Source organism: Ailuropoda melanoleuca, chromosome 8, assembly GCF_002007445.2.
Source record: "Ailuropoda melanoleuca isolate Jingjing chromosome 8, ASM200744v2, whole genome shotgun sequence".
Taxonomy (NCBI): Eukaryota; Metazoa; Chordata; class Mammalia; order Carnivora; family Ursidae; genus Ailuropoda; species Ailuropoda melanoleuca.
The window spans coordinates 75,389,902-75,534,080 of record NC_048225.1 but is presented as its reverse complement, the minus strand read 5'-3'; the positions used below and the strand labels follow the sequence as shown (position 1 = coordinate 75,534,080).

General features: G+C 41.7%; 2 protein-coding genes, 1 long non-coding RNA gene and 1 other non-coding gene across 13 annotated transcripts; 2 read left to right on the top strand and 2 right to left on the bottom strand.

Moving 5' to 3' along the window:
* Window positions 1-27,490: 27,490 nt before the first annotated feature.
* On the top strand, window positions 27,491-27,623 carry LOC117803602. Its single transcript, XR_004627546.1, has one exon. It is a non-coding gene; the product is annotated as a small nucleolar RNA SNORA70 (small nucleolar RNA).
* A 35,091-nt stretch (window positions 27,624-62,714) lies between these two features.
* FMO4 (flavin containing dimethylaniline monoxygenase 4) lies at window positions 62,715-94,414 on the bottom strand. 9 transcript variants are annotated; one of them, XR_004627245.1, is made up of 11 exons: window positions 94,171-94,414; window positions 92,321-92,455; window positions 90,813-90,950; window positions 88,612-88,800; window positions 87,804-87,966; window positions 79,651-79,793; window positions 78,443-78,642; window positions 76,809-77,161; window positions 75,052-75,121; window positions 69,358-69,514; window positions 62,715-62,806 (listed from the first exon to the last, which is right to left on the bottom strand). XR_004627245.1 is itself a non-coding variant. In XM_034666721.1 (10 exons), exons 3-10 carry the CDS (start codon window positions 90,942-90,944, stop codon window positions 69,481-69,483), a joined length of 1,284 nt encoding a protein of 427 aa, XP_034522612.1. In that variant the 5' UTR covers window positions 90,945-90,950; window positions 92,321-92,455; window positions 94,171-94,414; the 3' UTR covers window positions 68,527-69,480. The 9 variants fall into 9 exon arrangements, 7 of the variants coding, with proteins under 7 accessions (XP_034522612.1, XP_034522609.1, XP_034522610.1 ...); XR_004627244.1 differs by lacking the exon at window positions 62,715-62,806 and adding an exon at window positions 66,687-67,223; XM_034666721.1 differs by lacking the exon at window positions 62,715-62,806 and having other exon boundaries at window positions 68,527-69,514.
* Window positions 92,942-131,322, top strand: LOC109491075. The gene is made up of 3 exons (XR_002144468.2): window positions 92,942-92,993; window positions 123,955-124,028; window positions 131,270-131,322. It is a non-coding gene; the product is annotated as an uncharacterized LOC109491075 (long non-coding RNA).
* Window positions 102,623-127,243, bottom strand: FMO1 (flavin containing dimethylaniline monoxygenase 1). Of its 2 annotated transcripts, XM_019809209.1 has the most exons (8): window positions 127,112-127,243; window positions 116,683-116,871; window positions 114,009-114,171; window positions 110,559-110,701; window positions 107,913-108,112; window positions 105,733-106,088; window positions 105,134-105,206; window positions 102,623-103,309 (listed from the first exon to the last, which is right to left on the bottom strand). In XM_019809209.1, exons 1-8 carry the CDS (start codon window positions 127,241-127,243, stop codon window positions 102,967-102,969), a joined length of 1,599 nt encoding a protein of 532 aa, XP_019664768.1. In that variant the 3' UTR covers window positions 102,623-102,966. The 2 variants fall into 2 exon arrangements, with proteins under 2 accessions (XP_019664768.1, XP_019664769.1); XM_019809210.1 differs by lacking the exon at window positions 116,683-116,871.
* Window positions 131,323-144,179: the final 12,857 nt, after the last annotated feature.

The window sequence follows — 144,179 nt, the reverse complement described above, 5'->3', positions numbered from 1 at the left end:
TGGACAAATTGAAAGCATAGGTCCTGGCTGGGTTTACCAACACTGTTGCTGAACAAACTCGGATAAACTCATCACAAGAGAAGCCAGTAACTCAAGAGATGAGGGTTTGGAAAAGAGAATGGGAGAAATTCGTTTCAGGTGCTGGCAGCAGGGGGAGGTTGCAAGGCTAAAACCTTAATAACTGTGGGCCAGAAGGACTAATAGAGTTTGACACAGAGAGGTTCTGAGGGTACGTGTAAGAGAGCAGAGCAGAGAGCATGTGGTCATAGGTGGGGGTCAGTGTGTGTTCAGCCCAGAATCATGGGCAGGGAAGGGGATGCGTGGGGGTGTGGTCTACTAGACATTCCGTTGCTATCAGGGCTTTTCTAGTCCGGCGGTTGGAATGTTTTGTTCCTTGCAAAACATCTTGGTCAATGCCTCAAGAAAGTGTGATAAGAAATAAGCACAATGGGTTTTAGTTAGAACTTGAGTTAAGCCGTCTAGTCTATTTCTGGTTTTAACTGTTGGGGTCTATAGTTGAGCAAGGTAGGGCTCACGGACAATGTTTCGGGATCTCTTTTCCTTTAGTGCCTATGGTCCTTGGTCACGCCGCTTCAAAGAATGAAGAGGTAGACCAGACGAGGAATGGTGAGCAGCAAAGCAAAGTTTATTGAGTGGTAGTACAAAGTTCCCAAAGAGGGAGGGGACCCGAGGGGGTTGCCATTGGAGTTTCTAAGTCTAGAGGCTCTTTTGCAGAACTATCTTAAGCAACCAGGGTGTGCTAAGATGCCAATCAGGGCTTTGATCACGTATCTGTCTACCTATTAGGTTAATGTTCACATGCTGATGGTCTTCGTGGGCTGACTTCTGGCGATTTACGTCTTACCTGCTTCAGTTCGTGATAGTGACATGGAAAGATCTTAAGCAACTAAGGTGTGCCAATCAGGGTTTTGATCATGCATCTATTTACCTATTAGGTTAATGTTTACATGCTGATGGTCTTGTCTAGGTTGCAAAACAGGATGTTAGTGCTGTTTTGTCTTAGCTGGTCCTGACTCCATGTTTTCTCACTGGGGACCCTGGCCCTGACAACATAACTGTCCAACTAACTCCTAACAACAACATCAGGTTTTTTTTTTTTGTTGGTTTCATTTTGGCTCTGGGTAATATTAATTTATTTGCCCCGATCCCTCCTGTAATATAGCCTAAGTCTTCATGGAAAGGGTCAAGTGACATTGTTTTATTCACATTACCATTGTTGGGAGTGAAAATGTGCTGATAGAATATGTGGGCTGATAGAATGTGCCAATATACAAACTGGTAGGTAATTAGAAGCAGACATGATGAAATAAACTCTACTTAGGTCTGGTGAATTCCAGGCCAGGAAAAGATGAAATAGAATTGCCTGAAGAGGGATGACATCTTTACCAAGTAGGCTATCCATCCAGAAGAATCAGCACTTCACTGATGTTTAGATATATTGATCAGTGCCTCTCTATCAATATCTAGAAAATGCCCCCATTACCAAAAATGTACCCATAGTCACCCATACTGTGGCCTGTCTCTGGCTCCCCTCAAAGTTGGGAATGGGAGTGAAGTAGGGTGCTGGATGTCTTCACCCATGCAAACACAAATTCAGCATGAATCCAGAATAGGAGTGCATAGATTGGGGACAGCAGAAAATGTGCTGAGTGCAGAGCAAAGGCACCTGTAAGAAAAAGCATTGCTCCTACTCAGTGCCACGATGTGGATGAACACATATCTATTACATTTTACATATTGGGAATTTAATAGTTGCTATATTAGAAAAGTTTGGTTCCAACATTAAAACCAATAAAATATTATTGAGTACCTGTTGTGTATGGAAGGGTCTTTCTAAACATTCCAATGGAAGAAAAACACTGGGGCTTTGACTCTAAGTTTATGCAGAGCCAAACATTTTACAAGCTATCTCAAAATCCCTGTTATTAGTGTCTGCTTGGAGCATGGAGGTATTAAGAAAAGAACCATAGGCCCAAGGTGGAGTCACTTGCCCTCAGGACAGCAAACCAAGACTTAGTTGCAGTCTCAAACTCTCCAGGGGTGGAATTTTAAGACAATCAACCTGAAATTTTTCTGGGCAACACCAAGGAGGTAATCTCTCCAACCCCCACAAAGGAAGATGAGGTAATCTGCATGATAAGACCCCTGCTCTTCCTCTTAAGCGGAGATGAACTGGCCTGAACAATACTTTTGTTTTGCTAATAATGTTTTGCTCCACCTTCCTTCCTATAAAAATCTTTCTGCACACCTTTTTGGAGCTCTCCACTAGTTGCTAGGTGAGATGTTGCCCATGCTTGAACTGCTTAGCAAAACCAATTCGGTCTTGGAGTTTACTCGTTGAATTTTATTTTTTTAACAGAGAGTAATGTGGCCTGTCACCCAATTGCCATTTATTTATTTTTTGGTGATTTTTGCATTTCTAGCAGTGAGTCTGTTGAGGGTGTTTTGTACTACCTCTGTGGCAGATGGTTGAGTCATAGGATAGACGACTAACATAGGACTTTCCGAGTGACTAAGTAAGCACTGCATCCAAGGTCATGGACACAGGCTCTGACAATCACCCTACTTTAGCTTGAAATTTATCTTCTAAATTTAAAGTTTTCCATAATTGACCTAAAAATGCATTTTTCCCCTGAAAAAAGTATGATTAAATATATTAAATTGATGTTGAATTAAAATACCAGGAAGAAATGGATAACTAAAAATAACAGGATATGATTAATGGTTTTATTCATAGCCTATTTTTATCCTCTTCTGGAATCTGAGATCCAGATTTGTATTTGCAGAGCAATACAAGCAAAAATGAGATTGGACTCCTTAGTTTTGAAATTCCCTTCTTTTGAATTAACTTTATCGAAAGACTTATCACTCGTGAATTTGATCTATTAGTGAATACTCTCAGAGATGTTTCTCTTGGACTAGATGTTAGCCTATGTAAGAATTCATTGTTAATTTTACAGGGTGTAATAATGTTATTGTGGTTATGTTGTTTAAAAATCCTGATCTCAGGGATGCATGGGTGGCTCAGTCGGTTAAGCGTCTGCCTTCAGCTGGGGTCATGATCCCAGAGTCCTGGAATCCAGCCCTGTGTTGGGCTCCTTGCTCAGTGGGGAGCCTGCTTCTCCCTCTGCCTGCCTCTGGCCTGCTTGTTCTCTTTCTCTCTGCTCTCTCTCTCTCTCAAATAAATAATTAAAATCTTAAGAAAAAAACCCTCATCTCTTAGAGATATATATAGAAAATGTGTAGGTAAAATGATATAACGCCTTGGTTTCACTTTAAAAATATTCCAGCCAAGGCACGCCTGGATGGCTCAGTTGCTAGAACAAGCCCCATGCTGGGTGTGGAGCTTACTTGAAAAAAAAAAAAACCAAAAACTTAAAAATATTCCAGCCAAACAAAACAAAGCAAGAAGAAAATGGGGAAATGCATAGGTAATAAGAATGGCAGAACCTGCACCCCAATGTTTATAGCAGCAATGTCCACAATAGCCAAACTACGGAAAGAGCCCAGATGTCCATTGACAGATGAATGGATAAAGAAGATGTGGTCATATATACAAGGGAACACTATTCAGCCATCAAAAAAACCCCAAAAAACAAAACAAAACTTGCCATTTGCAATGATGTGGATGGAACCAGAGGGTATTATGCTAAGTGAAATAAGTCAATCAGAGAAAGACCATTATCATATGATTTCCCTCATATGTGGAATTTAAGAAACAAAAAGGGGGTGATGCCCTGGGTGACTTGGTCAGTTGAGTGTCTACCTTTGGCTCGGTCATGACCCCAGGGTCCTGGGATTGAGTCCCTCTGCCTGCCCCTCCCCCTTGTGCTCTTTCTCTCTGACAAATGAATAAACAAAATCTTAAAAAAAAAAAAGATACAATAGCACCAAAAACCATACGTTACCTTGGAATTAACTTAACCAGAGACGTAAAGGACCTATATTCTAGAAACTATAGATCACTTTTGAAAGATATTGAGGAAGACATAAAAAGATGGACAAATATTCCATGCTCATGGATTGGAAGAATTAACATAGTTAAAATGTCCATGCTACCCAGAGCAATCTACACTTTCAATGCTATCCCGATCAAAATACCGAGGACATTTTTCAAAGAACTGGAACAAATAGTCCTTAAATTTGTATGGAACCAGAAAAGGCCCCGAATCTCCAAGGAACTGTTGAAAAGGAAAAACAAAGCTGGGGGCATCACAATGCCGGATTTCGAGCTGTACTACAAAGCTGTGATCACAAAGACAGCATGGTACTGGCACAAAAACAGACACATCGACCAATGGAACAGAATAGAGAACCCAGAAATGGACCCTCGGCTCTTTGGGCAACTAATCTTTGATAAAGCAGGAAAAAACATCCGGTGGAAAAAAGACAGTCTCTTCAATAAATGGTGCTGGGAAAATTGGACAGCTACATGCAAAAGAATGAAACTTGACCACTCTCTCACACCATACACAAAAATAAACTCCAAATGGATGAAAGACCTCAATGTGAGACAGGAATCCATCAAAATTCTAGAGGAGAACATAGGCAACAACTTCTATGACATCGGCCAGAGCAACCTTTTTCACGACACATCTCCAAAGGCAAGAGAAATAAAAGATAAAATGAACTTATGGGACTTTATCAGGATAAAGAGCTTCTGCACAGCCAAGGAAACAGTCAAAAAAACTAAGAGACAGCCCACGGAATGGGAGAATATATTTGCAAAGGACACCACAGATAAAGGACTGGTATCCAAGATCTACAAAGAACTTCTCAAACTCAATACACGAGAAACAAATAAACAAATCATAAAATGGGCAGAAGATATGAACAGACACTTTTCCAATGAAGACATACAAATGGCTAACAGACACATGAAAAAATGTTCAAAATCATTAGCCATCAGGGAAATTCAAATCAAAACCACACTGAGATACCACCTTACGCCAGTTAGAATGGCAAAGATAGACAAGGCAAGAAACAACAATTGTTGGAGAGGATGTGGAGAAAGGGGATCCCTCCTACATTGTTGGTGGGAATGCAAGTTGGTACAGCCACTCTGGAAAACAGTGTGGAGGTCCCTTAAAAAGTTAAAAATTGAACTACCCTATGACCCAGCCATTGCACTACTGGGTGTTTACCCCAAAGATACAGACGTAGTAAAGAGAAGGGCCATATGCACCCCAATGTTCATAGCTGCATTGTCCACAATAGCCAAATCATGGAAGGAGCCGAGATGCCCTTCAACAGATGACTGGATTAAGAAGCTGTGGTCCATATATACAATGGAATATTACTCAGCTATCAGAAAGAACGAATTCTCAACATTTGCTGCAACATGGACGGCACTGGAGGAGATAATGCTAAGTGAAATAAGTCAAGCAGAGAAAGACAATTATCATATGATTTCTCTCATCTATGGAACATAAGAACTAGGATGATCGGTAGGGGAAGAAAGGGATAAAGAAAAGGGGGGTAATCAGAAGGGGGAATGAAACATGAGAGACTATGGACTATGAGAAACAAACTGAAGACTTCAGAGGGGAGGGGGTGGGGGAATGGGATAGACTGGTGATGGGTAGTAAGGAGGGCACGTATTGCATTGGTGCACTGGGTGTTATACGCAACTAATGAAGCATCAAACTTTACATCAGAATCTGGGGATGTATTGTATGGTGATTAACATAATATAATAAAAAAATATGAAAAAAAAAGAATATGGGATATCTTAGGAAATTCTCCTGAAAGTCAGTAAATTGCTATTTAAAAAAAAAAAAAAAAGAAAAAGAAAAAAACAGGGGCACCTCGGTGGCTCAGTTGGTTGGGTGTCTGCCTTTGGCTCATGTCATGATTCCTGGGTCCTGGAATGGAGCCCCACGTTGGGCTCCTTGCTCACTGGGGAGGCTGCTTCTCCCTCTCCTTCAGCCTGCCACTCCCCCTGCTTGAGCTCTCTGTCTCTGTGTCAAATAAATAAAATCTTAAAAACAAAACAAAACGGGATCATAGGGGAAGAGAGGGAAAAATAAAAAAGATGAAATCAGAGAGGGAGAGAAACCATAGGAGTTTTAACCATAGGAAATAAACTGAGGGTTGCTGGAGAGGGGGGAGATGGGATAACTGGGTGATGGACATTAAGGAGGACACATGATATAATGAGCACTGGGTATCATATAAGACTGATGAATCACTGACCTCTACCTCTGAAACTGATAATACACTATATGTTAATTAATTGAATTTAAATAATGAAAAATATTTCATGATAAAAATTAAAAACAATAAATGAAAGGGAAAAAAAAGAATGGCAGAATGTTCCTCACACCTGTCAAAATGGTTACAATCAACAAGACAAGAAACAACAGGTTTGGAGAAAAAAGAACTCTCATGCACTGTTGGTGGGAATGCAAATTGGTGCAGCCACACTGGAAAATAATATGGAGGTTCCTCAAAAAGTTAAAAATAGAGCTACCCTATAGTCTAGCAATTGCATTGCTGGGTATTAACCCAAAGAATACAAAACCACAAATTCAAAGAGATACATGCACCCCTATATTTATAGCAGCATTATTTACAATAGCCAAGATAGGGAAGAAGCCCAGGTCCATTGATAGATGAATGGATAAAGAAGTTGTATATATAGTTATATAAAATGGAATATTACTCAGCCATAAAAAATGAAATCTTGCCATTTGCAAGGACATGGATGGAACTAGAGAGGATAATGCTAAATGAAATAAGTCAGTCAGAGAAGGACAAATATATGATTTCATTCATATGTGGAATTTAAGAAACAAAACAAATGAGCAAAGGGAAAAAAAGACAAATCAAGAAATAGACTCGTAATTATAGAGAACAAACTGATGATTACCAGAGGGGAGGTGGGTGGGGGGATAGGTCAAATAGGTGATGGGGATTCAGGAGTGCACTTGCAGATATGAGCCCCAGGTGTTGTATGAAGTTGTTGAGTCAGTGTATTGTACACCTGAAACTAATATAACACTGTATGTTAACTAACTGGAATTAAAATTAAAAACTTAAAAAAAATGGCAGAATGCTGATAGTTGTTTAAGGTAGGTGGTAGATATATAGGGTTCATAACGTTCTTTCCATGCATTAAAAAAATAATTCCACAATAATAAATTCTTTTTTTTTTTTTAAAGATTTTTTATTTATTTATTAGACAGAGATAGAGAAAGCCAGCGAGAGAGGGAACACAAGCAGGGGGAGCGGGAGAGGAAGAAGCAGGCTCATAGCTGAGGAGCCTGACGTGGGGCTCGATCCCATAACGCCGGGATCACGCCCTGAGCTGAAGGCAGACGCTTAACCGCTGTGCCACCCAGGTGCCCCACCACAATAATAAATTCTTAAAAAGGGTTTTCTCAGTAACACATTCAACATTATATTTTTGTTTTGCTTTCTTTTAGCTATCTTTTTATTTTTGGCAAAACTACCACATCCAGAATGTAGACAAAATGAGAATGGCCCTTCCCATCCTTTGTTCAGAAAAACAGTTTAGTGCCTATGCTTGGTGCAGTTGCTGCTTGAGGCAAAGGGATTTGAAAGGAGCACATGATTTGGTCACCAGAAGCAAGTCACATTTCTGATCTTCAGTTTCCTTATTGGAAAATGAGCAAGCAAAACTGGATGACTTTAGTAATCCCCTTCCAGTTCTATGTGTCTTTGAGTCTGGCTTCTTGAGAATAAGAACTGTAATGATCTTTTGATCAAAACAGCATAAAACAATTAGACTTTAAATACATATGCACTCAATAATAGGTGACTTCGAACCAGATGTCTGTTCCTTCTTGTGATAATAGGACATTCTTCATGGTATTCCCTTCCCTGTCAACTAGCCTTTACTTTCTCTCCTGGTGTTGGTTTCTTTCCAAGAACAACCTGGGATTCTTAGGCAAATAGTTGTATGGAAGAACCTACCCTTCCAAAATTTATGGTATTCTACAATAACATATTAATACAAATTTTTGGTAATTTAACTCAGCCTAAGTGTTTTTTTTTTAAAGGAGAGTTAATGCATTTTCAAATTTAATATGGTCATTTTCCTTAGCTATAAAGAGTAAGTGAAATTAGAAGCACATGTAACAGGACAAGCCAAGTGTGATTTGGTACTCAGTTATTAGGAAATTGGGAAGACTTAAAAACTTCGATTTTGACTTACCACAAAAAGAGCAAATACCAGGTTGTTCTGAAGAAATGAATTTAAAATAAATTTAGCTATTTAAAAAATGTGTTTAGCAGAAGCATGAGAAAAACAGAGTTGAATGTTGCTGTGGAGAATTCAGAAGTTATATATATATAACAGAAAAAGATAAATGACATCCCACAAAACCATCTTTTCTTTGAAGCTTTTTGCACTAAATCAGAATTGTTATATCTTTGTATTCTTTGGTTAATTTTTGTTGGCACTGTTAATTATATACAACAAATACTTTTTTTTTAAAAGTAGGCTTCACACCCAGCATGGAGCCCAACACAGTGCTTGAATTCATGACCCTGAGATCAAAACCTGAACTGAGATCAAGAGTCAGATGCTTAATGGACTGAGACACCCAGGAACCCCTGTAACAAATACTTCTATTAAATACTGTCCAAATAATATTTTACTGAAGGAGGCTTAGAGATATATTTTGTAGCCAACTTGAGTAAGTGTGTTTCTTTTTCACAATCTCTTCTTGGGAATTGGGAGTATAGGCTGCAACTATGTGCCTTAGTTAACTTTTTTATTGGCAAGGAGGTGGGGCTAGGTTTACAGGAACAAACATAGGTAAGTCGGTAACTTGCACTTTTCTTCTGTCTGACAAATGAAAGAAAATGCCTGTTTTTCACCGTCAGCCCCATAAGTCATTCTTCCTCCCTTACTTCCACAGACATGTATTGAGCTTTTTCTATGTGTGAACTTTTAGGGATTTAGGGAAGTGGGGATGGGGTTGTGGAAGAGAGGAGAATGTCATCAAGAAAGTCATGAATTCCAGGACAGAACCATATACCACTGCCTTGCCAAGCCATGGCCCAGAGCTCTGATTCTCTCCTAAGTTCTGGAATTGCCTTTCCAATTTTTTTTTTTAAAGATTTTATTTATTTATTTGACAGAGAGAGAGACAGCCAGCGAGAGAGGGAACACAGGCAGGGGGAGTGGGAGAGGAAGAAGCAGGCTCATAGCAGAGGAGCCTGATGTGGGGCTCGATCCCAGGACTCCGGGATCCCGTCCTGAGCTGAAGGCAGACGTTTAACGACTGAACCACCCAGGCGCCCCTGCCTTTCCAATTTTTAATTTGATTTTTTTCTAGCTATCATTTGCTAACAATTACCGTTGAGCTTTACATGCATTCTTATAAGACAGATACACTGCCCACTTTGCAATAAGGAGATACAGATTTAGATTGGTTAAATAAGTTGCTGAGCCGGGATTCAAATCAAGTCTGTTTGATAGCAAACATCTGTGCTTTTTTACCATCCCATCATTGTGTAGTACCAGGATCTTAATCCCAAATGTCTATAGGAAAATCGAGGGTCTGGTGCGGACTGTGGGGGCCCTCAGAAGCTTGTGCTACATGAAGTGTTGGAAGTTGGTGATCACACCCTCCAGCTGAAGCCAGGCCGTTGGTATTTTAGAAAGTAGCTGAATATAGGTTTTTGCTTTTTATTTATTTTTAAAGATTTTATTTATACATTTGAGAGAGAGAGAGTGAGAGAGAATGAGCGCATGAGTTGGGGAGAGGCCGCAGGAGAAGCAGACTCCCCACTGAGCAGGGAGCCTGATGAGGGGCTCTATCCCAGGGTCCTGGGATCATGACCTGAGCCAAGGGCAGACGCCCAACAGACCGAGCCACCCAGTCACCCCCTAATATAGATTTTTAAATGAAAGCTCCCAGTTATTAAATGGTGTTATTTAATTATGCACACATTTTTTAAAAAATGTGAGGGCCAAACAATGCATGTCTACAGGTACCTCAACCTTGACACCTCTTAACTGTATTCATCTTTTCCCTTCAAACCTGATCAGATTCCTGCCCATATCACAGTAGGGGCCTCTCCAACCACAGTATGTGTGGGGTTCAAAACTGAAGGTGTTTCTCCTTTCTCCCCTTCATTCCACATTCCCAACCCCAGAAATACCTCTCAAATCTGATATTCCTTTCTGCCCACCCTCCCTCCAGCTACTGTCTTTGGTCAAGTTCTTATTTCTGTCTGTGCTATAACAATACCTCTTACCTTGCATCCTTATTTTCAAGCTTTTTCCTCTGCAAAACTGCTGGTTAAATTAAAAAAAAAAATTTGGGGGGCGCCTGGGTGGCAGAGCGGTTAAGCGTCTGCCTTCGGCTCAGGGAGTGATCCCGGCGTTATGGGATCGAGCCCCACGTCAGGCTCCTCTGCTATGAGCCTGCTTCTTCCTCTCCCACTACCCCTGCTTGTGTTCCCTCTCTCGCTGGCTGTCTCTATCTCTGTCTTATAAATAAAAATAAAAAATCTTTAAAAAAAAAATAAAATAAAAAAATAAAAAAAAATTTTTTTTTTGGCTCCCAAATCAATGGAGAGAAAGGATGTACTGTTAAAAAGATAAATTGGGGAAAATTGGCTTACTATATGGAGAAAATTAAAACTGGATCCCCACCTCACACCACATGGGAGAGTGGATTCTGGATGGGCTGAGGAGCTAAATGTAAAAGGTAAAATGACAAAGTTAATAGAAAAACACATAGGAGGATATCTTTGTGATTTTGGTTCAGAGAGGACTTCTTAAAGTAAAAGCCTCAACTGTAGGAAAAGAAATGACAAATGTGATTATATCAAAACTGAGTATTTCTGTAAATGATGTTAACACATGAAATAATAAGAAAAGGCATTTGTAATATCTAAACCAGCCTAAGGATTAATATATAGAGTACTTAAAGATATTTCTGCAAAAGGCAGCAACCCCAATGAGGAAAAAATGGACTAAGGATTAAAAACATGGCTCAAAGATGTTTCTAGAAGAGGAAACCTGAAGACCTAATAAGCATATGAAGAGAAGCTCCTCATTGGTGATCAAAGAAATGAAGATAAAAACAGCAATGAAATGTCAGTTTATACTGATGGGACTAGTGGGTATTAGAAAGTGTAGGTGGGGGTGAGGGAATTCAGTTACCCTCCTGCATCACTGGTGAAAATGTAAATTTGTGCAGCTGTTTTGGAGGGCAACCTGGTACAATTTAACCAAATTAAGTATATGCATGCCCTGTGAACAGTAATGCTGCTTCTGTAATAATTCCAAAGGAATTATTATACAGACGTGTAATGAGACACATAAGAGATGTTTAGTGAAGTTGGGTTTTTTTTTTGGTCGTATGGTAGTGAGGAGTTGTGTCAGCTGGGTGTGTTCATCAGTGGGACAGTGGGACAGTGGATAGTAAAATGTGATGGATGTATACTCTTAAGCACAATACAGCAATTACAATAAACATTAAATATACACACTGCCATATGGATACATTTTAAAATCATAATGTTTAGTAAAAAAAGAAGTACAAGAGAATGAGTTATGTGACACACTACCATTTACATTAATTAAAAATACAGGCATACTTTTATTTGATAAAGTTAGTATCCAAAATATATCAAGACTTATACAACTCAACACCAATAACCCCACAAATAATCTAATTAAAAATGGGCAGAAGAGGGGCGTCTGGGTGGCTCAGTCAGTTAAGCGTCCAACTCTTGATTTCAGCTCAGGGCGTGATCTCAGGGTGGTGAGATCAAGCCCTGGGTCAGGCTCTACACTGAGTGTGGAGCCTGATGAAGATTCCCTCCCTCTCCCTCTGCTCCTCTCTCTCTCTCTCTCTCTCTCTCTAATTAAAAAAAAATATATGGATAGGAGACATGAACAGACATTTCTCTAAAGAAGACATACAGATGGCAAAAGACACCTGAAAAGATGCTCAACATCATTCATCATCAGGGAAATGCAAATCAAAACCACAATTACATAGCACCTCACACCTGTCAGAATGGCTAAAATAAAAAACACAAGGTATAACAAGTGTTGGCAAGGATGTAGAGCAAAGGGAACCCTCAGACACTGTTGATGAGAATGTCAGTTGGTACAGCCACTGTGGAAAACAATATGGAAGTTCCCCAGAGTGTAAAAATAGAAACACCGTATGATTCAAGAATTCTGCTGTTGGGGTATTTACCCAAAGAAAACAAAAATGTTAATTGGAAAAGATGTATGCACCCCATGTTCATTTCAGCATCATTTATAATAGTCAAATTATGGAAGCAGCCCAAGCGTCCATTGATAGATGAATGGATAAAGATGTGGTATGTATAGACAATGGAATATCACTCAGCCATAAAAAAGAATGAAATCTTGCCATTTGCAACAACATGGGTAGATCTAGAAAGTATAAGGCTAAGTGAAATAAGTCAGAATTTAAGAAACAAAACAAATAAAGAAAAAAGAGACAAACCAAAACACAGATTCTTGACTATAGAAAACAAACCAATGTTTACAAGAGGGAAGGTGGGTAGGGGATGGGTGAAATAGATGAAGGGGATTAAGAGCACACTCATCACAATGAGCAGTGAGTAATGTATAGACTTGTTGAATCACTAAATTTTACACCTGAAACTAACACTATGTGTTGAGTATACCATAATTAAAATAGTAAAAAAGACATGCACATTTTGTAAGAACACACACAAACAAGAACACAAATACACAAATGAAAATATCACGAAATGTTAGGGTGCCTGGATGGCTCAGTTGGTGAAGCCTCTGCCTTCGGCTCTGGTCATGATTTCAGGGTCCTGGGATCGAGCCCGGCATCTGGCTCCCTGCTCAGCAGGGAGGCTGCCTCTTCCCTCTCCTCATGCTCTCTCTCTTTCTCAAATAAATAAAATAAAATAAAAATCTTAAAAAAAAGAAAAAAGGAAATGTCATTAAATGTTAAATGATTGCATACAGTAGGAGTTAAGGAGATTGAGAGAGACTATGAGGATAAAAAGAGAAAAAATAAGAAAGTTTTGTCTAGGGGCACCTGGGTGGCACAGCGGTTAAGCGTCTGCCTTCGGCTCAGGGCGTGATCCCGGCGTTGTGGGATCGAGCTCCACATCAGGCTCCTCCGCTATGAGCCTGCTTCTTCCTCTCCCACTCCCCCTGCTTGTGTTCCCTCTCTCTCACTGGCTGTCTCTATCTCTGTCAAATAAATAAAAAAAATCTTTAAAAAAAAAAAGAAAGTTTTGTCTAGACAAAAAAATGATAAAAGGCCATGCATAACCTGTCAAGTATGATTAACTCATCCTGGTGCATATGAGGTCCAATAAAATTCTTATCCCCCCCAGCACACAACACACACACAGACACTTTCCCCTTAGTACTCCCAAAGTTAACTTTCCTGCATTGACTTTGTCACCTACAATTAAAAGTCAAATCTCATAATGATCTGTCCGTAAGGTAGTCTGTCTGCCCCTGCCCCTGAAATTCTTGCCATTCCTGAATGTACCTTTCCTATTGTTTCCATCTTGAGTTCTGACTCTTATATTGTATTTTGATAATTTATTTATATGTTTGTTTTCTCATTAGTTTGTGAGCTTCTGAAGTTCCTAAGAGCATATAAATTAAATACCATATGGGTTTTATTTTTGTTTCTTTGTTTTTAAGATTTCATTTTTAAGTAATTTCTACACCCAATGTGGGGCTTGAACTTACAACTCCAAAATCAAGAGTGGCATGCTCTACCAACTGAGCCAGCCAGGTGCCCCAGTACTATGTGGTTTTAATCCTCAGGAAAATTATAGGTTGTCAGATGATACTTCTATTATCCACATTGACAAGCATTTATTGAATGGTTTCTAAATGTTTGTTGAATTAAGTGATTACTCAGTGAATTTTCAAATCCAGCTACAACCCTAAGAAGCGAAATCTGGATCCAGTCAAATCCCCAATGTCTTCTGGAAATCTGAGCCCATCCTGATTTTTTTTTCTCCCGTATAATTGATTTAATCTTTTCAGTCTGATAACTTTATTAGGATATGCCTTTTTGGATGAGTTTTTTCTGGTACTTAGTAAGTCATTCCAACATGTACACTCATGTCCTCATTTGTTTCAGGAAAGTTTTTTGAAAATCCTGCATTATTTATTATTGCATTATTTTGATTTTCTTCCTCAAGGATTTCAATTATGCAAATGTTGACACTCGTTTTCTAGATAATGAATGCTCTTTCCTTTAAAATCTTTATTTCACTCTTCTTATTTTTTTTTTTAAGATTTTATTTATTTATTTGACAGAGATAGAGACAGCCAGTGAGAGAGGGAACACAAGCAGGGGGAGTGGGAGAGAAAGAAGCAGGCTCATAGCAGAGGAGCCTGACGTGGGGCTCGATCCCATAACGCCGGGATCACACCCTGAGCTGAAGGCAGACGCTTAATGACTGCGCCACCCAGGCACCTCTCACTCTTCTTATTTTTATACTCTAGCACTCTTATAGTATTTTTCTTCTGGGTCTGTTCCCCCCGTGCTCCTTATTTTTCATCCTCATCTCTCTTGGGTTTACTTTTTCCCCGTACTTCTTTCATTTTAAATGTTATCTCCTAAGATTGTCTCATCATCTCTTCCCAGAAGTCTTGTATCTCTGCTTGGAGTGTGTCTACCAAGTTGCAATTACTTCATTGACATTTCTTAAATTCATGGTGAAAATTTTAGTTGTATATGTTTCTTTAAATTTTAATTTTAAACATTATTTATTTGAGAAAGAGAGGGTTGGGGGAAGGGGCAGAGGGAGAGAATCTTCAAGCAGACTCCCGCTGAGGGTGGAGCCTGACACAGGGCTTTATCCCATGACCCATGAGACTATGACCTGAGCCAAAACCAAAAGTTGGACACTAAGCTGATTGAGTCCCTTTGATTTTTGGTTTTTAAATTTAAGTATGGTTTATGCACAATGTTACATTAGTTTCAGGTGAAGAACATAGTGATTTGACATCTCTATATGTTATACTATGCCCACCACTTTCACCTGTTTCTTTACAGCTTTTTTTTTTTTTTTTTTACTGGTCAGGGTTATTTGTTCATTGTTAAGTTTGTCATTGTTTTCACATTAAAAAAAAAGTACATGTGTATCAATGCTGTGCTAGCTCCTTTTAAAAAAAATTATTATCTATTCATTAGTTGCATGTAACACCCAGTGCTCATTACATCAAGTGCCCTCCTTAATGCCCATCAGCCAGTTTTCCCTTCCACCTACCCACCTCCCCCCCAGCAACCCTCAATTTCTTTACTATGGTTAAGAGTCTTTTATGGTTTGCCTCCCTCACAATTTTCATCTTATTTTATTTTTCCTTCCCTTCACCTATGTTCATCTGTTTTGTTTCTTAAATTCCACTTATGAATGAAATCATATGGCATTTTCTTTCTTTGACTGATTTGTTTCATTTAGCATAATACCCTCTAGTTCCGTCATTGTAAATGAAGATTTCATTCTTTTTGATGGCTGAGTAATATTCCATTGTAGGTACATAACTACATCTTCTTTTTCCATTCATCTGTCGATGGACATCTTGGCTCTTTCCATAGTTTGGCTATTGTGGACATTGCTGCTATAAACATTGGGGGGCAGGTGCCCCTTCGGATCACTGTTTGTATCCTTTGGATAAATACCTAGTAGTGCACTTGCTGGGTTGTAGGGTAGTTCTATTTTTAACTTTTTGAGGAACTCCACGCTATTTTCCAGAGTGGCTGCACCAGTTTGCATTTCCGCCAACGGTGTAAGAGGAGTCCCCTTTCTCCCCCATCCTTGCCGACATCTGTTGTTTCTTGAGTTGTTAATTTTAGCCATTTTGACCCCTGTGAGGTGGCATTTCACTGTGGTTTTGATTTGTATTTCCCTGATGCCGAGTGATGTTGAGCATTTTTTCATGGGTCTCTTGGTCATTTGTGTGTCGTCTTTGGAGAAATGTCTGTTCATGTCTTCTGTCCATTTCTTCCTTCCTTTTTTTTTTTTAAAGATTTTATTTATTTATTTGAGAGAAAGAGAGAGAGGAAGAGCACAAGGGGGTGGGGGAGCAGAGGGAGAGAGAGAAGCAGACTCCCCACTGAGGAGGGAGCCCAACTCGGGACTCGATCCCAGGGCCCTGAGATCATGATCTGAGTCAAAGGCAGATGCTTCATGGACTGAACCACCCAGGCACCCCTTTCTGCCCATTTCCTGACTTGATTTTTTTGTTTTTTTGGGTGTTGAGTTTGATAAGGTCTTTATAGATTTTGGATACCTGTCCTTTATCTGATAAGACATTTGCAAATACCTTCTTCCATTCCATAGGTTGCCTTTTAGTTTTGTTGACTGTTTCCTTTGCTGTGCAGAGGCTTTTTATCTTGATGAAGTCCCAATAGTTCATTTTTGCTTCTGTTTCCCTTGCCTTTGGAGACATGTCTAACAAGAAGTTGTTATGACCAAGGTCAAAGAGGTTGCTGCCTGTGTTCTCTTCTAGGATTTTGATATTTCTATCTCACATTTAGGTCTTTCATCCTTTTTGAAGTTATTTTTGTGTATGGTGTAAGAAAGTGGTCCAGTTTCATTCTTTTGCACGTGGCTGTCCAATTTTCCCAATACCATTTGTTGAAGAGACTGTCTTTCTTCCATTGGATATTCTTTCCTGCTTTGCTGAGATTTGTTGAGTGTAGAGTTGAGGGTCCATTTCTGGGTTCTCTCTTCTGTTCCATTGATCTCTGTGTCTGTTTTTACACCAATACCATGCTGTCTTGATGATTACAGCTTTGTAAGACAGCTTGAAGTCTGGAACTGTGAAGAGTCCAGCTTTGGTTTTTTTTTTCAATATTATGTTGGCTATTCAGGGTCTTTTCTGGTTCCATACAAATTTTAGGATTATTTGTTCCAGCTCTGTGAAAAATATTACTGGTATTTTGATAGGGATTGCAATGAATGTGTAGATTGCTCTAGGTACCACAGACATTTTAACAGTATTTGTTCTTCCAATCCATGAGCGTGGAATGTTTTTCCATTTCATTGTGTCTTCCTCAATTTCTTTCATAAGCGTTCTATAGTTTTCTGAATACAGATCCTTTACCTCTTTGGTTAGGTGTATTCCTAGGTATCTTGTGGGTTTTGGTGCAATTATAAATGAGATTGCTTCCTTGATTTCTCTTTCTTCTGCCTCATTGTTAGTGTATAGAAATGCAATTGACTTCTGTGCATTGATTGAATACCCTGCAAACTTTCTGAATTCCTGTATCAGTTTTAACAATTTTTTGCTGGAGTCTTTTGGGTTTTCTACATATAGTACCATGTTGTCTGTGAAGAATGAAAATTTGACTTCTTTCTACCAGTTTGGATGCCTTTTATTTCTTTCTGTTTTCTGATTGCTGAAGTTAGAACTTCCAGTACTCTTTTTTTTTTTTTAAAGGTTTTATTTATTTATTTGACAGAGATAGAGACAGCCAGCGAGAGAGGGAACACAAGCAGGGGGAGGGAGAGGAAGAAGCAGGCTCATAGCGGAGGAGCCTGATGTGGGGCTCGATCCCGCAACGCCGGGATCACGCCCTGAGCCGAAGGCAGACGCTTAACCGCTGTGCCACCCAGGTGCCTCTTCCAGTACTATCTTGAACAACAGCAGTGAGAGTGGACATCCCTGTCATATTCTGGACCTTAGGGGAAAAGCTCTCAGTTTTTCCCTGTTGAAGGTATTTGCCCTGGGTCTTTGTATATGGCTTTTATGATATTGAGGTATGTTCCTTCTGTCCCTACACTGCAGAGATTTTTTTTTTATCAAGAAAGAATGCTCTATTTTGTCAATGCTTTTTCTACATCTATTGACAAGATCATAAGGTCCTTATTCTTTCTTTTATTAATGTGATGTATCACACTGATTAATTTGTGGATATTGAACCGCCCCTGCAGCCCAGGAATTAATCCCACATGATCATCGTGAATAATACTTTTAATGTACATTCAGAGTAATTATTGTAAAAGATGAATTTAGTGCCATTGTATTACCTGTAAAGTCAATTTTTTTTAGATTATTTATTTATTTATTTGACAGAGGGAGAGAGAGTAAAGCAGGGGGAGTGGCAGGGAGAGGGAGAAGGCTCCCGCTGAGCAGAAAGCCCTATGTGGGCCAGATCCCAGGACCCTGGGATCATGTCCTGAGCTGAAGGCAGACGCCTAACTGACTGAGCCACCCAGGCACCCCTGTAAAGTCACTGTTTCTGTAGGTTGTCTCTGTTCCTTTCTGGTCTTTGTTACTTTTGGGCTCTCTTTTTGCTTAAAGGATCCCCTGTAATATTTCTTGCAGGTCTGGCCTGCGCCAGGAAAGCAGTTGCAAAAATGAGCAGCGATTCGCAGTTTATGGCAACACCGCACAGATCGCCAGGGCCTAGACTCGCTCTTTCCAGCTGGTTTCCCCACTCCAATGCCTGGGAACTCTGACCTACTCAGGCACCCCCGTTCTTCCTCTGACTCTGGTGATCCTGAGACCATGCTGTCCCACCTGGGATTCTGCCCTGCTTCACCACCTGACCACTGTTAAGCCAGGGACATTCCCTACTGTAGCTGACTTCCAAAAGTTCTGATTTTGCACTCTGCTGCTTGGAATACTTTGCAGTGGCCTCCTTAAGTTGGCTTCCTCCCTTTGCCATATCCTCCGCTGTATTGCCCAGATTCAAGTCTCCATACCTCCTACTTTCCAAAAAATGGTTGCTTTTCTCTTTGTACAACTGCAGCATTTCTTTTTTTCAGATCTGGGATCGATTTTGCAGGTGTTCAGAATGATTTGATAACTGTCTCACTGAATTCCAGGGACCAGACAAACTTAGGGTCCCCTAGTCCTCTGTCATCTTAACAACCCCCTGCTAGATCCTTTTTTTACTGCCTAACAATGAATGAGTTAGATTTTCATAAACCACTTTTTTGCAGATTATTGCACAGCAAGAGAGGTAGGTCAGGGTAGCATTTGAGGACTTATAACCCAAAGGCTCTCTCATTCTCTGTCACTATAGGAACATATGCTCTCAAAGATTTGGATTATTTTTGTGACTCTTTGAATAGTCCCACTCTGCCCCCAAGCCCATGATAATCACTGTTCTGCTTTCCGTCTTTATGAATTTGACTACTCTAGGCACATCACTTACTCTAGGTAAGTAGAATCACGCAATAGTTGTCCTCTCGTGTCTGGCTTGCTTCACTTAGCACAGTGTCTTCAAGCATCCATGTTGTAGCATGTATCAGAATTACATTGCTTTTTAAGGCTGAATAATATTCCATTCTACATACATGACACATTCTGTTCATCGATTCATTCTTTCAGTGGGCGTTTGGGTTGTTTCCACCTTTGGCTATTGTGAATAATGCTGCTGTGAACATTGGTGTATACTCATTCTGTATTTGTTTCTCTGTTTCACTTTTGCTTTCCTAGTTGCTGTGTGCTTTCCAGGAGGTTTAGGACGCTGATTTACACAGCTGTGATTATTCTGGTCAATCCTTGGAAGCTGCATTTTATCTTATTTTTTAATTTAATTTTTTTATCTTTATTTTTTAATTTTTTAAAAAGATTTTATTTATTTGAGACAGAGAGAGCGAGAGCACGTGAGCAGGGTGAGAGGCAGAGGGAGAAGCAGATTCCCCGCTGAGCAGGGAGCCCGATGTGAGGCTCAATCCTGGGACTCCGGGGTCATGACCTCAGCTGAAGGCAGACGCTTAACTACTGAGCCATCCAGGCGCCCCAGAAGCTGCATTTTAAAATAAATATTGCAGGTATTCTTTTGGTCAGCCAAGTTTGCAAAACACTTTTTTTTTTTTTTTTTTTTTACCATTTCCATTTGAGTAAAATCAGGTCAAAATAATATCCGATAGTCTCTGAGAGAAGAGGAAGCACCCAGAAATCTGGGTAAGGTTGGTACCAGGAGAAGCACTGATGGTAAGAGGGAGCATTGGCATGTATGAACAGGTTAGATACATAAGAACCAACTGTTTTATTAAGCACTGTCTGCCGGAGCTGGTCCTGCTTCTGTGAGTCTCTATGTAGGCACAGAGGTAGGTGACATGGATGGGTTAAAATTGCCTAATTCCACTTCTGGGCTGACTGTACCTATGGAAAATCCCTGTTTGGCTCTGATTTCAAGAATGCCAAGCTTAGCTCAGCACTTCCCCTGTGCATCTGCTGATGTTCATAGTTTGGACTGGGGGTAACCCAAACCATGTTGGAGTAATTGTTGGTTCCTGGTTTTAACATTATAATTAAGAAACTTGTAAAGGTTTCCAAGAGCTATTGGCTGGTCTAAACTCACCTCTTGTGCATGTCTTAGATTTCCATCAAGGGAATAATGTGAGTACCCTGAGGGATAACCTTGATGATATAAGCAAGCTGTAGTCATGGGAATATCTTTGAGGCTGTTTGTTAGTGACCTGTTGTTCAGACTTCATAAAGCAATGATATAGTGACTCAGGTGAAACAGTTTAGGACTTTATAGCCAGCCAAGAGACACTCAGGTAGCTTTCTAGAAGGAGAAAAACCTTTTGTGGGGTGCCTGGCTGGCTCGGAAGAGTATGCAACTCTCGATCTGGGGGTTGTGAGTTTGAGCCCCATGTTAGGTGTGGAGATTGCTTAAATAAATAAACTTAAAAAAAAACCCATTTTTGGCGCATTTTAATTCATTCAGCAAATATTTACTGAGCTCCAGTATGTTCTAGGTGCAGCAGATAAAGCAGAGGAAAAGATAAAAAATGTCCCTGAAGTTACAGAGATTTCATTCTGTTGTGGGAAATAGATGATAAACAAGTGAACAAAAATCAAGATCTTTTCAGACAGCAGAATACACAGAACCAAGTAGACCTAATTAAATAATAGCCATTGATGAAATGTGTTGCAAGATTCCTTTAGATGTTGAGACCCAGTGGTGTATTTCAATTATGATTTGTCTATAAAAATATAATTTACAAACAAATCTTCATGACACGAAATTATTTTGCAAAGGTCTTCCTCTTTTTTAAAGACTGAGAAAGCGTGAAGATTCTTGTGTAAAGAAAACACTCAGTATCAGTTAACAATATGGTTAAGTGCCAGCTGGCTAGTACAGATTCTAGGCACCATGGCATTTCAAGTAAGAACCTAGGGTTTCCATGGTTTTGGGGTCTGACAGTTTGGAAGCTTTTGCATCTTCAAACAGATTTCCAACGTCACCCACAATTTCTTAAATTGGCTTACCCACTTGTTCACTTTCTTTGGTGTTCCATCCCTTAGCAGAGGGAGTGGGAGGTGAGAAGAGGAGGAGGTTATTATGTGCTGCTCCCTGTGGGCTGCTTGTATATAAAAATGGCACCCCGAGATGGTTAGAATGGTGCTTGTTGTGTCTAACTGGGGTGACAGTGGTTGAGGGTGTTGTAGTTGTAGTTGTTAAGGAAAATACAGAAAGATCCCAAGGGCGTGTGAGTTCCTCAGTCAGTTAAGCGGCTGACTCTTGATTTTGGCTCAGGTTCATTATCTCAGGGTCCTGGGATGGAGTCCCACTTTGGGATTGAGCCCCGAGATGGCTCTATGCTCAGCAGGGAGTCTGCTTGTGATTCTCTCTCTCCCTCTGCCCTTCCCCTGCTCTCTCTCTCTCTCAATCAAATAAATAAATAAATAAATAAATAAATAAATAAATAAATCTTTAAAAAAGATTCCAGATAGTAGAATGCCAGATTGATTGTCCATAGCATTTAGTGGAACATGGTGCTGCTGTGCTTGGATATGAGAAATCTCTTCAGGAATGGAACATTGGTCACTCTGGTTCAATGTGAGCAGACAAAGGACCCGAATGTGGTTCACTTCCCTTTGATAACACCACATGGATCTCATTCCTGAAATATTAAAGTTGAAAGAATTGGGGTGCCTGGGCGACTCAGTTGGTGAAGTGTCTGACTTGTGATTTCAGCTCAGGTCATGATCTCAGGGTTGTGAGATCAAGCCCTGCCTTGGGCTCTGTGCTGGGCATGGAGCCTACTTGGGATTCTCTCTCTCCCTCTCTGTTCTCCCGCATCCCCCCAAAAGAGAAAGAATGACCAATTACAGAAAAAGAAAAAGGAATGCCGTCTTAATGTCAGAAAAGAACGAAACTCTAAAGAGTTAGAAGCATAGGTGCTGATCAGAGTATTTGGTGGGACTAAATTATTTCTTGAGGTGACCTGTCACCATTGAGTGTAAACTATTCTTATACAGATGATTTTTCTTTTCTAGATGACATGCACATATGAACGGAATTCCTCCTTTCATCATGTCGATGCATACATTTTAAAAATTTTACTTTTTGTGTGTGTATTTGTGTCACTTGAAAGCTTACTCCCTTTCTTTTTTTTTTTTTTTAAGATTTTATTTATTTATTTGACAAAGAGAGAGACAGCGAGAGAGGGGAACACAAGCAAGGGGAATGGGAGAGGGAGAAGCAGGCTTTCCGCTGAGCAGGGAGCCCGATGCGGGGCTCGATCCCAGGATCCTGGGATCACGACCGGAGCTGAAGGCAGAAGCCCAACGACTGAGCCACCCAGGCGCCCCAAGCTTACTCCCTTTCTAATCACACTGGGCAAATAAATTTGTCTGCCAAACATTAACTTGAAGAGGCATGAGGAAACATGTAGAAAATAGGAACCTACATTCAGATTTTACACAATTAGCAAACAGACTTGATTTTATGTCATTCTGATTTATGTCAGACAAAAGGAATTGTGTTTTCCTTAGGAAAGAATTTGCAAGTAAGAAAAAAAAAATACCTAACATTTAGTCAAGTATTGTCTGGGGGATGTGTCGTTATCTGTTTATGTAATGAACTCCCAAAGGGATGTGGGAAATAACTACACACGAGTTTTCTATCCCTGCAGGACTGAAGCAATGGGCCTGGAACTTTGTAAAAGAAGGTTTGGCTTCTGAATAATCAGTGCCTCACAGGCTTGTTTATATGGGTTTCCTCCCACCCCCCATTGTAGGGAGATAGGAGAAAAGCTGTTAACAGCAAAGATGATTTAAGTCTCAGTAAAGTTTTTATTTTTAATTTTTTAATTTTTTATGTTTTTTTGAGACTGAGTGTACAGGTGTGTGAGCGATGGGGGAGAGGCAGAGGGACAGGGAGAGAGAGAGACTCTTAAGCAGAGTCCATGCCCAGCACGGAGCCTGATGGGGGGCTCAGTTTCATAATCCTGAGATCATGACCCGAGTGGAAATCAAGAGTCCAACACTTAACTGACTGAGCCACCCAGGCACCTCAAGATTTCGTTTTTAAGTAACCTCTACACCCAACATGGGCTCAAACTTACAACTCTGAGATCAAGAGTAGCGTGCTCCACTGACTAAGCCAGCCAGGTGCCCCTCAGTAAAATCTTTAAAAATCAAAAGAGAAAAAGCCTTCTTTACATTAAAATCTAACAATTATGTTGATACTTAAAAATCAAGCTTAAAATGTTCACTTTCAACATTGCTTTTAAAATATGATATAAGGGAGGCCTGGGTAGTTCAATTGGTTAAGGATCTGGCTCTTGATTTGGGCTCAGGTCATGATCTCAGGGTTATGAGTTCGAGCCCCGTGTCAGGCTCCGTGCTAGGCATGGAACCTGCTTAGGAATCTCTCGCTCCCTCTCCCTTGGCCCCTTGCCCAGCTTGTGTGAGCTCACACCTGTTCTCTATCTAAAAAAAAAAAAAGGGTAAAATGCGATTTAAAACAAAATGCTTCACATAATTTTCCTTTTCACTTACTTGTAAGTAGTGATGGACACTGAACCAATCAAAATTGACTTTTGCTTGTTTAGTTGATAAAATTAAATTTCTTTGGGATAATATTTTCATGTCCTTTTCTTCCCTTAGCACCTTGCTTGAATATGTGACCATTTTTCTTTTTACATTGCTTATTTTTTAATTGCAAGCTACTATTAATCAAATTAGAGATGTCTTGAGGTAAACAGTAAATTTTATTTACTTAAGACATACTTTGCCACTAAGGGTACTGTAATAAAAGTTGACAGTCTACAAAACAGACCTCTGAGGCTTCTCTAATATACTATTTAGAAGATTTTCTTCTGAAAGAGGTGAAAAAGCTTTTAAGTATGAGGATCATCTTAAAATGAGTTATTTTGGGGGTCAAGTCTATATCATTAGTAAGGTAGAAAATAAGTTTATACTAGTAAGAGTATAATGACTCTGGAAATCTCTTACTATTGATGGTATGATTAATTAATAGAAATGTGCTGGAAATCTTCTGAATAATATTTATGAACGTAAAATGTACATAGTGATGATTTAATCCGTAGGATTACTACTTTTCCCCTACTCTTCCTTCTCCCCCTTCTCTTTCTTCTTCTACAGAGTTAAAGCCATCTAGTCATTCACCCAGAATATTTTTTTTCAGTGCCTGTTTCAGGCACTATTCTGGGTTTTGGGAATACAGCAGTGAATGAAATATACAAAAGTCCCTTTTTGGAGAAATCTGATGGATGCAGGACATGCAAGATAACCTCACCCACATTGGGACAGACCATCATCTTCTATCTACTGGTATGATGCTCTGAGGACATACCACTTCAGTGTGGTTCCTGCCAAAAATGCATAACCTGAATCTGATCATGAGGACATAGACAAACACAAATGGAGAGACATCTGCCAAGTAACTGGGCTGAACTCTTAAAAAATGTCAAGGTAGAGACAGACGACCACCACCAACAAAAGACGAGGAGCTCTTCCAGATTACTAAACGCAATGCATAATTCTGGACTGGGCTCTGGATTAGGGAAAACTATAAAAAACACTACTGGGACAATTGATGTTATTTGAATATGGACTGTGAATTAGATAATTGTATAATTGCTTAATTTTGAGATTTGGGTAATTATACCTATTACAATTAGATATGCTATATATAGAAAATATATAGAGAACACATGATATATATCTAAATATATGTGTATATATTCATCATGACTTTTCTACATATCATATATATATATATATAAATATATCTTGTGTTCTTTATCTATTCTTTATATAGACATAAAATCGTTTATATAGACATACATGAGAGAGATGGAGAGTGACGGCAAGAGAGACATAAAGCAACTGCAGCCAAAGGGGTAAAATGTAAACAACTGATGAATTTAGCTTAATGATATATTGGAATTTCTTGATCTATTCTTGCAACTTTCTATGAATTTAAATTGCATCAAAATAAAGGATTTAAAATTTTTTTCCTAGTGAAACTTACTTTTGTGTTAGTGGCTGGGTGAGGTGGGGGTGGTGTTTCAGACGGATAGTAACAAAAGAAATCAGTAAAAATACATTATGTTAAATGATGCCAAGTTCTCCAGGGAAAAGTAAAGCAGGAAAGAGGCATAGGGAGTGCCTGTGGGGACAGCTGCAATTTGCGTTTCATTTAAAAGATTTCATTTTTTAGAGCATTTTTGGGTTTACTGAAAACCTGAGCAGGAAGTCCAGAGTTCTCATATAAATCCTCTGCTCCCAACAGTTTCCCCTATTATTCACATCTTGGGTTAGTGTGATGCATTTGTTACAATTGATGAGCTGACATTAACACATTATTGTTAACTGAAGTCCATAGGGTACATTAGTGTTTTCTCCTTGTATTGTATAATTTTATGGGTTTTGCCAAATGCATAATGTCATGTACCTACCGTTATGGTATTATGTAGAATAGTTTTATTGCCTTAAATTCCTGTTCTCCACCTATTCCTCTCTCCCTATCCTTGAATTCCTGGCAATCATAGGTCTTTCCAGCTCTGCAGTTTGCCTTTTCCAGAATGTCATATAGTTGGAATTATGCCACATGTAGCCTTTTCAGATAGCTTCTTTCACTTAGAAGTATGCATTTAAGTTTCCTCCATGTCTTCTTGTGGCTTGACAGCTCCCTTCTTTTTACCACTGAGTACTATTCCGTTGTACAGATGTACCACAGCTTCTTTATCCATTCACTTACTGAGGACTATCTTGGCTGCTTCCAATTTTTGGCAATTGTGAATAAAGCTGCTATAAATACCCGCGTGCAGGTTTTTGTGTAGACAAGAGTTTCCAGCACATTTGAGTAAATAACTGAGCACAATTGCTGGTATTGTAAGCCTATGTTTAGTTTTTCAGGAAACTGTCAAACTACCTTCCACGGTGCCTGTACCATTTTAATAAGCACAGGAGTTTTGACCTGCTGCATTTTTTAAAAAATATTTTATTTATTTACCTGTCAGAAAGAGAGAGAGAGATCACACAAGCAGGGGGAGGGGCAGAGGTGGAGGGAGAAGCAGGATCCCTGCTGAGCAAGGAGCCCGATGCGGTACTCGATCCCAGGACCCTGGGATCATGATCTGAGCCAAAGGCAGACACTTAACTGACTGAGGCACCCAGGTGTCCCGTGACCTGCTGTATTTCTGACCTGGGCTGATTCACCCTTCCTTAGGCAACTTGTTGATTCCCCCACTCCGGGGAGGTCACTATGTTGTTGCCCAACTTAGTGCAGGCCCCCAACTGGCATAGTGCACTGCAGCCCAGAATTCCTGGGCTCAAGTGATCCTCCTGCCTCAGCCTCCAAAGTAGCTGGGACTACAGGCGTGGGTCCCTGCCCCCGGTGCTCCTGGCTGGACCATTTTGCATTCCCGCCAGCAGTGAATGAGAGTTCCTTTTGCTTCACATCCTCATCAGCATTTGGTGTCGTCAGTTATTACTATTATTATTAGATGTGTAGTGGTATCTCGTTGTTGTAATTTGCATTTTCTTAATGACATATGATGTTGAGCATCTTTTCTTGTGCTTATTTGCCAACTGTGTGTCTTCTTTGGCAAGTCGTCTGTTGAAATCTTTTGCCCACTTTGTTCAGATCTTGTGTCCGAGGGGTTGCAGTTTTAAACAGTGTGGTCAGAGGTCTCACTGAGACTTCTGAATGAAGATCTGAAAGTGGGAGGGAACAAGCTGTTTGGAACTCTAGGGAAAGAGCATTCTTGGAAGAAGAATAAACACCTGCAAAGGCCGTGGATGAGGGGTGTACTTGGTGTCTGCTAGGTTAGCAAGAGGCCGGTGTGGCGTGAGAGCGTGGCCGAGGGGAGAGATGAGCCCGTAAGACCAGAGAAGCGAGGGGGTACAGCTCAAGTAGGTCATGGATCATTAGGACTTTGCTTTTATTCTGAGTGGAAACAGGAACCAGAGGATCTAAAGCATAAATTGATGTAATCTGACTTCTGTTTAATAGGCTCCTTCTGGTTGCTGTGTTGAAAGCCGACCAAAGGCAGGAAGACATAAAAGCAAAAGAGACTGGTGAAGAGACTGGTGTCAAAATCAGGGAAGAGGGGATGGTGACCAAGCCCACAGTGGTACTGATAGAGAGGATGAAAAATGATTGAATGCTGCATATATTTGGAAGATAAGGAATTTACTAATGGATTGGATGTGGGGGTGTGAGAGAAAGAAACTGAGCATAGACTGTTGAAAGGTAAACAGAGTCTGCAGCCAGTGAAGCCAGCTGTGCTCTTTCCCCATGGGCCCTGGTGTGCCATGGCTGCAAGCAGTAGCTTCCTTGGTAGTATATGAAGCCTGTTGCTTGTAGGGGTTGCCCTAAGGGACCTTGGAGACAGACCTTTCCAGGGGACATTCATGTCTGAGCTCATGCTATCCCCAGTCTAGGCTCCAGACAGGTATGTAAGGTGCCTTTGGAAAGCCCCAGGGCACAGTGGGCAGTGTCCACATTGGCCAAGTCAGCATGTCCATCTGTGCCAAGCTGCAGGAAAGGGAGCATGTCCCTGAGGTCATATATAGGGCCAAGTTCAAATTCCCTGGCCTCCAGAAGATCCACATCTTCAAGAAGTGGGGCTTTACCAAGTTTAATGGGGACAAGTTTGAAAACATGGTGGCTGAAAAGTGGCTCATCCCAAAGGGCAATGGGTTCGAATACACCCCTAATCGTGGCCCCCTGGACAAATGGCCAGCCCTGTCTTCATGAGAACCTCGGTGCTGCCCGCTCCTTATTCATGCCTACTGATGAATCTTACTTCCTGTCAACAATAACAAAGATAAAATGAAGTGTATTAAAATTTTAAGAGTTTGTTTATTTGAGCAAACATTGATTTGAATCGGGCAGTGCCAAACTAGAAGCAGTTAGGAGCACTCTACTGGCAGGAACCAGGGGTGAGGTTTTCATGGAGAAGCAAAGCAAGGAAGTTATTTCATTGGCTGTCACTTAAGGGATCCAGTATTTGGGAAAGCCTAGTTGGCTGTTTGTGATTCGTTGTTCTTCTTGAACTTGAGGCATTTGCAGGATTGACTCTGGCTTAGGCTTCGGTTTGCTTATGTAGGCAACCAAGGCATTAGAGCCACCAATCTCGTGACCCTCTTGTTTGATTACTTTCAGAGTTCCGTGTTTCTTTTGTTTGTTTTTTCCCTAAGCAACCGAAAAATAGCATTGATTATGGTCTGTTACCCTAGGTCAGCACAAGGCCCTCTTTTTTCTCTCTCTTCCTGACCCCCATTCTCATTTCTTCTATATCCCTCGCAGGCATCCACCAGGATCCTTGAGACTTATACATTATTTAGAGCGTTTTAAATTTACGCTGGTTCCGTGCTATCGGTTTTATTCTGTTTTCTCACACTTTTCCCACTTGACACTACGTCTTAAGAGCTAAGCACATAGCTGAATGTATATCTGTTGCATTAATTCTGGGGGCTGCTTAGTTTCCCACTGAATGCATTGATTACCCCTGATAGAGTTGTATCCTTGACCACCAGCCCGCAGGTTGCTTCCAGCTCCCTGCCACTGCAAACAATGCTGAGATGCACGCCCTCAAGCAGATTCCAGTAAGGACACCTGTGTGCAAGTTTCTCTGGAGTATATTCCCAGGAGTGTGATTGCTGGGACATATTGAGTTGCCTAATGACTGGTTGCATCTGTTTACCATTGCTGACCAATAGCCTTTGAGGGAACCCTTCCTTCATATTCTTACCAACTCTTTATTTATTTTTTTAAAGATTTATTTATTTTAGAGAAAGAGAGAGAGCGAGCACAGGGAGGGGCAGAGGGAGAGAGAGAGAGAGAGAGAGAAAAGCTTTAGCAGACTCGGCACTGAGCACGGAACCCGACAGCAGGGCTTGATCTCACCACCCTGAGATCATGACCTAAGCCAAAACCAAGGGTCAGATGCTTAACTGACTGCACCACCCAGGGGCCACCATATTCTTACTAATTCTTGATATTAAACCTTAAAATTTTTATAATGTGGGATCTCATTGTTATTTTAACTGCATTATTTGATTTCTAGAAAGTTCAAGCATGTTTTTATGGATTTGTTAGGCTTTCATAGTCTTTCTTCTGTAATTTGCCTATTCTAATTCTTTGCCTAGTTTTCTATTGGATTTCCTGCCTCTCGTTGATATATAGAAGTTCTCTTTATAATCTATTTTTTAAATTCTTTTTAAAAAGATTTTATTTATTTATTTGAGAGAGAGAGAGTGAATGAGAGGGAGGAGGAGAGAGTATCTGAAACAGACTGCACTGAGCACAGAACCCCATGTGGGAGTTGATACCACAACTGCGAGATCATGACTTGAGCCGAAACCAAGAGTTGGATGCTTAACCGACTGAACCACCCAGGCGCCCCTCTCTCTCTATTCTACATATGAATTCCTTGCCTTTTGGAGGTGGGAAATATATTCTTCTAGGCTGCCACTTGTCTGTTAACTTTGTCTATGGTGTCCTTCTTTGAAAAGAAACCCAATATTTCTATACTGAAATCTACACATTTCTTCACTGACGATTTGTGATTTTGAGACTTTCCTTACTAACTCCTCCAATTCAAGGTCACAGAGATATTCTTCTACACTTTCCTTCTCTTTATTGGTTTCCATTTCAGATTAAAGTATCTAATCTATTACAGTTGACATTTCTATGGGGTATGAGGTAGGACTCCAATTGGCTTTTTCTCCATGGAACAAGACAGCACTCCCAGCATCAATTCCCGAATAATCTATCTTTTCTTCATTGTTGCAGATGCCACCTCTATTGTATATGAAGTTTCCATGAACACGTGGGTGTGTTTCTGGATCCCTATTTTATTCCATTGATCTGTCTATTCCTGTGCCAGAATTAAATGATTTTCATCGCTCTGGCTTTGTGATATGTCTTAATATCTGGTAAGAGAAGTCTTCCCTCTTTGCTCTTCTTTTTCAAAACTGCCTTAGCTACTTGTGTCTTAGTTATTCTTTGCATTTTTTACAGTCAGTTTGTCACATTCCTCTCAAAATCATGCTGGAATTTGGACAGAAAATGTATGATAGGTTTGTGTTATTTTTAGAAGAACCTAGAGGGGCACCTGGGTGGCTCAGTCAGTTAAGCATCCGACTCTTGGTTTCAGGTCAGATCATGATCTCATGAGTTGCGGGATCAAGCCCCTCATGGGGCTCTGCTCTCAGTGGAGAGTCTGTTTGAAGATTTTCTCCCTCTGTCCCCACCCCCACTCATGTGCTGCACTCTCTCTCTCTCTAAGATAAATAATAAGTAAATCTTAAAGAAAAAAAAAAGAACCCATAGATTTCTATTGGTAAGCTATTCCATATGAACATAGAATTCTGTTTTCTGGATCTCTTTTATGCTTTATTAGGGTTTGTAAGACAATTTTTAGGACTCTTGAGTATGGAAATCATGACAGATACATTTCAAGATACATTTACAAGAGTACTGTGAATATTCAGAAACTGTGTGTTCAATAATAAAGGAATGGTTAAAATTTGCAAATAGTTTGGCGCATACATTAATAGAACATTGCATCAAAAACCCATACTTCTGGGGCACCTGGGAGGCTCAGCCGGTTAAGCAACTGACTTCAGCTCAGGTCATGATCCTGGGGTGCTGGGATCGAGGGTCCTGGGATCAAGTCCCGCATCGGGCTCCCTGCCCAGCGGGGAGTCTGCTTCTCCCTCTTCTTCTCCCTCTGCCCCTTCCCCTGCTTGGGCTCCCTCTCTCTTTCTCAAATAAATAAATAAAATCTTAAAAAAAACCCAAAATAAAAAAAATACTTTCAAAGAATCTTTAATGACATGAAAAATATTCTTCCTATATATTACATCATTAGTTAATGAGATTACACAGAGTTCAGTTCTCTTTATTATGTCTTTTTGGATATGTTCCGAGTTCTCTAAAATGAACATGCTTGATTTTTGTGATAACTGTGTTTTTCTTTTAAAAAATTGGTGGAGGCGAATAAGGTTTGCATTTGCCATCTGACTATTCAGGAACATCGGGAAAATGGTTTCTGACTCATCTGATGAGCTCATCAGGCAAGAAACGATAGCTCATTCGAAAATTTCCTAGTTTGACTGCCTGCCTGCCCCATCTGCTGGCACGCCTCACAGTTTGTGAGGTTACCTGACTCAGCTAAGCATGAATAAATATAATTTCACACATTGGCTTTTTCATGTAGCAAATATTTAACAATCTGCTGCTATGTGCAAAGCACTCTATTAGAACTGTTGAAGATAAAGGGTCAATTTAATAAACCTTGGTCCCGAAGGGGCTCAGAGTGGCCTATTCAGATCCCACGGGTGCCCGGCTGTCAGGCCTGCCTCTGTGCCAACTCTCAAGTCTTCTCCACTCCACATGTTCAAGCCTTTTTTCACTTTCCTCATGCCGTTCCCTCATTTGGAATTTCTTTCCTTCCTTGTCCACCTATAAAAATGTGACCTCACACATCTGTGAGGACTCCTCTGACCCTCCCACTTTCTCTGACATTCTGCCAGCACTTCTCATGTGGCTCACACTTGGCATATTTTTTTGCTCATTCTTGTGTTTTTAGTCTTTTTTCCAAAAGCAAAGTTGGAGGCATGGTTGTCATCTGCATTAAATACTGCATTTTTCAGTTGTGGCGGACAGGAAAAATGGAAATTCAGCATGTGTATTTTAGAACAACACACCCAACAGCACTTTGACCTTGTGATATTGTTAGCAGATAGGGGGATTAGGAGAGCTGTCCTGGTGGCCTTGGGGGAGTACAGGACCCCACGGGTGACAGTTCACTAGTGACTGTTGAAAAGTTTTATTTATTTATTAATTTATTTATTTGTTTATTTATTTGTGTGTGTGTGTTTAAGTTTTAATCAAAGAGATTGTCTGATAGATTTCACTGAATCTGGGAAGCCTGGGTGGCTCCGTCAGTTAAGCATCTGCCTTTGACTCAGGTCATGATCCCAGGATGCTGGGATTGAGTCCCACATCAGGCTCCTTGCTCAGTGGGGAGCCTGCTTCTCCCTCTGCCTGCTGCTCCCCCTGCTTGTGCTCTCTCTCTGACAAATAAATAAATAAAATAAAATTTAAAAAGTTAAAAAAAAAGATTTCACTGAATCTGAGGGGATATTTATTAGGGAATTAACAAATCTTGATAACTCAGAGACCAAAAAAAGAGTGGTCATCAGGAGCTAAAGAAACAGGGCTCAGCAGTGTTCCTGTGGACACTGCCCCGGGCTCCCTCTATTTGCAGAAGGTGTGTCTAATTCTGATTCCCACAGGACACCTTCCAAAAACTGAGCTTTGCTCTCTGCAGCTGGGTTTCCTTGTGGAAGTTTCTCCCTTGACTTTGAGGAAAGGAACTACAGAGGTCCAGCTGGCCACGTGAGCAGGACAGGCTCCGTTCCTTCTCCCAGACTCACCCATCAGTTCATTCTCTTCTTCTACATGAAGGAGTGAGTGTGGGAACGAAGACACTATTTCTTCCACGTGTCTCCTTCGTGGGATGTAGAGTTGAAATCCTCCCCTCCTTCCCCACCACGGAAGTGTGGAACGTCCCCATACCAATCATCTTGTATAGTTCTTACAACTCCTCAGTCATGTTCTTACTCTCATTTTATAAACACGTGGTGAGAAAATGGGGACAGCAAGGGGCTGACAGGTCACTTGGAAGTTTTGGAGGAAAGAGAAGGAAAGAATTTGAGGTGCAAGGTCAGTACACTTTTGCTTTTTGAAAGGAGAACTTGTTTCTAAACAAGGGGAGCTTTGTTTGTAGGCCAGTAGTTCTCAAACTTGGGTATCTGAATGACCTGGAAGGCTTGTTAGAACACAGATTGCGGGTTGCACGCCCAAAGTTTCTGAATCAGAAGGTCTGGGGTGGGGCAGGAAAACTTGCATTTTTAACAGGTTCCCAAGTGGTGCTGATGCTGTTGGGCTCATACTCTGAGAACAACTGGTACAGGCTAAGGCAGGGGCTGGCAAAACACAGCCCACGGCCTGTATTTTTTTTTTTTTTTAAATCACTTATGAGCTAAGAATGGTTTTTTACATTTTTAAATGGTTGAAAAAAAATCCAAAAAGAGTAGTACTTTATTGCATGTGAAATAAGAAATTCGAATTTCATTGCCCATAAATATGGTTTTATTGGGATACAGCCATGCTTATTCATTTTGTATTGACTACGGCTGCTTTAATGCTACAGCAGCAGAGTGGAGCAGTTGTGACAGAGACTGTACGGCCAGCAAAGCCTACAATATTTACTACCTGGTCCTTTACAGAAGAAGTTTGCTGTGTACCCCTCGTCCCCTAGCAAGGAACTAGTTGCGACAGAGAGGTTAGTAATATGAGAGGAGGGTAGTTGATTGAAGGGGCAGTGTGCTTCATGAGGCAGGAGGGAACACAGGAGAGAAGGATATCTTATCCTCTGAAGCTGGAGGGAAGTTGGTGAGAATTAGGGTAAATCTAGCTAAAATAGTAGATGTGCCAATTGGTTAGAATTTGATAAAGATCGATTAGTAGAAGTGAGGGGAGAGGAGAATTGATAAAATTGGCTAAATTTAAAACATTCAAGGGGAAATAAGAGCTATCATAAAAGGCTAGCTGAGGCTGAACGTCAATAAATTTTAGTGGTTCCGTATACATAATGTGTATCATTCTATCCAATTTTGCTTATTGTGCCAATGTAGGAGACGAGAGGATAATCGTAGTCTCGATCTAGAACGTGAAGATGGGTGCGCCTTGGAAATGATGGTGTTCATGAAAGAACTGTGCATATGATCAACCACATGAGTACCCTGGGTTCAGAAGGAAAAAAAGGTCAGGAAAAGGCTGACTGAGAGAAATGAAAGGTTGAAGAAGTAGCAGACTGTCGTCTGGGATCAGAAATAATGGTGCTTGAAAGATGGGCGTCAACAGTCAGAGGATGAGTTATTTTAGTTCCTTAAATCAATGGAACAATTCCAGATGGTAACCGTATCCAGGTATGATCACAAGAATGGGTAGCTGAATGAAGTGGAAATCACCACCACTGCGCTATCAAGACACTAGCACACTCCGGTGTTACAAGGTTACCCACGTGGATGTTGAAGACTTCCAAGATGAGGCCCATGTACCAAGTAGTCCAAGAATGTGAGCATGCAAAGTAAGAGTGTCAGAGTTAGAATAGCTCTCAAAAGCAGAGAGATAGTTCAAGGACAGGGAAGGCCTGGAAGCGCTCTGGGGAATGAGGAAAAGCTTAACCTTGCCCACCCCTGTTTAGGTACATCAGCTGCCGAAATGGCTAACGCCCACAACTAGGCTGCGGAGGTCTTAGACCAGAACCAGGTCTTCATTATGGCTAAGGAATTGAGATAACGTTCTACGAATAAGGGATGCAGAGAGGCTACAGGTATGGGAGGGGAAGAAACAGGGGAGCAATATGGGGATGAGGGTGTTGGGGGGAATCTATTTTAGTTGATGGCCAATTTAGTCAACACTGTGATGCCTAGCATGATTGAATAGCTATAGAGTTGCTCCGTGCAACTCTGTGTTGTGTGGTCCCTGAGTCTCAAGCACAGAGATGAGGTCTGGATGCTGAGTCTGGTACATTTCAAGCCTTAGATGGTAAGTTGTGCATCTTATCTCTTAGAAATGTTAGGCTGATGAGAGCTGAAGCTTGGTAAATGAAGAATTTCAAAGGGAAGAATTTTCTCACTCATCCATTTGACAAACCGAACAAATGTGTTCCAGGCAATGTGAGATACTTGGGGCACAGAGATGAATAAGAATGCATCATTATCTGTGTGTCTGTGAAAAGTGTAGTGTAAGAGTGTCATGAGTGGACACAGTGGAGTATCGTGGAGGGTTGCATGGGAGTGCACGGTGGGGGGCACATACCCTGTTTGAGAAGATCAAGGAAAGCTTCCTGATTCAGGTCTTCACTGAGCCTCAAGAGATGATTTGGATTTAGGCCAAGCTGGGCAGAGTGGAGGTGCTGGGAGTGGAGCGAGGAGAAGAAAGAGGGACAGTAAGCAAAACAAAAGCACACAGGCAAGAGGCTTAGAAGAAGGGGCCTGTGTGTAAGGAGCTGAGAACCTGGGGGTGAAATGCCTGATGGCTGGAGAAAGCATTTGTAGATGAGTCAAGGGCCCTGTAAGCCAAGTCTGTCTGGTCTTTTCTGTGAAGGTTCTGGTGCCATCGAGGATTTTTTTAAGTCAGGGAGTGACATGATGAAATCACCATTCTAAAAAGTTCATTTGGTGGTGGCGTGGAGCATGAATTGGAACTTTCCTTTCTAATCACTCACAATAATTGGCCCTGTAATCGTAGTGCTTCCTGTGCCTGCTTTACATTAAGGTGTTCATGTAACCCGTCTTCGCTACTATTTTATGGGCTTCCCAGTGCTGGGGAGCCTATTTTCTTCAAAGGCGTAATGTTCCCTCCCATCACTTAGCATGTTCTTGGATCAAGTAGTTTCTCAGTTAGTGTTTATGTGAAGATTAATATACTCTCTTGTAGACAATTATCTTTCATATTTTATCTTTGTTTCCTTCTTCCCCTGTCCTCACTCATGTCCCACACTCAGAAACCAACGTGGTTTCTTCTAGATAGGGGACCAAAATCAAGATAGATAATTTGGCAAAGACATTTTTCTTTTTCTTTTTTTATAATGATTTTTTACTATATTATGTTAGTCACCATACAGTACATCCCTGGATTCCGATGTAAAGTTTGATGATTCATTAGTTGCGTATAACACCCAGTGTACCATGCAATACGTGCCCTCCTTACTACCCATCACTGGTCTATCCCATTCCCCCACCCCCCTCCCCTCTGAGGCCCTCAGTTTGTTTCTCATAGTCCATAGTCTTTCATGTTTCATTCTGCCTTCTGATTACCCCCCCTTTCTTTATCCCTTTCTTCCCCTACCAATCATCCTAGTTCTTATGTTCCATAGATGAGAGAAATCATATGATAATTGTCTTTCTCTGCTTGACTTATTTCACTTAGCATTATCTCCTCCAGTGCCGTCCATGTTGCAGCAAATGTTGAGAATTCGTTCTTTCTGATAGCTGAGTAATATTCCATTGTATATATGGACCACAGCTTCTTAATCCAGTCATCTGTTGAAGGGCATCTCGGCTCCTTCCATGATTTAGCTATTGTGGACAATGCTGCTATGAACATTGGGGTGCATATGGCCCTTCTCTTCACTATGCAAAGACGTTTTTCTTTAATTTTGAATTTATGTATATAAAAAGTCTGCAAAAAGTAAGTTACATTTAGCTATATATTATTGCTTTCATCAAAAGGAAATTGTATAAAATTGGGACTGCTTTGGAAAGCCCAAGATGGATGGTGTCTCTGCTTTTGTCCATCAGGCACTTGGAGAGAATGGAATGAAGTCATCCATTTTGCTTTAGAGGCCTCAGTGGCTTGTGGGTTTCCTGGGACCTCAGGAAGAGGGAAAAAAGTGGGTTCTCTGGAGCTGGTCTGCTAAAACTCCTGAGAATAACTCTGAGGAAAGGCTTAGCCTCTGCCTGACAAATGGAGGCAGCAGCAGCAATGAAGACGACTGATGACAGGACGGGGACAGAAGGGAAGGAAAGGGATCTCCTTGGGTAGGGCTGCTGGCTCGCTGCCAGGTGATGGTGGTGAGGGGTGCAGGGTATGGATGGGAATCTAAAGATTGAGGCCATTTGTGGCCTCAGGCAGTTAAGCGGCTGCCTTCGGCTCAGATCATGATCCCAGGGTCTTGGGATGGAGCCCCCTGGTGGGCTGTGCTCAGTGGTGAGCCTGCTTCTCCCTCTCCCTCTGACTGCCGCTCCCCCTTCTTGTGCTCTCTCTCTCTCAAAAATGAATGAATAAAATCTTAAAAAAAAAAAAAAAAGGATTGAGGCCATTTGTAGTGACTGGGAAGCAGCCGGACAGGCTCAGGGGGCGGGGCACAGGGTGGGAGATATCACCACCCCCTAAAGATTTCAGGAGAGAGCTAAGGGCTTAGGTAGGAAGTTCCCGGAGTGTGGGAGAAAGGATGTAGGGCGGGGGGTGGGGGGGGTGAGGCGTAGGGCTGGTAGAAGCAGACGAAACCCCATCCTCACTTTATCCTCGGGTTCTTGGGGCCCAGGGGGAAATACATCGTGACACAGTCAGAAACTAGAACAGAAGGGAATTATGGTTATTGTTATATTGTATCTAATTTGTATCTAGAATTTCATCATGGCTGATAGCATCATAGGAAACTTGTGCTCACTCTCCTGTATGGGAGAGCTGAGGTTTACTTCTAGCTTCTAGGATAGAGGTTTTAATACTAACAGTAGCCCACATTTATCGAGCTGTTACTATGTGCCAGGTGTAGAAACATACTTTTACAGATGAGAAACTGAGGTCCAGAAAGATTTATTAACAGCTTGGAAGTGGTTAAGTCAAGACTGCAACCCTGACCTGTGGGTGTATGAACATGGCTCCTAAGGCTGGGCTCTGCTCTGTCCTTCGTGCTCGCACAGTCAGGAGTGGTCTCTGTCCTGTCCTGTCCTGGTCGAGGTGTGCAAGGTGCTCTGACTTGGAACACAGGTTTTCACTGGCTTCTCGAGGTGGAAAAGGGGCCTGGGATGCTCTCAGCAGAGGTTCTGACTTGCATTGTCCTGAGGGGACCCAGGAGGTCTGGGGATGGGAAATGGGCAGGGAGAGAAAATGCAGGGGTTTTGAGAGGAAACAATGAGAAAATCCCAGGTTGTAACTTCTCCTTGAAAGTGGTGTTCCTATAAACCCGTCTACCTCTAGGGAACCCCTATCTTCATCATGTCAAACTCTCCCCTCCACACACCCATTCCAAAATATTGATTGATGGCCTTGTGTGAAATGGGAAAGCATGGAAGGGTTTTAAGCAGGAGAGTTTAAATTTTTATGTTTAAAAACAATCACTCTGAAAAGCAGCATCACTCTCTCAGGCTGAGAGAAAAGCAGCTCAAGGTATCTTATAACCAACTCCTTTCCCGTTCTCCGTGATCCAGGGAAAGCTGAGAGAGGGAGAACAAGTTCAGTACCTCCTCCCTTCTACTGTCCCTTTGTTCGAGTTCTAAGATTTCCCAGAATGCTTCTCTCCTTGCTCATTTCATCACCTTACCTGTCTCATTCTGGCATCTCACCCTACTTTACCTTTACTGTGCACCTGCCCTGTGGCCCTTAGGAACTTAACAGAAGGCTCAACACAACAGTAGGCCATGCATTTGTATGGATGTGTCATTAGGTAAATATCTTGTATCGGTGATTTTAATAAAGTTTTAATAATCAGTGGTTTTACTATCCTAATCAGTGGAAGCATCTTGGTGCCTAGTGCTTCAGAGGAGACAAGAAAGGGATTTTACCCATAGGCTCTCGGGAGAAGTTTTTTGTCTTTCTTTTTTTGAGATGTTTCTTTATCTTATTGATGACTCCTCAGGATAAACACAGCAAGAATAGAAGCTAGTGCACGTGTGTACTCTTTATCTCATGCCTTTCACTATTCCAAGCACATGAGTCATTTATCCCTCATTGCATCCTTCTAAAGTAGGTGCTATTTACTGCCCCATTTTACAGGTAAAGAAATGGAGGCACAGAATCTAAATTAAATAACTTGCCCAAGATCCTTGGATAATGAATACTTTTGACCACTATGTCATGCAAAGAATGTGCCAATGTCAAGCAAGTTTTATATATTTATATTATATATATAATAATATGTATTATGTTACATATAATATATGTAATATATTACTTAATATAATATAAATACATTTTAATATATAAAATACTATGTTATATATATTTAAATATAGTGGTAAAACCACATAACATATGCTCCCCTCTTCACAGATTTTTAGTGTACGATACAGTATTGTTGGCTAACGGCATAACTTTGTATAGCAGATCTTTAGAACCTATTCATCCTGTGTAATTGAAATTCTGTACCTGTTGACTAGCAACTTGTCATTTCCCCCTCCCCCTCGCCCTGACAACCACCATTCTATTATTTGCTTGCATGAGTTTGACTATTTGAAATTCCCTCTTAGTAGTGAAATCATGCAGTATTTGTCCTCCTGTGGCTGGCGTATTTCACTGAGCATAATGTCCTCAAAGTTCATTCATGTCGCTGCATATTGTAGGATTCCCTTCCTTTCTAAGGCTGAATAGGATTTCATTGTATGTATGTACCACATTTTAAAATCCACTTATTGGGGTGCCTCAGTGTTGCAGTCGGTCGAGTGACCAAGGACGCTTGGTTTCGACTCAGGTCACAAACTCAGCGTCGTGAGATCGGCCCCGCCTCGGGCTTTGCACTCAGCACTGAGTCTGCTTAAGATCCTCTCTCCCTCTGCCCCTCCCCCTCTTTCAAAATAAATAAATCTCTTTTTTTAAAGATTTTATTTAGTTATTTGAGAGAGAGAGACAGTGAGAGAGAGAGCATGAGCAGAGGGGAGGGGCAGAGGGAGAGGGAGAAGCAGGCTCCCCACGGAGCAGGAAGCCCGACCCTGGGGCTTGATCCCAGGACCCCGAGATCATGACCTGAGCCAAAGGCGAATGCTTAACTGACTGAGCCACTCAAGCTCCCCAGTAAATAATCTTAAAAAAAGTCTACTTACGCGGATGGGCACTGAAGTTGGTTTTAGTTTGGCAATTGTAAATAGTGCTGCAGTGAACACAAGGGTGAGAGAGGCTCTTCAAGATATGAGGAAGTGTATGAAAAAGTGCTCAACATCACCTCTCATCAGAGAAATGCAAATCAAAACAAAACCACAATAAAAAAGAACTGCAGTGAAGTATCATCTCACACCTGTTAGGATGGCTATTATCAGAAAACCTCCCAGGACCAGTGTTGGCAAGGCTGTGGAGATGCTGGAACCCTGTGCGCTATTGGAGGGAACACAAAATGTTCAGCCAATGTGGGAAAAAGTGTGGAGGGTCTTCCAAAAATTGAAAAAAAGGACTGCCCTATGATCCAGCAATCCCACTTCTGCGTGTTTGTTCGAGCAAGGTATTTTCAGGTGAGTTTCACGTTGTCCAACGCTGCAGTGCTTTAACCACCTGAGTTGAGTTATTTCAGCTTTGCTCATCCCACTTTCTTTCATGGAAAACTGCACGAACACAGCAGAGGACTCAAATTCTTGAGTCACATCGTTAAGTACTTAAGTACGACCACGCGGAAGTCGAACACTGGGTTAAAATACCGGAGGAACCTGAAAGTGACGTAGATGCTTTAGGAGAAATTAATGTTCCAGAAAGACACTGGCTGGTTTCCAAACATAGTCTTATCACCTATGGGTGTGTCCCTGGCCTTTATTATAATTATTTCCTGTTTCGCTTTGCTCTCGCTCACCTGAGGTGAGTCACCCTGATAACTCAGAAGTTTTTCATTACTGCCAGGAGGCTCTTGTCAGGAATGAGGGGGACTGAGCTCTGAGCAAGACTTCAAAAGGAAACCCGCTGCTGAAACTTCAAACTGTTCCAAGGAGAAGTCAGTATTGAAATCCTCTGAAAAGAATCCAGTGCTACCCTGTCTCAGCAATGTCTCAGCTAATGTCTCAGCAATCCCACCGGATCCGGATTCTCTGCCGCCTAGTGCACACCAGAGTTTGTTAGGTAGGGTGACCATTACAGTGCTGATACGGGTGCGACAGGTGTCAACACAGCCCGCCCGAACGTGCTGCTCACTGTTAGAGTTGGACTGATGCTCCTGGTACAAATCAACAATTGAACTTGTTGCTAGAACTTCAGAGCTGGGGTGGAAGGGATCTCACAGGTCATCCAGGTAAAATGTTCGTTTCCGTCAGCTCAGGATGCTGTAACAAATGACCTTAGTCGGGATGGTGTAGGCAATAAACATTTATTTCTCACAGTTCTGGAGGCTGGTGAGTCCAAAGTGCTGGGCAGTGATCTGGTGAGGACCCTCTTCCTGGTTTGCGGATGGCCCTTTTTTGTGACCTAATGACCCAACTGCCTCCCAAAGGCTCCATCTCCAAATAACATCACTTTGTTGATGAGAGTGTCAACATACGAATTTTGGAAGTGGGGGGAGGGGACAAAAACATTCAGTCCGCGTCAGTGATGGTAGATTTATTTATTTTTTTAAATTTGAAAAGTGGAGTCCTGTTGTGCAATAAGACTTTAAATAGACTCCTAATATACACAGCTCACAATTTAATTTTCCTGCCTTGCCTCCTCTCTCCTGAGCGGTCTGCCGAGGCACACATACCAACACAGTATGAGGACCTCTGATCTAGTTTCAATCTTTCACCATACAAATGAGAGGATTGAGGCTCAGGGAAGAGCCCCAACATGTCTAAAGTCATTCATTGTGTTAGTGGCAAAGTTGTGGCCATGCACGTGACTGCTTAGGAAATGGAAATTCCATTTTTCCAGTTATCTTGGTCCAACTTATTGTCATGACCCTTTATTCTTCTCTTACTTACATACCGCACATCTTATGGTCCATCATCAACTGCTTTCAAAATACATCCAGAATCAGACCATCTTTTGCCTTGACTGTGCTGTGACTTTGATCCTAGTTGCCCTCATCCTCTGCGGTAACATCGCAACTCACCTCTCTCCTTCTGTCTCTTCTTGATCCCACCTGCGCCCTGCCTTTACTGGCTTTGCTCAGGAGAGCAACCAAATCGGTCCTCTTAAAAACACTGCGCTTAATTGAATCTGAGATGCCACCAAGTTAAGATGCATCATTATCTTACATGCCTTTGAGAAAGAAACACTTCCAGTCATATAATGACGTAATGCTCTCCATCACTTAGAAGTTTTGCTTTATCCTTTGTACTTCGCTGGAGGAAAACTGCCCGCCCTCTTAAGGCTGCGTCAGGTGCTCCGCCTACCGACTCACAACGACTTCTACTTCTCCTTCCCTTAATGCTGTGTTCTAAAGACCTCTTCCCCTGTCCGCCTTCTTTTAGTATGCTAAGGTACTTGAGGGCAAGAATTGTGCCTCATTTAGTATAGGATCTTAAGAAAATACCACAATGCTGGTGTTACAGGATTTCTCCTCCTTTAGGGCCCATAGTTCTTTTTTTCAGATTTTATTTATTTATTCGACAGAGAGAGAGACAGCCAGCGAGAGAGGGAACACAAGCAGGGGGAGTGGGAGAGGAAGAAGCAGGCTCCTAGTGGAGGAGCCTGATGTGGGGCTCGATCTCAGGACTCCAGGAAAACGCCCTGAGCCAAAGCTGGATGCTTAATGACTGAGCCACCCAGGCGCCCCAGGGCCCATGGTTCTTGGTCACACCACTTGGAAGAATGAAGAGGCAGACCAGATGAAGAGTGGTGGGCAGCTACGCAAGGTTTATTGAGCGATAGTACAAAGCTCCCAAGGGGGGAGGAGGCCCGAGAGGGTTGCCACTGGAGTTTCTAAGTCTAGTGGTTTTTATGGGCTTATTGGCGGGGGCTGTTTTAATCTGATTAGCCTTGCATGTGCCTGGTACCCAATCAGGTGATCTATCTACCACATGGGAAAGGGTGGAAGGCTCCTTCCAGGGTGATGTAAAATCCTTTTGAGGGTGGTTTCCTCTTAGGGCAAGGGACCCTTGTCCTTGCCTGCCTTTCTTGCAGCTATCTTTCATCACTAGTACACAGCAGGTGATCAATGAGTATTTGTTAAATGAGTGAATGTTATATAGGTGGATTGTAGTGTCAGTGTCTAGCATTGTATGAATACCTGAGCCCCCAAAACTTTATTTACTACATATATCAGCAGTTATTCTGTCAAAGTTAGGCTAAAACACAGTTATTTACCAGGGGCACTGTCATGTAGGGTGACTGTCTTCCTGGACAAACCACTATGTTTGGTCATCCTATCATCATAATATAGCACATATCTTTCCATTTTATCATCATCCTGTGAAGCTTTTGTATTTGTACTTGCATATATTTAAGAGTTTGAAAACAAACTTTGTGCCCCTGAACATGCTTAAAACTTCTTCTCCTTAAAATTGTGTTTTTTATTTTTAAGTACACATGGTATACATGATAAACTATAGTCATCTGTGACTCCCAAGTTGGTTCCTTCTACATAATTACTATTTTTAGTTTGCACGTAGCTTTTGGGTCTTCATTTATGCACTTACATGTATATTTACAAAAACAAACCTATGGAAATACATGGTATTATTCTAGGGGCACTTATTTCCAAAAATATTATGGAAATTGCCTTTAAATTTTAAAATTCATTTTTAATGAGAATTCTATGGCATTTATCATATATAATTAAATGAAACTAAATATAAAAGACAAACCAGCATGGCTAAGGACCCACTTAAATGTATTCAAATTCTGAACAGTCTGGACACTAAAAAAAAATAGAGATCCTGAAAAAGAGATCCGGAAGTCCAAGTATTAATGTAAGAACAAGTTATACTTGGAACCTGGGAGGAGAATTTTTTTTAAGTGATCTCTACACTCAACATGGGGCTTGAACTCCCTACCCTGAAATCAAGAGTCAGATGCTTTACCCACTGAGCCAAGCACCCCAAGAAGAATGTCTTTTTTTTTTTTTTTTTAAGATTTTATTTATTTATTTGACAGAGATAGAGACAGCCAGCAGGGGGAGTGGGAGAGGAAGAAGCAGGCTCATAGCGGAGGAGCCTGATGTGGGGCTCGATCCCATAACGCCGGGATCACACCCTGAGCCGAAGGCAGACGCTTAACCGCTGTGCCACCCAGGCGCCACCCCCCTTTTTTTAAACCAATCTCTACACTCAATGTGGAACTTGAACTGCCCACCCTGAGATCAAGAGTCAGATGCTCTACTGACTGAGCCAGCCAGGTGCCCCAAGGAGAATGTCTTTTTAAACCATATCCTGCTATAGAGAAATTCAGGCAATTTTGTGATGCTGTTCTTTGGTTCTAAGCAACGGAAATAAAGTTGACTAACTTAGGACATAAGGCAATTCCCCGAGGGGGAGGGATACTGTATTGTCTGTAGACAGGATGGAAAGCCAGAGAATCAGGCTTCCGAACGTCTGTTGTCTCCATGTTGCTGCTGCAATAAACGTCCTCCAAACACATTTGCAATCCTTTCAGTCCCAAATCCTCATATACAACGTCCTGGAGGAAAAAAAATCTCATTATTCTGATTTGTGTCATAAATCCACCTCTTAGCTTGGTGAGAGAGAGAGATATTGGGAGAGAGAGAGGTCAGGAGAGAAGGACAGAGGACAGTGTGGTAGGGTAGAGTGACAAGGGAAACTTAATTTCCAGTCCCATCAAGGTTATACACAACGGGGAGCATCCTTTCCCTAAAACAATTGAGTTGCCAGGAAGGGGAAAATATGCTGGGCAGCCAAAATTTTCAACAATTGTCTCTGCAGAAATCATGTGCCCTTAAGCAAAATTTTTCCAGAGAGTCAAAATGCTCAGCATGTGCTTGATTCAGTTATGATAATTTTTCTAGAAGGGAAAGTAACTTTTTCCTAATAAAAAGGTGCCTACATAGTCTCTGCCTGATAATGATCCATTTGTCTAAACAACATATACTTTTTGAACAGAAAAACTATGTATCAGGCCTGGTTCAGGCATGGTGACAGTGGTTCAGAGGACGCAAACACTGCCATCGTGGAGACTACATTCTAGTGGGTGACTTCACAAAAAAGTACCTAGATCCACATGATAATTTCAGATAATAAATCAGGAAAAGAGCAATGGGGATATTTCAGATGTAGTGATCAGAAATGACCTCGACGGAGGTGACATTTCAGGGGAGAATTAAATGATGTAAAAGGTCATGGCAAGCAAAACTTGGGGAATGTTCCAATGGTGAGAACAGCAAGTACAATAGTGAGGAGAAGGAAGAGCTTAGCATGTGAAGGAAATGAGATTGCGCCGCCCTGAGATGTACTACTTTGGGATAAGGATTATTTTGAGCTGAAGGCAATTGAGAAACAGCAGATGCAGGAAAAGCTGTCTATCCTCCCCCTTTGTGTCTAAGACAGGGTATATGTTTCTCATTGTGAAAGTGTCCCCCTCCCCATTCCAAACCAGAAAGGAGAGGACTCTAATCACTAGAAACACTCTTATTGTGTGAGATTGAGTCTGCATAAGAAATCTTACTGAAATAACCCTCATCTTCCATTTGCTTCTATCATATATTTAACTTCCTACAATTTACCAGCCCTTGAAACCTAAGCCATTTTCTTTGTCTTGTCACTTCTCCATGGTTCAGTTCATTGTTCTTTATTAAAATGGTATATAGCCCCTAGTTCTACCCGTTTCCCCCCTTTCTATAAAGGCTTTCGTATGTATACGTAATAAATATTTTCTCTTGTCAATCTGTCCTTTGTTAGTTTGTGGGACCCCAGGCACTACCCCTAGAAAGTAGAGGGAAAAGTGATTTTCTCTCCTCCCATACACATGTTTAGGTTACTGAAGAAGAGCGGTGAGGTGAGGCTGGAGCCAGGTGAGAGAGCAAGGGGGGAGGCAGGAAATGAGGTCAGCGCATTACGTTGGTCACTAGAGCGTGAAAAACATTACGTGGAGTCTAGACTCAGATTGTAAGCGTGTGCAGAAGCTATTGAAGTTCTTCAAGTAGGGAATTGTAGGTTTTACGGCAGCCAATGGGAGAATGGAATTCAGAGGGCCAGGGTGGAAGCAGGGAGACTATTGCTTTTTTCCAGAAGAGAAATGAAGGGTGGGGGCTTGGACTTACGTGGCAGCTGTGACGGTATTAAGGAGTCAGTTTCCATTCCTAAGTTATGAAGTACCCAAATCCTGTTGGCAGATTGGATGGAGGGAGTGAGTGAAAGGAAGGAACCACGGATAACTCATACTTTTTTGGCCTCAGCAACCCAGAAAATGAGATGGAAATTTTTGGAGGAGAGGCAGAGTTTTGGTGTGGGAAACAGAGATTTTGGCTATGGTAAATTTGAGGTGCCTATTGGACATTCAAGGGGAGCTGTTGGTTAGATATCCCAATCTCGGGCCTCAAGGAAAAATAAATCTTGGTGCTCACTGTACAGTTGGTAATTAAATCCATGGCCTGGATAAGTTTTGGGGAGAGTGTAGGTACAGAGAGAAGAGAGCTCAGAACCAAACCGCATTCAAGGGAGGAAAGACACAGCCAAGAGGGGCTGGAAAAATGGGCTTTGGAGAAAGCTGAAGAGAAAGAAGTATGAAATAGACATTTGGGTGAGAGGGAAAGTGAATTTACTAGGGTACGAAGTGAGATGGCTCCACAGTGCTAAGAACCGTGTTGAGACCTGTGACCATGATTTTAAAATTAGAACCAGTCAGCACCACTGTGTATTGGTTAATTGAACTACTTTCAGCTGTCTGAGTGCAGGTGTTGGGTAGGTAGACGCTGAATTTTCACCAGAACCAAGTTTTGCTTCCAACTAACAAAAGTAAACAGAGGGGCAGGGCAGTTGATGGTGCGGTCAGGAATGAACTGTAAGAGTACAGGCTAGAGAAATGGGTAAGAAGGAGGGTGAAGCTGGAGAGTGAAAGTGCTGGAGTATTGACTCCAGTGGCTTTCTGGGGAGGCTGAAGGCTTCCTTGGGAGCAGGAAATCTGGAGATCTGGGAAAGTGGTGATCTGAGAATGGGAGGACTAGAGCAAGGTTTCAGAGACAGGAAGATGAAGAGGTCAAGGACCTGAGAGGCCAAGTTCTTGGGTGGTTCATACTTGGCTATGGAGTCACCAAGAATGGTGACAGCAGTTGTGCTAATGAGGGACATAGAAAACTAGGAATTTTAAAGCCTCAGAGAATGAGGGTAAGCAATGCGAAGTTGACGGATGGTTGTGAAACATAGAGGTGGTGGAGTCTAGATTCTAATGGCATGTTCTTTAAAGAGTTGAATTTTTGTGGGAGCAGGGAGGGGAACCAAATCCAGGCATTGTGGCATGTTGAATGTGGAAAAAATCTCACTCACTTGAGAAGGACCCAGAATTAGCAGTATGCCCTCAGGAGCCACTGAGAAGCATAGAGTAGAGAGTAGGGAACGCTCAGAGAAGTATTGGAAAAAAAGGGGATTTTTGCCAATGACATCTGTGAATTCCATAGGATTTAGTAGAAAAGTTTGGGTGCTTCAGGAAGATTGGGCAGCATTGTATGGGGAGAAGAGTCTGGTGATGATGGATGATCTCTGGAAACTTGGACTCTCATGAGTCGCTAAGGTAAATAGAGATGTGAGGCAGACTGACCTTGGTCCCCGTGATCTTAGGAGGGGCTGGGCAATCCATCCATGTACAACTTCTTTCTCTGGTTTGGACTCCTAGGTCGTTTCTGATGGTAAGCCTGTGGGAGGATCCATCCCACCAAGAGCTCCAAATATTCCCTAACCCCCCAGCCTTCTGACGTTCTTCGCAGCACAGGTATCCTCGTGCCTCACCATTCTGATCACCCTCTCCTGATGACATTCCACTTTATCAGTGTCATTGTGAGGATGTGTTTCCTAGGACAGAATAGATTCTGAATGTGGACGGGGAAGTACAAAGTGCCCTTAACGTGTTACCGCCTTGGTTTTAGATGCTGTTCTTACATCCATCTACTTGTTCGTGTTTCTCAGCTCCTGGTGAACAATCATCCTGGGAAAGGCTACCCCCACCTGCTCAGAAACGGCTACTGTGTCACTTCTTCCTACAATCCTACACTTAGAGAGTCATATAAGCTCTCGAGCAAGATGGGTTCAAGATATCATTCAAGCTAACACTTTAAAAAAAAAAGATTTCATCTATTTATTTTTGAGAGAGATGAGAGAGAGTGAGCATGAGCAGGGGGGAGGGGTAGAGGGAGTGGGAGAGGGAGCAGCAGACTCCCCGCTGAGCAGGGACAGGGCACTCCATCCCAGGACCCTGGGATCACGAGCTGAGCCGAAGGCAGACGCTTAACCAAATGAGCCACCCAGGTGTCCCACGAACACATTTTATAGACGGGAAACAGACTTCTACTTAGAGTAGGTGATGAATGTGATTTGATATTCTGAATCAAATACTGGGCTGGTTTGGATTAATGAGGATTAATGAAATCACTTGCAACTGTCTCAGTTTAGGCCCATGAATCTAAACCTCTTCCTCTTGGATGAATTTGAGCTATTCTTCAGGGCAAAGGGACATTTTCCTGATGGTAGAGGGATTTACCTTTGCACAGTGGGATTTACTGGCAGCCTTGAGAACTCAGGTGCCTGGAATCCGGGCTGCTGGTCCCACCACTTTATGGAAGCCGACCTGCCTTGGAATTTTGCTTTATTTCCTCCCCCGTTAGCATTTTTATTTGCAAGTTAATAGTTAGAGAGTCCTGGATTTCATTCTATCTTTTAAAAATTGTCCCATTCAGCAAAGTACTTCTTCTTCCACCTAACACGACTTTTAGTTTTTGTCCGATGTCCTGAGTATACGCCCTGGCCTCTGCTCTGACCCACATAGACTGACCTGGTCTATTCCGCACATTTGGTTAAAGCCTACTGCTCATAATTGTTGCTTGTATGGTCTCAAAACCAAGTTACAGACTGTACTATAGATGTCACCTACCTTTAATAGCATTAAATAAGAAAACATGCTTAAAATGAATTTAATGTGGTCTGTGCCAACATTATATTGTAAACATTAATTTTGACAAAATCATTGGCAACTTTGGCTGGCTTAGTGAGCCTGCCTTTTGTTGCACAAGAACAAGAATGACAACAGTAAATTAAAAGTCATCTAAATTACTAAGTATCAACTTCTTACATTAAGCACTGCAGTTGTAGGGGGATTCACGTGCCTGGGTTTATTGAAAACAAGCACTGCTTCTTCCTCTCATTTCTCTGTAGAGGAATTTAGATAAAATCCATTTTTTAAAAAAGATTTTATTTTTAGGTAATCTCTACACCCAGTGCAGGGGCTTGAACTCACAACCCCGAGATCAAGATTTGTACGCTCCACTGACCGAGCCAGCCAGGCACCACTAAAATCAGTGTTTTAATAGTTTCTTTGCCACACAAGGATGACAACCCACCTTGAGAACATCTGTGACCCTGGCCCTTCCGTCCATTCCTTACTGTAGCTGGTGTGGAAGCAGCTGAACCTAGATTTCAATCAGGGTCATGCCATACACTAATTTTGTTATTTAACTTCTTGAGCCTTTGAGCCTGTTTCCTTCCTTCCTTCCTTCCTTCCTTCCTTCCTTCCTTCCTTCCTTCCTTCCTTCCTTCCTTCCCTATCCCTCCCATCCTCTCCCTTTCCCCTTCTTTTTCTTTCTTATATAAGCTCTCTGCCCATTGTGGGGCTTGAACTCACAGCCTGGAGATCAAGAGTGGCGGTCTCTTCTGACTGAGACAGCCAGGCACCCTGAGCCTCGTTTTTCCTCATCTGTAAAAGGGAGATAATATACTTACAGGAGCTATTTTGATATCATGGATTTTAAGTGGAAAGCATTTAGTAAATTGCTCTGCTTTTGAATAAAAACACTGGAAAAACTGATTTGACTCAAAATCTTCATTCTTATTTTCTTAGGAACAGAATAATAGAAGAATACCAAATCAGGAAATCAACCCTAAACCTTTTCTGACTGAGAACACCCTCACAGTGATGAGGGAGCAGAAGGCCGGCCGAAGACAAAGCATAAGCTGACACCCCGCAACCTTCCCTCACCCCCCATTCCTGGATGGGATGCATGTGAAATTCCTTCCATGTTAATGCCTTGCCAGAGGTAAAAACAGCCTTAGCTTGAAGATAGCCAGGCCTCCAGTATCCTGAGGGTCGTCTTTAACATATGAAAATCCTTTTGAAACCTCCCTTTTCCTTACTTCCCCCAACTCGCTGGTATATATTATCAGCCACTCCTCAGGATCTGNAAACATCTTCAAGAGTTCTTTCTTGGTCGTCAGCTCCAGACCTCTCACCACCTAACCTCACCTATATTCCAAAACCACATCAAGAGAGCATAGCCCCAAATAAACAAAGTGTCTGGTGGGACTCTCCTGCTTCTAGGATATTCAAGACTTGGGGAGTAGTGGCTTTAATTTCTAGCACTTGTTTGCATTTTAACCCCATTAGAGTGGTCCCATCTGGTTGGACTTCAAGTTTGGTCTATTCCATTCTTTAAAGGCAATTCTCCACTCCCCACAGATTATAGACCTTGAGCTCACTAGTTGTTAGATCTAAAATGCTGGCCAGTAAGTCTTCTCCTGGATGAATTCCAAGTTGGGGTCTCTCAGGTAAATAGTTTACAGGACAAGCCAGAGAGAATTAGGCACTGCTCTTCCATTACCGACCGCCATCTTATTCATCACCTTTTCCAAGCACGCGGTCTCCTGCAGTTTGTATTGATCTTTCCTTGGCCTTTGCCTCTGTGGTCAGCAGTCTATTCTGATCTTCGCTGCTCAGCTTCATAGAATCCCCACAGTTACTGAAGCTAACGTAGATCCTGGACTTTAATAGCACCCTGAAAATCTGGGTCAATAGATAAATTTAATTCAGTTGGAAGTAAAATGTAATGTGATGCATTCTACACCTTCCCCTTAAAGCAGCTTTTCTGTAATGGCTTGACATCCTCTCTCTCTGAGCTGGGCGGATGACCCCTTGCTAAGGAGATAAGCACTCGTATATGCTGATACCTTGATTTTATTATCAGGAGTTACTGTAATCTCTTACTGTAAACTAGATCTTCTTTAGAGAATCCAGTAACAACTGTGTGTGTATTTATGGGAATTTAGTATAGTCAGGTGGCATTTCAAAACAAAGAGCAAGGTCGGAATATTTAATAAATGCTATTGAGAAAATCAGTTGTTATTTAGAAAAAAAAGTTTATTCTTATCTCATAGCATGCCATAAAATAAATTCCAAATTGTTTGGAGGCTTAAGCATAAGGAAATACGCTATAATGTGTTAAAATAAAACAAAGATTGCCTTAGTCATTTTGGGAGGGGAAGGCACAAGCAAGGCACCCAACTTAGAAGCCACAGAGAAATAGATAAACAGAAGTGCCCTTATCAAATTGCAAGTGTTTTCATGATGGAAGTTGCCATAAACAAAATAAAACATAAGAGGCAGACTGGGAGAAAATCTGCAACATACATCATAGACAGTGGGTTAATGTTTCCATAACAGAAAGAGCTCCTACAGTCATTAATTAAAAACAAGCAAACACATAGTAGTAATTGTCGAATCACAAAGGAAGAAATACAAATGGCCCTTTTACTTAAAAAATGGCTTAAAGTTCTGCATCTAATTCCAAAGTGTGGGACCAGTTCCAATGTGTGTGGAGAGAGGGTTTCCCACACCACCGCCAAGCAATTCTCCAACATCAGGTGGGCGTCCTACAGTTCAACTCAATGCTGACACTATCTACTCGGAGACAGCACCAGATCACACAGGTTAAGGGCTCAGTCCCACGAGATTGCTCCCACCTCAGATGTGAGTGACAAGTCCTAGGTTGTTACCTGTGGGGGTTCTGACCCGCTGGTCATAAATGAGAGGTTTCCATGACGCCTACCTTCGGTTTGATTAATTCGCTAGAGTGGCTCACAGAACTCAGAGAAACATTTCAGTCACTAGATTACTCATTTATTATAAAGGGATATAACTCAGGAATAGCCTGAGGGAAGAGGTATATGGGCATGGAACTTCTATACCCTCTTAGAGCACACCATTCTCCCCAAATCTCCATGTGTTCACCAATCCGGAAGCTTTCCAAACCCCTTCCTTTTGAGTTTTTATGAAGGTTTCATTACATAGGCACCATTGATCCAACATCTACCCCTGCCTGCTCTCTGGAGGTCAAGGAATAGAACTGAAAATCCCAGTTTTATCATTTAACATCATTAACACAAACCCAGTTGTGGTAGAAAGTTATAAATAACAATCCACCCATTTGACTTTTATGGCTCTGTAGCCACGGGTACAGGAGACCAAATATGATGACGCGAGATGTTCCCACTGTTCTTATTGCTTAGGAAATTCCAAGGGTTTTGGGGACTGTGAGCCAGGAACTGTGTTCAAAGACTAAACATATATGAGAAATATATTTGGTAATCTGAACGACCAAATATATATTTCTTATAAATCACAATATCCCAGTTGCTCAACCAAGAATCAGGTAGGTGTGAAATCAAAATAAGATTTGTTTTTTCACATTTATTTATACATTGAAATACAAGAGATAGAAATTATATAAAGGGCCATTTGAAAAAAAGATTGGTACTGGTAGAGGTGAGGTCCATGCCGCGGTCTGGATAGACTTCTGAAGCTGGCAGGCTGTGTACGTTTTCTTACGTAAGCAGAAAAGTTTTGGGTACTGACACACTGGGAACAGGTGAACGACGGGCTCCAACTGACCTCTTCCTGCAAATTCCTCTGCATCTCTCCAACTGTATTGTGAGTCCAGGGGGGAGATATGGGAGATGCCCTGAGGGCCAGCTACCTTCTGGCTGGTGTCTACCAGGTACGATGCTGCTCACGTCCTCATTGACGCAGCCCCATTGCTCAGTGTTCTACTGCCCACGTTGCCCCAATTCCAGGGGGGCTCATTTCTTTGGCATCAACAAAGACTAAGGGCTGGGACTGACATGAAGCTGGAAGAAGGGCTGCAACATCCTTCCCTTCTCTATACTGACTTCTAGATCTTGGAAGCCTGAGAACTATGCAACCTGTTCCAAACTCCCAGGAAGAGAACAGAGAGGAAAATGGCACTCCCTGGGCCCAGCCCTGCTAGGTGCAGGTTTCTTTGAAAGTTAACTTAAAAAAAAATTTTTTTTTTAAGATTTTCATTTGTTTGAGAGAGAGAGCATGAGTAGGGGGAAAGGGTAGAAGGGGGAGAGGGAGAAGCAGGCTCCCCACCGAGCAGGGAGCCCAATGTGGGACTCGATCCCAGGACCCTGGATCATGACCTGAGCTGAAGGCAGACACTTAACTGACTGAGCCACCCAGGCACCCAGGAGCAGATTTCTTTGAATCAGGTAAAGCAGGTGGAATAAAGGACAAATCACTTTCCTCCATAGCAGGAAGCCATGTTTGGCCAGTGTGTTTGGTGATTTAAGTTTTTCCAGATCTTCCACTCCCACCACCTTCAGCTTCATTTTGCTATGTATTTTCCTTATAATTAAAAAGAGAGAGAGAGAGATTGATACTATTTAGATTTGCAAGGGTGTGAAGGAGAAAGAACACTGAACAGCTTTTGATAGTGTTAAAAACAAGAAAAAAGGTCAAAATGGAGTCAGGAATGCTAAGCGCACGTCACTAAACCAAGACTTAACTTAATTACAGTTTCTACTCTCCCAGAAACGGAATCTTAAACCAGTCAGTCAGGAATCACCTGATGGGGATAAGTTAGGTAATCCGTCTGATAGACCCCTGCCATTCCCTAAAGGAAAGTGACCTTGCAATGACCAACAAGGTTTTTTGTCTAGTATAACTTCCCTGTTTGCTCCCTTCTGCCTATAAAAGTCTTTCATTTGGTACGGCTCTTCAGAGCTCCTTTCTGCTACATTGGATGCTGCCTGATTCGTGAATCATTGAATAAAGACAATAAGATCTTTAACATTTTCTCAGTTGAATTTTGTTCTTTTAATAGTAGTATCTATCATTTTACCTATTGGACCAACAATCTTATTTCTAAGAATCTATTCTATAAAATTATTATTCCTATTTTTCATTGTCTCTGAGCTCTAGATCCCCATTTTCATTTCTAACTGGTCACTGAAGAGCTCCATTTGGATGTCTCGCAAACATCTCAAAACCACATGCCCCATCTTATCACACTGAACTCATGATGCTCCCATCTCGAATTGGACCTGGATCCCATCTCCCCCATATCAGAAAATAGTGCTTCTATCCAATCTATTTTTATACCAAAAAATCATGAGTATCTTTGATATTGTTTCCTTCATATCAAACAACTAATCTATCTGGATTCTATCTTCCAAATATATCTGAAATCTGTCAATACTCCTCTGCCTTCACTGTCCCCATTAAGACTAACATTTTTTGCCTGTATTGGAGCAATAGCTTCATAACTTGCATACTGTTATCCCCATTTATTTGAATTCCTATATTGTAAGGGAATGAAAAGAAAAGACACAGACTGGGAGGATATACTTACAATCACATATCTGATAAACTTATATTCAGAATATATAAAGAGCTCTTACAACTCAATAATAAGACAAACAGCCCCATTTAAAAAATGGGCAAAATATTTGAATAAATACTTCACTAAACAATATATACACAGGAAGAATGAGCACAGAAAAGAAAAGATGTTCAACACTGTTATTTGCCAGGGAAATGCAAATTAAAACCACGAAGAGATACTACTCCGCACCCACTAGAATGACTAAGATACCTGTACCCCTGAAACAAATAATACAAGTTAATAATAATAATAATAATAAAAAAGAGTGACTAAGATAAAAAAGTCAGACAACAGCAAGTGTTATAAGGATGTAGAGAAACTGGGAGCCTCCTGCATTTTCAGTCAGAATGTAGAATCATACAGCCACGTGGGAAAACAGTTTGGCAGCTTCTGGAAAAGTTACATGGGAACTTACCATAGAACCTAACAATTCCACTTCTAGGAATCTGCCCAAAAGAAATAAAACATATGTCCATAGGAAGACTCGTAGATGAATGTTCATAGTGACCTTATTCAGAACAGACACCCACTGGTAAAAGCCCAAATGTCCATCAACTGGTGAACGGATGAACGTGTTTTCCGCACATCTTGGAATACTGCTCAGCAGTATTAACAGAGCAATCTACCAATACCCACCGTGGCACTGATGAACCGCAACAATGTCGTGCTCATCGAAACAAACCAGACACAAAAGTCTACATAGCGTATGATTCTTTTTATATGAAATTTCTAGAAAAAAACAAAACTATGGAGACAGACATTGGATTAGTGGTTGCCCCAGGCTGGGATGGGAATAAATAGGTGCAAAATGGGCCCACAGAAGTTTTTTGGGTGATTGTAATGGTGGTTGCACAACTGTATAAATTTATTAAAACTCATCAAACTGTAGGTCACTTATACCTCAACAAAGCTGTTTAAAAAAATCCCTCTAGTACTTTTTGTTTACAACCCTTAGGTAAAAGCAGACATCTTTCCCACGCCCTATAAGGTCCTAATTTATTTGGCTTGATTGGCTTTGATGCTTCCGAACCCTCTTTTACCAATCTTGCTCACTGATTTCCAGCCAAGAGGACTTACTCCCAGCCATGTGCTGTTTGCCTCAGGGACTTCCCACTTGCTGTTCTCTGCCTAAAATACCCTTAATCCTCCACTCTTCAGCTAGGGAAGTATTACTACTTTTTACATCTCAGTTTAAATGTCACTTCCTCAGAAAGAGCTTTCTCAACGCATCCCTTCGCAGCTTAAATTAGGTCACTCTGTCATTCTCTCTATCTGGACTGTTCCTTCAAAGCATTTTTCACAATCTGTAATTACATATTTATTTGATGATGATTTGCTTGATTTCCATCTTTCCACTTGAATGTAAGCTCTCAGAGGGCAGGACCCACACCTGTTTTATATACTCATTTTCATCAGGTATCCTCCAACATTTAATTGGCTCATATAAAATAAATAAGCAGGTCAATTCATATAATTAACCAGGTTTACATATTGTGATTGGAATATCTTGAAGGGTCCACCACAAACTCCACTGCTAAAATGAAAATAAAAACATTTCATTGAAGTCTCATCATTCTTATGATTCTTTCTTTTTACCACTTGGGCAATTGGCAACATGAGCTCATAATTTTTCAGGCTAAAGTTATTATAGGCAAGCTTTATGGGAGAGAAGTTTGGGCCCTCATGGCTGTCGACTGTTTCTATATACATTGGCAGAATTGATCGTCAAGGTGCGGACACTCCCTTAATTGACCACGTATCTATAGGGAGCTGAACTTTTGCCAAAAGCTCATTTGAGAGGAATCACATTCAGGAAAGATTTCTACAGAGTATGTGTAGTCTTTGCAGAACATCGGTAGCTGCTTACTTGTACTGGGCTATTTTGGTCCCTCCTAGAATGGCTTTTAGTGACTTGTACCGTCAGTCAATACACAAAACAACATTATGAGAAATACTCCTGCTGACTTCATTGCAGAAATGCAGTGTTCTTTATTGCCAGTGCTCTCTTTATGAGAACTTACTGTCTTTCAGGAGATGGGAATACCCAGCTATCCACTAGGCATCACTACTTGCACGCAGACCCATGGATGAGAGTAAGCGAGATGACTCAGTTTCACATTTGTACATAGAATTGTTTTCCATTAGTTAGTAAGAATGCGTGGTTTCCAAATTTTTAGCAGGGTGTCAATTTCCCTAATAAAATATTACTGGGTACTCCAAAGCATACAACGTAGAAAAGCAGGAGTGTTCGTGGGGTTGTGGCTAAGTCATGTTTCAGTTTCTTACTCCCATTCAAGGTTCTTTGTCTCTGGAAGTAGGCAACAGGGGAATGAAAATCCGCTGATCTAGTCCAATCCATCCATTTGGGATCGTGCCCCCCACTGAAACACAGAGGCACAGAGTTCATTTAATAAAACATAGACTCTGTAAATGGCTCCTCAGGAAGATGTAGGAGAAAATCTTTCAGATACTTAGCATATGTGAATACATTCTACAGTGACGGGAGGCTGCCCGAGATTAACAGAGTAGGTAAACTGGACCAGGCAGTGTTGCACGACCACGACGTTCGCCAAACGTCCATCAATCCTGCCTCCAGGAGGTGACTTTAGAAAGCTTCTTTAAGATCAGGGTCAGCAGGGGGAGCTCTTTGGTAATGTTTGCGTGTTCCAGGAGGGGTTTCTCAAACTCTGTGACACAACTGTTCAGGCATTAGTGTTCCTGAAGGCCTGGCCGCTCAGCAAGGTACTTCTGGGGGTTGGGAGAGAAGGAGCACATACAGGTTGACCTCGTTCATTTTCCAAAGTACTTTCTTCTCTGGTTCCTTGAGATGTCACGTTTGGCTCGACATCCCCGCCCTCCCCTGCAGCCCTGTGCTCTGAGCCCTAGTCTCTTCTATCTCGTTTTGTTTCTCCTTCTCCCTCTCCTCTTCTCTATGCAACTCTCCATAGGTTTTTCTATCCGATGTTGGGACTTCAAATACTTTGTAAGCTATGGATCCCGTTTTACATCTCCAACCTAGACGTCTCCCCTGATCTCTGCACGCTTGTATCTAACCATTGATGTGATGTTTTCACGGGGAGGTGTAACACCTGTTCAGACTTCATGCATCGAAACAGACTTCTGTTATGCTTTGCTTTGAGATTTTTTATTCATTGCGTTGGGTGCTTACTGGGCCCTTCCAGCCTGAGTTTTCAGTTTGGGGGGAAATTTTTTATTATTTCTTTGAAATAAGTCCTGGAAAGGATTGTTATTAAGATGTTCTGAAAGTCTATTAAGATGTTAGTTTTCCTAGATGGGTCCTCACATTTTCTTAGTTTTAGTTTTTTTTTTTAAAGATTTTATTTATTTATTTTTGTGTGAGAGAGAGCGTGCGCACGAGTGGGGGCGGGGGGCAGAGGGAGAGAAGCAGAGTCCCCACTGAGCAGGGAGCCCAATGTGGGACTCAATTCCAGGACACTGGGATCATGACCTGAGCTGAAGGCAGACACTTAACTGACCGAGCCACCCAGGTGCTCGATTTTTCTGAGATTTTTAATTATCCATAATTTTATTTTTTGTTCTCTGTAAGAATTCCTGGACTTTATCTTTCTTTCTTATTTTTTAATTTCTAGAAGCCCATTCTTGTTCTATTTTTTCTTTAAAAAAAAAGATTTTATTTGTAAGTAACCTCCACACCTGACGTGGGACTCGAACTTGTAAACCCGAGATCAAGAGTTGCGTGCTCTACCGAACAGGACAGCCAGGCACCTCTCTATTTTTCCTTTTACAATGATATTCTGTTATGTTTCATGGACCCATGACTATATTTTATCTCTCAGAGGACATGGATTATAATTCTCCTGATGTTAACTCCTGCATTATTTTATTTCCTCCAGCAACTTTCCTTCTTCGTGTTGGTCTCTGCCTTCTGTCTTAGATGATTTTCTGAAACAAGTGTTGACCCTGGATTTCTGTTCATGTTTCAGAGCAGAGCATCCCCAACTGTTGATGTGTGACCCTGTAGGCTCATGCAGGACTTTTCAACTGGTGAGATGGGTCATGGAGTAATCTGGCTGCGATTTCAGACTTTCCACTTTTTTTTTTTTTTGCTGGGGAGCCTCTAAGAGTTAGAATCCAGAAATTTTTCTCTGGAGCCATGCAGATTTTCTCCAGAGGAAAGTGCCACTTTTCTTCCTGGCTGCTGGTCTTCTGGACCTAAGGCAGGGAGAAGGGATCTCTGAGGCTCATTCTTTTCTGAATGGAGAATTTTTTTCCTTTCTATTAAAGTTTTTATTTTAATTCCAGTTGGCCAACCCACAGTGTATATAAGTTTTGGGGGTACAATATAGGGATTCAACAACTGCGTACGTTACCTGGTGCTTGTCACAGCAAGTTGCGTTCCTTAATCCCCATCACCTATTTCGCCTTCCCACCCTGCCCCCGACCCTGGCCTGTTTGGTAACCATCAGTTTGTTCTCTATAATTAAGAATCTGTTTCTTGGTTTGTCTCTCTCTCTCTTTCTTTTTCCTTTTGCTCATTTGCTTCTTAAATTTTACCTATGAATGAAATCATACAGTATCCATCTTTCTCTGACTTAGTTTCCTTAGCATTATTCTCTCTAGCTCCATCCATGTCATTGTAAATGGCAAACTTTCATTCTTTTCTATGGCTGAATAACATTCCATTGTGTATATATATCACATCTTTATCCATTCATCAGTTGATGGACACGTGGGCTGCTTCCATACTTTGGCTCTTGTAGATAAGGCTGCTATAAACATAGGGGTGTATGTGTCCCTTTGAAGTAGTGTTTTTGTATCCTTTGGGTAAATACCTAGTAGTGCAAATGCTGGATAATAGGGTAGTTCTATTTTTCACTTTTTGAGGAAACTCCATGCTGTTTTCCAGTGTGGCTGCACCAGTTTGCATTCTCACCAACAGTGTAAGACTTTGTGACCCTTTCTCCACATCCTCGACAACACCTCTTGTTTCTTGTGTTGTTGATTTTAGCCATTCTGACAGGTTTAAGGTAATATCTCATTGTAGGTTTGATTTGTATTTCCCTGAAGATGAGTGACATTGACCATCTTTTCATGTGTCTGTTGACCATCTAGATGTCTTCTTTGGAAAAACGTCAATTCATGTCTCCTGCTCATTTTTTAATTGAATTATTTGGTTTTGAATGTTGAGTTTTGTAAGTTCTTTATATATTTTGGGTACTAGCCCTTTATCAGATATGTCATTTGCAAATACCTTCTCCCATTCTATAAGTCTTCAGCTTTTTTTTTTTTTTAAAGATTTATTTATTTATTGTAGAGAGAGCGAGAGTGTGTGCGAGAGACAGCGAGCTGGGGAAGGGGCAGAGGGAGAGAATCTTTAAGCAGATTCCCCACTGAGCAGAGTCTGATGCAGAACTCGATCCCATGACCCACGAGATCATGACCTGAGCTGAAACCAAAAGTTGGGTGCTTAAACAACTGAGCCACCCAGGCGCCCCAGTTGTCTTTTAGTTTTGTTGATTGTTTCCTTGGCTGTGCAGAAGGTTTTTATTTTGATGAAGTCCCAATGGTTTATTTTCACTTTGTTTCCCTTACCTCAGGAGATATATCTAGAAGGAAGTTGCTATGGCTAATGTCAAAGAGGTTATGGCCTGTGTTCTCCTCTAGGAGTTATATGGTTTCAAGTCTCACATTTAGGTCTTTAATCCATTTTGAATATTTTTTTGTGTATGATGTAAGAAAGTGGTCCAGTTTCATTATTTTGCATGTTGCTGTCCAGTTTTCCCAACACCATTTGCTGAAGAGACTGTCTTTTACCCATTGGATATTCTTTCATGCTTTGTCAGAGATTAATCGACTATATAATAGTGGATTCATTTCTGGGTTTTCTCTTCTGTTCCATTGATCTATGTGTCCATTTTTATTTCAGTACCATACTGGTTGGATTACTCCAGCTTTGTAATATAACTTGAAGTCTGGAATTGTGATGCCTCTAGCTTTGCTTTTCTTTTTCAAGATTGCTTTGGCTATTCAGGGTCCTTTGTGGTTCCATACAAATTTTAGGATTCTTTGTCCTAGTTCTGTGAAAAATGCTGTTGGTATTTTGATGGGGATTGCAATAAATCTGTAGATTGCTCTGGGTAGTATAGACATTTTAACAATATTTGTTCTTCCCAATCCATGAGCATGAAATGTCCTTCCATTCCTTTGTGTCATCTTCAGTTTCTTTCATTGGTGTTTTATAGTTTTCAGAGCACAGGTCTTTCACCTTTTTGTTTAGGTTTATTCCTAGGTATCTTACATTTTTGATGCAATTGTAAATGGGATTGCTTTCTGAATTTCTCTTTTTGCTGCTTTGTTATTGGTGTTTAGAAATGCAACAGGTTTCTGCACATGGATTTTATATCCTGTGACTTTTACTGAATTCATTAATCAGTTCTCATAGTTTTTTTGGTGAGTCTTCAGGGTTTTCTATGGAGTATCATGTCATCCACAAATAGTGAAAGTTTTACTTCTTCCTTACTGTTTTGGATGCCCTTTTCTTTCTTCCATCCTTTCTTTCTTTTTTCTTTCTTTCTTTCAATATTATTTATTTATTTATTTGAGAGAGAGAGAGAGAGATTGAGAGAGAGTGAGAAGCAGACGCCCCGCTGAGCAGGGAGCCTGACATGGGGCTCGAACCCAGGACCCTGGGATCATGACCTGAGCTGAAGGTAGGCGCTTAATCAACTGAGCCACCCAGGTGCCCCACCTTTCATTTCTTTCTGTTGTCTGATTGCTGCGGCTAGGACTTCCGATTCTATGTTGAATAAAAGGGTGAGAGTGGACATCCTTATCTTGTTCCTGAACTTAGGGGATAAATTCTCAGTTTTGCCTCATTCAGGATGATGTTAGCTATGGGTTTTCATATATGGCTTTATTATGTTGAGGTATATTCCCTCGAAACCTACTTTGCTGAGGGTTTTTATCATGAATGGATATTGTACTTTGTCAAATGCTTTTCTGCATTTATTGAGAGGATCATATAGTTCTTATCCTTTCTTTTTCTTTCTTTCTTTTTTTTAGGGAGGGAGGGAGAGAGACAGAAAGTGAAGGACTGTATGTGCATGTACCAGGGTGGGGGAGGGGCAGAGGGAGAGGCAGAATCTTAGAACATGCTCCATGCCCAGCATAGAGCCCAACGCGGGGCTTAATCTCATAACCCTAAGATCATGACCTGAACCACGGCCAAGAGTTGGACGCTCAATGGACTGAGCCAGCCAGATGCCCTATTTTGTTGAAGATTTTTATGTTTATTTTCATCAGAGATGTTGGCCTGTAGTTCTCTTTTTTTGTGGTGTCTATCTGCTTTTGGTATCAGGGTAATGTTGGCCTTGTAGAATAAATTTGGAAGGTTTCCTTTCTCTTCTATTTTTTGGAATAGTTTGAGAAGAATGGGTATTAACTCTTCTTTAAATGTTTGGTAGAATTTACCTATGAAGCCATCTGGTCCCGGACTTCTGCTTGTTGGAATTTCTTGATTACTGCAGGATGGACACTTTAACATTCCTGGTTTTATCTACTTGCCCCATGTTTGCCCGTTGCTGTGCTGGGTGCCTCTAGGTCCTGAGATTTTCCAAGGGTTTCAAAGGTTCTGTGACTTCTTGTGATATTTGTTGTAAAAATAAAGAAAACTTTATTTAAAATGGAGTCAGATGCCCTGACTTCTTCTCTTGGGGGTAGTCTTCTTAGGTTAGCCAAGCTGCCCTTTCTCCATTTTTTGAACACCTTATTTGGAATCACAAAAGCAAGTATCAGTTTCATTATTTATATTTTCTTATTTTTTAATTTTTTTAGGGAGAGAGAGATTGTGGTTCAGGGGGGAGGGGTAGAGGGAGAAGGAGAGAGAGAATCCCAAGCGTGTTCCATGCCCAGTGCAGAGCCTGATGCGGGGCTTAATCTCACAACGCTGAGATCAGAGTCAGACACTCAACCGACTGAGCCACCCAGGCGCCCCTATATTATGTTTTCTTTTTAATTGAAAGGTAATTTCTGAGTTTGCTTTTATAGCTTTTACACCCACGATGGGTTCTTAATGATTTTTAGCTGCTGTCAGAAACCAAATTTTCTCTCAGAGGAAGATGATTTAGTCCAGCTAGTGTGTCTTGATTATAAATCTCAGCCGTCACTTAGTGTCTCCCTCCCAGATCATTAGAGAGTCTTGGGTGCCCCAGAAAGCTGTTATTGTGGTTGACTGATTTTCTGCCTTTCAAGTCAGTGGTGTTTCCAACGTTATGGAGAGTGGTTTAATTCTCTCACATGATTCCTGTGCACTCCTCTGTTGGAGCTGGAGTTCCTGCCTCTCCCTTTCTTCCTTCTTGGGGTTGCTTCTCTTCTCTGCTTTTGTCTTTTTTTTTTTTTTTTTTTTTTTTTTTTTTTTTTTTTTTTTTTGTGCTTTCGTCTAGTATTGTTTTTGCTGTTGCCGGTGGTTCGTTACATCTGATTCGTTGACTGTTGTTCACCTGCCAGGTACCTAGAAATTAAGTGAGGACGGTAGAGGGAGACCAGATTGCCTAGTGAGTAAAGTGAGGTCAAATGAGCCCTATGCACACATGGGTGTGCCTGTAGTTCTGTTTCTGTTCTGCAGAATGAATGGCAGGCACGCTGATTACTGTTCCCACGGGGACTCAAGAGTCTGCTCGAAGAGCTATAGTGAGCTCAACTTGAAGAGGATCAAGATGTTAGGACTTGTGTGCAGAAGGGTAGTCCAAGAAAATAAATGCCTTACTTGTTTCCTCTTAAAGTTATTACATGTACTGTTTTTAAACTAGCAAATGTAATCTGAAATTTAGTCCTTTTTTTTTTTCTTTTTAATTGATGTCCCCTTCACTTGAAGGATTTCCTTTTGGGGAGATAAGTTTTTGGAAATTGCATGGCAGAAGTATCTAAATGTAATGCTGAGCTTTGAAACACATTTTATTATTCAGCAAGAGACTTTTACAGCAGGTTTAGTTTTAATTTCCTCGATTGACCTTGTAAAATGTGGTTTACCTCGTAGTGCTTCTTAGTATTGCTTTCTTTCATTTAAATTATACTTTTAAAAATATGAATTATGTGATAAGCGATAGAGGTTAAAGTGACTTTAGACATATTTTAAAAATGTTGTGGAATTATGGATTATCCCTGGAACCCTGTTTTATTCTCAACCGAGGAAGTGAAAAGCCACATAGCCTGCTGCTCTGAGGGAAACTGCTTCAGTGTCAGCTTGAACCATGACCCCTTAGAAAGGCTCAAGTCCAGGACCAGCCTGGACTTTTCACTTGCCTCTCCAGGGAACTGCACACACAGCAGGTCACACTCAGCAGGTTGGACGCTTTATTGGTCCTTCCCTGTTGATGAAGTCTGATCAGAAATACCTGATCAGCAAGGGTCAGAGTAGGGCTGGGTTTTCTTTCCTTCTTTCTTTCTTTCTTTCTCTCTTTCTTTCTTTCTTTCTTTCTTTCTTTCTTTCTTTCTTTTTCTTTCTTTCTTTCTCTCTCTCTCTCTCTTTCTTTCTTTCATAGGCTCCCTTGGGGTGCCCAATGCTGGGATTGAATTCATGACCCTGAGATCAAGACCTGAGTTGAGATCAAGAGTCAGACGCTTATCCAACTGAGCTGTTCTGGCACCCCTGGGTTGAGTTTCTTTAAGTAGATCTATTTCTCCATTACTAGGATTCAAGGGTTCCTCAAATTAGATTTCAAGCTGCGCTGTAAGCTTCGGTTGGCAGCATTTGGCCTGCAGGTCACACTTTATACATAAGGGTGTTAAATGGTCAAAATTGCAAAAATCTGCCAGAAAGAATTTTGCAATGCCAGATGAAATATTTACAAAATCTCTTGAAGCTAATGATTCACCCCAATCTGTTTACTTAGGTGACTTGCATGTGTACTCCTCTGGGTCTCCTTTGTTCTTTTTTTTTTCTTAAGATTTTATTTATTTGTTTGAGAGAGAGAGAGAGGGAGAGAGAGGGAGAGCACAGAGTGGAAAGCAGACTCCCGGCTGAGCAAAGAGCTCTATGCGGGGCTCGATCCCAGGACCCTAAGATCATGACCCTAGCTGAGGGCAGATGCTTAACTGACTGAGCCGCCCAGGTGCCCCATGAGTCTCCTTTGTTCTTAATGCTCTGCTACAAACACTTCCTCACTTCTGACACCGGGTGCTGGGTTCCTCACTTATCAAGCAATTCTGGAACATAAGACTCCCTCTACCCACCCCCCCCAACATAGGAGGCCAATCTCTAGTCTAGGTTGTCAACTGTGCTTCTGACCCACCATCTATAGATTGGAAGCTCTCACACCGCCTCCTCAGGTTCTCTTAATTTACTAGAATGGCTCACAGAAAATTTACCTGCTAGGTTACTGATTTTGTTGCAAAAAGATATAACTCAGGAAGAACCAGATATAAGAGATGCATAGGGCAAGGTGTGGGTTGCATTGGCCAACGACAGGCCACCCCACAATGTGCCACTTTGGTATACTGATTATTTTAAATAAAAGTTACTTAAGAAACAACCAATGCAAAAAGAACACTCTGACCTCCCTACTCCCCTTTGTCACCGGAAAGCAAGAAATAAATTTCCCATGTGAAAGGTACCCTCCTTCTACCAGGAGGTAAAGAGACATCCTTATCACCAAAGATAGGCAGTTTAGAGCCAAAAAGTCTGGGTAGACAAACCAGATTACTTTTTACTAATTTACTACTCTTGCCCAAATTCTGTTTAGAATTCCTCAGTAAATGGAGCTCCGAAAGTTAAGTTTTCTCTGTCCTGTCAATTCCTCACAGATTTCTCTTTGTCTAAGATGTGTAAAAACTGCCTGCCTTTTTCATTTCTTTGGGTCTCAACTTCATTATTGGGCCTCTGTGCACATGTAATAGAACTTCGATTTTGTCTCTCGCTAATACGTCTGCTGTGAATTTAAATTTTTTTAAGATTTTATTTACCTATTTGAAAGAGAGAGAGAGAGAGAGTGCTTGCATATGAGCAGTGGGGAGGGGAGAGGGAGAGGGAGAAGCAGACTGTCCGCTGAGCAGGGAGCCCGATGCGGGGCTCTATGCGGGGCTCTATGCAGGGCTCTATCCCCGGACCCTGGAATCATGACCTAAGCCAAAGACAGATGCTTAACCGACTGGACCACCCAGGGCGCCCCCAAGTCAATTTAATTTTTAAGCCACCTGGAAGATCTTGAGGGTAGAAGGAGATGTTTTTCCTCCCTAAAGGGGAAAGGGTGCAAAGCTCTCATGCCCTCTGTGGGAATGGCCCTCTCCCAGCGTCTCCATGTATTCACCAACACAGAGGCCCCCTCAACCTTGTTCTTTTTTTTTTTTTTCTTTCTGTTTTTGAGGTTCTACCACATAGGCGAATTGGTTAGATCACTGGCCATTAGTGATCACTAACTCAACCTCCAGCTGAACGTTCCAACCCACTAATTATTTGGTTGGTTCCCCTGGCAACCAGCCCCCATACTTAAAGGCTTTCCAGAGTCACTGCACTAACATAAACTCAGATGTGGTTGAATGGGCTTGTTATGAATCCAAAAGACATCTTTTTCAGTCTATCACTCAGGAAATTCCAAGGGTTTTAGAAAGTGTGCCAGAAATGAGGACAAGGCCAAAAAGATGTTTCTTATTGTAATTCATAATATAATATCACACATACCTAATTGACCCCTCGTACAAATTATTTTAATCTAAACTTTGGGTTTTTTTCTCTTAAATTTGTATATGTTAAAGCCTGTGTAAGAAGATCTAAATAGATAGAGCTCTTAGGTTCTTAATTAATAGTAATAACTCCTTACATTCGTTGAAATAAATTTCCAGGCCACTCCTGCCTGGGGTGCCATGTTAGCAAACTGAAACTTAGAAAAATTTCATGTTTTTGTAAATGTTCCTTGACTGGGAACATAATGTATCCAGTCAGCCAATCCCCAATGCTAAGCCAGCTCTGGGCTCTATACTTATTTCCTTGTTCCTTCTCATCCTAAAGAGGGCTGACTATATTGCCCAGCCAACCAGATGTTTTCTATTTTTCTCCTCTTGCTCTTTATTCTTTATCCTATAGAAGATTCCTGCCTTCTGCCTTGCTTTGCACTTTTCCCAATGGGGAATGTCTGCTTCATGTATTAAAGTTTGTATCCCCTAAATTATTTTATTTAATCATTTTTCATATATTTGAATCAATTTCATTTTTAAAAATCCATTTTCAGGGACACCTGGGTGGCTCAGTCAGTTAGACATGGGACTCTTGATTTTGGCTCAGGTGGTGATCTTGGGATTGTGAGATCCAGCCCCATGTCAGCCTCCATGCTGGACACAGAGCCTGCTTGAGATTCTTTCTCTCCCTCTCCCTCTGCCCCTTCCCTCTGCTCTCTCTCTCAAAAAAAACCAAAATCCATTTTCAGAAAAAAATATATCTGTAGATAGTGGAGATGGTAATATCTGACTATGGGAGAATATTTCTGATTACAAATGAAAATTATTTCTCTGGAAAAGTCAAGCCGAGCAAATGTTGATCTTAATCTGTAACTTGGATAGATGGGATTATGTATGAATAGTGGTAAGAAACATATGTAGAAGGGAAGGAAATTGGATATGGACCGAATTTCCAAGCTGGACTCTGGAGAACTGCCTCAATGACAGAGGCTGACTTTGGAGGCACAGTGGGTGGGTGGCAAGCTCACAGTCAACGGAGGCAGTGGCTGGCACTGGAATGTCCATTTCACTGATAGAACTCAACCCTGAAGAAATCGAGTGACATTCAGTCCTTGCATGTCAAGTAGTCAGATGATTGCCATTCAGGAAGTATGCCACTGTAGTGTGGTTCTCCAGCCATTAAAAAAATATTTTGCTTCTAAAGATGACTGAGTTGAGCAACTTCGAGGAGGGTTGAGCACCAGTTAGAAGAACAAAAACTGTGTAAAATTTGGAAGAGGGACAAAATTCAGTTCCATCCATCCATCCATCCATCCATCCATCCATCCATCCATTTATCCATCCACCCACCTATCCATCTTTAATTGCTTATTTGCTTGATTAATTCAACACGTAGTTATTGAGCCCCTTCTTTGTACCACACATTGAGTTAGGCGCTGGGGATATAAGAGAGAGCAAAACAGATATGGTCTCTGTCTTCCTGGCACTTACAGTCTAATGGGTGTGATAGAGGTAATCAATAATCATAAATGCATGATTACAAATTGTGAGAAGGGTCTGAAGCAAAGACAACAGTACTGTGAAAAAAACAATAGGACACTTGACCTAGTCTGGAGATCAGGGCAGCTCCCCTGATGAAGGGGTGTTTGAGCCGAGATCTGAAAGAGAGAAGGTATTACCAGGTGAAGAGTGGGAGGACAGCGAGTTAGCTCGTGCAAGGACCAATTGTAGGTATTTCTTCCAAATTCTGCGTTCAGGTTGGTGCGTGGGGTAAGATCAGCCATGGTGGGAATATTTGCACCATGGAAATCTGCAAGCACCACAAACAGGACTTTCTTTTGGAAAGCCAGTTGTGAGACATTTGCTGGCATCCCTTTGGGAAAAGGGGGGATGCAACTGATGTGTGGACTAATCACTCACTAGGACTCAGGTGATATGTTGGATACCCGATATATTACTTCACTTAATGCTCACACGAACTCTGTGTAGTAGAAATTTGTACCTGCATTTCCTGGACATAGAGTGGGACTTTAAGACAGTGAATTTCCCCAAATTGTTGAGCTAGAGAGTGGACAAGGTCATATTCGAACCCAAGTTTTTTAGGCTTTAAATAAGCAAAAAAGACTTATTTAGAAGAGCCCTTGTAAATTGTTCACCCGCTTCTGGATTGTGTAATTTTCAGAAGTTAAAAAACAACTTTTTTTTTTTTTTTTTTGCGAACATAGAACGGATACTTGTCAAAGATTTAATTATCTCGTTAATTAGTGAGGGAACCAGTACAACAATCAGGCCAGTTCAATGAGCGTTTACGGAACCGGGTATTCATAGGCAATTGAATAAAGAAATCTTTGAATAAATGATCTAGGTTAGAAACAAAACTGATTAATGTTTTACAAGCCAATAGACCATAACCTTTGGGATTATCTCTTCTACTAGAGAGAAATCATTTGCATCTTTATTGGACATAAATCTACAAGTTAACATAACTTCACAGAATATGAGCCCCTAATTAATAGTAAATAGAAAAGTCAGAAAATGGTAAATTCCCCCAGAAAATGAAATAATCCTTGAGAGGATTGTTAAACAATGCTTCCGTGTGACATTGAAAGGGCATGCAGGTATTCTTTTGGCTTTATTTCTATGTTTTGTATAATTTTTCTCAGGTGTGAGCAGGTAATTCTCATTCTGACCTGTATGTCTAACTTTGGGATGACACAGGATACACTATCCCAAAACATGGCACCCTGGCACATTGAATATTTTCAACTGGAAGAATCTGAGAAAATGGCAGATGTAGGAAGGTCACTCTGACCTTCCCCCAATCCCCTTCCCCTTCCCTGAAACAGGTGATGACTCTCCCATGTGAAAGCTACCCTCTCTGCACCAGGAGGAAGGAAGACATCATGATCACCAGAGACAGGGAATTTGAGGTGTGGAAGTCTGTACAAACCAACCATGTTAAACTAACCCTTATTTTCCTAGCTACTTCTTCACCATTTACTGCCCCTCGTCCAAACCTCTCTGTCTTATCAATTCTTTACATATATATTGTTTCTTTGTCCAAAATGTATAGAGCTTCTTGCTCCGGTCACTTCTTCAGGCTTTCATTCTCTTGTAAAGTCTCCTGTGTATGTGTAAAAATGCAACAAAATTCATACACTTTTCTCCTGTTAATCTTTGTCAGTTTAATTTTCAGACTCCGCCAGGGACCTTGAAGGGGTCGAGGAAAATTTTTCCTTTTCTTTAGGGATTTGTAGGTAAATGTGGGGACTCGAGAACAAAGATCTGCTCTGGGTCAGTCCCTTCGTTGCTGTGTGGCTTTGGGCGAATTAAGTAACCTCTCTTTCTCAGTTCCCTCATCTGTATAATGCTGGTAGTAATAACCGTACTTACCTCCTAGATTGCTGAGAGGATTAAGAGGTGATGGCAGCTTGGATTAGGGTGGACCCATCTAGGCTTCTCCTGTCGGCCTTCACCCACAGCTGCTTTCTGTTTCCGAGGTAGTCAACACGTGGGCTAAACTACGTTGACAATCCTTTGAGGTGGGAAGCTGGCAAGACAGCAAGCCAAGGAATAAAAGGGGAGGAATGTGATAGTAGAGGGGTTTTTATTTGGCATGTTGATGATATACTAGCAAAGTATGTAACTCCAAAAGAAAAGCCAGAAGTGGGACCTAGAGTTTGCTAGGGTACAGCATTGGGGTCTCAAGTCCCCACCCCTGAGTAGCAGCTAATTTCTCCACCTGGGTTCTGGACAATTTATAAAATAAAACAGAGAGTGAAGATGGAGACGAAAATACTCATTTCCTTATGGATAGAGGTTAAGCCAGGACATACGGGTCTGCTAACTGAACTTCAGGGTCAGGAGACTTCTCACCCAGTGCCTGGGGCCGTGCAGAACACACACTTTCTGTAGGCAGGTGTGCTCTCACCAGAAAGCCAGAGGAACTTGTTATTCTCCCCAAGGCCATGCTTTTTTCCCATGAGGCAAGAGGGAAAAGAGCTAGGCAGCAGGTTTCAAATCCTTTAATTCAGAAACTGAAAATGTCCTCAGACTCTTCAGCTATTAATAGTCAAATTACTGTGTGTCTAACACCCTATATTGTCTCACCGTGCACTTTCTCCTCATTTTCTGGATGAAGACACTGAGGCTCAGAGAGTCACTTGGCCAAGCCCTCATAGCTAGTGCAGAATCGGGATTATAATCCAAGTCAAATTCTAGAGTTAGTGCTTTCAACCAGTGCACATGGCTCCCAGTTACAGCAGTTATATTTACACCAATTGCCATACGGGTTTCTTGCCGTTGGTGGACTGTCCTTGTTCATTTGCATGGCTGAGGTGATCTGAGGAAATTTATCGTGTTGGCAGGAGAAAGAATGTGGGTAGAAGGGCACAGACAAGAAATGTCAGCTGGGGAGGCCACTGTTAAATCAGCAATCATTTATTTAGCAGTACTTTGCATCAGGCAGTGTTAGCTGAACAAGATATGGTTCCTCTCGGTAATTCACCATTTGTTAGGAGACAGATTCAAAAAGAATATTACAGTTGATCCTTAAACAACGCACCCCTGTATAGTCAAAAATCTGAATAACTTCTGACTCCCCTCAAACGTAACAGTACTGTTATATTGATAACCTGCTGACCGGGAGCCTTACTGATAACATAGTCAATTCACACATAGTTTGTGTGTTATTTGTATGAGAGACTGTATTCTTACAATAAAGTCAGCTAGAGAAAAGAAAATGTTATGAGGGAAATCATATGGAAGAGAAAATACATTTATGGAACTCTACTGTAGTTATTGAGAAAAAAATCCACACGTAAGTAGACCCATTGCGTTCAAACCGCAATGTTCGAGGGTCAACTGTGCGCTACAGTGAGAAAAGGGCAACGACAAAGCAGTGCACGAGGCTCAGTCATTACAAAGTGGGGGTCAGCTCTGCTTTGAGGATTCAGGGAAGGCTTCACAGAGGGAGATAATCGAGCTCTCTCTTGAAAGACAGTTGGAGCTGGGCTTGCCCCAAAGTGAGGGAGCATGGTGCAGGTCAGAGGTTGGTAGTGTTGGCTGGTAGGTTTGAAGTGGGGCTGGGGGAAGCTGCAGGACGGGATTCTGGCAACCGGGCAAATGGGCTCAGACAACGAAGGGTCTCCTTTTCCAGGCTAAGGAATTTGGACCATTATCTCTGATCAAAGGAGACATTTTCAAGGATTTTAAACTGGAAAGCAACATGTCTGCCCTGGATCCTTTTTGCCTGCCCTTCCATATATGCTCTCCATCGTGTTTGCTCTGTCTGTACTTTCGGAGGCTGACCTCCATGGATGACATCAGTCCGTGTGTTCACTTCCTAGCATTGCCATAATGAAGTGTCACAAACCAAGTGGGTTATTTGTTCACAGTTTTGGAGGCTGGAAGTCTGGAATCCAGGTGTCAGCAGGGTTGGTTCCCTCTGGAGTTTCTGAGGGAGAATATGTCCATGCCTCTCCCCTAGCGGCCAGTATTTGCTGGGCAATCCTCGTAGGTGCCTCACTCCAACCTCTGCCTGTCTTCACATGGCATTTTCTACTGCGTCTCTGTCTATGTATCTTCTCCTTCTATAAGGACACCAGTTATATGGGATCTAGCTCCCTGTGCTCCAGCATGAGCTCATCTTAAGTTGATTACCTTTGCAAAGATCCTATTTCCAAATAAGGTATAGGTACCTGGGGTTAGGACTTGAATATCTCTCTTTCCGAGACACGATTCAATCTATCAGTTGGCAACCTTGCCCTTTGAGGTTTGGTTGGGTTAGGCCACTGGGGAGCATGGGCAGGGGATGAGAGGGAGGGAAGAAAATTAAGTTAGAGAATTTATTGCCAAGCTCTGTACCTCTGAGGTCACCACAGACTGCCTTCATCTGTCAGGTGAAGGTCATAACTCTCGAGAGGAGGCCCTCTCCACAAAGAAGCCTCTCTCTCTCATTCGTAATTGTTTTCTCCTCTTGCCTCATTAGGCTGAGGATGGTAAAAATACCTCACTGCTACTAGTCTGGGAGTATTTTATTATCCCTATGATTTCCCTACACTCTGCCCAAACTTTTATAATAATCTCCATATCAAAATGTCCACCAATTACCTAATTTGAGTGCCATCTTATTCCTACCAAGATCTTGATGGAAACAGTGACAATATTTTCATTTTAGAACAGTCACTCAGGTAGCAGAGTAGAATATGGATTGGAAAAGGAGTCAAGAAAGGAGGCACTGAGACCAGAGAGGAAGACAATGGAGTAATTCAGATAAGAGATGACTGGACCTGAGCTTGGGTGAGAGCAGTTAAGACGGAGAGGAGAGGAGGGATGCACAAAATATTTGGAGATAGAATTAATGCGGTTAGGGACAACTCTTGTAATTAATCAGATTCGTCCTCACCAAATACTTATTAGATAAGGGGAAATTCTATTCTGTAGATTATCTCGCACTGATTTCAAAAAAAGTGAAGATTTACAGGTCAGTAGAAGAGAGGCAAGGAGGATAGGTGCCCCCCAAACTTTTAAATAATGTGACATGGAGGCAGGCTTGGTGGAATTAGGAACGGTTCGAGTTTTTAAGGGTTTCAGTGTCCTGTCCCACTGGGTCAGGATGGCGTTCCTGGCTCCATCCCATTTTCCAGGGCCCACAAGGCGGTACTGGTAAGGAGTACATGGTCCAAAGAAAACTTCCCAAGCTAGTCTGGGATCCTTGAGGAACAGAGAGGGCACACTGGGCTTTGCGCCTATGCAAGCAGCAATGTCATCCAGGTACAGAATGAACTCAAGTTTGTCTTCACTGGTGTCTTTCATCACACCCCTGAGAGGAAGAAGGATGGATTATTTTTCATTTTCAAGCTATAAGTCATCCCTCCTCCCACCATTTTGTTTCTTTTTATCTGGGTCGAACCATGTTTGGGAATGTTTTTCTACATTGCAAAGAAAAAAATGAGAGGAGTTTATCTACAAAGGATATTCGTGAGGGTAATTAATTTTGTTAAAGGGAATGGTAAAAGGAGGCAATTGGAAGAGGAGCTCCAGATAATGGTTTAGGTTACTGATTTTGATATGAGGGTAAAAATCCGGTGAGTCCAAATACAACAGCTGAATAAATGAACATGATCAGAAAGCATCACATATATGGCCACCTAAATTATTTTTATTAATGGTAATTGTGAGTTGAGAGGGCCATCCGTGGTGTACCAGCACCAAACACGACACAAATATGAGTATAGTGTATATGAAAGCTTTATTCCTACATATTTCTGCTGTTAGTAAGCTTTCGTAATGTCCCTATGTCATTCGTTCACTCATTTATTCATTCTTTCAATAAATAAATATTAAGTGTCCATCACGTGACAGGCATCATCCTAGGGGCTAGGGGTCTATCAGTGAATAAAACAAAGGCCTGTTGTCAAGAAACTTCCATTCTAGTGAGGAAATTAACAGGCTATAAAAAAAAAATCCCAGTCGGGGGCTCCTGGTGACTCACTCGGTAAAGTGTCTGCCTTTGACTCAGGTTATCATCCCAGGGTCTTGGGATCGAGTCCCGAGTAGGGAATCCCTGCTCAGCAGGGAGTCTGCTTCTCCCTCTCCCTCTGCTCCTCCCAGTGCTTGTTCTCTCTCTCTCTCACTTGCTCACTCACTCTCCCTCAAATAAATAAATAAAATCTTAAAAAATATTAACTCCCCCAGGCAAATAGATATGTAATAAACCAGGTGGTAATAGGTATTATTAAGAAATATTAAGGCAGGTAGGGGGAAGATGCAATGAAGGGACTGGCTGGGTGGCCATATTTATACAGTGTTGTCAGAGAAGGTTTCTTTCTCATGAGGTGATATTTGCCAGACTGAGCCTGTAGATATCTGGTGGGGAGAACATTCCAGGCAGAAGGAACAGTAAGTGCAGAGGTTCTGAGGGGCTGTGCTTGGCATGTTTGTGGACCAGGGAGGAGGCTGGAGTGACTGGAGCAGTGTGGGTGAAGTGGGAGGACAGGAGGCAGTGAGGGCACAGAGCTAGCTGATTGCTCTGGAGGGATGCAGAGCTGCAGGGAAGTTTCTGGGAGTGAAATGGGAAGCAATCAGAGGGTTTTGAACAGAAGAGCAACGTGGTGTTGCTCGGTCCTGCTGCAGTGTCAAGATCTGACTGGAAGCAGGGAGACCAGAGCAGGGGGTACCAGCAAGTGTCCTGGTGAGAGATGACAGTGGCCTGGTCTGGGGTGGCTGAGGGGGTAGCTGGAAGGGTCTGGATTTGTTTGAAGATGGGCGCTGACAGTATTTGCTGACATGGGGTCTGAGAGAAAAAGAGGAGAAAAGGATCATTCTAGGGTTTTTGACGGACCAATTGGAATGAGTAGCCAGTGACGAAGACGGGCAGAAGTCACACAGCAGCCCATGTGCAAGATGGGTGTGCTGGTGATGGAGGTCAAGAGTTCGTTTTTCGACATATTCAATTTGAGATACCCAAGTGGTACCTAAGTGGAGACACCTGGAGGGACTTGGATTAGGAGTTGCAATTCTGGGGAGAGATATGGGAGCCATGACTCCATGATGGCATTTAATGCCACAGGCCTGAACGAGGCCACCTAGGAGTGAGTGTTTAACAGACGTGAGAAGAGGTCTGAGGATTAACGTCAGGGTTCACCAATTTTTAGGAGCGAGGAAGAGGTGCACCAGCAAATGCAGAGAAAGAGCAGCCTGAGCCGTAGGAGGAGAACACAGACACAGTGGAGTTCCGGGGGGCCAAGGGAACCCACGACTGCCATCTGCTGGCAGGCTCTGTGTTCTACTGGGGTGTTGTGGTTGGTGCCCCCACTGACACATCTAAGGCCACAAATCTAGCTGGTGGAAGAGTGAAGATTAAAAACATATTCTGACTCTAGTGCAGTTACAGCCAACCTGCCACAGCGCTTCTCTAGGAACGGCTCTTACTGAGATTGTGTGTGTGTGTGTGTGTGTGTGTGGGCGCGCACGTGTGTGTGCATGCGCGTGCGTGTCTGTGGGCGTGCGTGTGCATGCGTGCGTCTGTAAGGAAACGTATTGGTAGGTTTTCCCAGAACAAGCTATAGGTCATGCACGTCATACCTTCTGATAAGTTGCTCCTTTTTAGTAGCCTCGGCCATCAGTTGTTGGGATGGAGGTATCTGACAGAGTCCTGTGAGGAGAATTGGAAACACATTAACATCGCATGTGCCTTTTCCTTTGCGCTTTCCTCCGCCTCATTTCTGGCCCCCCCATCACCTATATTCATATATAATATTATTTGTATTATATGGTTCGTATACCCGTTTGTATGTGTGTGAAAGACATTCGTCGGTTAAATGGAAATACTAACAATGACCTCATTTTTCTAACCCTGTTTCGACATGTCTTCGCTTTCGTCACACCAGGAGCCTCAAGCATGAAGTGCCTGGTGGTCTCTCGGCCTCACAGCGGCTCTGACCGCTTGAGTGGTGCTGACGGTGGGCTCAGTCTCAGCCTCTCACCTACACAGTCTCAGGGGTGGGCTCTGCTCTCCTGGCTGGGAGCCACGTGCTGACCCCAGGGGGTGCGGTTACTATGTACTTGAGCTAGGGCTGACTTAGTTCTGTAGGGTACTTGTCTCCAGCGTCACTTCATCCTGTAAAAAGCAGGCTAGACGTTACTTGGTAGTTCCCGGATTGCCCCCGGAGGCTCTCTGGAGAAGCATGTAACGACTCCTGGGCTGTGAGCTAATCGAGTTTCATTTTGTCAGCTCTATCATTCTGATAAGCATTTTTGAGCTCATTATAAAACACTTAAAAAAACCCACCGGGTACTTAAGAGCCTTTTGTGGTTTTAATATAATCAGATAATGCTGTGAAAGCACTTTAATCGGCTTTAAAGAAGTAAACATTTGTGATCCCTTAATGGAAATGTGTGGAATTCGATGTCTATTACATTTGTACAGTGTGATAGAAGTCGCCACTCCTATCCGCATTATATCTTATTTATAAATCATTGGTGATTGTTTTTATCCATTAAGGACACACTTCTGCTAAAGGACAGCTGGTTGGCTCAACTGTGATTGCTGTTTATATTTAAAAAATCATCCCAGTGCAATTCTTTAAAATGCTTACTAATCTAGAACTCGCCCTACTTTAACGAGATATGATAATAACAGCAAGAGAAGAATGACAGCTGTCAATTAATAGCCTTCACGGTGTGCCAAGCACGGTGCTGTGTGGCAGACATCCATCTTACAAAATCCTTGTGAAAGAGGTTTTATTTTCCCCTTTTTACAGATGAAGGGGTGAGATTCAGAGAGGTCCTCACGAAGCTAATGAGTTTTAGAGTTGGGATGGGACCCCGACTCCATCACTTGGGCTCTCATAGTGAAAACGGACAGTTTGGTGTCCAGTTTCTAAAAAACTTTTTTTTTATAGGCATTTCTCAAAGGTTACCATCTCCCCAGAACTCAACTTTATCCACAGTGGGCATTAATCCAATAACTTTCTTTGGAAGCGGTTCAAAATTCTAGTTCTAGAAATAAATGATAAGATTTAGAAGTAAACTGAACGAGGCTAGAGTCGAACAGCATAGAGGATCCTGAAACTTCAATAATTTCAGTTAATCTGAGAAATGTGATTATATCTTGTCCAAATTTATTCCATTCACAGAATCAAAATCTTTTCCCCACTCTGTCACGTTAGTGATGTAAGCACACCCATGATAATATTACCCATATATAAAGTTAAGTATTCATTACACTCTTTTGATATTTTATGTTACTTTAGCTCATATCTGTTCCATTTGGGCTAAATCGCAAGGCACTAATTTGAAGACTCAGTTGATCAGGTAGGGCTTTAAACAGAGTCAAGTACCTTTGAATACTCTTGTCGCCCAGCGTGCTTGGAGCTCCGTGCCCGCTAGGATGGACCCTTTAAGGCCGATGAAGCCAATGACAGCTAGTGTTGCTCTCTCTAGGTTTGAAGGAAAGACCCGCTTGTACAGGAATATCTTCTTCGTACAAAGGCTTTTAAGAGGTTCTTCGAAAAAGGGAAAAGAAAATGTGTATCCTGTAGCGAAAATCACAATATCGATGTTTTCTCCCACTGTTCCATCTTCAAAGAGAGCAGAGGTTTCTGTAAACTCCTTCACGCTGGTTTTCATGGTGATTGTCCCACAGAGGATACAGGTTGGCAGTTCGTCATTCACAACGAATTTTGATTTTTTCCTTTGACACAGAAGAGAAAATTATTCATCGTAGTTATATCTGTGAGACACGTGAGTGAACTCTTTATTTGGTCAATTCAAGGAAACTATCTGCCAAGGCAAGAGAGTGAATTGACCAATGTTTAGTTCATAGTTGCCCATCCAACTTACTGTTGCAATAACACGTTTTGTTCTCCTACTTCCAGTAGAAGGCATGTGGACAACGTTTAAACCTATTCTTTCCTGCTTGGGGTTTAAAGTTCTCTCTTGAAATCAATTTCTGGAGCAATGCTTTTCTTGAAGTGTCAGAATCAAGCAGCAACAATCCATTTAATAATCAGTTTTGGGTCTCACCTCACCCAGGCCTCAAAGGATTGACATTAGGCGAAGAAGTTACCAAGAAACTTTTTGGATAAAAATAAAAAAAAATTTGAATCAATTTATGCTGATAAATATTTTCATTATGAACATCATTCTATCTAATCACAGCAGACCTAATGTCTTTGTAAAATTGACTTATCAGGGCACCTGGGTAGCTCAGTTGGTTAAGCGACCCACTCTTGATTCTGGCTCAGGTCATGATCTTGGGGTCATGTGATCAACCCCACACGGAGCTCTGTGCTGGGGGTTGAGCCTGATGGAGATTCTCTTCCTCTCCCTCTGCCCCCCGCTCATGCATGTGCATGCACGCTCTTTCTCACTCTCTAAAAAAAAAATTGACATATCAACTCATGCACTGCCATTAATTTTCTTTATAAGTTGAGAGCTGTCTTACCAAAGAAAAATACTTGGGTCAAGCATAAAATAAAAGTCACATTTAATGACCTTACATTCATTTCAAAGGTTTTCTTTCTCTTGCCATGTGCAACTTTATACAGATGTATATTAAAATATGTAATTCTAGGAATTCCTGTTGGAAATGCATCCGCAAATCATCCAGCCAGAGGTGACATTTATTAAAAATTAGCTGGCCATCTGTACTCATGATGCTGCAAATACCCCATTTGTAGATGGCAGCCATTCCAAGATTCCTCAGAACCAATTTTAATTTCCTGATTTTCAAGCTCGAAATGAAAAGTTTTTATCCTTCATTTTCTTCTAGCTTAATGAATTGCTACTTTTGTTACCAGAGAATATTCCCATTTCAAGAACTGCTGTGGTACCTGATGGAGATTGTCTTAATTAAAGAGTGAAGCTCAGAACAGAATAAACAAAGGCAGCATAATAACTATTGAAGATTTTGAGTTCTGAATAAAGTAGAATGAAAGAATAATTTTCCCATTAAATAAAAAAATTTAAGTACCCCTTTGTAATACTTAATCCATAATTCTCATGGTTAAATCTTTTATTCAATTGCCTCTCTTGAATCCAGTTTAGTACACACGAGGGCAGAACTTGTGCAATAAAATTAACGCATCTTCTTGTAATCACCATATTAAATGGGTAGCCCCCATCTGAAGAGCGGCAGAGAACCCAGGCACCAGTTCTGGTACTGAGAAGTACCTAAAAAGTAAGGGAGGATAAATATATGTACGTCATTTTGTAGTTTTTTTCCTTGGTATGTTTCAAATGTTCTTATAACATCTGTCCTTTTTTTTTAGGTTTCGTATTTTAATTCCAGTTAGTTAACATACAGTGTTATATTAGTGTCAGGTGTACAATATGGTGATTCAACACTTCCATGCAACACCTGGTGCTCACGACAACAGTGCACTCCTTGATCCCCATCAGCTATTTCACCCATCCCCCACCAAACTCTCCTCCCCTCTGGGAACCATCAATTTGTTCTTTATAGTTAAGAGTCTGTTTCTTGATTTGTCTCTCTTTCTCTCTCTTATTTTTTCCCCTTTGCTTGTTTGTTTTGTTTCTTAAATCTATATATCTGTTAAGTATTTTTATCATATTCACTATAAAAATTATAGGACTAGTAGATAGGCACATTCATCTGGCAGTTTTTTATATCTAAATAATACAGAACGTAATGTGATGTTTTGAGAAAGCAATTTCAACTGAGTTAAATAAAAATCTATTCTTTCCAAATCGAATCATTGTCCTATAACTTATGTTAAAGTGGAACATATTTCTAATTTGTGAATCTATGCTTGGACTTTCTAAAATCGTTATGTATACTTCATGGACAAAGTAAAGGTTGCTTTTATTTTAAAACAGATATGTTCAGAAAACAACTTCCCTTTTCTATCTTTACATGGGGGTTTCACCAGAGCTGCAAAGGGAGAGTGTAGAAGAAAGATAACTGGCCGGGTGGAATCATGTGTCCATTTGGTCTTGTTTCTGGAACAGTACCTCTGAAAAATGCCTAGTGGTCTGACATCCATACAATTGCCTAGACCCATCCTGGAGATGGTTCAATCCTATCACGTGTGGACTGTTTTCACTCATGCCGTGTCCACATGATTTAGCAACTGGCCACTGTGTTTTATAATCGTGTATACCTCTCTCCAGCCACCAGAAACAATGAGGGGGTGAGGGTGTGGGTTCACCCAGCTGTACCTGAGCTGCCGTTCGACTCAGCTCCACTGCCACGTCCCCTGCCGTGTTCCCAAGACCGATCACTAACACGCGTTTGCCTTGAAAGCCTTCTGGGCCCCTATACTCCTGACTGTGCAGGATCTGGCCTTTAAACTTATGAATACCTGAGGGGAAGGAGGGATCAGAAAATCAGAAGTATCTAAAGTTATAATTCCCCAGGACGCAGGCATAGGGTCTGTAGGAAAAGGAAAGTTCCAGAAATACGTCAGACTTTGGCTCCCATTGCTAAATGCAGGAAGTAGAAACAGCATACCATCTCCCTCTCCACTGGATTCTGTGAGCCCAGATAGGTTTAGTACAGCCTGCAGGAGATTGACAAGTCCAGGAGAATTTGTATTCCATATGAGTGCTCCCTTTGAAAGCAATTACTTGGGAGAATCAAGCTCACTGCAGACAATAACCAACATCTCATGCATGACCCTGAACGTCATAAGCAAGAAGTAGACTGTATTTTACCCAACAGATATAGTCTATAAGAATATGGTTTGTGTATATAACATATTTACAAATTGAATTTTAGTTCAATTACAATTTTCCACAAAAGAAATTTTGTGGCAAGTCCTCTTGTACATAAAGCAATTATTTTTGTGGCTTAGGCTTGCTTATTTTACTTTATTCTTTATTATATGCTTAATGCTTTATTATACTATATGCTTATTTATACTCTATTCTTAAATTATGTATATTTATATTTGTGTTACTGACTGATCTTTCAAGTTCCTAACACTCTGTTAACAGAAGTATCAGTATAATGGTACTACTTAGGTATATAAGAAGGGCTCTCAAACATTTCTTCTCTTGATTTATTTTTGGTGACTATCTCCTTGGCATCTATCACACACGTAAACCATGGATTCATATAAATGAAGATGGGTAATAACAGAGGAAGTCAAGGTGTTTCCAGTGGTTGCTGCAGCCATGGGAATTATGAGGTGGCAGAGGGAACAAGGGTGATGGGGACAGTGACCAGCAGACCCACAGGCAGGTGAGATGAAGTTCTGACGATGAATCTGAAAGGGAAGCCCAGCAGTTCAGAGGGTTTTTCAGCCTTTCACCCCAGTACTTCAAGTATTGTGAGATTTTAAAATAAAAAGATGAAACTAGGGGCGCCTGGGTGGTGCAGTTGGTTAAGCGTCCAACTCTTGGTTTCAGTGCAGATCGTGGTCTTAGGGTTGTGAGATTGAGCCCTGCATCGGGCTTTATTTGGTGGGGAGTCTAAGACTCTCTCTCCCCAGCCCTCTGCCCCTACCCCCACTCTCCCTCTAAAATAAATAGAAATGGGGCACCTGGGTGGCTCAGTAGGTGAAGCATCTGCCTTTGGCTCAGGTCATGATCCCAGAGTCCTGGGATCGAGCCCCGCATGGGGCTCCCTGCTCAGTGGGGAGTCTGCTTCTCCCTCTACCTGCTGCTCCCCCTGCTTGTGCTCACTCTCGGACAAATAAATAAAATCTTAAGAAAAAAATAAAATAGAAATAAATCTAAAAAATAAAAAGATGAAACAGTCTCCCAGGATATATCATTCTCCTACCATACAGTGATTGATTGATTCATTTACTTAACATTTATTGCATAGGTAATATGTGTAACACAATATTTTAATTGGATTCTTTGCCTCCTAAGGCTCCCAAAGCTGGAAACTGAATACAATGCTGGCCATGTTCCAAGGGACGTGTTAAACACCCTGTGCAGAATTTGCAAAGAATATGTATGCAGACCTGTTTTGGGATCACTTGCCCCTCACTCACTTTTGGGCATTGGCGTTGGAAGTGGCTAGGAGTTAGAAAGTGGAGAATTTCAGCAAAGGACTTAAAGTGCTGTGACGTTTTCTGTCCGCTGGACATGGAGGCAGGTTTGAGGGGCTGCAAGGAGACCACTGTGAGACCCTGCCCCTTGGAGTCTATGAAGCAGGGGGCCTGGTGTTTGACCCCAGCTTGACAGGCTGTGGCTGCAACTGCCTGGAAAGGGTGCCGGCTGCCCTGGTAGCAAGTTTTTCGTCCCCAGTTCAACATTAGTCTAAAACTACTTATGAAAGATCCATGGTGATTAGTGAAAAGCAGAAGAGGCTTTTTTTTTTTTTTTTGAGTAAAACATTGTTCAACGTTAGTCTTAAAACTACTTGTGAAAGAGACATGGTAATTAGTGAAAAGCAGAAAAGGCATTTTTTTTTTTTGAGAATCTTTTAGATATTTATTTTTAAAAATTTTTATTTATTTTTCAGAGAGAGAGCACAAGTCGGGGGGAGGCAGAGGGAGAAGTAGGCGCCCCGCTGAGCAAGGAGCCTGATGCGGAACTCAATCCCAGGACCCCAAGATCATGACCTGAGTTGAAGGCACATGCTTAACCGACAGAGCCACCCAGACGTCCCACCAGCAAAGGTATCTTAAAAACAGTAAACCTTAGCCAGATGTTAGAGGGGTTTTGGCAGCATTTGAAATCATTACCCAAACAGCTGTTGCTCTCCTGCACTCTGGTCTAAGTAAAGATTGACAGAAACTATTGTATTTATTCCCAAACTGTTCAGATGTTGGCCAGGGCTTTGTCTTCCAATGCCTTGCCATTTCCTTGAGGAAATTATATGGCTACCTGATGTTATTTTTTTGGATTGCTGTCATGTGTGAAATATTTACTTTACCACTGAAGGTGTTCAGGACATGCCACCCATAATGTGCCGCTTTGATATATTGATTATTTTCTCAGGTGAAGGTTTTTGAAAAACAGCAAAGGCAGGGCAAGGCCTTCTCTGAGCTCCCCTCATCCGCCTAAAGGCAGATCCTCCAAAAGGAACTCTTGGTCATAAATCTCCTTCCTGGCAGTTTCATCAACCAGGGAAGATTGGCTCTTCTATCACAGGAGAGGACAGAAGTCTATACCCAGACAAACTTTGTCACAGATGATCATATCTCCCACCTACTCTTCTAAGAGCCCATTCATCTTTCTAGAAATATTTGCTCTCGCCTGGATTGCCTACACCCTCTCCCCTCCTATTAAGATGGTATATAAACTCTCAAATCTCACAGTTTTTGGTATTCGTTATTTTCATATGATGCTCCCGCATTAGTATTAAAAATGAATAAATCTGTATACCTTTCTCCCTGTTAATCTGCCTATCAAACTGAGGAGGGTGGAGGGAAAGTCTTTTCTTCCTTACAGAACAGAGCTGTGCATTTCAGCATACATATATGAAGCGTGGGGGTCTTTTTTTTTTTTTTTTTTTNTTTTGACAATTTACCCATAGTTTTTTTTTTTTTTTAAGATTTTATTTATATATTTAAGAGAGAGTGAGAGAGTGAGACACAGCATGAGAGTGGGGTGAGGGGCAGAGGAAGAAGCAGGCTCCCCATTGAGCAGGGAGTCCAATGTGGGACTCGATCCTGGGTCTCCGGGATCATGACCTGAGCCGAAGGCAGACGCTTAACCGACTGAGCCACCCAGATGCCCCAGGTATAGCTTTTTTCTTTTCCCCCAGAAAAAAGGCAACGGCAGCTAGGACACATGTATGTACATCCTTCTTTTTCTAAACCACAACAATAAACTTTAACATTGTTAGTAACTTCTAAACTCAGGCAGATGAAACTTTAATTTAGTGCTTCATCTGCATGGAGTGGGGGTTGTTTTAGAAAGAAAGGGATGATAATCTTTTCCCTCAGAATAAATTGAGGGCTGGGAATCCTTAACAGATCCAAGGGACATTTTGTATTGCAGTTCTAATAATATTTATAGAGTGCATGGATTTTTCTCACAATAACCCTTTGCAGTCTATACTATTTTTACTCATATTTTAATATGTGGAAACTGAGATTTGTAGGGATTATGTGATTTTTGTGACATCACACTTGTCAATGAATAGAGAGCTGGGAACTCACTTATTTTATTTATTTAAGTAGGTTCCACACGCAACGTGGGGCTTGAACTCATGACCCTGAGATCAAGAGTTGACACTCCACTGACTGAGCCAGCAAGGCACCCTGAGAGCTGGGAATTTAAACGCAAGTACTCTGATGCAAGATCTGGGACTTTAACGTCCATGTTATGCTCCATTACCCTCCCGTCTCTCTTCCAGTATCATTCTGTCATCATTCATGCATGGTAAATTGCATTGTTGTTACTCAAAGAAATGAATTCACGCTACAGTTTAGCAGGAAGTTACCTTTTACAAAAAAATCTTAATGGATTGTGCTCAGCCAGGTGCTTCCACAGTTATTCTCTCAAGTCAGATTTGTAGCAATCCTCCTGGAGGTGGGAGTTACTCATCCTTGTTTTACAGGTAAATCCGTTAGTGCTTAGAAAGGTTAAGTGATTTGTTTAGTGCCAAAGATTTGTTTAAGTGCCAGAAACAGGATTTAAATTCCAGTTTTATGACTCCCATTTGTGCTACCTTTCAAGTTATTTTTCTCCCTCAAATGACTTAAGTGACTGACTTTGCCCTGGAAATAGCAAATAATGATATTTAATTTGGTACCAGTAATTTTTTTTCCATTTCTTTTTCCTCAAAAGAGCGGGCAGAATTCTTTCATACCAACCCCCATAGCTAAATTCCACTGAGCACTTTGTTCTAGGTCCCATGCTGGGCACTCCATGGCTAGCAGCTGATTTCATCCTAAAGTAACCCTAGGAAGAAGGTGCTATGAGTACTTCGATTTACAGGTGGAGAAAGAGGGGCTTAGGACACATGATTTGCCCAGGTACCAATAAAAATCAGAGGCACAATTCGAAACTAGCTCCACGGTAACCCTAGGCTGCCTCTACTCGGACTATGGAAATGACTCTTAGGCTTTCCTAAGAAAATCACATTGGTGGGGGAGTCTGTTAAATATTAGGATTCCAGGGTCCCACTTTTGGAGGTTCTTACTCTGTAAATGCCACATTAACTTGCTTTTAAAATAAGCCCTTCAGGTCTCGGCGGTGGTTGGGAGACACTGTGCCGTGGTCATAGCCTTCATCCATCATTACACTAGTTCCTTTCTTTCAGGCTGTTTTCATAGAAGACTGTTGGGTAACTGATTTCATTCAATAAGCACATATTAAACACATACTATTGTCACGTTACATTACTTCAAGGTTCAGCTTTCGTTTTTACTGTATTTTGCTTTTTCTATCTCACATCCGTGTGTGGGGATGGGGGCAGGGAGCGGAGAACTGGGGACTACTGAGCACTTCTGGAGTGCCATCCCCTCACTTTGGGGAAGTCTAATGCCATATAATAAATGCATCATTTGATGCCAAGGCAATGCAACATTCAGGGGGGAGTCTTCAGACAACTGAGGAATTTAGCAGAGAAACATCAAGATCTTATTATTATTATTATTTTTTTACAGAAGTCTTTCTGAAGGGTATGATATATTTTATGTCCTAAAAGTAGGACATACTGGTAATTCCAGGTCATCCTTATAACCTTCAGTTATTGCATTGTCGTCTTATACAGTGACACTCTCAGGGTCTGTCGAGGGGCATGGGATGGGACTTAGTTTGCCTTGTCACTAAATATCTCTGGAACACTTTGCTGCTGTGGTTTGTTCATCTTACACTTAACCGTCCTACTGTTATACGTCAGGAAATGCACGGCAACTATCTTAGGGGAAGGAAGACCAAGCACTTGAATTCCATTTACAATGCTCACAAAGCTTAAAGACATTCATTAACGATTGATCAAACATAATTAGGCATTCCCGTCACTCATCTATAACTAACGACCAGAACTGATGTGTAGTTGGAGAGTCACTCGTACACAACTTCTGCGTGTGGGAGAGGAGTGCAGAACTGGTGCCTGTGTTACCCGCCTGGGATACTGGAGGAGCTCGCAGTCTGAGATGGAATGGCTGCCGAGGCGGGAGTTTTAACAGAGGGATGAGTATTTCTTAGTCTGGGGGAATCACATGTGTCTTAGGAAGCGGCTTCTCCTGAACGATTCTCAGGAGGTTCTGACTAGTTCCGGGAGGTCATGGGTCACAGCGGTAGTAGCTAACGTTGCTGGAGTGCTCGCTATGTGCTCTGTTCTCTGCTGAGTATTTTACACGGATGATCTCACTGAATTGTCATGACTGCTCTATGAAGCGGAGTCGTTGGGTGAAGTTTACCCAAGATTATGCAACTAGTGCCGGGACATGGTCCAGGCTGCTGACTTTAGGACTTTGTTCATAACTAGTATGCTAATGGTCACTTATCACCAAGGGCCATTACCCGAGGGAACTGTAGCAGATCAGGATTCCTTGGAAGCCTTCCACTGTGTCCACTCACTAAGATTCCTCATACAGGGAACACAGAGGAAATTGGGATATCTGTCCTGGCATCCTCCAGTCACAAATCCTTCTAGAGTCTGGTCATAAACTTAGGCCTCCTCAGGAGGAGTCTCGAAATCTATTATGTGTGGGTTTCTTCCTTTTCCATAATCTGGGTTTTGGGGCAAAAGAGAAGGGCACACCAATATTTCTAATGCAATCATTTCTTCCCCAGAGGTCATTAAGGTATATAGAAACGTTTGCACTCGAAATGATTCCAAACTACCTTGCGATTCTATTTTATATTTACCCAGCCTCTTTCCTTGGAACCAACTCCTCTGGATTACACATTAACCTGCCACACGGACTCTCACCTCTCAGTTGCTGCCTGATCTTTCGCAATAGCATTTTTTAGTCAGAGTCTAACTGGAATTAAGGGCAAGCCAAGCCAAACCTGACAAGACACTACATTCCAAAAACATCAATTGTTTGGCACTTGTAACACATTTCCCCATAGAAACTTCGTTGTAAGAGGCGGTTCTGTATTTCTTTAGTACTGTGCCATTGTGTATGTGACACCAGGCTCGCTGCAAGTCTGAAGCCCAACCGCCATTTACACCATTGCTTCTTTGCAGAATTATGCATTGAAATCTCACTTGATCCCTAAGACATTTTTTTAAAGTAGGATATTTTGTTAATTTGAGATTAAGTTTGGAAGATTTACATTTTGTTAATTTGAGATTAAGTTTAGAAGATTTACATTTTGTTTTTTTTTAATTGGCCCAGGTATGCAAGCTTTATTCTTCATACTCTTCCTTAAATGTTCTTTCAATTCCTTGATGAAGTTTCAAAACTTCACTTACTCAATTGCCTTTAAAGCCACTTGGAAGTGACAGAAGAAGAGTAGCTATACTACATTTTAATAATCCTCATTTGATCTCGAAAGATGGAGATCTGCCAATCACGAGTATAGCTGCCCCTTGAACACAATGGGTTTGAACTATGTGGGTCCATTTATATGTGGATTTTTCTCAATACATACCATGCAGTACTGTAAATGTATTTTCTCTTCCTTATGGCCTTCTTAATAACACTTTCTTTTCTCTAGCTTATTTGATTGTAAGAATATGGTACATACAGACACACACACACACACACACACACACACACACACATATACATATAACATACAAAACATGTTAATCGACTGTTTATATTATTAATAAGGCTTCCAGTCAATAGTCAGGGCCATTAGTAGTTAAGTTTTTTTGGGGAAGTCAAAAGTTATACGGGGATTTTTGACTATGTAGGGGGTCAGCATCCCTAACCCCTGAGATGTTCAAAGGCCAACTGCACATTTCAAAAAATGTGCTGTTGGAGTCAAAAGCATTTCCAAAAGGAATTTCTAAAACTCCTTTGTGGTGATAGCCTTGGTATAAGAGATGTATGGATTATTATTGTGGTGACTGTTTTGAAGGATGAAAATATTTCTTTGGATGTATAATCGCTGCTCTGTTTCTTAAAAACAAATCTGTCAAATTTCTTTATACTCTCACTTCAAGTTATTGAATTACAGATCACTCCTGATTCAAATGACCTGTAATTCAATGACAAAATTCAAAAGCTTGTATTTTTTTTTATGAAACATAAGCCTTATGTGATCATTGAACTTAGATGGGCATGATAAAGCTTCAATAACAGCAACATTTATATTAATAAGTAAATAAGAAGATACCTACATTGTGCTTTATACCTTTCACAGTTACTTTGTACATATTATTTCTGTGGGTGAACATAGAGTTGTCTGTAATCATTAAGAATTATTTCCAATTACAAATAAATGACTTTTCTCTAGAAGAACCAGAAGAGCAGACATGGTCTCAGGTAGAAATGACTCACCAGGAAAGGACTCCAAAGGTAAACGGGGATTCAGGTAATGTCCGGTGCAGACCATGACAGCATCAAAGACTGCTCGTTCCTGCTTCCCCTCTGTCTCTGTGACAACATCCCACTGACCAGTCTTGGAGAAATCCGGACGCTTCATTATACTGCACACTGTGGTCTGAAAGTGGCAGACAAACACTCGCTTTCTATCAATCACCTTGGGACCTCATGTAATGGCTGGTATGGTAACCATGTTTGTTATTTCACGTGGGCCAAGCCCGTCTCAGGGCAAGAGGTATGTCAATATTGGTTTATCTCCCCGATAAAAAAATTAAGTAGCTTGTACAAAGTCTCAAAAGCAGTCCTATAGAGTAGAACCCAAAACATTTGCATGCCTTCATTGGAAGGAAGAAGCATTTAGTTCTTATTCCCAGTGAGAAGGAGATGACTTACAATACCGAATGCATTGGGAAAATGTAGGAAAAGTTTTGGCTCATTATAATTTCTGTGGATCAGAGTCCTAGTCATTTCTTCCCAGCAGGTTTCAAGAACAAAATTCATTTTTCCTTTCCTCTCAAAAAAAAAAAATTCTAAATTTCATCCCGGATAAGAATTTGGATTTAGAAGAGGAATCAGGAAAGTCAGTATCTTAATGATTTATTGGAGTAAAACAGGAGAAATAGGAGAAATGAGAAGTCTTTATCATCTGCCTTTTTCATACAGAGATAAAATCAGGAATAAATTTACTTAGGATCCCCTTTCCATTAGATTGCTGAATGGGCAGCCCCCATGCATTAACCTCCCATAACCCAAGTTGCCTTACCCTAAACCGAATGTATTTCAGAAGGTCAAAGTGCTCAGCAAATTCTTGGAGATAGTCCCAGAATTTTCCTTGGTTCATGAAATTGGGATAATCTTCCTGGAAGGGGAAGTCGCTATAACATGACATTTCTTTGCAGATATTTGTCACTAATGATCTGTAGATCCTGTTCATCCCATCTTCAGAAGTTTCCTGTGGTGAAATGTAGTTACCTTGGTGGGGTGGGGAAGTCAGGAAGAAAAGAGATTCCACTTACAATTCCAAAGAGTTTCAGGAAAACTTAGCATTGGATCCCCATGCTGTAGTTGTCAGAAGCCATTGGTGGGATTGGAATGACTAAACACAGTATCTTTCTCACACTACACGGAAGTTAACAAAATTTAGCAGGCCTCTCCAAGACTAACATTGCCATTCAGTGATTCCATGAACATGGGGCTAATGGTCTGACTTGCTTCTTTTTTTCTTCTTTTTTTGCCATCCTCAATCCCTCCACTTATGAGGACTTCTCCCTCCTGCCTTTGCTCACAGAACTCCTCACTGATTTTTGAATTTATTGTCTAAGTATATTTTCTTTTGCTTTCTCTTGTTTTTAGATTTATTTATTTTAGAGAGAAAGAGCACGTGTGCAAGTGGGGGGAGGAGCAGAGGGAGAGAGAGAATCTCACGTAGACACTGCAGGGTGGGTGGAACCCAATATGGGGTTCGATCCCAGGACCCTGGGATCATGACCTGAGCTGAAATCGAGAGTCAAATGCTTAACTGACTGAGCCACCCAAGTGCTCCTATTTTCTTTCTTTCTTTCTTTCTTTCTTTCTTTCTTTCTTTCTTTCTTTCTTTCTTTCTTTTTTTTCAACTCAGTATTATTTTCTAAAATTCATCTGTATTACTTTAGAGTGGGGGAAGAAAACCAAATCAACTGTGAGGTCCAGTAGCTGAAGGTACACAAACCAGACACTGTGTTTTCTTTCCACATTGACATTTGGCTCGATCAGGGTCACAGTACAACAGAGAAACTTTTCCCCCAGCACACTATAATCCTAGGGTTGTGACCATACCTGCTTACACGCATTTGCTTATTCTGTTTTCTTCGCCATCTATCAAAGACTGGTATATGCCACCTTTTCCATGAAGGCTTCCCTCATTCACACCAGTTTGAAGTACTCTCCTCCACCATGAGCTCCCACTGAACGTTGCTTTTCTCTTACCCCCGAAGCATCCAGTACTTAGACCTCCTATCTTCTTTTTTTTTTTTTTTTAAAAGATTTTATTTATTTATTTGACAGACAGAGACAGCCAGCGAGAGAGGGAACACAAGCAGGGGGAGTGGGAGAGGAAGAAGCAGGCTCATAGCGGAAGAGCCTGATGTGGGGCTCGATCCCACAATGCCAGGATCACGCCCTGAGCCGAAGGCAGACGCTTAACCGCTGTGCCACCCAGGCACCCCTAGACCTCCTATCTTCTGACACTTTATACCCACCAATGGGACGGATCCCTAGATCCCTGCTGAAGACTCTGCTACTCCCAGTTACCAGGACCAAACCTGGCCAGACGCCGCTGGTATCTAGCCACTTCCAGCCCCTACTTCCATTGCTCAAGTCACCTAACAGCTGGCCTAGCCCTAGGTATAACCCCCAGGATGCACACTCCACTCCTTAGAAGGATTGATCAGTGCCTTGGCTCTTTTTATTGTGATAATGTGAAAGCTACCCAACCACCCACCCCAACCTTTCAGGGTCTGGATTCTTGCGTCCTTCCTGCCAATTCTCTTCCCAAAGACCTGAATAATCCTGTGGGCTGGAGCTCCCTTCCCTGATGCCAACTTCCATCCTTCCAAAAGCGTCATCTGCTCCCTATTCACCAATGCTATTCAGCCTAACCTACGCGACACTGTTACTTTGTCTCAGAATGTCCATGGTCTAGAAATCACTGTAACTTCTAATACAATGTTTGTGTATCAGACTGAACTCTTCCCTCCTCCCTCTTCCAACTGCCCCTGCCCCTGCCCTGCGGAGTCTCCAGGTTCATCACCTGTCAGACTGCATCCTGCACGGTGTCAGCACTATGCCTCACACAAGCCTGTGATGTCGCAGTGAGCTGCTTTTATACGTGATCACCAAGGTAGGCTGAAGCCACCATGCCTGAGCAGGGACAAAGTAGACTGTCAGATTACGACTGATGGACGTGGGAGGGCACAAGTTACGCACAGTAAACTTCCATAGTCCCCCGAAGTTGTTACTTCTCTCAAAGCAGATGGGCTCCAGACCCTCATCCAAGCAGCACTTGATGGAGGATAGGCCACTCACACCAGCTCCAATCACTGCGACTCGCCTGGCCATGGTACTCTGTTGGGGGAAGGCTGGGCTGAGTGGCTTTATATGACAAGACTAGAAGGAACCTCCTGTCCTAGGACTATAAACTCTTATAGTGGTGTGCACACCCTCTTTGAGCTGAGGCAGATTCACATTTTGGTTAAAAATGAAATCAGACTCTGGAAATCAGAGTGTTTGGTTTAAATCTTAGTGTCACTTACTAATAGTGGGACCTCGGGCTAGCTGGTTCTCTTCTCTGGGCCTCGATTTTCTATTTAGTACAATGGGAATGGAAATAATAATAATAATATCTTAAATATTTGTTATGGAATTAAATGATTGATATGTTGGAAGGATTGTAGAAGTGTGTCTTCTACATAGACAGGGCTCACTTAAATTTAGTTCTTCTTATTTTTTTTTTTTTTAAGATTTTATTTATTTATTCGACAGAGATAGAGACAGCCAGCGAGAGAGGGAACACAAGCAGGGGGAGTGGGAGAGGAAGAAGCAGGCTCATAGCGGAAGAGCCCTGATGTGGGGCTCGATCCCATAACGCCGGGATCACGCCCTGAGCTGAAGGCAGGCGCTTAACCGCTGTGCCACCCAGGCGCCCCTAGTTCTTATTATTAACTAGTATAGTAGGACCTTGATCCCCTTGAGACTTTATGTTTAATTTTTAAACATATTTTATTATTATTGTTATTATTTTTATTTTTAAGTAGGCTCCATGCCCAACGTGGGGCTTGAACTCATGACTGAGCCAGCCAGGTGTCCCTTGGGACTTTAGATGCCCTCAGTATTAAAAGAGCCCTTTGCTATCACCTACTCCCTCTGGACCCTAGGCACTACAGCGAGCAAAAATGTTAGTTTTTATTCAAAGCATCTAGTGTCCTGAAGGATAGCTGGTCATGGGTCATCTCCTGCCATACAATAAAGATATTCCATGAATTAAGGTTAGGTCTTAATCTCGCACAGAAGCAAAACAGACTGACTATAATACAGAACAAAGTCCCCAAGGAAAGTTATATGGGACATTCTAGATGAAGTCTAATGGAAATGGGGATGCCCATGTTTGTCAGTAGATACTGGAAGAAGTTAAGTGTCACAGGGATTTATAACCAGTTTTTCTTGGTATTATATTTGGATTTCTGTAAACATCAACATAGCTTTTGTACTGACGGATGGGCTAATCTCTCAGTTAATTCCAGCAAATGGCTATGTTGAAGAATTGTCTGAGTTTTAAATGAGGTGATATTACTTATACAAAAGTGCCTAGAACCAAGTATTTATCAGTGTTCATTCCCTACCTCCCTGTCTCCCTCTTTTCCTCCCCTTCCCCTAGGAAACATAGCTCACAAAGAAAAAATTAATAAGCAAGCTTGGAAATAAGCAGGCATACATACCTGTGGTTTCCTTTGGGTTGAGGAGTCAGAGTTCTAGACAGCTTTTAATCAGAAATAAATGGCCTCCGCCAATAAGAACACTGGATTTTCAGGCCACTAGGTAGAAGCCTGAAGTTGGTAGATCTCAGCTGTGTTCTGTCGTTGCAATAATAACACAAAAGAAACGGTCGCTTAATTGAACTGGTAAAGTGCAAAACGGGCTACAGTGAATAGACCGGCAGCAAATTAATTCATTCAACAGATGCACCCTGGGTACCTCTAAGTGCAGTTACTGAGCCACGTGTGGGGGACCCACAGATGAAGACCCAGTGACTAAATAATAGTGATAAAAAAAAGACTGTCCACAAGGAAACACGGCCATCTGGAGAGATGCGGATGCGCATGGTGTCACGTGGTACGCTCCTGTAATAGCAGCGTGCTCTGCGCATGGACGTTTACGGCACTGTCGGGCTGTTCAGCTCTGCCTGGAGGCCTAGTTAGAGACGCAGAGTGGGTTGCGTTTTTCTGGGGTGACAACACCTCGTCCTTTACAGACCAACTTAAGAGACTGTACAGGCAGCAAAAACAAACTGGGAATTTATGCCTCTTAAAATTACACAACACTTGCAGATTATGAATTTCTGAGCGAGGGCACTCGTTTAAAAAACAGGCTTCGAATCACTGAGGGAAGTTGGTGAGTGAATTGGGAATGGGCAGATGCGGGCTCTAGTTCTCCCTTTGCCTCTAACCAGCTGTATACATTTAAACAAAATTCTTTATTTCTCTGTGCGATCGTTCCCACATATGTAAAAGAGAGGTTTCTAGTAGTTTTCCTCTTTCCCCTTCCAGCCCAAGAGAATTGTTTTTATGTCTGAATGCCAAGTATTTGGTACCAAAATAGGTATGAATTAAAAGGTAGGAGAGATACTGCAGGCGGGAAGGGTGGGGGGTGGGGGGGAAAGGTGTGTGTCAGCTCTTTGTAAACTAGAAAAGGTTTCTATGAATGGAAGGTCCTCTGTAGCTCAAAGGTTGCTTATAATGAGTTCCTTTGTAGAGAAGAGCCCTAAACTATTGAACTGGACTTTTGAAGAACGTGAAAACCCCATCTCATACCTGGCAGGCCAGAAAATGCAGTAATCGTTTTTGAGACATGGAGAGACTTGGGTGATTTGCAAATCATGCGATGGATTATGATTTGACTTTGGAATCTCATCTGTTTCTATTTCTTATCATCACCCACAATGCCCTTACTTTGTTACCGTATTTCCTAATACCAAACTGTGGAGGATTTTTATGTTTCCCAATGCCTGGCATCCATCAGATGAAATCAGAGGTGAGAAGAGAATTATAGAAAGTCCCATGATTCTTTTTTTTTTTTTTTTAAAGATTTTATTTATTTATTTGACAGAGATAGAGACAGCCAGCGAGAGAGGGAACACAAGCAAGGGGGAGTGGGAGAGGAAGAAGCAGGCTCACAGCAGAGGAGCCTGATGTGGGGCTCCATCCCACAACGCTGGGATCACGCCCTGAGCCGAAGGCAGACGCTCAACCGCTGTGCCACCCAGGCGCCCCAAAAAAGTCCCATGATTCTATTATTCCCGCCGACACCTTTCTTTCAGATGGTTTCTCCCTACAACCTAACTTTGTTTCCTTACAACACTCCTTTGCTTTCTTTCTCCTTAATTCTGTTACTTTAATCCTAATCAAGAGGTTCCTGAAGAAGAGAATCACATTCATTCCTAAGGAATGCACTCACCAAGGAGAATATTCATCCTCTGCAAAAGCAGTTTCTGGAAACATCTCCCCATTAAAAAAAAAAAAAAAAAAAGAGAGAGCGACAACAGCAAAGAAGAATAATCCAGGACACTTACCTTGTTGGCACAGAGCAGATACTCTGACAAATTATTTCTCAAAGCAAAGAGACAAAGAAAATGTTTGCCTTAAAAATTTTTTTTGAAAGTCAAACTCTTTGTTTTAAAAGGAAAACAAAGAAAGCTGACTTTGATCAGTTGGTCTCAGAGTGAAACAAAACCATTCACCATTTCAGTCTTCCTGGTGACTGCAGAAAGCGTCCCACTCACTGAGGATAACAAGTTGTAGGACAAGAGCTGGATACTTCCGTGATGTCAGGGGAGGGTTAAATGACGAGTTAGAACACTGGCTTTGGATTCGAGGAACATAAACTACTTCTGCCCCTTTTCCCCACCCTCCCAAACGTCACAGTTCCGGCAAAACGCGAAACTTCAAGGAAAGCACGTTAAGCGGCCGCTCTTCTCACGGTAGCCTTTAGAGGGCGCCAAAGTCACCGCCCGCCTCACAGCCCTTCCTGAAAACAGGCGTTCTGCTTGCCAAACCCCTTTGGATCGTTAGTCCCTTGAGCCATCATAGGAGAGGTCCAAAGGAGAAAGTAATTTAAGTGACTGTCACCTCATCAAGCTCTTTCATGTCTAGAGCTCTCTAACTCCAGAAATATGATTTTAAAACCCAGAACTTATAAGGGATTTAAGCAGTGCCATCCTTTTAGAAAGGGTCAGCAGAGGGAGCTGGTAAAATGAGTTTGAAAAGCATAAAATTAGTTTTAAATATAAGCCTAGGGCACCATTAAAAAGAATAACTACAGAAGCAACTACAGAATACTAAGTAGGCACCATCTTTTTTTTCTTTTTTTTCTTTCTCCATCGAGTGCTTGGAAGCTAGCCATCTTAAGTTCATTGAATGTCTTCTGGACTAGGAGCACAAAGGCAAATGCCCACAGGGGTCAGGAAGGCAACCAAAGGAGGAGAGGGCCAGGTTAAGACTGACTGGAAAGCACATCTCCAGCCTGTTAGCTCCAGGTAAATGGTGCTTTTTAAGAGCATGAGCCCCAAATTGCAATTTTAAACTCTTTTCAATAGAAAGTGAAAATCCAGATTTTTATATGAAATCCTCTGTTGGTAACAAATTAATTTTTTCTTTTGAAAAATATTAAGCTCACAGAAAAGCTGAAAGAACAGTTTTGTTAATGAACACCAATGTATCCCTCACCCATATCTTCAGCCATCAACCTCTTGGTACATTTTCTTCCTTTCCTTATACACACGCACGCACGCACGCACATACACACATGTATTGGAGTATAGTCTTTATTTTTTTAAAAAGATTTTATTTATTTGATGGGGGGGAGAGAAAGGGAGAGAGAGGCAGAAAGCAAGCACAAGCAGGGGAAGCAGCAGACAGGGGAGAAGCAGGCTCCCCGCTGAGCAGGGAGCCTGATGCAGGGCTCCATCCCAGGACCCTGGGATCATGACCTGAGCTGAAGGCAGACGCTTCACCGACTGAGCCACCCGGGTGCCCTGAGTGTAGTCTTTAAACACCAGGATGCCATCAGGGTATTCCAGCATATATCTCACAAGAATAGGGGCATTCTTCCACACAATCATTACCATTACCACATCTAAGAAAATTGATATAAATTCAATAATATCATCCAACAGACCTAGTCTACTTTCAGATATCTCCAGTTGTCTCTAAAGCATTCTTATCTAGTGACATACCAGAGCTGGCCTGTACAGTGAGAATGGGTACATCTCTTCCATCTCCAAGTTCAGTGATATCACAGTAGCTTGACATTGGTCAGGGTGGGAATATTTATACTATGGAAATTGGCAATTATGATAAGTCTGGGATCCTCCCTACCCCATGGCTAGTTTATTGGCACACCACTCTTTTTTTGTTTAACAGCTTTATTGAGGTATAATTGATACACAGAAAAACCCTGCATATATTTAATGAATGCAATTTGCTGAGTTTGGACGCATTCCAGACACTTGTGAAACCATCACCACAATCAAGATAATAAACATACCCATCATCTTCAATAAGTTTCCTCATGCTCTTTTGTTTATTTTTGGTAAGAATACTTGACATGAGATCTAACCCTTTAACAAATTTTTATGTACACAATATGTATTTTAATTACATGCACTATGTTGGACAGCAGATTGCCAGAACTTATTCATCTTGTATAACTGAAATCTTATTTATTTATTTTAAAAGATGATTTATTTATTTATTTAGGAGAGAAGGAGAGAGAGAGAGAGAAAGCACAAGCGGGGGGAGTGAGCGGCAGAGGGAGGGAGAGAAGCAGACTCCCCGCTGAGCAGGGAACCCGATCCCAGGCTCTATCCCAGGCTGGATCCCAGGACCCTGGGATCATGACCTGAGCCAAAGGCAGACACTTAACCAACTGGGCCACACAGGCACCCCTAACTGAAACTTTATATATGTTGAACAACTCCCCATTTTCTCCTGCCTCCAGTTAGCAACCACCTTTCTACTCTCTGCTTCGAGTTGAACTATTTTAGAGAAGTATGGTACAAATTTGTCTTTTTTTTTTTTTTAAGTCGTTTCCATGCCCAGCCTGGAGCCCAAAGTGGGGCTTAAACTCATGACCCTGAGATCGATACCTGAGCTGAGATCAAGAGTTGGATGCTTAACCCACTGAGCCACCGAGGCCCCCCCAGATTTGTCTTTTTGTGACTGGCTTATTTCACTTAGCATAATGCCTCCAAGTTCATCATCAATGTCACATATGGCAGGATTTTCTTTTCTCTTTTTGTTCTCTCTCTCTCTCTTTTTCATGCTGAATAATATTCCATTGTATGTGTATAGCATATTTTCTTCATCTTTTTATCAAGATCCGAATTTCAATTTTTTTGGATAAATAGCCAGAAGTTAGATTGCTGGATCATATAATAATTCTACTTTTAATTTTTTGAGGAACCTCCATACTACTTTCTACAGCAGCTGCCCCATTTTACATTCCCATCAACAGTGTACAAGGATTCTAATTTCTTCACATCCTCACCTTACTTTAATTGTGTTTTTGATAATAGCCATCCTAACAGGTCATATTTCATTGTGGTCTTGATTTGCATTTCCCTGATGATTAGTGATGTTGAGCACCTTTTTATATACCTGTTGGCCATTTCTGTGTCTTTTTATTTTTATTTTTTTAAGATTTAATTTATTTGTCAGAGAGAGAGAGAGCACCCAAGCAGGGGAGCTGCAGGCAGAGGGAGAAGCAGGCTTCCTGCTGAACAAGGAGCTCCATGCGGGACTCAGTCCCAGGACCCTGGGATCATGACCTGAGTCAAAGGCAGCCGCTTAACTGACTGAGCCACCCAGGCGTCCTTGTATGTATTTTAAGAGAAATGTCCATTCAAGAACTTTGCCCTTTTCTCATTTTTTAATCAGGTTATTTGTTTTTGTTTTGTTTGTTTTGTTTTGTTTTTTTTGCTATTAAGTTGTGGAAGTCTGTAACATGTTTTGGATATTAACCCTTTATCGGGTGTATGGTTTGCAAATATTTTTCCCATTCTGTAGATTCTCTTTTCATTCTGTTAATTGTTTTCTTTGGTGTGAAGAAGGTTTTTAGTTTGATGAAGTTCTGCTTGTCTGTTTTTGTTTTTGTTGTCTGTGCCTTTGGTGTTATATGCAAGAGATCATTGCCAAGACCACTGTGAAGAGGCTTTTTTTCCATGTCATCTTTTAGGAGTTTTATATTTTTGGTGTGATGTTTAAGTCTTTTAAACCATTTTAAGTTGATTTTGGGTGTGTGGTGTGAGATAATGTTCTGATTTCATTCCTTTGCAAGTGGATATCCAATTTTCCTAGCATCATTTGTTGAAGAGACTATCCTTTCCCCATTGTGTGTTCTTGGCAGCCTTATTAAAGGTTAATTTCTGGGCTCATGGTTCTGTTCCATTGGTCTACGTCTGTCTTGATCCTGTACTATCTTGTTTTAATCACTGTACTTTTGTTTACTAGTTCTAGCAGAGTTTTTGTTTTTTGGAGTCTTTAGCGTTTTCTATATGTAAGATTGTGTCATTTGCAAACACATAATTTTACTTCTTACTTTCCAGTTTGGATGCTTTTTGTTTCTTTTCATTGCCTGATTGCTCTAAGACTTCCAGTACTATGTTGAATATAAGTGGCAAGAGTGAATATCCTTGCCTTGTTCCTGATCTTAAAGGAAAAGTTTTCAGTTTTTCGCCATTGAGTATGATGTCACCTATGGGCTTGTCATATATGACCTTCATTATGTTAAGATAAATACCTTCTGTACCTAGTTTGTTGAGAATTTTAATCATGAAAATGTATTGAATTTGTCAAATGCTTTTTCTGCATCTATTGAGATGATTACATGATTTTATCCTTCATTTTGTTAATGTGGTGTATCACATTAATGGATTTGCATATTTTGAACCACACACCACTCTTTAGAGTTATATTTTTCCTGATTAAGCAGCCAATCAAAGTTTACAAATTGCATTTAGCTGTGAGGTCTCTTTAGTTAGCCCTATTCTGTCCCAGTCTTCCAGCCTCTAAGGGTCCAATTTAAGATGGGTCAGTATTATCTAGTTTGCTACTGCTTCAGCTGTTCTCCTGAAATAACCTTTTAATTAGTTTCTTTACTTTCATTTGTTCTCCTATAATCTATTCTCCAGAATGATCTTTTAAAATCATGAATTAGATCATAACGCCCTCATATATGAAAGCATTTGCTGAAGGGAATGTGTGGTCAGGGAAGGTTTTCAAAAAAGAGGAATATTATGCCATATTTATAGATTGTGGAGAATGGTCCAGGGGAAAGGGAAAGATCAACAACTTGGGAGAGTAATTGGTCAAATTATAGGAGAGGTGTCCTTGGGTTAAGTGTGAAAGGATGGAATCCAGAGCACTGGCAGGAATTGCCCTTCGGAGCATAGATAGTCACCCCTAGTAATGGGAAAAAGTATATGGACACAGCTGCAGGTGGATTGGAAAGTGTGGTGGTGGGAACCTGGTGATGCTCTCTGCTAATTGTCACTATTTTCTCATCTGAGAGTGAGCTGAGAAGGAAGTGGTGGAGGATGTGGTGAGAGGCAATGATATAAAATAGTCATCTAGGAGATCAGACTGGGAGGGAAGGAATTAGAGCAATCTAGCGGGATTTGGGGGCAGTAGCGTTGGCGTGAACTGGAGAGTGATTAGTTAGGGGGCTGAGTGTTCTTCCTCTGCCTAAAGTCAAGTGCTCAGGGGGAGGTTTGAAGTAGGTGGAGAGTTGGCTTTTGACCAGAGTTGGAGTTCTGACACGCAACTATGAATGAACGAGAGGGGGTAATGAGTTGAATGCACATGCAAGGGTGATATTACCAAATCATTTCCCTCATTACCCACTGCTGGGTAATGAGGGAAATGAGAAGCTGAGGGGAGGCGGGAAGTGAGAGATGGCCTAGTGTTTGGATTGGAAGTCCCAGCAGTTAGAAGAGAAGGTTGTATGAGGAAGACTTAGCTGGAAGACGATGCTGCGATTGGTGGAGAACATAAATCAGACTGTGGAGAGCTGCTCTTGCTGAGAATGACAAGGCCAAGACTTGCAGTGGCTGATACAACAGCCACTGGCCATATATAGGTATTTGAGATATTAATTATTTAACATTAAATAAAATTAAAAATGCATTTTTTATTGGCGCTAGCCACATTTCAAGTGCTTAGCAGCCACATGAGGTTGGTGGCTATCACATCGGAGAATAAAGATGAAACATTTCTGTGATGGTGGGAAGTTCTCTTGGGCATCACTGGTCTAGAGGGTGAACGTAGTGGTGAGTGGTTGAGACAGGTGGAGGGTAAGATGGTTAGAGGTAACCGGGTTAAGGAACTGAGAGGACATGGTGGGGAAGGATTGTATACTTGATTGTGAAATCACTGAGAATTATGAGAAAAGTAATGGTAAAGAGAGAGATGTTGAGTCAACAATCCATTCACTCCTCCATGCAGCTTTTAAGCCTGGGAATGCTGGCTCCCCCCACCCCCTCACCTCCCCGCTCCAGGTGTGGGTCTCTCTTTTGGTCAAAGGGAATCCCATGATTGCCTCTGATGCAATTCAGGCCATGAGGACTTGAGACACGAGGATGGATTCACTGGAGACTTTTGGATGTTTTTGGTCTTACCAATGATTCTTGGATAGAACACCAAAGGCACAGACAACAAAAACAAAGATAGACAAGTGGGCCTTCATCAAACTAAAAACCACGAAGTGGGATTCAAACCTGGCAGGCGGACTCTGAGGTCTGTACTTTCACACACAGTTCCAGCTGAACCCTGCTCTGCAGGAGCAGATAGGATTGATGACTGTTGGGGGAGGGGGAGAGGTCAAAGGATCAGGGTAACTTCTTTTGTGTTTCAGTGGAAAACTATGGATGAGTGGAATTGTTATTCCCCGAGAGAGGTGCTAAAAGAGAATTCTCAAAGGAGGCAAAACCATGACTCTCATACAAATATAAAAGGAATACTGCTGAAAGACTTAAATTAACTTATTATTAAAGAGGGCGGGGGATTGGTAAGACGTTACCACCAGTTAGAAGGTGACACATATTTATAGATTCAGGGATATTGAAGTAAATATCGCAAAGTGGAGGCAAAACTAGTCTTTTCCACAGTGGGGAGCGGAAGCCAATTAAACCTCTATTAGATGTAATTTACATGTCTACAGACAAGATAGTTTTGCATTGCTATTATTGTCTATAACCTACAGAGTTTTAAAATAAGGACTTTTTTTATAGTGGAAAAAGGGGCAGGCTCTCACTGGAGGTTGTTGGCATGGAGAAGGTGGAAATGGGCTAGCTACAAGCAAGACATCATACATGACTGGTTCTGGGGAGTGTATCTGACTTTCTTTTGTTGGTCCTGAGTTGGAAGCAGGGACGTAAGTGAGAAGCTGGCATTCACTGATCAAGTCCTGACTGTTCTGGACCAATGCAGAGATTGTGGGTCAGAGTTCTACCATTGTAGATGGTCTGGTCGTTGTCTGTTTGTACGTTCAATCTCTCAGATCAATATATTCAATGCAATAGAGGAGATTAGGTTCAGGTCCCAGCTTGTGTCCTCGTGGGATGTCACTGTGACCTGGGGCCACGTTTCACCTTGAGTACTGAACCTCTCCAGCCGACTTCATGAGGAATGCTCTGCTTCAAGGAAGAGTATTCAATGGAATAGTTTTTCATTATGAATTTCTATGTTAAGGGTTCTGCACTCAATTCCAATGCGTGTGTGGGTTTTCCCCCTATTCTGCAAAGCAATTTTTGGACATTAGCTGGGTGTCCTATAATTGAACTCAATTTTGACATTATCTGCCCGGAGATTGCATCAAATTCCACAAGTGAAGAGCCCAGTCCTAAAGATGGCCTCCCCTGTCACTTCAGCCCAGATGGTCATCTGTGCTTCCTAGGACCCGCTATAGATTGGAGATTCCAGTGACTTGGGTTTGCCCTAATTTGCTTTGGTTTGACTAATTTGCTAGAGTGGCTCACAGAACTCAGGGAAATGTTTCACTTGCTAGAGAACCAGGTTATTATAAAAGGATATAACCCGGGAAAAACAAGATGGAAGACACACATAGGACAAGATATGTGAGAAGGGGTGAAGAGCCTCCATGTCTTCTCTAAGGACATCACTCTCCCAAACTTCTATGTGTTCACCATTCTGGAAGCTCTCTGAACCCCTTGCTTTTGGGTTTTTATGGAAGTTGCATTTCGTGGAGCCGGGCTCTGTGAACTAGTGGAGGTGGTTAATTTTCTGTGAGGTAGATCTGATTTGGGTTCTTACTATGCCAGCTGCAGCGCCCTATTTTGTTGTAGAGTGCATTCTAGGGGAATAAGCACTCCCAGGCAGGAACATCCCTTTATTTGTATTAAAATAATTTTTTTAAATATAGTGAGTTGATGATGATATACATTGTAAAATGCTCCCCGTAGGCGGTTACATCTTTCAGCGTACAAAGAGTTATTATAAAATTATTGACTATATTCCCCATCCTGTATTTTTTATCCCCATGACCTACTTATTTTATAACTGGAAGTTTGTACCTCCTAGTCTCTTTCTCCTATTTTGCCCATTCTCCCACCCCTCGCCCCTCTGGCAACTACCAGTTCCCTGTATTTATGAGTCTGTTTCTGGATTTTGTTTCTTTGTTGTTGTTGTTTTGTTTTGGTTATTTGTTATTTTGTTTTTTAGATTCTACATATAAGTGAAATCTTGTGGTGTTTGTCTTTCTCTACAGTCCCTACATTCCTTCAGACACATTCCAGTGAATTTACTGAACCCCCAATTCTTTTATGGCCTTTATGAGTAGAACCTCATCCCCTTCTCCCTTCCCCCTCATCTTTTCCCCAACTTGTAAAAAGCATAAAAGACCACAGGCAACATTCAATTTCTAGGTTTTCTCTTTCTTTTTATTTCTAATCAGCTGATACCATGACAGGATCATTTTAGGACAACCAAATCTCTTGTGGAGTAGGGGGTTTTAGTTGAGGCCTATGAAAATAGTTCATATGAAAGGAAGATATGAATGCTCAGAGTGCTGTCTTAAATAGCTCTCTCTTGTAAAGTGAACCTGGAACTTCCTAGCAGCCTTTGAATGCACGGAAATAGTGATTATTTTCCTCTAGCACTGGAATGGAAGCAGGTGGAGCTAGGAGAGGCTCAGCAATACCAGTGGTAGCCCTGGGGACAGCCAGGGAAGGACAGGAGGTGGCCGTCACCACTCAAATATGGTTCATGGCTATGAAGATAACAATTTGGCAATGGAGGGACCAGAGCACTGTAAATCTATGTGGATCTGACAAGCCACCTGGGTAATCTTTTATTTATAGGAATATTAGGAAAATGGCCATAAGCAAAGCCAGAAGGCTTAAGAGTTTAAGCAAGCTTGCAAAGGGAGATGGAGTTTCTTGTACAATTCGAGTTTTGGTGACTTTGAATGTTCGGTCCCACTGGGTCAAGATGGCATTTCTGGCTCCTTTCCATTTCCCTGGGCCAGTCAGGCGGAACTGGTACGGTGTGCATGGGCCAAAGAAGATGGTCAAAGCCAGGCGTGGGTCCGTCAGGAGCAGAGAGAATAGGTTGGGTTTTGCATTGATACTGGTCAGGAGTTCATCTATGTATGTGATATAATCTGTTTGTAAAGCTTTGCAGTAGCACAACCCAAACCTTTATAAAAGGAAAATTGGGGATAAAGAAGAAGGAAAAAAGATAAAGGAATGATAAATCAGAACAAGTAAAAGTGCCAAAAGTAAACAGCAACGTTAGAAAATTTGAAATGGTTTGTATGTTCCTCCCTCCAAGTCCGTAGCTAATGGTCTCATTGTATTTTTTTTTTTTTTTTAATACAAGATGAGCTCCTTGACAAGATACTCTATATGCATAGTGCTCCAAATGCTCGTAATGCGGCTGGTATTTCTTTAGTTTTTTGGGCAAATAATTAGCAATTTCTAGAAAAAAGTTTTTATGTAATTTTATTTTTCTAAAATTTTTCTAAAACTCAATTATTGTTAGATTTGTATAATGTGAAAGTCCACAAAAATCAATAGGGTGGAATTCCCTGTAATGCTGGTCTTAGTCCCTAAAACCACTGACTGACCTATGTGACAAGAAGCCTTGCACTGTGCAGTTCTAATTAATTATCTATGTTATAGCAGAATTCCATAATGGAGGTTGAATCATATTCTGGGTTGAGGGTGAAAAAGAGACATCTAAAATGTTTTTATTATTTTGGGATTTAGTACTTTGACAAGGATAGATCAACATGAAGTTTGCAAACATATATAAATTAGAGAAGTGATAAAAATTCTTAAATGCAGTGATTTTAAAACTTTCTTTTGGTCTGAGAAATATTATTTAAGGGAAAATTTATATGAAAGCCAAAAACAGATTCACAGTGAAACAGATGAAACCAGAGATGTTTTAGCTGGATTAGGAGTGAGAATGGGGGGTGCGGGGGAGGCCAAGACTTCCTTCTTTGCTGGCCACTTCCCTTCTGTTGTCCCTGGTCCCTGAGTGCCAGCCAAAGAGCAGAGCATACGTGGAAACCTTTCTCCAGGAAACAGGGTCAACAAACTTATTCTGGCAAAAGGCCAAATGGTAAGCACATTAGGCTTTGAGGGCCATATTACCATCTCTATCTCAACTACTCAGCTCTGCTGTTGTAACTCAAAAGCAGCTATACACAGTCTGTAAATGAACGAGTGTGGCTATGTTCTCATAAACTTTATGTATGGCCACTGTGATTTAGATTTCCTCTAATTTTCACATATCAGAAAATAATCTTCTTTTTCTCCACCCATCTAAAAACGTGAAAGAGGGGCTCCTGGGTGGCTCGGTCAATGAAGCGTCTGTCTTCGGCTCAGGTCATGATCCCAGGGTCCTGGGACTGAGCCCCGCATCAGGCTTCCTGCTCAGTGGGGAGCCTGCTTCTTTCTCCTCCTCTGCTGCTCTCCCTGCTCATTCTCTCTCTCTCTCTCTCAAATAAATAAAATGTTAAAAATATATATATAAAAAAATAAAAACGTAAAAGAAAAATTCGAGCGATTGGCAGATTTGGCCCACAGACCATAGTTTGCAGAATCCTGCTCTAGAGAAGCCAACTGAATAAAACAATAGAGCTGGATAAAGATTTGTTGAATGAATGAGTAAGCAGACCCTTCTGGCGTCAGAATGATGAACACAGCTCTTTGCCTGATTATGAATAAGGCATGGAATAAGGGATCTGGGAGATGAGACTTAATTACATTTGGTTTAGAATCCAGACACCATTTGGCGTTAGATAATCATGGTTTAAAGTGACAATTTGGGGACACTTAAACTCATTTTCCTTTCTGCCCTCTCTCCTTACACAGGCTAGCCTGGATTTTTTTTCCCTTTAAGTCTCAGATGCTTCTTTTTCCTCCAGTGTAGCTCACCTCGGTCTGCTATTGTTTTACCAATTTGAGTGATGATTCAAAAAAGATGCATAAGTGGTTCATTTAGTTAACTTACCCACTGGGTTTATTTTCTTTTCTTGCATTAACTTCCTCTATCATGACACTTTGTGGTGGTAACTTATTTATACCTATGAAACATAAGAAAAAAAAAGGGAATTTAACTTTAAGCCTGCTTGCTTAGTGGTTGAAGATGCTTTGCTCTTGCTCTTCTTTTATTCTTAGTACCCACTGACTTGTCTGTTCTGGCAAAAAAATGTTAGCAGCCTACTTGGATTGGTGGTATGCTCCTGGTAATAATGCTACCAGCTGAGAAATTGTAAGCATCTGATCAGCTCACTTGTTAACTGATATGACAAAACCTCACAACTGAATCCTGTCACTCCATTGACCGGGATTTTAATTTTAATTGAACCTGTTGATTTGGTGAAAATAACAGGCAGACACAACTTGTATTTTTTGACCCCTGATTTATCCTTGGTGCTGGTACTGCCTCCAATTCATTATAATAGTGGAATTCCATGGAGACTAGAATGGATCCTGCTTTTAAAGACTGTGTTGTTTTAGATTGGAGCTGGGGATGGTCTCGGAATTTCCAATATCCCAAATAACATGGCAAACCAAAAACGTACGCCCTGCGGTTTCTCGTGCACATACCTTTCAGGACTCGAACAACCCATCGTGCTTGTGTTTCTCCTGTGGGTATCATGGAGCCTAAGGGTTTGATGACGCCAATAACAGCCAGGGTAGGCTGTGGCAGGTGCGCGGGGAAGATGTACTTGTACAGCGATGCCTGGCCGCTTTCAACTTTGACTACAGTCTCATCAAGGAAGGGGAAAGCAAAGGTGTAGCCAGTGGCAAAGACGATGATATCAATGGGCTCTTCCTTTGGGGTGTTGTTAAATACGACAGAATTTTCCTTCACCTCCTTTATGCTTGGCTTGATGAGCACTTTCCCAGTGATGATACAGCCCGGAAGCTCGTCATTTAGCACAGGCTCCCTCAGCTGCGTCCTAGACAGAAACGTGGGCAGGGAAGAGATCTGCCAGTGACGGGTGTGGCCAGCCCTCCCTCCTCCTTCCCTTCCTTTCTTCATCCTGGGACTCTCCCCTTGGCCAGGCAGGAGGTGCCGGCCGTGGGAGAAGTTACCTCTGTAGGAGGGACTCATGAATGTCCAAGAATGATGAAATGTGTTTGCCATTTACTAGAGTTTGGAAGCCTGTGGAGAAGGGGATCGGAGCTTTCTCTGGCTCCTGTTTCCCTTGCTGAATTTCAGCTCTCAGTTATCACTGTCATTAGAGATAACCCCGTGCTGAAGGACTACAGGGGAAGGCGGGGACTTCCACATCTGCTGAGAACTGTTGGGAACTCTCTCCTCCTAGGGAGCAATTGTACAAGGAAAGCAGGCATGTGCTTAAAAGGAACAAGGGCAGAATTATCTTTTTCTGCCTATGCCTTTGGGATCACTAAGCAAATACTTGGTGAGATGATTTTAAATAAGCTGAGCCATTTTGAGGTTGTGATGAAGGCACAGAAAGAGACAGTGTGATAAAATGGAAAGAGCACTGGAATAGGAGGGAGGAAAGGTGGCTTCTTGTCCTAATGTTTATACTTAACAGAGCTTGAGGAAGTCATTTGGTCCCTATTGGCTTTTATTCATCTGTAAACTAGGGATACTGACACTTGCTATCCTTAGTTCATTGGGTAGGATGAAGAGCATATGAAATAGATAGGAGCTGGGGACGGTCTCAAAATTTCCAATATCCCAAATAACACGGCAAACCAAATAACATTGCAAACATGAAATAGTATATATGCAAGAACTTTGGAAATGATAAATGATTAAATCCAAGAGTGAAGGGATGATAGTTCCTTAGGCTCATTTCACCTCTTCTAAGGTTTTGGGGATTAAATAAAATACTTTATAGTCCCCCAGTTGCCATACAGGTTAGACAAAGCTTATGGTAGACAAAGCTCTGGTGGCAAGAGTCAAAACCCCTGAGGGGCTTTGGAAGTAGGGGGTGGAAGAGGGCAGGTAAGAAATACAGAAGGAAAAGATGGTGACAGTAGAGACAAGAGGAGAGCAGGGTGAGAGGAAGATATGTGAGCGAAGGATGAAGAGAGCAGCCCCCTTGTGTGCCATCTGTGGTGGCTTGGGTGCCACATGAGCCATGCTCACCCAGAGTGAAATCTGGAGGAAGATCAGACAGGATCTCCAGGCTGTGGTGCCACCCTGGTAATGGAATATTGTTGTACAAACTTAATGAATGAGAAAGTAGAGCCTCATTAGCTGTTCTTGCTAATGAGCTAAGTCGTAGGTGATAACTCAGTTACAGACTGAATTAAGGACAGACTGAGATCAAGGTCATCTTGACAAGGGCAAGAAGGTGTTGCTATTGGAGACATGGCGAGGGGCAACTATAGCATTTGATTTTTCCCACACAGTGAAACAAGGCAAGTGTGTTGCTTATGTCAAAGGAGTCATAGACAAGACACTGTCTTTTGATCACTGTAGCTGAAGCTTGTGTAACTTGCCTAACTCACAGAGCTCGCTTACTACTAAATGAGCTTGGGCAAGTAACTGTACTTGGCGAAGCCTCGGTTTACCCATGATAAACAGGAGATTATAATAATACTTTAAAGGGTTATTGACAAGATGAAATATATAGTTTCATTTACCAAGAACTCAAAAACAGTTAGCTCTTATGAAGTACATTTGTATGAGGTTTTCCTTCATATTCAGTCATGTGATTGTGTTATCGCCTGGTTTGGATATGCCAGTGGAAGGATCGAGGTTCCTTCTTCCCAGCAGCCCTCAGCAGACACACTATATTTACCTGTCTTCTGGTACTAAGCCGTAATTTGCATGATTGAACCAGCTGTTCATCTTTCTTGCAATCAACCAAGTCACAATTGGAGTTGGGAGAGAATTTCTGAACATGTTCTGAAATCGAGTCGTGAACACCATGTCCCATGGGTATCCAGAGTCAAAGACTCGGCTCATCACCCAGGCCCCTCCAGTGGTGCTGAGGAATACCTGGAAGCAATAAAAGAAGCCACTCAGTTTGACCCAGAGAACAGGGCTGGCTTTGCCAGAAATTCAGGACGTTTCATGATTAGAATGGCACCAGAAATCTGCCACCCTCAAAATACATCCTCAACCACATAGTTCCGGCTCCTCCAGCTCCCATTCTGAAGTTATTCTTTTGAGATCATGGTTTGACTGCCTAGAGTAGTAAAACACCGTAGCACATGTAATGGAGAACTTATTATCTGCCAGACACGGCGTTCGCACCACAGTGAAAGAGATACCGTGGCCACTGAGGGGGAGTGCGAGTCTCGTGTGAAAAGAAAGCGAGCAGGTGGTTACAATTTTGTAGGCACGACAGCAGATGAATGTTGTCTACAAAGAGTTTCAGTAGAAACCATTGTCGAATTGACAATAAAGTTCAGTAACACAATTAGTTTTGGTGAATGCTTTTTTTTTTTTTTTTTTTACTTTACAGATTGGCTCTTTGAGTTTATCAGCTGACTGAATTTGAAATTTCCTATCATTAGAGAAATAGAAATAATAATATGCTACCCACATGTGGTGGGCATAGTGGGTGAGACTGTGCTCTTTTTCCTTTCAGGACCTCCTTTCCCCTTCTTTCAGGAAAACTCCACCACACCGCTAGTCTCTCCAAATCAATCAATCCATCAGGTCCTTGTTTGAGAGCCTCCAAAAGGAATATTATAGTCACACATTCCCAATCCTTTTTCTTTGTGGCTATTTTCACCCTTGAAATTAGTGAACTAATTATCTATACTTACGTAATTGTCATCTGTGTCCCCCACGACTCTATACTACACGATGGCAGAAATCTCGTTTCTATTGTGTTCTTCTGTGTATCCCCAGTACCTGGCACAGTATTTGGCACACCAGAAGCCAACAACTCATTTTTATTTGTTGTTAACGCGTGCCAACTGAGGAATGTTCATTACAATTACTACATAAATTCGTACTAGAGAGAGATCACTGTGTTGCAGTGAGAGAGCTGGGCATGAACATGTGGATTGTAATAAAGGAGAAAGGGCACTATAGAATGAAGGGGTAGGGTACAAGCCAAGGGGAAAACACGCCGAATCGGAACGGGCCCAGAGTAGTGGGGGATAAAGTTGAAAAGGCAGATTCGAACCAGATTAAGGAGAACCCTATAATGGAGGGCTAATCCATCTGCAATTTATTATTAGTATTTCTTTTGTGTTGATTTTATTTTACTTGATTATTTTAGTGAAAAGAGTTTCCCTGTACGTTTTGGCAGGAGCACGGACCCAGCATAGCTTTCCTAGCTTCCGTGGTTTGGCAAAGTGATCAAAAGAGGCCTGTGCTTTCTCAGATCTGCCTTCTCTGCTTCCTTCTCCCACTTTTTTCTTTTCTTTTCTTTTCTTTTTTTCACTTGAGTATAGTTGACATATATTTTTTTAGGTAAAAGGAGTTATTAGAAGTTTTTAAACATGAGTGTCATAATGAGAGCTGGCTTTTCAGAGGATTTGTTTGTTGCTGTTAGGGTGTCTACAGATTGCCACATGTGGGAGGAAGGACTGGGCATGCAGAGAGGCAGGCAGAAGTAGGAACAGGTGCTTTGGGTCAGAGGAACTTGAACTTGAAGGCTGGCTCTGCCATCTGCTAGTGGCACAACTTTAGGCAGGCCCCTTAGCCTCTGTAAGCCTCAATTTCTTCATCTACAGTCAAGGGTACCGACAGCACCTACTCCAGCAGCTTCCTTGGATGACTGAGGTCGTGCAGTAAAGCATTTAGTGAAGTGCTTGGCACAAAGGAAGCCCCAATAAATATGAATTATCTCTATAATTATCATTAGGAGGACAGTGGGGTAGCCTTTGTGTATGGACTTGCTGAGTGTAGTGGTGGTTAACAAGGAAAGGAGGGAGCAAATGGGAGATCTTCGCAAGGGACGAAGGACAGGATTTTCTCACTGATGGGACTAGGTAAGACACAGATGTCTCCTAAGCTCTTGTTGGATGACTGGGAAAATGACAAAAATGGGAAGTCAGAGAAGCTGGTCTTGGAAAAAAAATGACACGTGGAATTTGGAGTAAAATTTATAAACACGTAAGAAAAAATACTTTAAAAATCTGTTTTTTTGGGAATGCCTGGGTGGCTCAGTCAGTTAAGAGTCTGCCTTCAGCTCAGGTCATGATCCCAGGGTCCTGGGATCAAGTCCTGCATCGGGCTCCTTGCTCAGCGGGGAGCCAGCTTCTCTCTCTGCCTGCTGCTCCCCCTGCTTGTGCTCCCTCTCTCTCTCTCTGACAAATAAATAAATAAATAAATAAATAAATAAAATCTTTAAAAAAATAAAAAATCTGTTTTTTGTATGTGTGTGTGCTTTGGGCATATTTATTTCTTTCATCATTTATCACTGTTTGCCTGAGGCATGCACCTTAAGATAAAATTCTTCATTAAGTAACATGAAGAATGGTACCTTTTTTGCCACGTGGCTGGCCTCCACAGCAATGTCTGTGCCCGAATTCCCCATTCCAATCACAAGGACTCTCTTGTCCTTAAACATATCTGGATGTTTATACAGTCGGCTATGAAAGTACTGGCCTTTAAATGTATTTATACCTATAGGAAAAGAAAGTCAAATAAGGAATTTTACAGGATCAGTGAATGAAACATAAATATTGTGCCATTAATACCCTTTTGATGGATTATTTTGGTTATTTTTTAATAGTATACTCTAAGAAAATCCAAAATACGAATACATGGCTTTATAAGACACAGAAATTAATGAGTGATTATTTATTTAATGGAGGTACTTACTCTATTTCACTAGATAGCCCTCTAGGTTTATTTACTACTAAGTTGAAATATTGTGGCATAAAGATTTATTAAGCAAAAGTGGAAGGAGTCATTACCATTTAAAATGTGATAGAAATCAGTGGGACAGTAGTATTCTACTTACTAATATTTGACTGTATTAGAGCTTTTTGCAAGCAAGGAGCAAGGGCAGAGAAGTTAAAAGAAACTTGGGATCTGTGCCTCCACTCTACTCAGCCAACTTTTTTTGGCATGTATGTGCTTGGCACTGTGCTAGTTGATATCAGGGAAATAAGATAAATAAAATGTGGTTCTTATTTGAAAAGATCCATGTGAGTTGAGAAAGTTCACTGATAGTTCTCCTTGGTGACTGACTATAAGGCAGGCTGGGTTTGCTGAGTCAGCAAGAGCTGGCTCTGAGAAAAAGGGATTATGTTGGTTATACTGGGTTTAGATCTACTGTTCTAACTAGAAAGGGTATCTCAGGCAGTTGATACCAAATGTCTCACTGAAACATTAAATGTGAATGGAGAGTGTTGGAAAATTCTCTCAAGGTTGCATTAACACAATCAATCAAAAGTAATACATACTATACAAAGAACCTATTTTTTCCAGAAAAAGTGATAAGACATCTAGATTCTCAGGGGATAAATATGGATGCTTGTGGCAAGTAGCCTTATCAAGATCTGGTAGCTTTTTAGTTCACCTTGAGTCATTAGAAATCTGATCTGAATCTCTGTTAAAACTCACCATAATCCAGAGCCTTTAGAACTTAACAAGGATGGAACCAAGTTCAAATATTAATTCAGACAGGATCCAGTATGGATCAGAGAATGGCCGAGGAGGGAGAGCTAGACAAGTTTAAGGAGAATCATAGAATTATTATCCCTGGATGTTAAATCATCTTAGATTCACTCTAGAACAGGCTCTCTGGGATCACAAATGAGCAAAAATGAGTCTCTGTGGCTAAGTCTCCTATCAGACTAGTATTTTCCCCTCTTACATCACAGGAAGACAGAGCCAGGACTTTTATTAGGTGAATGTGGTTGTGTTAGTAAACACACTAGAATGTATATATCTTAATGAATAAAAGTAGTTATCTTGGGAACTTAAACATTTATTCTATGACACCTGTTATTTTTACTAAGACTTTTTGGAACATCTTTGGAATTGCCTCCAGAACAATATGCCTCCAGACACGTTTTTGAATGTCTTCAAAGAATTTGAATTTTTGTAACGGTTAACAATGACCCCAGGGTGTATGTACTATGTACTAAGCAGGTCTGTGGAATTTGGAGGACTCCTTTTCAAATCTAAAGTCACAAAACTTTAGAGCTCAAAGGCTCCTTAATATTAACTAGCCTGGGATTTCAAATGGCCAGTTGGTAGTGGCTGGTTAGACTGGTACTGAGAGGGCACCTGGGTGGTTCAGTCAGTTAAACATCTGCCTTCGGCTCAGGTCATGAGCCCCCTGCATTGGGCTCCCTGCTGAGTGGAGAATCTGCTTCTCCCTCACCCTCTGCCCCACCCCCCTGCTTATGTGCACACACTCTCAAATAAATAAAGTCTTAAAAAAAAAAAAAGACTGGTATTGAGAAGGTCTGTGAGTCCCGTAGAGCTCCGTTTGCTTGATTTGTGATGTATGCTGTTGGGTAGGGTGGTCCAAGCCCCTCAAATTATGGGCAAAAAACTTAGAAATGTTAAGTGGAAGGCCCAAGATTGTACAGCTTGTTGACTGGGTAGCCTAGAATCTGTACTTCCTGGTCTCAAGCCCATCCTATTCAAACTGAGGACGTTGGTTCAGTTGCTTTCCGGTACACTTTATCCTAATCCGACCTGACTTGAATGACAGGTGCAGGACAGAGCCAGCACCATTGGATGCACGTGAGTTTGTTGTAAAATGAGTATTGGTTTCACTTGCAGGTCATATGTAGGCTGTGATTCCTCCACTGGATTCCTATAAATCTCATTTCCTTCCTCCCATACAGGCTACATATTGTCTTATCCATCTCTGTATTTTTTAATACTTTGTGTAATACACTGAGTGCCAAATAAATTCAGTGTACTCTCTATGTCATGGAACCTTCTGGATTCTTGGAATGATCCTGTACTGGGCACTCCTTCCTGGGAGTTTGGAGTAGTTTTCCTGCTCAGGGATTTGCTCTGTGGACAAGAGCTGAGAAAGGATTGGGCTGTCTTGTGGGGTGGCGAAAGTCCACTGTTGAACTGTTCAAGCAGAGGCTTGAACTGTTGGAGAATAGTTCCTTATATTGGGCTTGATCCTTTTCGATTCAATGACTCTAGTCTGTGGCAATTTTCAGGATGCGCTTTATTTTGACTTGACATGACTTGAGTGAGCTCTGGGGGCATTGGAAGTATGTGAGTTTATTGTAAGATGAGCCTTGAGATCCCTCCAGATCTTATTTAGATGATGAAGAGAAAAATCTCCTAAAGTTTTAACTTTTTGAAAACTTACTACGGTTAAAAATAAACGAAACCATTTCATCTTCTATTCCCTCTTCACTGTTGTCCAATGGAAATTTGACATAGATTAACATGAATCATGGTTGTGCAAAAACCAGATAAGGAAGCTGAGATCCAAGGATGACTTAACTTGTCTCCCAAGATTCTTCTCCCTGTTGACTATTGGCCTAGTGGTATATAACTCTCTGATCTAGCTAAACCTCTACAGAACAAAACAAACAAAAATCATGCTACTTTTTTCTTTATTCATCGATTGAATAAAGGCCTTTGTGGCCTTTAAACTCAGGTTTGGCTGTGTGCTACTGCTGAGGCTACCCACTTGTGTAAGTATCCTGTGTCTCAGAAGACCTTCGGACTGTTACCCATTGCTTACCAAGGGACATTGAACCTCAGTGAAGCATAAAACTGCTTGCTAGTTATTTATTCTACTTTTTGGCACCTATAGGTCTTTTGGAACAAATGAAAGCCAAAAACTGGCCAGAAAGTGCTGGTTAGAAATAAAAAATCCCTGTTACTTTACAACTTTAACTATTTAATGGAGGAACCATAGAAATTCACTCCCGGATCAAGCCAGTATCAGGATGGCTCCCTTGAGACAAATTAAGGTCAGTTTCAGAAAATGCCTTACCTGGAACAGAGTCCAGTGGCAAATACGGGTTAGTAAGGAAACCAGTGCAGACCATGACAGCATCAAAGATGGCAGACTCTTGCTTTCCTTCACACTGAGTGACCACCTCCCATTGGCCGGTGACAGTAAAATCTGGGCATTTTGTTACTTTGCAGACTTTAGTCTGAAAAAAGAATCATAGTCACAATTAATTGTTGTCAAGTTTCTTGTAAGGGCTTGCTGGCCAATGTACTCGTTGACATTTCAAATGCTCTGGAACACAGACTAAACATAGTTAATAAGCATAAACTTAGAAATTGAATCGAGTTATCAGATTAACCATAATTTTCGGAATGGAAGTATTCTGAGTTTAGAGTTATGGTGGGGTATTTAAGAGAAGCGATGAGATCCAAAAAGTTTGAGTGATTTGCTCAAATTCTCACAGTAAGTGATAGAACCAAGAACCATGGTCTTCTGATGTCTTTTTCATTATTCTTTCTGTTATGTGTATCTCTCCTAGAGCTGTGCTTTAATAGAGACATGGGTAATATAAATTGAAAATATAAATTTGGACCTTATGAAAGGTTCTGTAGAATATGTTGCTGAAGTTTTCCCAGATCCAGAGAATGATTGGGAAATGCTAACTTTATGGCCTGAATGTTCTGGGAGGAGTCCAAATTTCAGTATATTTTTTGTTTTAATCAAGTATATATAAATTTATGGGTGTGAGGTTCTGATTCAGAAAATATGTGAAATAAATTCACAAGTCAAATTTAAAAGCATAAATACTCCACTGGCCAAGAGACTTTGCTCCCTTCCTTTTTTCAGTTTTCAGAGAAGACAAGTATCTCAAGTCTTTCCTAATGGGGTCACTATTTGGTTTATAATATTTGAAGCACTTGTTGGATTCCGACATTTGTGATAGGAACTCTTACTTTTTAAAATATAAGTTTTCAGTTAATTAAAAATTAATTGATTTCAAAGTAGAGTTTACTTTTATTTAAAAATAAAGTAAGAACTGTTTGTACTTAAAAATTTGGAATGTACAGAGAGGAAAGAAATCCCTTATGTGTGTACTTTCTTGAAACTTTGGTGAACATCTAGCTTTAAACATTTTTTTTTCAATTATTTTAAAATAGACTTGGGGCAGCATGTAGTAAAGGAAAAGCTTCCGATTCAGGAACTCTGATGAATTAAAAATATTTCTGTGGATCATATTCATTCATTATGGTGGTATCCCTTGCAAAATAAGGAAGTGGAGTAAAATACACTTTGGAAAACTGCAATACTTCCATTTTACTCCAGTTTGATTGAAACATAATTGGTGTACAATACTGTATAAGTTTAAAGTATATGATGTAATGATCTGATAAATGTGCAATACTGCAAAATAATTGCAACACACAATAAATTTAGTTCACATCCATCACCTCACATAGTTGTAATTCTTTTTCTTATGATAAGAACTTTTAAGATCTACTCTCTTAGCAACTTTCGAATATACAATACCATACCATTAACTATATTCAGCATGCTGTACATTATATCCCCAGAACTGATTTATCTTATAACTGGAAGTCTGTACCTTTTGACCATCTTAACCCATGTCCTCCAAACCCCACCCTTCTCCTCTGGCAACCACCAATCTGTTCTGTTTCTATGAGTTTGTTGTTTTTGTTTTTGTTTTTTGAATTTCACACACAAGTGAGATCATACAGTATTTGTCTGACTTATTTCACTTAGTATAATACTCTAAAGGTGCATCCATGTTGTTGCAAATGACAGGATTTCCTTCTGTTTTATGGCTAAACAACATTCCAGTGTGTGTGTATGTGTGTGCTACATTTTCTTTATCCACGTACCCACCGATGGACACTAGGGTTGTTTCCATGTCTTGACTATTGTAAATAATGCTGCAATGAACATGCGGGTGCAGATATCTCTTCAAGATAGTGGTTACATTTTGGTCAGTACTTTTAAGGTTGTGAATATGAATTTTATTTACTACTAGTTTTGGTCATTCATGTTGCTTTCAATTCCCTAGGAATTCCTTACCATCCCCATCTGTAGCAGGAAGAGGGGGATATAGGAGAAGAAAAACACACGGATTTTCATGTTTCTTGGAGAGGAAAAGAACTGGAAAAAAAGAGTATATTCATTTGCCTCTGTGTTCTACCTTCTTCCTGTCTCTGTTCTTGGAAATGGAAAGGGAGGTGGATAAGGCCTATGAAAATAACAATATTCAAAGATTTTTGTATTTCCAAGGATATCTAGAAAAGATTTCCTTCAAATAGTGAGGTTCTCTTGTATATGGGCCGTTGCGCATGTTCATTCGTACAAAGGGATACTCAAGAAGAGAGGACCTAGGGACTGGTAGAAGTCATCAATGTCCCTTTGTGCTTTTGTCCCAAGCTGAGAATGTGGTTTGATATTTTCAGGTCCCTTTGGCTACTTGGATGACATTCATTATTACAAATTAAAAATGTATACATGTGAATCCTTACAGAGAGTATCCACCTTCCCCTCCAGATTTTCTGAGGGTGGGTGCGAGTACAAAGGGAAAAGGAATCCAGCCAGGTGGCATCCATCTTGCCAGTTCACGATCTCAGCTACAGAGCCAAGCGCTAGGCTATTGAGAGAAACAGGAAACAGGTAGGCAACACTTTCTGACTGCGACTGATGTTTTGTGTCTTACCTTGAACTGAATGCATTCCAGGAGGTTGAACCGGTTTGCATACATTTTGAGATATTCCAGGAATTGAGAATTTGGCACATAGTTTGGATAATCTTCTGGGAATGGAAAGTCTGAATAACAAGACATCTCCTTGCAGCTGTTGGAAACCACAGACTTATAGAGGCTGGCTCTGCCTTCTTCAACATGGTCCTGTACAAACAGTGTATACACATGAGTGTGTATGCATTTGTGCATGTGTGGGCACACATATGAAATAGATGTTAAAATTTAGACATTTCAAACATTGACAGAGATTCAGGTTACCCTTTCTAATGGGATTTGTTATCCTGTACTTGAGGTAGGGTGAACACTGAACACTGAATTTTATGATCTGAATTGCAATTTCGCTCATTACATGTGAACAAAGAAACCCAGGATGAACTTACCTGTCCAGATTTACACAGCATGACTGCAAAATACTGAAACATATGGAAATAGACCAGAGCCAGGAAGTAGTGCCTGGATGATGGACAAATGCTAGGTAGTTTGGTTTCACAGGGTGTTGTTGTAAGGATTACGGAGAAGGGGGTTCAGATTATGAAGGATTTTGTGTCTAAAGTTACGGAATTTGAATTTTGTAGGAAGGTGAGGGCAGTCTTCTGAATGTTTGAATGTAGAAGTGATTCCTGTTATATTTTAGAAAGATAATTCCTGTTCTACAAAAGATGAATGACAGAAGTCTCTGGAAAAGAAGGAGGGAGGTCAGTGAATAGCCTAAAACACACATCCACTTTAGCCAGCACTGAAGGTAGCCTGAGCAGAGGCAGTGGCAGTTGAAACAGAGAAGTGGAAACTGAGGCAGCAAAAAGACAGAAGGCACAGGAGAGTGGAGCTGTTTGGATTTAGGACTTGGGAGAAGAAGCCAGACAAAGGTTTCCAGACTGGATAACTGTGCACATGGAGAAAGACTCATTTCCCACATCCAGTTTTGAGATGAATAAATGGCAAATATCAGTATCTCAGACAACTCCCCCCACGTTGAGTAATAAGCAGTTTTGCTACATGTAGTCGTTAATACACATTGCCTCTGTCTTGTGGATGTATTATGAAGGATGTTCTGAGTTTAGTGGGAAGGCAGTCCTTAGTATTTTAATATTATTTATCATTTTGGTTATGTATAATTCTTTTTTTTCCTGTGAAACAAAAATTATTTTATTTATGTGAACAAGTGGAAAGGCAAACATAAACTTCACACGTGGGGGAGGGCTCACCTCTTTCCCTCAGAGAATGTGATCTAGGTCTGCGTGAGATGTATAGTGAGTACAGGGAATACAATTATAAACATATCTTTGTGGTTTCAGTTACTGTTGCCATCTCATCAACGCATGAATTCACTGTATTTTGCTTGTCTGTGGCCCCACCTCTGACAGTCTCATTTGTCCAGAATAAATCTAGAAAACTGGAATCGAAAGGCTTCCGAGAACGATGACTATTTAAATCCTGATCGTTTATTCTGCCAGAAGATCTAAAGCAGTGTTACTCAAGGACGTAGTTGGCGAGCAATACGGAGCTGAATTGTTCGTTAGCACGCTCTGACAAGATAAGTACCCAAATTGAGAGTAAGCATCTGGAAACTTGCAGTGATAATTCAGCATTGCTCAATATCCAAGAATGTGGACTCCTATATGTTGAATGAGACTCAGATCAGTCTCCGTTTTGTCTGACTCCTGTGAGGAGTGCTGTGGTGGTCAGGTTGTGTACTAGACACGGGCAGTGGGACTACCTTAGTGACGTTTTAACGTTAGTTTGAAAACTGTTATCCAAAAATGCAAACAATTTATCATTTTCTTTCATCTAAAGATAACTGATATTGGCACATCTGGGCAGCTCAGTCAGTTAAGCGTCTGCCTTGGGCTTAGGTCATGATCTCAGGGTCCTGGAATCGAGCCCTAGGCTGGGTTCCCTGCTCAGCAGGGAGTCTGCTTTTCCTTCTCCTTCTGTCCCTCCCCCAGCTCCTGCAAGTACACGTGTGTTCTCTCTCTCTCAAATAAATAAAATCCTAAAAAAGAAAGATAACTGATATTTAATTATAACCTTAAAGAATAAATTCTCAGAACTGGCCACTGATAAAAGGTTGAAGGTAAGTTTTGAAAATACAACACCACTTGATTCATTTTGGATAGGAGTTATAAGAATGTCCTGGGCACCCTGCCTGGGTGGCTCAGTGGGTTACACTGTCTGACTCTTGATTTCAGCTCAGGTCATGATTTTAGGGTTGTGGGATTGAGCCCCATGTCAGGCTCTGTGCTCAGTGTGGAGTTTGCTTGAGATTCTCTCTCTCCCTCTGCTCCTCACCCTGCTTGTCCTCTCTCTCTCTCTCTCAAAAAAAAAAAAAAAAAAAGTCCTGAACTCCCTGAGATCACTTTAAAATTTCTTGTGCCATTCCAATCAATGTACCTTTGTGAACAGTGATTCTCTCTTTATGTGTGCTATTAGGCAAAACTTAGAAACAGTTTAGATATACACTGTCCCTTGAGAAGAACATGGTCATTCCTCCAATCCAGATGAGATAAAATAACAAGCAAGAAGCTAGCTTAATGATCCCAGTAAAAACTTTAACTATTAATATGTCCAATGCATAGTAAAAGTGTGCCTACAGGTGTTTCAAATGGAGGCTATTTCACACACAATGCTCTATTTGGCTAAAAGTTGCAAGTGTAATAGTGATGTTCTATATTAATTGCATATGTATACATATGCATATAAGAAAGAAAAATGGGTCCACTTTTTGGAATTGTTTTCTTTGTATGTTCATTGAATGACATTTGCTGAATTTTATTTTATGTCTTTTGAATTTTATTTTATGTCTTTTGACTTTATACGAGTTTTGAATTCATATTTTGACATTTTTCTTTGTTTCATTTTGATTGTTTTCATAGTTCGTTTTTACTGTATCTTACACACGTAATTTTATCTACTCTATTGGAAATTAAACAACAGAACAAAAACTGATTCTTCTCCACAGTCTGAGAAGCACAGCTCTCTAGTCAGTGCTCCTTAATCTTGTGAAGAATTACCTGGGGAATCTTATTAACATGTAGGTGATGATTCAGTAGGTCTACGTGAGCCTGAGATTTTTTTTTTTTAAGATTTATTTATTTATTTGAGAGAGAGAGAGCACACTCGTGAGAGCAGGAGGAGGGGGGATGGAGGGGAGGTGGAAGAGGGAGAAGCAGACTCTGTACTGAGCACGGGGCCCCACAGGCAGGGCTGGATCCCACAACCCTGAGATCATGACCTGAGCTGAAACCAAGATTTGGTTGCTTAACCGACTGAGCTACCCAGGTGCCTCACGCCTGAGATTCTGTATTTCTAACAAATTCCCCTGCAGATGCTGTTGGGCCTGGGCCATAGTTTGAGTAACAAGGCTTTAGAGCAGTCCTGCCCAACAGGAATGTGGTGGAACATGCCCACTTTATTTTTTATTTATTTATTTTTTTAAAAATTTTATTTATTTTTTTGACAGAGATAGAGACAGCCAGCGAGAGAGGGAACACAAGCAGGGGGAGTGGGAGAGGAAAGCAGGCTCTTAGTGGAAGAGCCTGATGTGGGGCTCCGATCCCATAATGCCGGGATCACGCCCTGAGCCGAAGGCAGACGCTTAACCGCTGTGCCACCCAGGCGCCCCGGAACATGCCCACTTTAAAATTTTCTGGTAGTCATATTTAAAAAAGTAAGAAGAACCAGGGGAAACTAATTTTAACAGTATACTTTAACTCAGTATATCTAAAATTTTATACTTTCAATGTGTAATCAGTATGAAAATTATTAATGAAATATATTACATTCTTTTATGCATAACAAATCTTTTGAGTATCAGTGTATATGTTATACCTCTCAATTCAAATGCCAAATGTTGATCGAAAAAGGGAATTCATATCCCCAAATTGTTAACGAATATACTTAAAAGTGCTCCAGTAACTGAATTGAGGATTGGTTTTAAAATTAAAATTAATTAAAATTAAATGAAATAAAAAATTCAATTTTTTAGTCCTATCAACCAGTTCCACAGTTCCATGTAGCTGGTGGCTACCCTAGTGAGTAGCAGAGCTTTAACCGGAAGCTGGGTATCAGCACGAAATTTAGTGTTGCTTTGATTTAATTAAAAGTGAAGTTTCCTCTGGGTTATAGGAAAAAATGGAATAGGAACAGCTGTAAAGAGCTGTAATATGGAGCAGAAAGACCAAACAGCAGGGGAAGAAATTACAGTACAATAAGAGAAACATCAGCTATGAACATTGTGGGGTCAATCAGGCCAAAGCCCCCTTACTGTTCTCTGGCATCTGAGAGCATCACGTAGTGAATCATACTTGGTTAATACTGTCAATTTCTAGTTAACAATAATAAAGGCTAAATTTGGAATATATACTACTTAGGAGGAGTAGAGATGTGCATAATACATGTTGTAAAGATTTCCATAAAAACGGTTCAAAAATTTTTTAAGTATGTTGTAGTGGTATGTTTAAATAGCAAAGAGTAATGGGGCTCGGTGGAGTTGGTTAAGCCACGGAACCACGTATTTATAGGACCTGAGAACAGATGAACAAAGAAACACAAATAGAAAAAAAAAAAACAACTCCAATAACAACTCTATTTTGTAAAACTGTGGGAGATGTAAAGGGAAGAAGAAGAAAACTTTCCAGGCAAAACTGAAGCCTATCTTGAAATAATGTATCACAGATGTTAGCTGAGGAAGAACTACAGTGCAGAGTGGAAACTTAGCCCTTAGGGTGGAATCCAAGACCACCTCTTTACTCTCGTCTCTCCTTCTTCCCATGGATTGTTCCTCCTGGAACAATACGTGGTCTGGAATGCTCAGCTTATACAGAGAGTATGGGTCCGTGCCGCTTCTGAACGGTTTTTGGCTCCTGAGCCCTCCTCTCCTGTGTTTGCCTCGGGGGGCCACCTGCCCCGCTGATTCCCAGGCCCTGCTGGGACCTCCGGCTGCATTGTCCCTGTGGGTCTGCCAATGGCCCTGGTACTCCAAGTATGGAAACACATGCCTCCTGAAATGATGGGGCCACTGAGGGGAAAGATTTTTGTCTTGAAGAGAAAATTAAGTGGGAGGGGGTCTGTGGGCAGAGGGCAAAGGCTGAGAGCACGAACAGAGGGGTTCTGGCTGCCTGGTGCACTTTGGTCCTGCAATATACTGGGAAGATCCCCATCATTCCCTAAGATGCTTGGTGGGATTCCACAAACAGACTAGAATTTGCCTGCCCTCATTCTGGAGCCAGACTCTGGAAATACACAAAGCACAGCTCTTGACAGCACAGACCCCAGACTCAGACCGCCTGAGTCCCTCTTCAAGCTCCACATTTTTAGTTGGGTAACCTTGGGGATTTTCTTAATCTCTCTGTGTCTCAGTTTCTCCAGCTATAAATAGGCATAATAATATCCCTTAGGATAAACTGAAACGATAGCTGTATTTTGAACAGTGTCTGGTAAGCTCTCAATAAATATTAACTGTTATTCACATTATTCTTATACGATTAATATTATTCTTCTACTTTCTCAAGCTTTGTGTCCTTCAGAGAGGATTTTAGGCAATGGGAAGAAAGCTTTGGCAAGTCAGAGGTCTCTCCTTCCTCGTTTTAAAAATATTTATTTGTTTGTTTTTTGAGAGAGAAAGAGAGCACGAGTGGGGGAGGGGCAGAGGGGGCAGGAGAGAGAATCTCAAGCAGGCCCCACACACAGCACAGAGCCTGACACGGGGCTCAATCTCAGAACCCTGAGATCATGACCTGAGCTGAAATCAAGAGTTGGACGCGTAACCCACTGAGCCACCCAGGTGCTCCTTCCCCTTCCGCATTTTAACAATAAATGTAAAATGATAATAAAAGTTACTCCTAAATAGAGACATTCTCTCTATACAAGACGTTCACACCTCCTGTTCTCCAAGAACAATTATTTCCTCCTTTCCCCCTCCTTTGAGCAGCCAGAATCCATTTTTCTTTCTCTCCTCCTCTCCCCAGTGAGAGGCAGAATCTTGCTGGAGGATAGTGCCTGGTTCTCAGATCTACGACCCATGCGAGCTGTGGATACTCAGAAATGATGGGCAGAATCCCCAAGAGAATGGGGGCCTGTCAGGTGTACCCCCTTGAAACATAATAGGAATTCAATAATGTTTGTTGAATATGTGAATAAAAGGAAACCTACCAAGACCGTTGAACTTTTAGAAATAGCCTTTTAAAGAAAGACTGGAAGAATAAGGTTTACTAAGCCTAAAGAATTAACTGAGAAACTTCTTCAGTGATTTAAAGGGGGAAGTGTAACAGGTCTTCATTTTCCTCACTGAATGTAAATATACATGGTATATAAGGCACATAGTTGATGTTCAATAAATGTTTGTTGAATAAATAAATGAAAGGTTGCACGTGCAGAAGAAAGACCTTGAGGCGCGCCTGGGTGGCTCAGTCGTTAAGCGTCTGCCTTTGGCTCAGGGCGTGATCCCGGGGTCCTGGGGTTGAGCACTGCATCGGGCTCTCTGCTCCGCTGGGAGCCTGCTTCTTCCTCTCCCACTCCCCCTGCTTGTGTTCCCTGTCTTGCTGGCTGTCTCTCTCTCTGTGTCAAATAAATAAATAAAATCTCAAAAAAAAAAAAGAAGAAAAAGAAGAAAAGACCTTGATGCCCATAAGGCAGAACATCATTGCAGGGGGGGTATGAGGCTCTGGACGGTGTTCCAGGGATGTGAAGGACGAAGCTGAATGCGTTCCCACCAGTGGAGTGTAACTCCCTCTAGATGACCTCAGTGTGGGTCTACAGGAAGAGCATCGCCTAAGATCCCTTCCTATAGATTCTCTAAGAGTAATATTAATTTTGTGTGATGAGACAATGTCTCACATTTTATTTCTTCAATATGACTTTATAACCGAGGTAATTAACCCGCGGTAACACTACGGTTGCTATTCAAGAGCCTAAGAGAGTTGGTTGCAAAATAGACTTTCCGTACATACCTCCAGCTTGAGTTAGTGGACGGAAGTTGGCTCTTTACCAACATATCCCTTTTCTTTTTAAAGATTGCCACCCCCTCAGCCACCCCAACCAAAGATGACCTTCTTTTCTATCACAACTTTTGCCTGTTTCTTCTTTGCTTAAGGCTGTGGTAGTTGGAAGAGACAGAGTCATGTGTCTCTGAGTGTTGAATTACATGCAGTGCTTTATAATCTCTCTAATCTTTGGCGCATCTCCTCATTTGAATGCGGTCTCCATATGTGTTTTCTTGGGTTTCTGCAGATCACTTGTCCAGTTTTGCATGATGGCCGGTGCTGCCCAGAACAGGCACTAAGGATCCCTCTGTGGGCTTCCTGGTAAGTACAGCCCTAGCTAGAGCAGACACTTTAATGTGTAGGTTTTAAGCTGGCCACCTGCTTGGAGTGCAGAGACACTCTAAGCAAGCCTGTGTGTGTGTGTGTGCGTGTGTGTGTGCGTGCATGTGTGTGTGTGCTGTGTGTGTGCGTGTGCATGTGTGTGTGTGCGTGTGATGTGTGCGTGCATGTGTGCGCGCGCGTGTGTGTCGTGTGTGTGTGCGTGTGTGCATGCATGTGTGTGCCCATGTCTGTGTGCGTGTGCGTGTCATGTGTGTGCGTGTCATGTGTGTGCGTGTGTGTGTGCACGCGCACGTGTGCGTGTGATGTGTGTGTGCCCGTGTGTGTGTGCGTGTGCGTGTGGTGTGCGTACGTGCACGCTGAGGGAGGAGGAGGAGGATGGGATGTCTCTAGAAAGACTCAGGAGGTTCATAGCATGTTAGAGCTGGAAGGCCCCTTTAAGGTCACCTAGTTTAGGGATTTTCTCTCAGGCGTTAGAGGAATCTCAAGGTGGTCCAGTTGTCTCAAGAGGCCACTGTGTCAAGAAACGGCCGCTGAATGAAGGTGGGGGTGGTTTTTCCTGTTTCCCAGCCCCCTAGCTTTAACTATCTTCCAAACTGGTTCCCCCCGTTCTCATTCAACACATGAAGCAATGGGGCTGGAATGACTTGTTAATGGGCTGCTGCTGGGTTACCCTTTTTGCCATCCTTTGGATGTCCTGTCATGGGCTTCACAATATGTGTTCACGACCGTCTCGATTTTTCTTACTTCTCCATGCCACCCCCCCCCCACGTCTTCTTCACCCTCCCCAGATGCTGCATTTTCCCGACAGCGTCATCGTGGCCTCTGATGCGCACACTCCTGCATCTTGCTTCCCCTCTTCAACGTTTCTCTTCGTGTTCACTTTTCCTTCCCTTCCAGGGTCTGAGGAGGTTGTGCCTCTCCCCCTTTTCCAAGGCAAACCCTTCCATGTGTGTCCAACTCCACTCCTTCCCTTTTCTGCCGGGATCATGTCCCAGGCTGGGCTCACGTATTCAGTAGTTTCCCACCGTCCAGATGTTCTCTCCTTACCTGTAAACGTGTTTGGGTCTTCCCATCATGCAAACAAAACCAATAGAGCAACAAGTCATCGTCTTAATTCTGTTCCTCATCACCGATTGCTTTCTAAATTGCATAGAAATCCTGCGTCGGAATATTCAGCCACCCTCGTCCCCTCCGATTACTTATCTTATCTGTGCTGCATATACCAATAAGCTATTTTTATTTTCCAAGCATGCCCCCTACATTTTCTTTACTAGTTCCCTCTGTGTAATCTCCCACTCAATCTCATGCACCTGTTGAAATCCTTCCAAGTCCCTCGCACACCATCTCTCCCATGAAGCCTTCCCTGATTTCCCTCCAGTGCAAGATATAACCCCGACCTCATTTAAATGCCCATAGCACTGTTTCTGGCTTGTAGGATCCTTCTCCTTCCCCATGCCCCTGGCAGCAACCTGAGTATAGGATGAATCCTTCTAATTTTTGTGTCCCCCCTGGTGCTTGTGCGTAGGCATTTGACCTGCCCAAGTCACACAGTCAGGTGGGCACAGCTGGATCTAGAATTCATTTCTCTTGATTCGTAGATCCGTGATTTTATGTGTTAATAATTATGTGTCTGCGAATGTATAAGGTGCATTTTTGTCCAGTATCCCCAGGTCTCTGGACTCACTTTTGCTTTGACTGAAATTACTTTAACCAAGTAAGCCTACTAATTACCCTGCCAACTGGGAAGTTTCATCTTGCAAGCCAAATCCCAACTCTGATAGATTAGTCCTATTTGTCTGGAGTACGTATTAAGAGGGATTCTGAGACTCATCAGGGGGAGTGTGTCATGAGCAACGTCTTCTGTAGGCACAGGAGGGGAGGGTTACAGCACGGGTGTTGGGTTTCTGCTATCCTAATGGAATGTATGCACTTTGAAACATGGGAACAAGTGTTCTCTCACCTAGTGCCCTTGGGGAGGTTTCTATGTATTGATGGTCACCTTTAGTGGTTAGACACATTTTAAAATACACAGTTCTTTCTGCGAGCCAAGCTGGCCTATGCTGGGACAACTGCAACTAACCAGTCAGAGTATTAGAAACTATTATAAAATACTTTATTCCAGTTCCAAATTCCACCCTTCTACAGTTAGAGGAATGCCATGTTTTCTCTTAGCCCCTTATGGGCTCTGAGACCCCGATATCCAACTCTGTGCTCCTTTTCACTATTCCTAAGAGCCTTCTTGTCAGCACGTTTAAAGCTCATGGGAATTGTTCTTGCCTTCTTGAGAAGGAGGAGAAGTAGGGGGCTTGGAACTCTGATGCAAATGCTTCCCTGGCCAGCCATGGAACACAAAGGGTTTTAGCGGCCCCAGCAGCACCCCTGTGATCCCCTTTGGCCCAGGCCAGTGAAGGGTGGGCTTCATAGTCCCCTCTTCTCCTTCCTCACTCATTCTCCTCTCCAGGTTGGACTGTAACTTTGCTGAGGTTTGAGGATATTACTTTCTTTTGCTCAGGGAACAAAAAAGCCTCCAAACTCACATTCTTTACTTCTGCTTGTTCTTGGCCTAGATTGGGATTGCCTGGATTTAGGACCCGGAGGTTAGAGCTCATCCTACACTGAGCCCCGTGTTGTTCCCCCTCCGATGGAGCAGGGCCAGGAATAGAAGCAGGAACAGCACAGCTCAGTGTTGCAGGCAGAGGCCGACATTGCTGCGCGGCTGGGTTCCTGCCTTTTCCCCAAGCACTGTGGTCGCTGGCCTTGCTTCAGACCCCCTGGTTCTGCTCCTGCTCCCCTGGTTCTGGGCTTGCTTGGCCTGTCCCAGCCACTCCATTCTCTGCCACCCTTTGGGGGCATCTCTCTTCCTCTTGGCCCCAGATAGAGTTTGCAGGGTGGCTCATGCCCTCCCCACCCCAAGCATAGGCTGTGCCCTGCTCCTTTTTGATGCTTCTAACCCCTCCCCCCCAGGGGCAGTCAGCGTTGGGGGGCGGGAATTCAACCTCCTTTCACATCCGTTGAGCCTTTTCCAGTAAGACGCTTCACACAACTGCTAGACCCCTACTTACGGTGAATCTCCACAGCCCCCCGAGGTCGTCGCTCCTCTCGAAGCATGTGGGCTCCAGTCCCTCCTCCAGGCAGCACTTGATGGAGGCTAGGCCACTGACCCCGGCTCCCACGATTGCAACTCGCTTGGCCATGTTCAACTGTGTGGGGAAGCAAACCAGAGCTTTTTATTCACAAGTGAAAGCCCCACCCATCCTTGGCTGCTCTAGCCAACCAGGAAAAAGAACTGCGCAGAATGAGAAATTGGCTCCGCTTGAATCCTGCCTCCGTGGCCGTTCTCTGGTGGTGTGAAGGTGAGGAAGGTTCAGGTCACCGCTTTAACCCTGGGCCTGGTGAGCTCCCGCCCCCCCCGGAGCTGCCGCCCGGCGTTGGTACAGTCGCTGCCGGGACTGCAGCTTTGGAGTGTCCTGCATTCCGGGCTGCACGGCTGCCTCCAGCCTCCCTTCCCTGACCAGAGAACGGCATGGAGCAGTGCACCAGAAAGAGCCACCTCGTCAAACACGTTTTGAAAATAACATACGAAAACAGAGCTCAGATTGGTGTGGTGACATGACGCAGGGCCATGCGGCCGTGGTGGCCTGGAACTGGGAGCAGGAGCCAAACCGCGGTGGACACCGCGGGAGCTGCTACTGCAAATGCTTCCCGGGGCGGAGTCCCAGCCACCGCCCCCCTTACCCTGGGGGCCCAGGTCTGCCGCCATCCTCCTTCCGCCTAAGGCCGGGGGACAGCCACCAGTGGAAGAGAGAGGCTGCTGCCAGCGAGGCGGTGTGTGGACAGCCACCCCTCCTCTCCCCGTCAGATGCTGATTCCCCCCAGGGAGCATGGCCCTGTCCCTACTGGCACAGGGGGAGGGTCATCTGTCCCCAGACCACGGAAGAACCCTGAGAGGCAGTATGGTGTATTGGTTAAGCAACCAGGCTCTGGCAGATTGCCTGGGTTCAAGCTCAGCTCTGTCAGTTACTGCCCTGTGAAATTGGGCAAGGTAGTTAACCCCTCCGTGTAGCATAAACGTGGAGAAAACAGTGGTAGTTTCCTTGCAGTGTTTGGTGAGAATCAAGTAAGTCAACACATGTGGGTTGACTTAGAGCTGTTCCTAGCATACAGCAAATGCTCAATAAATAGGTGATTACCATAAAAACATTCCCCCAAATTGGTGTCCTCTCCTGCCTTTGCCATCAGTGAGCCTCTGCTCTTTTAATTCCTATACATTTTGGTCAGTACACACATGTTTAACACCGAATCATGCGATTTTAGATGTTCTCTAATACGTTTTTGTGACAGTTTTATCTCCTCAAGTTAGTGAGTTTGGAAAGCACATGGGTCACACAGTAGATGCTATTTTCTTGTTTTGCAGATGAGCTCTTGGCACAAAACTGGATATACATCTTTTGCGTTTTAGGATGGGGAACCTGAGTGAGATAGCTCAACTCTAGGGATGTCACCTGCTTGTTCTCTGCTGTGGCCCCTGGGGCCAGGGAAGCACTGGGAACAAAATACAACAGGTGCTCAGTACATAGCTCTTGAATGAAACAGCAAGGCCCATTTTTGTCAGGTGTTATATAAAAGTGTTGCAGGGCTGGTTCTTCCCTGTAGCAACTGGCTCAGGTTGGGGAAGAGCTGGTAGATTTCCTGTAGGGAAAGTCATGCCCTAGATCCCGAGGGACACCCTAGATAACGTAATGGAGTAAATGTGGATGTTGGGACCAGACACATCTGTTTCAAATCCCTGCTCTATCCGCTTGGTTGGTGCATAGGAAAATACCCCCTTTGGGCTTCACGGTCCTCATTTGTAAAATGGGACATAATGCTATTCATTTTTGTGGGACAGAGCAGTCATTCAATGAAGAATATCCACTTTTATGGGAAAAATAACTCTAGGAATGAAGAGGGGAATTGCACAGATCAATATGATGCTTGCAGCTGTGTGCAGAAGCACGCTGGCCCTGGAGAGGCTGCAGGTCTGATTATAGCAAGATGCTTGCACCCTCAGCAGGAGACCAGGAAGCAAAGCAGTTTCCTGCCGTGTAAGGGGAGTGTGTGGAGTCATTTGCAGGAGCTAGACTGAGAAAGAGGCTGGGGCAATTTCCTCAGCCTGGCTCCACCGAAACTAGAGGTCAGCAGGGGGAGATCTAACTTCCCTGGAGAGAAGCTGGTCGGTGTATATCCTGTATAATGTGTCCAGGGCCCAACCCAGGCCGGAAAAATGGGCTCTTGCTATAGCAAGAGCCCGTGTGCTTGTTTCATTGACTAGGATGTTGTAGCTTCAGGCACAAACAGCTGAATGAAAGCGCCAAGATGATTCTATAAGAAGAAAGGCACCCATAACATTGCATGTCAATGACACTTCGTAATAAATTTAAAAAGAAGGAGAAGAAGGAGAAGGAGAAATGCATCCATTCCAACAGCTAGCTTGGTCAGACGGAGGGCCAGCCAGGGACCTGGCTCCCTGAGAACTAACCATGGAGGCCTTGCATAAGAAAATCAACTGTATTGGGCTCACTTTGCAAAAGAGGCTAACGTGTTAACTCTTAATCCAAGGGCCTGACTCAGTTCTGTAAATATTTGCCTATAAACATTTGAAGAATCATTGCTTGCAAACAGAAAGATTAGATTTAAGGCCAGTGGTGGAACTGAAGACGTTAGAGGAAGGCAAATTTTAGCTCAATACAAGCACTTCCTAGTATTTCAGGCTCTGATATTTGTTCAGTAAGTAGGAGATTAGGTAGAAGATGGAATCAAGTGCCCTATAGGGTTCTGTCAACCCAGATTCCGTGACTCATTCTCAGATTAGTTCAGCCATCAAACACCCAGTGAGGGGCTTCTATGATTCTAAGTCCTAGATGAGGTATTGGAGGTGCAGAAGATAAATAAGGTGTGATGCTTTCTCTAAAGTCGCTCTTACTCCAGTGGGGAAGTCAGACTGATAACAAAGTCATTACAATGTTCTGGTGTCACATGCTAAGACAGAGATGTGTTTTATGTACACATTGCAATAAAAGCATGAAGGAAGAGGCTCATAACGTGACTTTGGGATGTGGGAAAGCAACACTGGGGAATATTAGTGGCTTTAGGGTTTAAAGTGTGACTAGAACGCCAGTGGGCAGAAGAGGGGAGGAAATGAGCTCCAGAGACAGCAGCAAGAGTAGGGGCCAGAGATGGTCCAGAGAGGCATCCCCCACTGCTCAGCTCCATAACGAGCTTGCCATCCTCTTGATACCTACAGGAAATCACATGTTCCCAGCAGGAGACTGCCACGGCGCTGATTCACTGGATCACGTCTGTTAATCTTCTCTCTACTTAAGGCTATACGTTTCCCCAAAATAGGGCATATTCTTTGACTCATCTCTTATTTTCCTTTTTTCTTATTTTCTATAGTGGCACACTTGGACTGTACTCGTAGTTGCGTAAAGATTTGGCAACAAGTGAATTTCCTAGTGGGTAAATGAATGAATTCATCACCGTATATGCTTTGCAATGAAAAGGAAATAAATAATTGAGCAAATACTTACTGGGAGCTAATATCCTGGGTCAGAGTTTCCTTCCTCAAATGGACCTTCTATCAAATGCACAATAAATAGAAATCCTCTCCCTAGCCATCATTGTAACTGAGCGTGAGCCAGATGCTGCCAGCCTTCTCTGAGTATCTGAGTATCTGTGTATCTCCTCACAGGGCAGTAGGGAAGCTGGGAGTCAGACCTGGGTGTGAAGGTCAGCGCTGGCCAATTACCAGCACAGGAGTTCAGGCAACTGATTTGTTTCAGTGTCTCCTTTTCTCTGAAGTGAAGCTAGAACCAGAACCTGTTCTAAGAACGAATCGACTAATGTATAAACAGCACTTAGCCCAGCCTGTGGGACGCTAATGTGACCATGTTATTTTTACAGCTTCAGGAGATTTTCCCTTAAACTGACACTTTTGTAGGTATCTACCCTGACAATCTGGGGTTTATTTACATGACAAAGTTATAGAATATTAGGAATCAGAGCCCTTAGCGTAAGCTAGAAGTGTGTATCTGAAGGTTGTGTTCCAGCAAGAGAAGGAAATGAGTAGGGAACTAGAGAAAGAGAGAAAAAGAAAAAGAAGAGCACAAAATAGCCTTCAAGGTCACCTTCTCCTTTCTTGTGTCATTTGTCTGATTCACATCTGCTTGCTGTCTCCCCAGGGTGTCGGCGGAGTTGTTCCCACGTTTGCAAAGGCAAACTTGCAAGATGACGTGAACACATCAGTGCGCAAGGTAGTTGCTGCCTTCCTGTGCTGGGAACAAGGAGGGCTTCCCACCTCTTTGTTTAAAATGGGTGATTACATGAAATCAAAGTGATGAGGTTGTGGAATATAAGTGAGGCTCAGTGGGTGGAGTCCGGAGCCGACAACCAAGAAAGAATTCTTGAGACGTCTTTGGTGCAAAATGGTAGTTTATTAAAGCATGGGGACAGGACCCCTGGGCAGAAAGAGCCGCTGCCCCAGGTTGTGAGGGGTGGCTGATTGTATACTATGGGGTTGGGGGAGGTAAGGAAAAAGGGAGGTTTCAAAAGGATTTTCATATGTTAAAGACGACTCACAGGATACCAGAGGCCTTGCCATTGTCAAGTTAAGGTTGCTTTTCCCTCTAGTAAGGCATTAACATGAAGATAGTTGGGAACTTCCTGGAGGCTGCAGATTATAAGGACATTTAATTGTACCTACTTCCGGAAGCTAGGTTATTGATAGAAATGCTTCGTTCTTGCAGACTGCTAAAACATTTGTACACTGAGGGAGACTCAAGTCTTGCAGGATTGTGGTCTCTATAGGTTAACTATTTCTTTTTCCTTTCGGTCAGCCAGGAGTGCCTGAGGAATGTCACGTACATCCCATGGGGGGGTGGTTGCGGGGTGTCTGTTTCTGCTTTGTCCTCAGCTTGCCTTCTGTTCCCTCACCAAAAGTGTGATCAAAAAGGTTTAAGTAGGGGCGCCTGGCTGTCTCAGTTGGTTAAGCGTCTGCCTTCTGCTCAGGTCATGATCCCAGGGTCCTGGAATCCAACCCTGTGTCCGCCTCCCTGCTCAATGGGGAGTCTGCTTCTCCCTCTCCCTCTACCCCGCCCCCCCCCCGACTTGGGCTCTCTCTCTTTCTGTTTCTCAAATAAATAAATACAATCTTAAAAAAAATAAAAAAAAATTTGCCCTCTTTTATTTCAGACAGAGTGATCAACGACATCGTAGGCAATTTTACTGGGGTGGAAAGTACACTAAAGCTATTGGTTATTGGGGGCTGTTTCACATGCTGATGCAAAAATAACATTAAAATGTTGTTGCTCCTTATGTGAATATTCAGTAAAAATCAAGCCATTCCTTTGTTGAGGGTTCTAAAGAAACGTTACTATTATTTTAATGAAGAAAGCCCTTGCACACCTGACTAAACCTAAAAAAATAAGCAGTCAAAATTAGGAAAATATAACTGAATTAGCGAGGTCGGTCTAGTCACTGGTGGAAAGTGAATTTATTTTTTACGAGGTGAGTTTATAAAAAACAACACGTAAAATAACCTAAGCAACATGAAATTGCTAAGCAAGCTGGGAAACCCCGTTAGTTGCATCAAGTGCCCAGTTTTTAGCCACAGTGTTAGAAACTGTTGCTCTTTTCCTGGACATTCTATACGGCTTCGTCTGCTTCAAAGAAGTAAAACGCAAGTATGTAATGTATGAAAGTCAGATGGAGTGTCCAGTTGGTGAGGGAACAGAAGGCAAGCTGAGGACCAAGCAGAAACGGACGCCCCGCAGCACCCCGCCCCCCCATGGGATGTACGTGGCATCCCTCAGGCACTCCTGGCTGCCCTGAAGGAAAAAGAAATAGTTAACCTATAGAGACCACAGTCCTGCAAGACTTGAGTCTCCCTCAGTGTACAAATGTCTTAGCAGTCTACAAGAACAAAGCATTTCTATCAATAACCTAGCTTCCGGAAGGGAATGTAAATCTAATTAAATGTCCTTATAATCTGCAGCCTCCAGGAAGCTCCCAACTGTCTTCATGTTAATGCCTTACTAGAGGGAAAAGCTTAACTTGACAAAGTCAGGGCCTTGGTATCCTGTGAGTCTTCTTTAACAGTGAGGAGCAAATGCAGAGGTAGTTGATAGTTTTAATATCAGGTAGGGCAGTTTTCCATCAGATGGCGTCATATCTTTGCAACTCTGGGCTGGCGGCAGTTGCAATGTTAAAAAGCAAGTATTACGTGGGGCGCCTGGGTGGCACAGCGGTTAGGCGTCTGCCTTCGGCTCGGGCGTGATCCCGGCGTTGTGGGGTCGAGCCCCGCATCAGGCTCCTCTGCTATAAGCCTGCTTCTTCCTCTCCCACTCCCCCTGCTTGTGTTCCCTCTCTCGCTGGCTGTCTCTATCTCTGTCGAATAAATAAATAAAATCTTTAAAAAAAAAAAAAAGCAAGTACTACGTGAACATTGGTTGAGGTGGAACAGGAAAGAAAGGGACAATGTCCCATCTAACTCCAAGGATTGAGAAATTGTAGGGTGCCTAGCAGGCACATACACCTCATTATTACGTAGCTGTGGGTATTCAAGAAGGAAGTAAAATGATTATTTGTCTTTCAATTTGTGTATTATTTTTCAAACAACTACAAAGACGTAAGAACAGAAATACTTAATTTGTTTGGACCTGACCACTCACACACTATAGGGCCTCTTGAATCTAGAAAGTTTGGGAGCCTCTGTGTTAGAGTCTTATCTTCCAGCTATATTTTATTTATTTATTTGTTTATTTATTTATTTATTTATTTATTTATTTATTTATTTATTAAGTAGGCTCCATGCCCAACGTGGGGCTTGAACTCACAACCCCAGGACCAAGAATCACATGCCCGACTGACTGAGCCAGCCAGGCATGCTGGATATTTTTTTTTTTTTTTAATTGACCTGGGGACCTTGTCTATTGGTATCAGGAAAATGCAGGTGATCCTATATTTGAGTCTAGCACTGTGTCAATTAAGCAGTGCTTCCTATCTATGTCTAGTATAACTTACCTGTATGTTTCCCAGCATGCCATCTCTACTGGTGCTGTCAGACTTGCATCCAAGCCTTTATTTATACATTCCCCATTCCTCTCTCCTTCCCTCTTCTCTCTGTCTCTCTCTCTCCCTCTCTCTCTCTGTCCCTCTTCCCTCTTCTGTCTGTCTGTCACACACACACACACACACACACACACACACCCCGTCTTGGCCCATGGGTACTGGCACTGACTACACAACGATACAATATCTTTAAGGGCTGTACATTTCTGGAATAATCAGAGATAAGTACATTGAGCTGGATGGAAGACAATTGGAGGTGTGTGAGGGTGGCTACTTAGCCAGTGGGAACAAATGAGCACAAACTAGAAAGAAACTCAGGTCAGAGCAGGGCCATGCTCTGTGATTCCTATCTCCCAGCAGCCGTTCCCTGCCTCCTCAAGCCAGTTCCTAACCACATAAGAAAAATTCTGCTAGGATTTAAATTTATCTTGCCAGTTACAAGGCCATAGATGTTTCCTAGGCTGGAGGAGAAACTAAGAAATAATAAAGGACTAAGACTTAGTTTCCCCACCTGTAAATCAGATGACATTAGACTAGTTATCTATAAAAGATTTCCAAAACCTTTGAGATGTATAGTGAATTCAGCTGGGAGTGGGGTTAATGAAAGAGATCTGACAATAGAAACTCAAGAAACTTTGTCATAGTGCATATAGAATGGAGCACTTTGAACCACAGGAAGAAGGACAGCACACCAACATAAATTAGATTCTAAAGGGGGGTTGGTTATCTCTCTCTCCCAACTTGGCCAAAGACAAACCCCCAAACCATGTCTGATACCACGTTAGAAGGTATTATATTAATGGAAGCACTTACAAAAAATTGCTGATTTCTCTTTTCATTAGGAATCCAAGTTTTCCCTTTTGATTCATTGCTCAATAATCTACGAGCAGTGTATTTACCAGTGTATGCCGAAGACTTGCGAATACCCGACTTAACGGTCCCTTTGCAAGTACTCAGGCTTTTAACACTCTCTGTACTGGGGGGGGGGGGCAGGGAGTGGCTTTATAGTTCCTCCCTGGTCACAGACTGAGCAAGCGACATTCTGCCGAGGGGATTCCATCCTGAAGCACAATAACACAACAGGAAAAGTCTGGGCCCCACCTCCCTGACTCAAAGAAATCAGAGATTATATCTGGTCACTTACTTTATGTACTTACTTCATGTACTTGAAATTCCGACAACCCCCATCACAATTTGGACTCTGGAGCTAGTGGAATTTGAAATGGATGATCGGAGCCAGTGTTGGCCTGGGAGTCCCCAGCACTCGGGATGAGCTGTGTCTAAGAGATAAGGAATGTTATGCAGAATTTGGGACCTAAGGTTAGTCATTGTTTACATTTTAACTTGATTAGTGGTAATAGTGAAATGCTAAGAGAAATATTGCATGGTGGGTGATGCTGTGGAGAACAAAGGTAAAAGAAATGTAGGGAAATTAAATTTACTTACAATTTACAGCCCACTGGCAAGTGCTTGAGACAGGCTCTCAATTGCCTCATCTTAATATTTGCTAGAGGCAAAAGTACCTCAGCTTGACATTAGACTGAGCTCCAGGATCCTGTAAATCTTTAACATATAAAAAAATCCCTCTGGGGGCGCCTGGGAGGCTAATTCTGTTAAGTGTCCCAACTGCCGATCTCTGTTTAGGTCAAGAGTTCAAGCCCCACGTTGGGCTCTGCACTGGGCGTGGAGCCTACTTAAAAAAAATCCCTTTGGAAATTTCCTTTATCTCTACCCCTCAAGATATATGTCAGCAATCATCCTCTTTCTGCCCTTGGGTCCCGTCCCGGTGCTTTACAAAAACCACCTTTTTTGCACCGAAGATGTCTCAAGAATTCTTTCTTGACCCTTTGCTCCTGGACCCCAACATTTCACATTAGGTGATACGCCCTTTAGACCCACACTTCTCCTTGAAAAATAGAAACTAACTTAAGGACTCACAGAGCATCTTCATTGTTCATCAATTTAACTCTTCAAAGGAAGAGAATAAAAGAAGACAATCATGTCAGCAGTTGCTACGCTGAAGATTTACTTTTAAGGGTTTGGTCTATTTCACATTTAGAAAGAATTGTTACTTTTAAACCACACATCACCCACATTGTCAAATTCATCTTTAAAAACCTTTTTTAAGTGCCCAGACATTTGGAAATGTAACAAATACATGGGCAGATCATGACCTTTGGAGTCACAAGTCCTGGGTTCAACTCTTCTCTTTACCAGTTGTTATCAGTAATCTTGGGAAAATTATGTGAAGTTTCAGTTTCCTTAATTAAAATAAATACGACAATACCCAACTCAGACAGCTGTGGTGGGGATTAGAAGAGAGAAGCCATGCAGTCTTATACGTAGTGAACGCCGCTTACAGCTATGATGACGGTGATGATGAGATCATTAGGCCAGATAAGGTGGCTTGATTATTGAATCGTAGTATTAAAATGACTTCCACAGGCACAGACAGTAAACTCCAGGATAGACTGGGCTGATTGAAGCGGAGGGGGGCGGGGGTGTCTAGAAGAATAAATCTCTTTTTCTTGATTTCATTATAGTAGAACCACACCCTTAAACTCTGTATCCAGAGGGTCTTGTGTATTACCGAGGCTATTGCTTGCTCATTAGGCGTACCCTTCACCTTATTTCAGGCTAATTAAAGACTTGGCATGGAGATAGCATTGTTCGCTGTGTTGAGTTCAGCTGCCTCTTCCTGCAGCTATGAAGATGATGATATCTGGATGATTTCAAAGCTTAGTTTTTACCCAGAAAATAAGTCTTCAAAACTATTATGATTTCAATCATGTTTTTAAAAACCAAAATATCTTTGACATCGAGTCGGGGGCACCTTGAGAGCTGGGGCCACAATTAGTGTCTGGAACCCCAGTACTCTGGCACTTACCTCGATATGTACATGCAACTTTGGTACACACCCAGTAGGTCACTGGGCCTGACTAGGCATGTTGCTAACTTTAGTTGAAACAAAGAACTTAAAATATTGGTTGAGCATAAACCTGATGATTTATCAGATCATCTCATTTTCCATAATTAGCAAGAGACTTGTAGTAATTATAACCGGGAAGACTTGCTTTCAGTGGCACCTTTTTCTGCCCTTTTTAGTGCTTATTGTAAATCAGCTCTCCTTGAGGCCGTGGGATGGGGAAAGCTATCCAGGACCCTTTTTGAAGTGGACCTATACCCTCAGAAGCCAGATTAGTAGACAATAATGCACTTTAGAAAATATTTCGGACTTTCTGCCTTCCAGGTGCACAGGGATTGAACTTCTTGTTCTGTTGGTGTTTGACTGGGAACATGTGACTAGCCCTGGTCAGTGAACCGTGAGCCAAGGTAACAAACGTCCTTTCTGGGCTCAGGGCGGTGAATCGCCAGTATGAGACCCCAGAGAGCTTTCTTTGTCTTCAGTGTGGCAACAGCTACTTCCAGCAGGGCTGTTCCATTAGCCTCATGCCTGAGGGACAGATGAGCAGAGCCTAGCCCCCAGTGGATACATAACACAAAAGAGAAAGCATCTTTGTTTTATTTCGAGATTTTGAGATTTGGGGATTGGTGGTGGGTGCACCATACCTCGCTTCTATGGACGGATGCACTAGGAGGGTCTTTCTGGCTCCTTCACTGTATTTCTAAATCATCTTCTGAAGTCTCCCCTCCCTTCCTTCTTCCACCCTGCTCTGAGTGTAGCTAGAACTAGAGAATCTCAGAGTTGAAAGCAAGAATTTACCTGTTTTAGTCCCAGTTGAAATTAGACGTACCTTGTGCAATTTTTTTCTTTCTCCCTCTAAAAAACAAAGTGGCTGTGATTGGTGATTGATTGATTGATTGATTGGTATTCTTTTTTTTTTTTTTGAGAAAGGGCAGAAACTCATGTTTATTTCATTTTAAGGGCCAGTCACTTACAAATTTTAACCAATACCAATTTTTTCTTATTTCAAAAGAATATTTTTTGGGAAGCAGTAGTAGATATTTTTAATCATGGCTTTGTTCTGTGAAAAATTGTAGTTATTTTATCAATAATGTATTGGTAGAATTTTTGTGGAATATTTAAAAACAAGAAAAAGTTCAAACTATATAAAATATATTTAATCTTAATAATATTTAACCTTATTAATAGGATTAAAAATAATGTATATTGATGGGAGATGGAATTATAGTTGGACTAAGAGCCTACAAGGTACTTTATTTTTTTATTTTTATTTTTTTAATTTTAATTTTTAAATTTAAATTCAATTAATTAACATATAATGTATTATTAGTTTCAGAGGCAGAGGTCAGGGATTTATCAGTCTTATATAACACCCAGTGCTCATTACATCATGTGCCCTCCTTAATGTCCATCACCCAGTTACCCCATTCCCTTAACCCCCTTCCCTCCAGCAACCCTCAGTTTGTTTCCTATGATTAAGAGTCTCTTGTGGTTTGTTTCCCTCTCTGATTTCATCTTGTTTTATTTTTTCCTCTCTTCCCCTATCATCCCCTGTTTTGTTTCTTAAATTCCACATATGAGTGAAATCATATGCTAACTGTCTTTCTCTGATTGATTTATTTTGCTTAGCATAATACCTTGTAGTTCCATCCATGTTGGTGCAAATGGCAAGATTCCATTTTTTGATGGCTGAGTAGTATTCTGTTGTGTATATGGACCACATCTTCTTTATCTATTTATCTGTCAATGCACACCTAGGCTCTTTCCATAGTTTGACATTGCTGCTATAAACACTGGTGTGGAGGTGCCCCGTGGGATCACTACATTTGTATCTTTGGGGTAAATATCTAGTAGTGCAATTGCTGGGTCATAGGGTAGTTCGGTTTTCAACTTTTTGAGGAACCTCCATACTGTTTTCCAGAATGGCTGCAGCAGCTTGGATTCTCACCACCAGTGTAAGAGGGTTCCACTTTCTCCACATCCTTGCCAACATCTGTTGTTTCCTGAGTGGCTAATTTCAGCCATTCTGACCAGTGTGAAGTGGTATCTCATTGTGTTTTTAATTCATGTATCCCTGATGTGGAGCGATGTTGAACATTTTTTCATGTGTCTGTTGGTCATTTGTATATCTTCTTTGCAGAAATGTCTGTTCATTTTTTTTTTTTTTTGCCCATTTCTTGATTGGATTATTTGTTCTTTGGGTGTTGAGTTTGATAAGTTCTTTATAGATTCTGGGTACTAGATAAAGGTATCTGACAAGAGATTTGCAAATATCTTCTCCCATTTTGTCAGTTGTCTTTTGATTTTGTTGACTGTTTCCTTTGCTGTGCAAAAACTTTTTATCTTGACGAAGTCCCAATAGTTCATTTTTTTTTTTTAAGATTTTATTTTTTTATTTGACAGAGATAGAGACAGCCAGCGAGAGAGGGAACACAAGCAGAGGGAGTGGGAGAGGAAGAAGCAGGCTCACAGCGGAGGAGCCTGACGTGGGGCTCGATCCCATAACGCCGGGATCACGCCCTGAGCTGAAGGCAGACGCTTAACCGCTGTGCCACCCAGGCGCCCCCCAATAGTTCATTTTTGCCGTTGTTTCCCTTCCCTTTGGAGACGTGTCTAGCAAGAAGTTGCTGCAGCTGAGGTCACAGATGTTGCTGCCTGTGTTCTCCTCCAGGATTTTGACGGATTCCTGTCTCACCTGTAGGTCTTTCATCCATTTTAAGTCTATTTTTGTGTCTGGTGTAAGGAAATGACCCAGTTTCATTCTTCTGCATGTAGCTGTCCAGTTTTCCCAACACCATTTGTTGAAGAGACTGTCTTTTTTCCATTGGATATTCTTTCCTGCTCTGACGAAGATTAGTTGACCATAGAGTTGAGGGTCCATATCTGGGCTCCCTATTCTGTTCCATTGATCTATGTGTCTGTTTTTGTGCCAGTGCCATACTTCATGATTATAGCTTTGTAATATAGCTTGAAGTCTGGCATTGTGATGCCACCAGCTTTGTTATTCTTTTTCAACAGTCCTTTGGCTATTCGGAGTCTTTTCTGGTTCCATACAAATTTTAGGATTATTTGTTCCAGCTCTGTGAAAAAAATTGATGGTATGTTGATAGGGATTGATTTGAATGTGTAGATTGCTCTGGGTAGCACAGATATTTTAACAATATTTTTCTTCCAATCCATGAACAGGGAATGTTTTTCCATTTCTTTGTGTTTTCCTCAATTTCTTTCATGAGTGTTCTATAGTTTTCTGAGTACAAATCCTTTGCCTCTTTGGTTAGGTTTATTCCTAGGTATCTTATGGTTTTTGGTGCAATTGTAAATGGGATCAAGTCCTTAATTTCTCTTTCTTCTGTCTCATTGTTAGTGTATAGAAATGCAACTGCTTTCTGTGCATTGATTTTATATCCTGCCACTTTGCTGAATTCCTGTATGAGTTCTAGCAATTCGGCTGGGTGGGGGGAGTCTTTTGGGTTTTCTACATAGAGTATCATGTTGTCTGTGAAGAACGAAAATTTAACTTCTTTGTGCCAGTTTGGATGCCTTTTATTTCTTATTATTGTCTGATTGCTGAGGCTAGGACTTCCAATACTATGTTGAACAACAGTGGTGAGAGTGGACAACCCCACCGTGGTCCTGATCTCAGGGGAAAAGCTCTCAATTTTTCCCCTTTGAGAATGGTATTTGCTGTGGGTTTTTCATATATGGCTTTTAAGATATGAGATGTTCCTTCTATCCTTACACTATGAAATGTTTTAATCAGGAAAGGATGCTGTATTATGTTAAATGCTTTTTCTGCATCTATTGAGAGGATCCTATGGTTCTTGTCCTCCCTTTTATTAATGCAGTGTATCACATTGATTGATTTGTGGTTGTCGAACCACCCTTGCAGAACAGGAATAAATCCCACTTGGTCATGGTGAGTAATCCTTGTAATGTATTATTGGATCCTATTGGCTAGTATCTTGGTGAGAATTTTGCATCCATGTTCATCAGGGATATTGGTCTGTAATTCTCATTTTTGGTGGGGTCTTTGTCTGGTTTTGGGATCAAAGTAATGCTGGCCTCATAGAAAGAGTTTGGAAATTTTCCTTCCATTTCTATTTTTTGAAACAGCTTCAGAAGAATAGATATTAATTCGTCTTTAAAATTTTGGTAGAATTCCCCTGGGAAGCCATCCAGCACTGGACTCCTGTTTGTTGGGATTTTTTTTTTTTTTAAAGATTTTATTTATTTATTTGAAAGGGAGAGAGTGAAAGTGAGAGAGATCACAAGCAGGGGGCAGGGAGAGAGGGAGAAGCAGACTCCCCACTGAGCAGGGAGCCTGATGTGGGACTTGATCCCAGATGCTTAACTGACTGAGCCACCCAGGAGCCCTGGAAAATTTTTGATTACTGCTTCAGTTTTCTTGTTGGTTATGGACCTGTTCAGGTTTTCTATTTCTTTCTGTTTCAGTTTTAGTAGTTTTTACATCTCTAGGAATGCATCTATTTCTTCCAGATTGCCTAATTTTTTGGCATATAGTTGCTCATAATTTGTTCTTATAATTGCTTGTATTTCTTTTTTTTTTTTTAAAGATTTTATTTATTTATTTATTTGACAGAGAGAGACAGCCAGCGAGAGAGGGAACACAAGCAGGGGGAGTGGAAGGAGAAGAAGCAGGCTCCCAGTGGAGGAGCCCGATGTGGGGCTCGATCCCAGAACGCCGGGATCACGCCCTGAGCCAAAGGCAGACGCTTAACCTCTGCGCCACCCAGGAGCCCCTGCTTGTATTTCTTGGTTGTGATCGCTCCTCTTTCATTCATGCTTTTATTTATTTGGGTCCTTTCTCTTTTCTTTTTGATAAGCCTGGCCAGGGGTTTATCAATTTTTTTTTTAATTTTATTTATGTATTTGAGAGAGAGAGAGAGAGAGCATGAGCAAGGAGGAGAGGCAGAGGGAAAGGGAGAAGCAGACTCCCCACTGAGCAGGACCCCGGGATCATGACCTGAGCTGGAGGCAGACGCTTAATTGACTGAGCCACCCAGGTGCCCCGGGGGTTTATCAATCTTATTAATTCTGTCAAAGAACCAGCTCCTAGTTTCATTGATCTATTCTGTTCTTTTAGGTTTCTATTTCATTGATTTCTGCTCTAACCTCCTTTATTATTTCTCTTCTACTGCTAGGTTTAGGCTTTATTTGCTATTCTTTCTCCAGCTTCTCTAGGTATAAGTTTAGGTTGTGTATTTGAGGTCTTTCTTGTTTCTTGAGAAATGCTTGTACTGCTATACTCTTCCCTCTTGGGACGGCCTTTGCTGTATCCTAAAGATTTTGAACCATTGTGTTTTTATATTCATTTGTTTCCATGAATTTTAAAAATTCTTCTTTAATTTCCTGGTTGACCCATTCATTCTTTAGTAGGATACTCTTTAGCCTCCATGTATTTGAGCTTTTTCCAAATTTCCTCTTGTGATTGAATTCGAGTTTCAAAGCATTGTAGTCTGAAAATATGCAGGGAATGATCTCAATCTTTTGGTACCAGTTGAGATCTGATTTGTGACCCAGTATGTGATCTATTCTGGAGAATGTTCCATGTACACTCAAGAAGAATGTGTATTTTGTTGCTTTAGGATGGAATGCTCTGAATATATCTGTGAAGTCCATCTGGTCCAGTATATAATTTGAAGCCCTTGTTTTCTTGTTGATCTTCTGCTTAGATGATCTGTCCATTACAGTGAGGGGGGTATTAAAGTCCCTTACTATTATTGTATTATTATTGATGTGTTTCTTTAATTTTTTTATTAATTGATTTATATAATTGGCTGCTCCCATGTCAGGGGCATAAATGTTTAAGTTGTTAGATCTTGTTGAATAGACTCTTTAATTATGATATAGTGTCCTCCCTCATCTTTTATTATAGTTTGTTTTAAAATCTAATTTGTCTGATATAAGGATTGCCACCCCAGCTTTCTTTTGATGTACATTAGCATGATAAATTATTTTCCACCCCCTCATTTTCAATCAGGAGGTGTCTTTGGGTCTAAAATGAGTCTCAGCATATCAATGGGTCTTGCTTTTTTATCCAATCTGATATCCTGTTTCTTTCGATTGGGGCATTTAGCCCATTTACATTCAGATTAACTACTGAAAGATATGAATTTAGTGCCATTGTGTTATCTGTAAAGTCACTGTTCCTGTAGATTGTCTCTGTCCCTTTTTGGTCTATGTTACTTTTGGGCTCTGTCTTCGCTTACAGGATCCCTCTTAATATTTTTTGCAGGGCTGGTTTAGTGATCACAAATTTTTTTACATTGTTTCTCCTGGAAGATTTTATCTCTTCTATTTTGAATGACATCCTGGCTGGATAAAGTATTTTTGGCTGCATATTCTTCTCATTTAGCACCCCGAATATATCATGCCAGACCTTTCTGGCCTGCCAGGTGTCTGTGGATAGCTCTGCTGCCCGTCTAATGTTTCTACCCTTGTCAGTTATAGACCTCTTGTCCCAAGCTACTTTCAGGATTTTCTCTTTGTCCCTGAGGTTTACAAATTTCACTATTATATGTCGGGGTGTTGACCTATTTTATTGATTTTTTGAGGGGGGTTCTCTGTGCTTCCTGGACTTGAATGCCTGCTTCCTTCCCCAGATTAGGGACTTCTCCACTATAATTTGCTCCAAAATACCTTCTGCTCCTCTCTGTCTTTTCTCTTCTTCTGGGATCCCTATTATTTTAATATTGTTTCACTTACGGTATCACTTATCTCTTGAATTCTCCCCTTGTGATCCAGTAGTTATTTATCTCTCTTTTTCTCAACTTCTTTATTCTCCATCATTTTGTCTTCTATATCACTAATTCTCTCTTCTGCTTCATTTATCCTAGAAGTTAGAGCCTCCATTTTTTATTGCATCTCATTAATAGCCATTTTATTTTGACTTGTTTAGATTTGAGTTCTTTTATTTGTCCAGAAAGGGATTTTCTAGTGTCTTCTATACTTTTTTCAGGCCCAGCTAGTATCTTTATAATCATTATTCTGAACTCTAGTTCCAACATCTTACTTATATCCGTACAAGGATTAGGTCCTTGGCAGTCAGTACTGACTCTTGTTCTCTTTTGTTGAGG

Bases quoted from the DNA above. Each gene is read 5' to 3' on its own strand.
- FMO1 (XM_019809209.1), bottom strand. From the start codon at position 127,243: ATGGCCAAGCGAGTTGCAATCGTGGGAGCCGGGGTCAGTGGCCTAGCC. The intron at 110,702-114,008 runs GTAAGGCATTTT...CTTTTCCTATAG, and splicing joins GCCACTGGACTCTGTTCCAG to GTATAAATACATTTAAAGGC. The intron at 106,089-107,912 runs GTAAATATAGTG...GTTTCTGTCTAG, and splicing joins GGCTTAGTACCAGAAGACAG to GACGCAGCTGAGGGAGCCTG.
- FMO4 (XM_002928449.4), bottom strand. From the start codon at position 90,944: ATGGCCAGGCGAGTCGCAGTGATTGGAGCTGGTGTGAGTGGCCTATCC. The intron at 88,801-90,812 runs GTGCGTAACTTG...ATTTCACCACAG, and splicing joins GGGGACTATGGAAGTTTACT to GAAACTTCTGAAGATGGGAT. The intron at 75,122-76,808 runs GTACTTGACTCT...TTCTCCTCACAG, and splicing joins GGCGACAAGAGTATTCAAAG to GACTCTGTCAGATACCTCCA.